General features: G+C 44.2%; 4 protein-coding genes across 8 annotated transcripts; 2 read left to right on the top strand and 2 right to left on the bottom strand.

The window, feature by feature from the left end:
- Positions 1 to 2616: 2616 nt before the first annotated feature.
- On the bottom strand, positions 2617 to 4726 carry Lcmt2 (leucine carboxyl methyltransferase 2). Its single transcript, XM_042687749.1, has one exon. The coding sequence runs from the start codon at positions 4723 to 4725 to the stop codon at positions 2665 to 2667; it is 2061 nt and encodes a 686-aa protein (XP_042543683.1). The 5' UTR covers position 4726; the 3' UTR covers positions 2617 to 2664.
- A 19-nt stretch (positions 4727 to 4745) lies between these two features.
- On the top strand, positions 4746 to 21529 carry Adal (adenosine deaminase like). 3 transcript variants are annotated; one of them, XM_042687751.1, is made up of 11 exons: positions 4746 to 4828; positions 8800 to 8995; positions 9968 to 10098; positions 11653 to 11713; positions 13688 to 13775; positions 14643 to 14724; positions 15807 to 15933; positions 16866 to 16946; positions 18575 to 18713; positions 19346 to 19446; positions 20276 to 21529. In XM_042687751.1, the coding sequence occupies exons 2-11, from the start codon at positions 8936 to 8938 to the stop codon at positions 20468 to 20470; spliced, it is 1065 nt and encodes a 354-aa protein (XP_042543685.1). In that variant the 5' UTR covers positions 4746 to 4828; positions 8800 to 8935; the 3' UTR covers positions 20471 to 21529. The 3 variants fall into 3 exon arrangements, with proteins under 3 accessions (XP_042543685.1, XP_042543684.1, XP_042543686.1); XM_042687750.1 differs by lacking the exon at positions 4746 to 4828 and adding an exon at positions 4948 to 5031; XM_042687752.1 differs by lacking the exons at positions 4746 to 4828; positions 8800 to 8995; positions 9968 to 10098; positions 13688 to 13775.
- A 4992-nt stretch (positions 21530 to 26521) lies between these two features.
- Tubgcp4 (tubulin gamma complex associated protein 4) lies at positions 26522 to 51398 on the top strand. The gene is made up of 18 exons (XM_042687399.1): positions 26522 to 26677; positions 30581 to 30709; positions 33174 to 33296; positions 33813 to 33866; positions 34228 to 34284; positions 36166 to 36245; positions 39512 to 39713; positions 40436 to 40601; positions 40764 to 40888; positions 42119 to 42169; positions 43527 to 43632; positions 45401 to 45508; positions 46415 to 46556; positions 47475 to 47652; positions 48599 to 48733; positions 49596 to 49712; positions 50241 to 50380; positions 50912 to 51398. Exons 1-18 carry the CDS (start codon positions 26600 to 26602, stop codon positions 50922 to 50924), a joined length of 2004 nt encoding a protein of 667 aa, XP_042543333.1. The 5' UTR covers positions 26522 to 26599; the 3' UTR covers positions 50925 to 51398.
- Positions 51399 to 52449: 1051 nt separating this feature from the next.
- On the bottom strand, positions 52450 to 119221 carry Tp53bp1 (tumor protein p53 binding protein 1). 3 transcript variants are annotated; one of them, XM_042687397.1, is made up of 29 exons: positions 119095 to 119221; positions 118305 to 118489; positions 117993 to 118086; positions 117658 to 117742; positions 111723 to 111850; positions 109450 to 109605; positions 108842 to 108877; positions 107784 to 107913; positions 104876 to 105042; positions 103179 to 103308; positions 101768 to 101862; positions 94666 to 94874; positions 91658 to 92981; positions 85080 to 85199; positions 84133 to 84336; positions 81706 to 81763; positions 78539 to 78631; positions 77282 to 77762; positions 72479 to 72631; positions 67956 to 68227; positions 67230 to 67370; positions 66513 to 66943; positions 63318 to 63509; positions 62244 to 62462; positions 59821 to 60036; positions 54640 to 54734; positions 54021 to 54220; positions 53401 to 53546; positions 52450 to 52832 (listed from the first exon to the last, which is right to left on the bottom strand). In XM_042687397.1, the coding sequence occupies exons 1-29, from the start codon at positions 119099 to 119101 to the stop codon at positions 52645 to 52647; spliced, it is 5955 nt and encodes a 1984-aa protein (XP_042543331.1). In that variant the 5' UTR covers positions 119102 to 119221; the 3' UTR covers positions 52450 to 52644. The 3 variants fall into 3 exon arrangements, with proteins under 3 accessions (XP_042543331.1, XP_042543329.1, XP_042543332.1); XM_042687395.1 differs by having other exon boundaries at positions 103179 to 103311; XM_042687398.1 differs by lacking the exons at positions 85080 to 85199; positions 91658 to 92981; positions 94666 to 94874; ... (9 more) ...; positions 118305 to 118489; positions 119095 to 119221 and adding an exon at positions 84508 to 84656.
- Positions 119222 to 121896: the final 2675 nt, after the last annotated feature.

Below are 121896 nucleotides of genomic sequence, written 5' to 3' on the forward strand. Positions count from 1 at the left end.
AAGGAGTGACGGCTTACTCGATTTGTTTTTGAGTCAGGGTCTTTGTTGTTCAGGCTTCCTGCCTCAGTCTCCCAAGTGCTGACTTAACTTGTTTTCTTATCCTGGCTAAATTGTTACTGTTTTTGTGGCCCTGACCCAGGACAAGAGATTCAAAATCAGTTCTTTTCCTTTCTTAACTAGATTTTTGTCTAGGAAGGGCAATCATTAAAAGAGGAAAGATTATCACTAAAATCAATTCTCATAATCATCTCAGAGGCTGGTACAAAAAAAATATTCATTGGTGAAATGGAGAAACAAGTATTACATAACTTCAGTTCTCAATCTGGAACACATCTCTAATTGCTGTAGCTTCCTATTAATAACACTTTGATGCTCTACCAGGATATATCCAGGACGTCTAGGGTGCTGTTCTAAAGTCACAGGGTAAATGTTGCTGACAAAACTAAGTGTTCTCAGTGGAGCTTGAGTAGTAATTCCTCAGCTAAGCATGTTGCAAAAATAGGGTTAGAGATGGAAAGCATGCTTAATCTGATAATCACTGACAGAAAATGTCGGTAATTTCTCTGGAAGAACAAGCCCAATTACTCATAATGTGCCATACTGAGTAGTGCTAAAAAGAAAAGACACAGTGCATTAATTTAGGGCTGACACAACATCACACATCCACATTGTCTTGCTGATCTCCCCCCACTTGTTTCCCACAAAGTAATGAAATTATAATAGCTAATGGCACCTTCTTACGCAGTAGCATAATGGGAGGTGTAACCTGGGTTTTGGAGTCAGATCTAGGTTAGAATTCTGGTAGTATCTACTATACAGCTAAGAACACTAATTTCATCATAACGTTCTGCTTTAATGCTCATGAAAGCTGGACATAGGTTCTGGTGAACTTTTATTTATTTTTTTTGGGTCCGGTCGTGGGTCCTGAACTCTGGGCCTGGGCGCTGTCCCTCAGCTCTTCAGCTCAAGGCTAGCGCTCTACCACTTGAGCCACAGCACCACTTCCGGCTTTTTTCTTATGTGGTGCTGAGGAATCAAACCCAGGGCCTCATGCATGCAAGGCAAGCGCTCTACCACTGAGCCACCTTCCCAGCCCCTCTGGCGAACTTTTAAACAAGAAATACAGAACAAACTGATCATATTCCTGATAATCATCTAGTTGCTGGTCCAATGATAGTCTTGATAGATGCCTACTGTATTGCAGAAAGCCCTTTGTTTCTCAGCATTTACTCAGCCATAACCAGGGTTCACAAGAACCCTGGAGAAGTCTCAGGAAATTGAAGTTAGCCTAGAATTCTTCATATGCTGCTTACCTTCTCCTGGACGTCCTCATGGCATTGTCCTCTCTTAACACTTCAGTGTGTTTGCTCTTTAGCTTTTTTCTTTATTTTTTTTCCAGAGTTGTGGACTAAACTCTGCCTTGAACTTGCTAGGCAAGTGCTCTTCCCCTGAGTTAAATCCCCAACTCCACTATCATATTTTTTGTTTTTGTGTCTCTCAACGTGCCTGAACTTTGGGTCTGGGCGCTGTCACTCAGCTCTTCAGCTCAAGGCTAGCGCTCTACCATTTGAGCCACAGTGCCACTTCTGGCTTTTTCTGCTTATGTTGTACTGAAGAATTGAACCCAGGGCCTCATGCATGCAAGGCAAGCACTCTACCACTGAGCTACCTTCCCAGCCTCATCCACTATATTTTTATGTTAGCCACTTTTTAACATGCATTTATATGCTGTTAATAAAGATTTTTTTTTTGTTAAAATTACGTGCATTTCAGGTTTCATACAAAAAGAACTGGGTCAAGACCATGTTTCTTCAACTATATTCAACTTTGTATCCTTTTTTGGTTTGTTTGGTCAGTTGTGGGGCTTAAACTCAGGCCCTGGGTGCTTCCCTGAGCCTCTTTGTGCTCAAGGCTAGAGCTCTACCACTTGAGCCACACCACTTTCGGTTTTTGAGTGGTTTATTGGAGATAAGAGCCTCACAGAAACTTTTCTGCTCCGACTGTCTTTGAATCTCGATCTCCTGAGTAGTATTTCAGGCATAAGACACCAGCGTCCAGCTCAACCTTGTATTCTTAAAAAAAAAAAAAAAGTGTGAAACTTCCAGGTTACAGTCTCCATTTCTGGATAGTTTTATTACTTAGGCTAAAGGCCATTGTAACTCAATAAATGAATTGAACAAAATTGGTGGTATTCAAAAAACCTGCATACATGAACATCCTAAGACTGGAAAAATAAACCTTACATGTGTTTATGTTTTTGTGTTGATTCTGGGGCCTTAACTTAGTGCCTGGGCACTGTCCCTGAGTTTTTCTGCTCAAGGCCAGTGCTCTACCACTTGAGCCACAGCTCCACTTCCCACTTTTTGGTGGTTAATTAGAGATAAGCATCTCATAAACCTTCCTGCCTGGGCTGGCTTCAAACTGCAACCCTTACATTTCAGCCTCCTGAGTAGCTAGGATTACAGTCATGAGTCATCAGCACCCGGCTCATTATGCTTTATTTTGGTACCATCTCTCTGGTTGTTGGTATAAATTTTAACAGCCTTTTCTGTGTTCTGAAATTAATAAGCATTATTGAAAAAAATGAAGCCTGGCTGGAGTAGAAACATCCATAGCCAGATTCAAGCCCTTTCTACAGAAACCTTTCTACTTTAGTGGGTATGTTTACCCCCCAGCACTTAAGGAAGAAAGGTCTAATGTCACTATATGGGGGTTGAAATAAGTGCCAAAGGAAAAGCAGTTTCCACCACCTCCAAGGAGGAGGAGCTGTTGCTCTTCAGAAAGGAGGATGCTGGTATGGTTGTGTAACATTAATGGCCATGGCACGCATGTTGTGTCAATCTGATACTCAGAGCTCAGTCCTGTAGTCAAATCTATAACAGTCACGCCAGGAACTGAGGAAGAGTGAATCCAGACTCCTCCAACCAGTAGAAGCTTTCCATTGAGTACATGAGCGGTGTGGGAATACCTTGGAGTAATGGGAGGCTGGATATCTAGTGATTCCCAGAGGAATCCAGCAGAGACTGGCTTCAGAAAGAGTACAGAGTTCAACGGCTCCTCAGAAGCCCCAAGACCTCCAGCAATAAGGGCTCCCCCCTGCCAACTGCAGGCACTGTGGGAATGCCGACCTTCAGGTACTTCCCCCTCCACCGAGATCCAGACCCAACTCATTGTCCTTTCGTGGAGGAAATGCCAGTCACTCAGTACGGGTTCCACCACACCCCGTCCCCCATACACAAACAAATATTCCTGATTCTGATAGGATACTTCTGTTGTTGAGTGCCTCCAACGTGATAAGATTGAATCTCCTTCCAAGTCGACCTTTGTTACTGCCACCTTCAGGTCCTCGGGGTTATGGCCCTCCCTTCCGCATAGATGAAGCTGGAGAACCCCCAAGGCTGGATTTACGGGAGACAGTCTCCCTCCCAGAACCAGAATCTGGGTATCAGAAAGATGTGTCATGGTGTGATAAAGGCGTCCATCCCACCGGGCTTCGGTCCCACCACTGCATACTTGGCTGTCTTTCCAATCAAAGCCACAGTGTCTGGAGAGCAAGTGGAACTTGCTCACTCGGCAGTGCCGACCATCCTGTTCTCCAAACCCTCCCGCGCTGAGAATAACGCCGGGGCTCACCAGGACGGAGGCATGGCCGTATCGCTTAAGGCGTGAGCCCTGGCTGTCACTAGTGACGACTCTGGCGGGGAAGACCCCGGCCGGTGAAGCAGGATCGACTCGTGAAAACGCCCCTGACGGGGGAAACACCAGAGTTTGGGGCGGGGTGTCTCCCGTGGAAGCTGCCAAGACGAAATAGTGGGAGCATTTCAGATGCCACTCTTCGAACTCATCGAAGGGCTCGAGCTTTTCCACCCGCCGGCGTTCTTCCGCAGGGAGAAAGCGGCGATAGAATTCATTCATGTCCACGGCACTGCAGGCCGTCCAGCCGGCTTGAAGGAAGCGGCGGCGCTGGGCCTCCACGTCGGGAAAGCGGTCCAGGCCGTGCAGCGGGGAGTTCAGCCGCCGGAAATGCTGCAGCATGACCTGCCCGAAGGCGTCCCGGGGCTCCATTTGCTCGTAGACCACGAAAAGAGCGCGCGGGAAACGCTGGGCGGCCCAGGCGATGAGGTCCGCGGCGCGATCCGGCTCCAGGTAGGTCAGCACCGCCTCGGCCAGGAGCAGAGTGGGCGAGGCGGGGTCCAGGCCCGCGGCCGCCAGGGCCCCCTGCAACCGCTGGAGCTGCCGCAGGTCCAGGCCCAGGATGCGGTAGTCCGTGCCCTCCAAGCACAGCGCGGACGACGGGTCCCCGGTCCGGAAGGGCCCGGTGAACGCGCACAGAGCCGGCGTGTCACCGATCCTCTCCGCCTTGCGCCGCGCCACCTCCGGGAAATCCACCTCCCACACGGAAGCCCGGGCCAGCAGGCCCGCCGACTTGAGGCGGAAGTACAGCGAGTCGGAGCCGGCGCCCAGGGACAGGATCTGAGCGGGAGGCGCGGCGGGGAGCGCGCACGCACGGCTCAGGAAGGCGCGCACGCAGTGGCGCACGGCGCGCGCGCGCACGTAGTAGCCCCGGTGGATGAGCGGCGCGCGGCGCGCGGCGCCCGGAACCAGCAGCCCGGCGAAGGCGTCCTCCACGTACCCGCGCGCGGCCAGGGAGCTCTTGCTCAGGGCGCTGCTGTCGTTGGTGCTCTGCACAGCTCCCGTTCGACGCTCGCGATTGCGCGGGCCCATGGCCCAGGAGAGACTTGGGAGCGGCAGCCGTCGCTGGGGTGAACGGCCCACCACCGTACGGAAGACTCAGGCCAGCGCCACGGCACCAACTTCCGCTCGCATGGTGCGTCAGTTCCGGGATCGGCCCCTTTAGCCAATCAGGATCGAGGAGGGTGTGGCCTGTACGAAAATTCAACTGCGGTTGACCCTAGATTCCCGGGAGCTGCCGGCTGCGTTCCGCGGTTTGTCGGCGTCACTTTCCAACAAACCTTCCAGTCGGAGGGCGAAATTCCCCTCCTATGTAATTGTCCTCCTATGTAGGAAGAGGTGAGTCTGGGAAGTGACGCCTGACTTCCTTAGGCAGGGCTGGGTAAGACCAGAGAAGGGTCAGCACCTTAGTGGACGTTCCTAGGAATGGATGCTAGCAGTAGTTGCTGATTAATTCAGCTGCTCTCCTCGTTGCAAAAGAGAACCCGTTTACATCGAGAAGCAAATCAGGCCAAGTGGAAAGGGAAGAAACTGACCTTCACAGTATTTACAGTAATTTCCCCCCCCCCCCCCATAGATCCATACCAGCGATTCCTCGGAGGGCCAGCCCTGGGTTAGGTTGACTGTGAGTTAACCCACTCACTCTCAACTGTACCGTGAAACTCTCCTCCACTCCCCAAATCCTCATTCTAAAGTAGTAGCGAGTCTGTTCTCAGAAGGTGGTCGTAGAAGAGGCGTGCCTTGAACGTTTGAATAGGGCTGGGAAGATGGCTCAGTGGTAGAGCGCTTGCCTTGCATGCCTGAGGCCCTGGGTTCCATTCCTCAGCACCACATAAGCAAAAAGAAAAAAAGCCAGAAGTGGCGCTGTGGCTCAAGTGGTAGAGCACTAACCTTGAGCTGGACAGTGCCCAGGCCCTACGACCGGACCAAAAAAAAAAAAAAAAAAGCAGGACGTTTGGATATTTATTTTTCCTCATTTGTAATACTGTATATTAGTTGTGCAAAGGGGTTTTACTGTGATATTTCCATACTTGTATATAATGTACTTGATCAAATTTATTCCCCATTACTTTTTTTTAATCCTCTTGTCCCCTCTTTATTCAACAGTTTTCATGATTTCATTACTCTGTTTTCATACATGCTTAAAGTGTACTTGAGTTATATTCACCCCATCTCTCTGTCCTTTTACCATCCCCTCTCCCATTTGTTTCCACCCTCAAACGTTCTTCAGGTTTATAAGCAGCCTTTTGTAAAATTCTTGTACACAGCAGTCTTTTTCATAATAGAGCAAAATCTGAGGCAACTAAGATGTGAATCAATAGGAGTAGCTAACTAAGCCTTCTTTTAAAAGCAGCAGCAGCTCAGGTTCAAGTTTTAAATAACCATTAAGTTTCTTCTTTTTTGTTGTTGTTGTTGGTCGTGTGGCTTGAACTCTGGGCCTCTCAAGGGGAGCTCTCTACCGCTTGAGCCACAGCGCCACTTCCGGTTTTCTAGTGGTTTATTAGAGATAAGAGTCTCACGGACTTTCCTGCCTGGGCTGGCTTTGAACCCTGATCCTTGGATCTCAGCCTCTTGAGTAGCCAGTATTATAGGCATGAGCCACCGGCTCCCCGCTAACCATTAAGTTTCTAAACTGGTTACCTAAGAATCTTAGGTTCCTAATAACTTGGGTGTGTCTGTGGGGAGGTAATGATTAGTAAATAGTATCTCTTCCAGAGATATTTAGAAAATGTATAATTCTCCAAATTGGATCTCTGGCTGATATAGAGAAGGAAGTCAATTTGACTGTAGCACATTGTTGTTAAGACAATAAGTTTGGGAGGCTGGGAATGTAGCCTAGTGATAGAGTGCTTCCCTAGCATGCATAAGCCCTGGGTTCGATTCCTCGGTACCACATTAACAGAAAAAGCCAGAAGTGGAGCTGTGGCTCAAGTAGTAGAGCTCTTGCCTTGAGCTGAAGTGCTCAGGGACAGCACCCAGGCCCAGAGTTGAAGCCCCTCAATCGACCAAAAAAAAAAAGAAAAAAGAAAGAAAGAAAGAAAGAAAGGTAAATTTTGGAGTCTAGCAATTTGCATACTGGAGTTAAAAACAGAAACACCTTGGTATTAGGGTGCCAGTGGCTCACTCCTATAATCCTAGCTACTTGGGAGGCTGAGATCAGGAGGATTGAGGTTTGAGGTCAACCTGGGCACACTTGTAAGACTTGCTTCTCAATAGCTAGTTGAGGTGGTGGTATATACCTGTCATTCTAGCTATGAGGGATCCAGAGTATCGAGCCTCCAGACCAGCCCACAAAGAAGAGTGCTCCAGATTCCATCTTGAGAGAATAAAATGGGTTTGGTAACATGCACTTGTCATCCTAACTACAGTAGAAAGTGAAAAAATAAGAGAACCGGACTCCAGACACAGGCCAGAACAGGAAGCCAGACCCTATCTTAACAATTAGACAGTGCTAAAAAGGACTAGAGGCATGACTGGCAAGCCTGAGGCCCTAAGTTCAAACCCCAGTACCACACACACACACTTGAATCAGAGTGATTTATTTTTAGTATTCAAGCACTCATTAATGATTTTAAGGAGAGCAGTTTGGCACAGTGAGGGCTGAATTCAGTTTTTCAGTGGATGAGAGACAACTTAATGTACGCATCTAGTCTAAATTTTGCTTTCAAGGAACTCATGTCAAAAGGAAGAGAGAAGCCAGGTGCCAGTGGCTCATGCCTGTAATCCTAGCTACTAAGGAGGCTGACATCTGAGGATCTCGGTTCAAAGCCAGCCTAGGCAGGAAAGTCCATGAGACTCTTATTTCTAATTAACCACCAGAAAACTGGAAGTGGCGCTGTGGCTCAAGTGGTAGAGTGCTTGCCTTGAGCTGAAGAGCTCAGGGACAGTGCCCAAGTCCAGAGTTCAAGTTTCAAGAAAAAAAAAAAAAGTAGAGAGAGATGGTGCAATAGCTAAAATAGACTTTCAGAGGAGTTTTTTAATTTGTTTTTTAGTTAGAAGATAATGAAGACTTTCAGAGAAGTTTTTTGTTTTGTTTTTTAGAAGAAAGTACATTCTGCACTTGCATTTTGTTCTCTGAGGGAAATCACCTAGTGGAGAGAGAAAGACCTAAAGGATCAGAAAAACAATGATAGCTTACTAGTGGAGTAGCAGCTTGAAATAGGTAGACGTGAGATGCTGAGCATTTGAGTAATTCCAGGGTTTAACTTTGTGTGTATGTGGGTTGGTGGGTGTGACAGTCCTGGAGCTTGAACTCAGGGACTGGTCTCTATTCCTGAGCTTCTTTTCTCAAAAAGTACTTTAGTGGAATAAGAGTCTCACAGACTTTTCCTGCCCAGGCTAGCTTCAAACTGCAATCCTTAGCCAGGCATTGGTGGCTCACGCCTGTAATTCTAGCTACTCAGGAGGCTGAAATCTGAGGATCCTGGTTTAAAGCCAGCCTGGGCAGGAAAGTCCGGGAGTCTCTGATCTCTAATAAAAACCACCAGAAAAACTGGAAGTGGTCCTGTGGCTCAAGTGGTAGAGCACTCACCTTGAACTGAAGAGCTGAGCTACAGCACCCAGGCCCAGAGTTCAAGCCCCAGGACCGACCAAAAAAAAAAAAAAAAACCCTACAATCCTCAGATCTCAGCCTCCTAAGTATCAAGGATTACACATGTGAGCCACCAGCATCGGGCTCCAATACAACTCTTACTATCTTGAAGCATTTCCCTGTTTCCTTCTTCTTGTTTTCTAATAATTTCCCAACTGTAAACACTCTTAATTTGGGGTTTTTTCTTTTTTTTTTTTTTTTTTTTTTTGGCCGTGGGGCTTGAACTATGGCCTGGGCGCTGTCCCTCAGCTCTTCAGCTCAAGGCAAGCGCTCTACCACTTGAGCTACAGCGCCACTTCCGGTTTTCTGGTGGTTTATTGGAGATAGGAGTCTCACGGTCTCTCCTGCCGGGGCTGGCTTTGAACCGCGATCCTCAGATCTCAGCCTCCTGAGTAGCTAGGATTACAGGCGAGAGCCACCAGCGCCCGGCTGGGGTTTTTTCTTTTAGTGAGTATGTATACAGTCTTGTTTCTTTAGATGTTTGTAGCTGAAAATATTCACATTTACTGAAACAGGTGAAATTCAGCCAGCTGTGTGGAAGAAATCTGAAGGAAATCCAGGACCTCAGAATTAACTGACTGAAATACGCTACACGGGTCAAACCAAGAATAACAGTGGGAAAGGGTCTTTTATTTTCTGCAAAAAATCACAATGGAGGCAGAAGAACAGCAGCCATGGAAAACAGACTTTTACTTGGAATTGCCCAAAGTGGTAAGATATAGATTTATTTATGTATTGGTCATGGGGCTTGAACTCAGGGCCTGGACACTGTCTCTGAACTCTTTTGCTGAAGGCTAGCATTCTACCACTTAGAGCCACAGTGGCACTTCCAGTTTTCTGGTGGTTAATTGGAGATAAGATTCTCACAGACTTTCTTGCTTGGGCTGGCTTCTAACCGTGATTCTCAGACCTCAGCCTCCCAAGTAGCTAGGATTACAGGGGTGAGCCACCAGCACATGGTTCAACTACAGAGTTCTTTTTTTTTTTAATTTAATTTTATTTTATTTGTGAACATACTGTACAGAGGGGTTACAATTACATGGGCAGGATAATGCATACATTTCTTACCAAGCATTGCAGCCTCCTCCTTTGGTTTACCCTTCACATCCCTTCCCAGCCTCCCCCCTCCCCCCCAATCCCAATCCTTCTCCTTCCCCCCTCCCCTCCCCTCCCCCTCCCCCCCCCCCCCCCCCCCCCCCCCCCCCCCGCACAACTACAGAGTTCTTAAGTGGTTGCTAATTATGACTTACATCGTTTCTATTCACAAAAGGAATTTTTTTTTTTTTTTTGTCAGTCATGGGGCTTGAACTCTGGGCCTGGGCACTGTCTCTCAGCTCTTCAGCTCCAGGCTAGTGCTCTACCACTTGAGCCACAATGCCATTTCCAGTTCTCTGAGTAGTTTATTGGAGATAAGAGTCTCACAGCCTTTCCTTCCTGGGCTGGCTTTGAACCGTGATCCTCAGTCAGATCTCAGCCTCCTGAGTAGCTAGGATTACAGGCGTGAGACACCAGCACCCGGCTAGGAAATAAATTTTATAGGTAGAATTTGTAAACATTAGAAGTTATATGGCTAAACCTAATTGACAATTTGCCTCTACGAACTACAAACATCCAATACCTGTTACAATGCTATATATCCAGTGGATACTTGGTAACTCTACTGATTTTGTTTTCTTCCTGTAGGAACTTCATGCCCACTTGAATGGATCCATTAGTTCTAATACCATGAAGAAATTAATAGCCAAGAAGCCAAATCTTAAAATCTGTGATCACATGACTATGATTGACAAGGGAAAAAAAAGAACCTTAGAAGAGTGAGTGTGGGGTGGTTGTAGAAATAATGACTTCTTCATCTATAAGTATTTTGAGATAGTAATAATTTAATGCATAAGAATTCAGATGTTTTTGTAGTTAAAAACAACAATAACAAAGTGTGCTGTGTACCAGTGTCTCACACCTATAATCCTAGCTACTCAGGAGACTGAGATCAGGGGATCATGGTTCAAAGCCAGCCCAGGCAGGAAAGCCTGTGAAACTTTTGTCTCCAAATAACTTCCCCAAAAAGCTGGAAGTGGAGCTGTGGATCAAGTAGTAGAGCACTAGCCTTGAGCAAAAGAGCTCCAGGCCCAGCAAATTAAAGAACAAAGAAGTGTGAGCATCTCACATGGAGAATATAGCAACATAAAATTTTTCCAACTGTCAAACCGTTGTAAATTATTCATGCCATTTGTGAGGTTAGGATGTTCTTTAGACCTAAAAATGTTTCCCTGTTTGCTGATACTGGCAGCAAGAGCCAAGGAAATGGCAACCAGCCAGGTACCAATGGCTTAGGCCTGGAAATCCTAGCTACTCGGAGGCTGAGAACTGAAGATCAAGGTTCAAAGCCAATCCAGCAGACAACTTCATAAGACTCTTATCTCCAATTAACCTGTGAAATACCAGACTGGTGTCATAACTCAAGTGGCAACACATCAAGGGGGAGCAAAAAAGCCCAAGAGAGTTTAAGGCCTTGAATTCAAGTCCAGATACACCTACAAAAAACAAACATAATAACAAGTAGCTGGATGTAATATTTTGAGACTGTAATCCTAGCTATTTGAAACACAGAGATTGGGGATTATGGTTCAAGGCTAGCCCAGGCATAAGTTCCCAAGACTTCATGTCAGTTAATGGATTGGCACAGTGGTGTTTGCCTGTCATCCCAAGCCATGGCAAAGCACAATTGCTGGATGCAGTGGCATGCACTTGTCATACCAGTGAAAAAGGGAAGCACAAATAGGAAGATCACAGTCCAGGTCAGCCGGAGCATAAAACAATAATCAGTGCAAAAAGAGACTAGTGGGGGCAGGAAGCTCAGTGGTAGAGTGCTGGGGCCCCGGGTTCGATTCCTCAGCACCACATGCATGAGGCCCTGGGTTCAATTCCTCAGCACCACATAAGCAGAAAAGCTGCAAGTGGTGCTATGGTTCATGTGATAGAGCGCTAGCCTTGAGCTGAAGAGCTGAGGGACAGTGCCCAGGCCCAGAGTTCAGGTCCCCTAACAGACAAAAAAAGAAAAAAAAAAGACTAGTAGAGTGACTTAGGCAAGAATTCAAACTCCAGTACAACCAAAATACAACAAGAAAGAATAATGCCTATTATTTCATGCTTAAAAATATATAAGTAACATTTTATTTTCAGTCATTTGATTATCTTTCCAAGTCATAGTGATTTTTTTAAAAAACTATTATGTAGTTCTTTATAAATATACACATATATGTACAGTTCACCTAAAATCTATTAATTCAGCTCAGGGGAGTGAGAACATCTCACTGAATGAGAAATGTTTGATGATTAGAATTTCTTAAAACCTTTCATTCGCGTTGCAGATGTTTCCAGATGTTTCACGTCATTCATCAGCTTGCCACTAGCACTGAAGATATCCTAATGGTGAGACATGAAGGAATTTCTAGAATGGTTTAAGAATTATGAAGTCATATGTGCCTTTCTGATCTTATATATAACCTTTTGTTTTCACCAAGAGGGTGATGAAAAAATATTTTCTTTTTCAATGCCAGTTCTTCAAAACCAGTGTAAGACATTGGCCTAAGAGCTTATAATATAAAAGCCAGTGGGAGTGAGTTATGATTCAGATTACTTGTAAATGAAGGGGCTCTGAGGGATCATGTTCCAGGCACTATACTTAGCACTACTTCCTGAAATAAGTTTTTGTTTGTTTGTTTGTTTCCTCTTTGGTGTTACTGAGAGACAGTGCCCAGGCCCAGAGTTCAAGCCCCATGACCGACCAAAAAAAAAAAAAAAGAGGCTACATCGTCTCTTATGTGGGCCTCATCTTTCATCTTTCCAGGCTGGATCTTTACCACTGCCCACAACTGAACAGACCCATGGAATCAACCTACCCTACCCCACCTCACTTAAGACTAATATGGATGTTTGAGAGTAGGCAGCTGGTAGAAGCAAGGGTTTGAAGTAGCAGTCCCTTCTAGAGACTGGACTGATCACATCTGCTATCCAGGGCCCTTTATTTCTGGGTGGTTAGGTACATATGAAACCAAATGATCAAAGGCTGCAGGCCAGCATGAGCACAAAAGGAGGGGTTATCTAGGCCACAGTGGGGCCTATGGAGTCATTCCTAACCTGTATCTTAGAACCTTTCCCAGTGGCTAACATCTGTGTCTACCAGGTTTAGCCCTTTCTGTTCCATGCATAGGTACTGAGGACAACTCTTCTGGTGCTTTCCTTTCTTAGGCTCTAGAGTGAGACTATCTACTTCAATTTTTCCTCCAAATAAGAGTACATCGCAATTAGGTTTCTGATGGGAAAGTATATGGGATCTGGAACTAAAAAGTGACAGAACAGTTGTTTTGCCACTTTCTGTGTTCGACATTAAAACAAATTACATTGAACTGCTTTTCTGAGGAGGAGGCACTGGGAACGGAATCCAGGGCTCTGTGCTGGCAAAGCAATGCCCTCTGCCACTGGGCTATACTCCCAGCCGTGGAACAATAGAACACTTATTAGGGTACATACAGTGGTGCATGCTTATAACCCCAAACTAGGGAAGCAGAGATCGAGAAGATCATAGTTTGAGGCCAGCTTCAAAGCAAACAACAAGAAAAGGTAGCAACAAGTCATATTTGTTGGCATATGCTTGTCATTCCAGGTATGTGAGAGTAAAAGTAGAAGGATCCAGGTCTAGCAGATTAGTCAAAGCAGATTAAGATTAGGGCCAGATGAAGGGTCCCTAGGGCCGTCTGTCCAAGCCTCCTCAGCCTGGTTTTAGGATTGGTCATAGAAAAGGAAAACACACCTTCATTCATTGTTGGATTGAACTCTGGGCCTGAGCACTGTCCCTCAGCTCTTCAACTCAAGGCTAATGCTCTACCACTTGAGCCACAGTGCCACTTCCGGCTTTTTCTGCTTATGTGGTACTGAGGAATCGAACTCAGGGCCTCATGCATGCAAGGCAAGCACTACTACTGAGCCACCTTCCCAGCCCTGTGTATACATTTCTTTTTTTTTTTTTGGGTGGGGGGGGGGGTCCGGTCGTGGGACCTGAACTCTAGGCCTGGGCGCTGTGTCCCTCAGCTCTTCAGCTCAAGGCTAGCGCTCTACCACTTGAGCCACAGTGCCACTTCGGTTTTTTTCTTTTTGCTTAGGTGGTGCTGAGGAATTGAACCCAGGGCCTCATGCATGCAAGGCAAGCGCTCTACCACTGAGCCACGTTCCCAGCCCTATGTATACATTTCTTAACACTGTGCGCACATCGATGGCTCCCACTGGTGTTGTCTTGTTTCTGTTTCATCACTCTGCTATTATGAACACATTCAATAAATGACATTAATCTGTACACTTGGTACTTGACTGGAACTCTAACATTGTCAATATCGTGTACATTATCAGATCACAAAGGATGTCATTAAAGAATTTGCAGACGATGGTGTCAAGTACCTGGAACTGAGGAGCACACCCAGAGAAGAAAACACTACTGGTAGGCTTTAATTACTTCCTAATAGATATACTATCCCTTTTCCTATGTGCTTTGGTCATTCACAAAAATTTACTTTCCAGTTGTGCTTACTTTGTGTCAACAAAAAAATCTTGTCATATACATTAATAATAGACATTATTCTGTGTGTGTTGTGTATTTGTGTTCATGAGAGAGAGATTGGTGCTACAGATTCAAACCCAGCCCTTGCATGTGCTAGGCAGCATTATACTCCTAAGCTATGCCTGTCTTCCCAGTGACATAAATATCAATGGGGAAATTATTTATTTTTATTATTATTTTTTTTTGGGGGGGGTCCGGTCGTGAGGCCTGAACTCTGGGCCTGGGCGCTGTCCCTCAGCTCTTCAGCTCAAGGCTAGCACCCTATCACTTAAGCCACAGCACCACGTGTGGCTTTTTCTGTTTATGTGGTGCTGAGGAATCGAACCCAGGTCCTCATGCATGCAAGGCAAGCACTCTACCACTGAGCTACCTACTCAGCCCCCTTGATTATTTTTCTTTTTTAAGAATTCTTTTTTCTTTTTTGTGTCCAGTCGTGGGGCCTGAACTCTGGGCCTGGGCGCTGTCCCTCAGCTCTTCAGCTCAAGGCTGGTGCTCTACCACTTGAGCCACAGTGCCACTTCCAGCTTTTTTCGTTTTGCTTATGTGGTGCTGAGGAATCGAACCCAGGGCCTCAGGCATGCAAGGCAAGCGCTCTACCACTGAGCCACCTTCCCAACCCTCATTCTCCCATCTTTAACCATGCCAGTCACAGCAGACCGAATGTAACTGCTCATGTAGGAATAGCAAAGGTGAAGGATCTAAGAGTTGATGGTCTCTTTACATATGCTTCCTATGTGTTCTTTCCAGGGATGACTAAAAAGACTTACGTGGAATCCATACTTGAAGGTATAAAACAGTCCAAACAAGAAAACTTAGACATTGATGTTAGGTAAGAAGGTCATACCTCAGTAGTTACCATTAAAAACTAGAATGCAAAATTTTACTATTTTGATCATAGGGGTAGTGGACTTCTAAAAATTAGCTGATTTCTGCTATAATCGATAAAAAATAGAATCAAGAACTCTAAAGCCTGTGATCCTAGCTACTCAGGAGGCTGAGATCTGAGGACTGCGGTTCAAAGGCAGCCAGGACAGGAAAGCCTGTGAGACTCTTATCTCCAATAAACCACCAGAAAACTGGAAGTGGTGCTGTGGCTCAAGTGGTAGAGCACTAACCCTGAGCTGAAGAAGAGTTCAGAGACAGACCGCTTTCTCATGCTGTGGGCTGGGCTGCTCTCTGTTTCTAAAACAGGCTGAGGCTGTCCTAGCTGAGCCCCATGTGCTGCCTGCCACCTGCCTTTCAAAGTCCTTGCACAGATGACAGTATTCACAGGGCTGCTTTGAGTATCTGAGTTCTGTCGAATCACAGCTAATAAATGAAGAATGAATTAGAATACTACTGATCTTGTAATCCTGTAATGAAATAAGGAATCTAGTTCTCCTGAAAGCATACCATCGCCTATTTATTCTTGCCAAAGCATTGAATCTGATGACCTAATTAGGCCTCTAGACGAGATGTCATTATCCATTTATAGGAACACAACAGAACACAAATGTGTTTACACAGAGATGGAATCAATGAAATCTAGACTCTGGGAATCTTAGTAGGACAAACAACTTGATTTTTTAAACAAATAAATGACCACAAAAGAGGTAGCGCAGGAATAAGGCTAAGGAATGAGTGGCTATAATAAAAGACTTAGGAGATATACTGACTGACTAGGCTGTGGCTTATGTTTAGATCCTGAATCAAACAAGTTAAAAAAATAAACATTGACTAGGTATTTGATGCTGTTTAGGAATTCATATCTGATCCTGCCTGACAAAGTCAGCCATGGCATCTCAGCCTAGGCTGTACCTCTCACCAAAATCCATGTCAGGTGTAGCCTGCCATGCTTCTCTAGCTACACTCGATTGTCTTTTCCACCTGCATCATTAGGAGTCTTGAGCTGTATTTTTCCTGTATTAAAAGGTATTTGATGGCAATTGACAGACGAGGTGGCCCTTTGGTAGCCAAGGAGACCGTTAAGCTTGCTGAAGAGTTCTTCCTTTCTACTGAGGATACAGTTCTTGGCCTTGACCTCAGTGGAGACCCTACTGTAAGTTACTTCTTTTAAGTAGCTGTTTCTCTCTTGAAGGTAGATTCAGACAGTGGGGTAAGGATTCACCTGGAGTAGCCCACGTTCTGCAGAGTACTCAACAGACACTGTGTGATTGAAGCCCTGTTTTGCCCTGGATGACCAGAACGTACAGAGCAGCTGCTATCAGGGTTCTGTGCAAGAACTATGTGACCATTTTTTTCCTTTCTTCAAAAGATTATGCACAGTGAATAATAATCTCTATGCATAGGAGAGAAGAAAATTCGTTACATACAATGGATTTTAGGGTGTTAGGAACTAATTATAGTATAGAAGCCCCAGGTAAGAATGTTTGGCCTGAATGAATGAACGAACTCAGTACTAGCACTTGAATCCAGGACATTGTAAGATGTTTAGCAACATCCCTGGCTTCTACCTACTAGATGCCAGTAGTATCCTCCCAGTGGGAAACCAAAAATGTCTTAGACATTAACAAATGTTCTTGAAGGGTCAAATCATTCCGGTTGGGAAATCACTAAGCATGAGTGTCCTAGGAAACTGGTTCTGATGGCTTGGCTGTGCCTTGACTCTTCTGCCCTTGTTCTCATCTACCCACTTATTTTCTTTAAGTAACCATGGAAGGTTCCCAAATCAAGTGAGTTTTCTGTAGCACTAGAAATACTATGTGGTGCCTGCCATACCCAGCTTAGCTGATGGCCTTCACCTGCACTAATACTGGAGTATTACTAATACTAATACTGCTCTTTGGCCAGCTTTCTATTCCCCTGAAGGTCCAGCACTTTGTAGGTGCTCCGTAAAGAAAATGTGCAAATGAATCCATCTGACATTATTTTTCCTGTCATTAATTTACTCCTTTTTTTTATTTGGGCAGAATATAATTCCTCAAATTGCCACACTTCTCATACATCCTCATTTTAACTTTTGTATTCAAGATAGGACAAGCAAAAGACTTCTTGGAACCTCTTTCAGAAGCTAAAAAATCAGGTCTGAAGCTGGCATTGCATCTTTCAGAGGTAAATAGTAATACCTTACATTGGAGAGGGTGGATTACAATAAAAATAGGACTAACTGTAAATAAACCAGCCTGGAAAAAGATGTTTAAAGAGAGAAACTAAAAATATTCTTAAATGTACATTAAAATAGTAAGGTATGGCTTGTTTTGGTTTCTAGTGTCACTGTTTAACATCTTTTGGCTTTTGGGAGTAGCTATTGACTCACATTCTAGCTTTGTCATTAAAAATAACTTCCTGACATATGGTTAGAGAAACTTCATCAATTTCCATCAGCCTTGCCGTTGGCAAGCTAACTCAGAAAACAACAGCAGCTCACCTCCCCCGTCTTTTATATATGGAAGGGTCCCAAATGCACTGCCAGTAAAGGAAGTAGCTCACCATCATTATGTAAAACTCAAAAAAAGATGCTCTTCATTGGCTCCTAGGGCCCTGCAGCATGAGCCCGGTAACCACCTGTGTGCAGAAAAACTGCCTTCTTAGGCACAGTCTAGTGAGGCAGAGAGCCTGCTGTACACCTCCCCCTATTACCGATAGATGTACTTTCTTCCTCAGAACTTTTATCTATTTGTTCCTTAAGTGCAGTAAATATTTATTCTACTTATTTCATAGCGTAATTATGTCTATTAAGTGGGGTGAGTGTAAAGGCTGAGTAACATTTTGACAAGGATTAAAAAAAAAATTAGAAATTCTCCCCAGTATTCATGTCTGTCAAGTGTATGAGCAGATTCAACAATTTTGTGGCAGAACTTAAAATCTAGAATCCACCTCTTTCCATAATCAAAAAGAACTCACACTCACAGGATGCCTGATCTGTGTGCAACAGAAGCCATTGGTTAGCATAGTAATAGGATGTGTTACGGTGATGAGTTATCTCTGGCCGTAAGACCCTCTCCTACTTCAGTCTGCTCCCCAGAATTAATACTGCTGTTTTTTTTTTTTTCTCTTAGAACTTCATGTAATACATAAGAATATACATACACAGAAAAGCACATGCACATACAGAGTTACAGGGGTTCATTTTTATTTTTGAAAATTAATTTATCTGAGCTTTATTTGTACTTAAGACTTTTTGTAAAGCCTTAAAAGAACTGCTGCACAAAATAAGGACTTAGTAAGTTTTTATTAATATTAAACCTAGAATATTTTGGGTAATGAATGAGAAGATACAAAAGGTGGAAGGGCTAGTGGTCTAGCTCAGTGGTAGAGCAGGTGCTTAGCAGGTGTGAGGCCCTGAGATCAATCACAGCAACAAGAACTAAATAACTAAAATTTAAAAAAGAAGAGAGCTGGTCAAGTTCAGCTTTCAAAAAGTATCTGCACTCACAACTCATAGGGACTGCATATCTGCTCTAGAACAAAAGACAGGTGCTTATAAGACTCACTGAAAGAAGTTACAAGGGGCTGGGAAGGTGGCTTAGTGGTAGACTGCTTGCCTAGCATGCATGAAGTCCTGGGTTCCATTCCTCAGCACCACGTACACAGAAAAAACTGGAAGTGGCCCTGTGGCTTAATTGGTAGAGTGGAGCACAGAGAGGCTCAAGGACAGTGCCCAGGCCCTGAGTTCAAGATCCAAGACCAGCAAAAAAAAAAAAAAGGAAGTTACAAATCCACTCTTCTCTTTTCTGAAGATTCCAAATCAAAAGAAGGAAACACAGATGTTCCTGGATCTGCTTCCTGACAGAATTGGGCACGGAACATTTCTGAACTCTTCCGAGGGAGGATCCCCGGAGCTGGTAGACTTAGTGAGGCAACACAAGATTCCACTGGGTAAGGTTCAGGATGACAGGTCTCCAGGGCAACCTTCTGACAGTACCATTTGAAAACCAAAAAGACAGTCATTGTAGAAGATGGACTTAACCTTGCCTAGAAGCAGCATGGATGGATGGTAGCTGGGATAAAGGTCTCCAGGCGTTTTCTTAAAGCCCTGAGAAAGGTCCAGGCTGCCCCTGCTCCATATGGCATGCTAACTCTCAAGCAAGGCCAGTTTTTATCTTAACTTCAGACTGGCCTTACCTTTAAGGGAACACTTTGTCACACTTCATACACTTTTCTGCTCCCCTCTTGTAATGATTTTCTGTACCACTTACCATGACTGGCTTATAACATTCCCCTTCCCTCTGTTTTGGGAAAAGCAACAGGGAAGCACATAGTTGCGAAGGGAATATCAATTCTTCGCTTAGGGTAGCGGCCACTGTAGTGTAGCACATACTTCCTGTGCAGCTGCATTAATGGAAGTACAGGTTTTCACACTCATAGGAAAGGTCAGTTTTATGCAATAAAACTTGCAAATCAGCATAGTTTGGGAAGGTTTCTTGTGAGATGTCTTGGTAAATACTGAGTGACTGACTTCACTTCCTTGTTTTTGATAAAAAGTCTTTTTCCTTTTCCCCCTCGTCTAGAACTCTGTTTGACCTCCAACATCAAAAGTCAGACAGTTCCATCTTATGGCCAGCATCACTTTGGATTTTGGTATAGCATTGCTCATCCTTCTGTGATCTGTGTAAGGAACTTTTGATGAAGTGTTTTGCTCTTTTTTAGTTGCTGCATTGAATTTGGTCAGACATTCCCTACCTAGCTCACTGCCTTGCCCTAGAAGAGAGGTTAGTAGAGATTGGGGTATGGGAGGGCTGCAAAAGGCAAGTAAAATCCTATTGTTTTACTATATAGAATTGGGTCCTGGACAGTATCTGTGCCTCGCATTTTATTTATTTATTTATCTATGAGGAGGGGGGGAGAGGGAGAGAGAGAGAGAGGACCAGCAGTTTATTGTATGAGATCCTGCTTTTTTTTTTTTTTTTGGCCAGTTGTGGGGCTTGAACTCTGGGCCTGGGCGCTGTCCCTCAGCTCTTCAGCTCAAGGCTAGCGCTCTACCACTTGAGCCCAGTGCCACTTTTGGCTTTTTTTGCTTATGTGGTGCTGAGGAATTGAACCCAGGGCCTCATGCATGAGAGGCAAGCACTCTACCACTGAGCCACCTTTCCAGCCCCTGCTTTCTTTAATATGAGGTGATCCTAGGCATGGATATCTTTTAAAAGCTCTGCGAGTGATTTTACCCTGCCGCCAGGGGTGAAACACTCTGGTTTTAAGTGTCAACAAGTCTCTTTAGTAATATATATACATAGATGTAATTGCAGACTGCTGAAAGAAGCATGGTATATAGAGAAAGGGACTCCAAACAAAAATGTTACGTTATTAATTAGTTGTACAAAGGAATTTTAACTCTTATCAGTTAGGTACAATGCTTCTTGATCAGTGTCACCCCTCAAAAATATTATTTTTTTGAAGTATTTCTGGGTTTATTTTAAAATGTTCTTTTTTTATATTGACAGACCGATGATAAGGGTGTTTTTGCAACATATCTTTCTCAAGAGTATCAGCTGGCAGCTGAGACATTTAATTTGACCCAGTCTCAGGTGTGGGATCTGTCTTATGAGTCCATCAACTACATCTTTGCTTCTGACAACACCAGATCTGATCTGAGGAACAAGTGGAATCGCCTGAAGCCCAAACTGATGGACTTCTGAGCTGTAATGAGGTGAAATACTCCTGAGTATATGTTGCGACAGAGATCCTCTTGCTACCCACTCAGTAAGCTGTCCACTGCTTCCTGGGAAGCATAGCAGCCAAGAATGTGGGCCTAGATGTCAGTACCTCACACATGTCTCAGCAAATACGCTACAGATGCCAGGCAGGCCCTGGAGTCTTAAACGTAGCTTCCCTCCATGTTGCTTACTGGAAGGAACTGGAGTTCCCCATTCCACCAGTGGTTGTTTTGTTTTACGTAGCAGTCCCTCTCCACTGATGATCATGAAACTTCAGGGAAGTCAAAGTAACTTCTTATCAAAAGAAGTGTTAGAATTACTAGTTTAAGGTAAAGGGAAACACAGATGGTTAACAAGACCTCTAATACTCCTAGCTTTTAATAATAGCTCTGTACTTTGTTGTACTTATTCCAGTCTCTCACTTCACTTGTTTTATTTCCCAAGATAACTGATGACAGGCCATACTGTATACTGGATCTGCATGGACATCTAGGAGTTAGGGTAACTAGTGACATGTAACACTGGCTGCTGGACACTGGTTTTGCTCTTCTCTCAAGGGTCTTTATCAGTACTTGAAAGGGATTAAAGTCATTGTTCCAGTTTAGAAATCAAAGGTGTGAGAGAATAAATGGCTAAGAGGTAAGAAAGATAGGACCCATTAGAACTTTCTTTAAAAAAAAAAACAAAAAACAATAATCTACTACTTTAGCTTTTTTTTTTTTTTTTTTTTTGTGGAAGCTGACAGGATTTATTCTCTAATTCCAAAAGATTCTTCTAGTAGTAGTAACAGCATGTTGGTTACTAGGGTTCTTTGAGTCTCCTCTGTACCCTCATCTTTATATGGTGGACTACTGGCACAAACTTCATAAACTCACACACATACACATCATGTTCTACTTGAGTTGAAGACCAGGGACAAGATTTAAAAATCTCTTCTGAATTTTTTTAAATAGCAAGGTACACTTAAATTGCTTTGCTGCTTAGATTGTATATTTTTCTTATCATTAAAAAAAAGTCTGATGACATTTCTAATTTCAGTTACTAAGAGGTTCCAATAAGCTCTGGATCTTTCTTTCAAGGAATAGGGTGAAGGAAAGCTCTTAGGTGTTTGAAGTTTGTAAACTTACATAGCCTTTATTATATTCTACTTCCATCCACTCACACAGATATTTCATAGTAAAAAAATTATGATTTACCTATAAAACGTGGATGTTTTATAGGCTCAAAATACTATAGAACAAAATTTAATGACATGGATAATATATCCAGTGAAAAATGTGGTTATAAACAATAGGCCACAATTTGATATATATACAATAGTTAGTAGGATGAGTGATTTTATTGCTCTTACTGTAAAGTTGTTTTCACAGTTCAAGAGCCAGGTTAGGCTGGACATGGTGGTGCACACCTATAATCCTAGCTACTCAGGAGACAGAGGCAGGATCATGACTTTTAGGCCCAGTTTGACTTAACATCAGATTTAAAGGAGAGTCTTGAATGTTTCCCCCCACAGACTGTGAGTAAAGTAAGGCTGTCTGCTCTTCATTTCTAGCCAGTATCTAAAAAAAAATTAAGAGTACAGATTAGAAAGGAAGATGTACAAGATATCTTTATTCCATATTAACTATATAATTTATTTACATAGAAAATCCTAAGGAATCTACTAGAACTAAAAAATGAGTTAATAAGATCACAAGATAGGGGATTCCATATATGAAAATCAGTTAGAAGCGCCAAGCCTGGCAGTATACACCTGTAATCTCAGCAGGAAAATCTCCAGTTTAAAGGCCAGCCTGAGCTTCATATCAAGACCCTGACTCAGAAACCAATGACTGAGAATGTAATTCAGTGGTAAAGCACTTGCCTAGCATGTGCAAGGCCATGGATTCAACCCCGAGCATGGAAAAAGAAAAATGACTTTAAAAGGCTAGGGCAGGAGCTTGGTATGGTGGAGAAACATCTCTGTAATTCTAGCACTCAGGAGACTAAATCATGAGTATCTTGAGTTAGAACAGCCTGGACTATTTAGTGAGGCTCTTCCTGTCTCTAATAGCTTAAATGAAACAAAATTGCCACTATCTCACTGAACTTGACCCCAGTGTTTTAAATATTGTTTCCTTAAATGTTAAAAATTTTCAGCCGGGCGGGTGCTGGTGGCTCACACCTGTAATCCTAGCTACTCAGGAGGCTGAGATCTGAGGATCGCGGTTCAAAGCCAGCCTGGGCAGGAGAGACCGTGAGACTCCTATCTCCAATAAACCACCAGAAAACTGGAAGTGGCGCTGTAGCTCAAGTGGTAGAGCGCTCGCCTTGAGCTGAAGAGCTGAGGGACAGCGCCCAGGCCCAGAGTTCAAGCCCCACGGCACCAAAAAAAAAAAAGTTAAAAATTTTCAAATGCCAGCTTTGGGTAACCAGAGATCTGTGAGACCTAAGAAATATTCAGGTTCTTAGTAAACATAAAAGAATAAAAACCTTACTGTGTAGTATGAGGTGAATGTCCCTTAGCTACTGTACAATGTTCAACAAATATGTAAATATGTTTGTAAATTGAATTCTATTTAAAATAATTTGAAGACTGTAAAGTTACTTCCCTGATTATCTATTGGGTTAGACGGTTGAACTAAATCCCCGTGGGAATGTATCTATATAAACAGACTTATCTATATACATATGTATACATATAATTACATATATATGTATGGATATATGCATACGCATGTGTGCCTTGATTCCCTATATGTATTTTGTTCATTTTCTTCCTCCCTCACCCCCTGCTATACCTAGCTCCCTTCTCTTATCTTGATCATAGTGGAGCGACACTAGCTGGACCCTTCTGAACTCTAAGGTGCTTTGGGATTCTATTTCCAGCTGTTGTTCCAAAGGCTTTTTTTGGAAAGAGCCCCATGGGTATAGTAGAAAAGGAGGAAGCTTCTCACATTTACTTTAGAAATAAACTGTAATAAAATAATTATATATACTATATGTAAAATGTTACTTTAAGCACCATAGAATTCCCCATAACATTTTGTATGTCAAAGCTCGGGAGACAGACCAAATAGTTATTATTTTAAGCCAGGCACCGGTGGCTCATACCTTAATCCTGGGCACTGTCCCTCAGCACTTCAGCTCAAGGCTAGCGCTCTACCACTTGAGCAACAGCGCCACTTCCGGTTTTTTCTATTTATCTGGTACTGAGGAATCAAACCCAGGGCTTCATGCTTGCAAGGCAAGCACTCTACCACTAAGCTACATTCCCAGCCTAGGGAGGCACCTTTCTTATTGGAGTATCCTGCGAAATGTTAAGCACATGGTGGATCTTATCTGGATGACTAAAACAGACTATTATCAAACTGGAGAGGGCCATGATCTTGTATAAGATCAGAATTCAAATTTTAAGTGAACTGAAAACATACAAAATGGAGTTTGATCGAGTTGAAAGAAGAAAAAACAAGTTCCACAAAATCAAGTACAAGGACAAGTGACTAGGTATAAATGCACTGGAAAAAACTATGAGTTTTAAGATTACCAAGTCAACAAAAATCATTGAATAAAAACAGGCAACAAGGATGGTGGGAAATTCTAAAGTAAAATTCTTAGACACTACCTAACAGACCCCACTGGGAAATAGATATAATTCAGCTTTTCACAATTAATAGATCTGAAGAACTTTAGAGTTCCAAAGGGAAAATTACAAAAACATAAATCTAAAGAATAGATGTTATGAGATAAAATGACAAAATAAATAGTTTAATTTGGAGAAGGAAAGCAACTGAAAGAAAGATGTACCTTCCAGGATACAAAATAATTCTATCAAGAAAATATTGTCTTATTACCAAGAAAAAACAGTTCCACCAAGTCCTAATAAAAACTAGGCAGACTTATCAAGAGAAAATACCAGAGTACTTACCATATCAGACAAACTATGTATCTTCAAGAAGTCTCAATAACCATATAATCTACTCCTGAAATCCCTTTTCCACTATTCCAACCCTACTTCCCAACTTAGAATGGCTCTCTTTATTTTCTCATTTGAACCTCCTCCTCACTGCTAGGTCCTTTGAAAAGGTCTGAGTTTCTCCTTTATCTCCTGTGGTCCCAGGTCTGGCCTTCTTGCCCTCTTTCTTGGGTACATCCCTGGGTTGGGGTTCTATTGACTCCTGAGGAACACTTAAAAAACTCCCATGTGAATTTCAAGTGTGATGTCTTCCTCTGAGCACACTTCCTGTCCCTTCACAGTGGCTGGGACCTAGAAACAGCTTCCATGGAATGTCACTGCAAGGTTGTAATGAGGTTCATTTCGAGAGGAGCTTATTTAGTATCCCAAGAGATCATCCTTCTGGGGCAAAACTAGGTTGTAGGGGTGGGGTGGTTACAACAAAGATCTTATTCCATTAATATGAGAACAGTTATTTTTCTTTCTGGGGAAAAAAGAAAATACCAAAATATAAACCCAACTGTAGGCTGAAAAAGAATTTCCTATTAAGAAATTGTAAAACCTAGAAAACTCATTGTAACAGGTCCTGTTACAATGGTAGAAGTTCCAGACAAGTGTTTTTGTTGTTTTGTTTTTTTTGCCGGTCCTGGGGCTTGATCTCAGGGCCTGGGCACTACTGTCCTTGAGCCTTTCTGTGCTCAAAGCAGGCGCTCTACCACTTGACCCACCGCGCTACTTCCAGCTTTTTCAGAATCGAAGGCAGGGCTTCATGCATGCTAGGGAAGCACTCTACTACTAAGCCACATTCCCAGCCCCAGGCAAGTGTTTTCTAAAGTTACCTACTACAGACCAAAAGTATAAGCATCACGAGAGCAGAAGTACATGGGAGCCTGTGTCCCTCTTTAAGCTTGTCTATGCATTAAATTGATCTCCTACCCTTGCTCCTTCCAATTGCACACTTTTGAGTTCCTCTCCCTTCTCACTGAATGTCTAGTGTCTAGGTCCTCCAAGCTTCCCCCCCCCCCCCCCCTAAATCTACTACCAGTTACTGCCTCCTCTCCATTTTCTGGACACTGATCCTGAATCCAATTCTGGATCTCTCCTGGTAAGACAGTCCAGAACTGCTCTAGCACCCACAGTTCTACAGTCGGCCTCTTGGTGCCCACTTCTGGCCTTAATGACCGACAGCGAAGTCCCCAGAGTTGGCCGAAAGCCTCCCGGCGCCCAGCCACCTCCTGGCAATGCAATCTTCTGAAGAGCTGTGAAGAATTCAGAGTGCCATTCCTGCACTGCGCAGGTCTGGCCATCTTTCAGGGCAGAAAGCAGCCCCCTCCACCGAAGGGTCTGGTTTGCAGACTCATCTTCCCGCGTCTTCGGAGAACCACCAGCGGATGAGTCTCCCCCTAGGGTAGGGGAGGACACCCCGAGGGGCATATTCCTTAGGTCTGAAGGCCTGCAGGCCTGACGTGGCGGGCAAGCCGAGCGGGCAGGAGGGGGAACCCCTCCGACGCTGTGCCTCCGGCTGGTTTCTGGGGCGGCCCGGGGAAGCTGCCTGCGGAGGGGAGTGCAGGCGCGGCCGGCTGCCCGGCTCCCGGCGGGGCGGCCAGGCCAGGCCAGGCCACGGGGGCCTGGCGGCTCCGAGGAAGGGCCGGCCCCGTCCTCCCCCGAGGCCGGGAGCCTCCGCCCGCCGCCGCCGCCGCCTCCCACCCCGGACGAGGCACGAGCTGAACGCGGTCTCAAGTTCTCCCGTGGCAGGCCAAGGGCCGGGTTCTGAGCTCCGAGAGCGGCGGGCAGCGCCTGGTCCTCGCTCGCTCCGGCCGGGCCGCTTTCTCGGGCGGAGGCCCCCTCCCGCCCGGCCCCGAGCGCGGCGGCCCCGCGAGCAGCCGCCCCGCCGCCCGCTGGCTCCGCAGCCGCCCCGCCCACCTGCTCAGCCGGAAGCCGGAGCGGGCGCGGAGCGCGCAGGCGCGAGGGCGGAGCCGCGGGCAGCGCCCGGACGCGAAGGGGCGGTGGGCGGCGCCCGCGCACTTCCGGGACGCGGCCCGCCTCCCCTCGGGCTCGTCTCGCGAGCTCTGGCGAGCCGCCGGGTCCGGGGCGCCCACCGGTCCCCGAGGGCGCGCGCGGGAGGGCGCGCGCGGGAGGGCGGGGGGACGTCGCCGAGGACCCCGCTGGCCGTGAGCATGATTCACGAGCTGCTGCTGGCGCTCAGCGGGTACCCGGGCTCCGTCTTCGCCTGGAACAAGCGGAGCGGCCTGCAGGTACGGTGTGGCGCCGGGCGCGGGGGGCCGGGCCCGGGGCCTGAGGAGGGGCAGGCTCCCCGCGTCGGGCCCGGTCCGGACGCCGCCTGCGGACCGGCCGCGGGGGCTCCGGCCGGGGTGTCGCGCGGGGCGCGGCGGGACGCCAGCCGGGCCCCGCCCCCTGTGTGTCCCCCCGCGCTGGCGTTCCGAGGGAAACCGGGGAGGAGGGCGCCGCGCGGCCCGGCTGCCGCTCCTCACCCGCAAGCGCCGGCCTCCTCCTCCAGCCGAGCTTCATTGGGGTCCCCGAGCTTTTTGAGGTCCACTCTTCCTCGCTGTCACCGGGAACGCGCCCGATGCTCCTCCCGAGGAGCTAAGGTATTAGCCCGAGTTTACAGAAGAGCAAGACTGAAGCTTAGAGCGCTCATGCTGGGTGGTACTGACCATGGCAGGCCAGGAATTTCACCACCAGGTCAAGTCTGATCCGAGGAGACCTCGCAGCAGGCCGAGAGAGAGCGGAAGGTTGGTGCTCTCTGCCCGCAAAGCCCGTGTATCGGATTCCTCTTGTGCTTTAGGGAGGTGAATTTAGCGTTTGGGAGTTGGCAGTATGTCGTTATTCTTTGTGGGTAGATCTTTGATGGTGTTTTTGCTTTTCCCCTGTAGAACTTAGTATAGAGCTACGCCTCGGTATGTGTGTATGTGCCTAGAGCCTTGTACATGTAACCATGGGTGTTTGTATTTTAGATCCTAGCTTCCACCTTGACAGTAAACATGGGCTGTTTGTGTCCCTGACCCTCACTTCACTTCACATTTTTTTCTGAGTCCATCCGTTTCCTTGCAAATGATTTAATACTCTTTCTGATTGATGAGTAAAATTCCATTGTATGTGTGTACAGCATTTTCTTGATCCACCCATCTGTTGTAGGGCCTCTGGGCTGTTGGCATAACGTGGCTGTTGTGAATAGTGCGGCACTGAACATGGATGTGCAGGTGTCTTCACTGTGGCCTGATGGTTAATGCCCTGAGTCATAGGGAAGTTCTATGTTTAGTAGTTGTTGTTTTTTTTTTTTTTTGGGGGGGGGGTCCAGTCGTGGGGCCTGAACTCTGGGCCTGGGCGCTGTCCCTCAGCTCTTCAGCTCAAGGCTAGCGCTCTACCACTTGAGCCACAGCACCACTTCCGGCTTTTCTCTTTTTGCTTATGTGGTGCTGAGGAATTGAACCCAGGGCCGCAGGCATGCAAGGCAAGCGCTCTACCACTGAGCCACCTTCCCAGTCCTGTTTAGTTTTTTTGAAGAATCTCCAAACAGCCTTCTAGAGTAGTTGTAGTAGTTTAAATTACCACCAACAGGGTTCTTTTTCTCTCTCATGTCCCTGCCAACATTTGTTGTTTGTATTCTCAATGCTGGTCAGTCTTACTGAGGCGTGATAGAATCTCAGTTGATTTCTATTTCCTGTGTAACCAGGGATGTTGAGCATTTACTCAATGTGTTTATTGGCTATTCTTACTTCTGAGAAGGCTATTTAGTTCCCAATTATCAGGTTATTAACTTGGGGGTAGGCAGGGCTTGTTTCTTGAGCTCCTTGTGCATTCTGGACATTAGGCCCTTGTTGGATGTGTAGCTAGAAAAGATCTCAATCTGTAGGCTATCTTTTTAGCCTAATAAGGTCCTTTGCTGTGCAGAAACATTTTAGTTTGATGCATTGACAGCCGTTGAGTCTCCAATTTGCTGAGCCCTTGGGACTCAGAAAATTTCTGCCTATGTCAATGAGTTCTAGAGTTTCTCCTTCCTGTAGTAGTTTCAAGGTTTCAGGTCTATGGTCTGGGAAGGTGGCTCAGTGGTAGAGCGCTTGCCTTGCATGCATGAGGCCCTGGGTTCAATTCCTCAGCACCACATAAGCAAAACGAAAAAAGCTGGAAATGGCGCTGTGGCTCAAGTGGTAGAGTGCTAGCCTTGAGCTGAAGAGCTGAGGGACAGTGCCCAGGCCCAGAGGTCAGGCCCCATGACCGGACCCAAAAAACAAGCAAAAAAAAATCAAGGTTTCAGGTCTGATGTTGAAGTCTTTGATCCATTTTGAATTGGTATTGAGTTTGAAGACATTTGGGCTATATAAGTTCAAGGTCAGCCCGCGCTACATAGTAAGACCCCCCCAAAATGCATGTATAAATAATTATATATGGCTATGTTTTATAGATTATAGTATGTTTACATTGTTGGTTTTTTTTTTGGGGGGGGGGGGGTCCGGTCGTGGGGCCTGAACTCTGGGCCTGGGCGCTGTCCCTTAGCTCTTCAGCTCAAGGCTAGCACTCTACCACTTGAGCTACAGCACCACTTCTGGCTTTTTTCTTTTTTTGCTTATGTGGTGCTGAGGACTCAAACCCAGGGCCTCATGCATGCCAGGCAAGTGCTCTACCACTGAGCCACCTTCCCAGCCCTACATTGGTTTTATATTCTTTTTTTTTTGGTATTGAGGATCGAACCCAGGACATTACACTTTGCTTTTGCTTGGTAAGCACTTTACCAGTGAGCTACATTCTTATAAGAACAAATTTTAAATTTCATAGAGAATTTGAGTCAGGCATCATGGTTTTTGAGAAGCTTTTGAGAAGCTGAGGCAGTAGGGTCATGAGTTCAATGCCAGTCTGGGCTACATAGCAAATCCCTGTCTTAAATTTTCTTGGAATGTGTCTAAGGAACATATAGTGTTTGTTTGGGCCAACTCAAAACTCTCATGGTATCTCATGCCTATAATCCTAGTTGCTAAAATGTGAAGGATCTCAATTTGAAGCCAGCCCAGGCAGAAAAAGTCTAAGACTGCATCTCCAGCAAAGTGTTAAACTGGAGGCACGGCTTGTGAGCAAAAAAGTTGAGCAACAGCTCAAGGTCCTGAGTTCAAGCCCTGGTACCAGCACAAAAACAAAAACATTTTGTGTGTTTGTGTGCACGCACATATAGTACACGAACACTGGTTCTGGCCTGGGCACTGTCTCTGGCCTTTTTTGCTCTACCACTTGAGCCACAGCTCTACTTTTGGCTTTTATTGGTTGATTGAAGATAAAAGTCTCATGGAATTTACTGCCAGGGCTGGCTTTGAACAGCAATCCTCAGATCTTAGCTTCCTGAGTGCCCAGCGAAACGTGTAAAGATTTCATAAGAAACAAGTAAAAAGAACTGTCTGCAAGGCTAGGGATTGAACTTAGGACCTCACATTTGCTAGTATTTTACCACTTGAGTCACACCCCCAGAGTGTGGTTTACTTATTCTTAATGTTTACCACTTTTAAATTGTTTACAGCTGGCTGGGATTGTTGCTTAGTTGTAGAATGCTTGCCTAGCATGCATAAGACCCTCGGTTCATTTCCTTGGTACCACATAAACAAAAAATAAAATAAGCAAATTTTTAAAAAAAAATTTAAACTTAAATTTAAAAATTTTTTAAATTTAAAAATTCTCTTAGGCCGGGCGCTGGTGGCTCACGCCTGTAATCCTACCTACTCAGGAGGCTGAGATCTGAGGATCGAGGTTCAAAGCTAGCCCGGGCAGGAAAGTCCGTGAAACTCTTATCTCCAATAAACCACCAGAAAACCGGAAGTGGCGCTGTAGCTCAAGTGGTAGAGCGCTCGCCTTGAGCTGAAGAGCTGAGGGACAGCGCCCAGGCCCAGAGTTCAAGCCCCACGACTGACCAAAAAAAAAAAACTCTTGAAACAATTTTTTAAAAAATGAATTCTTTGCCATGATGCCATGATACCTATTTCAAGAAGCAAGTAATTCGGTAAAAATAGTTTGGAAGTACCTTGTCAGAATTTACCAACTTTAAGTGAACAACTTAAGGGAAGGAAAAGGAAACTAGAAAATGTCCCACCTCATCTGAGGTGCCCCAAAGAACTTGACTCAGCCATCAGCTTTTTGTCCTGTGCCTCCTCTTACAGGTGTCCCAGGACTTCCCATTTCTCCACCCAAGTGAGACCAGTGTTCTGAATCGCCTCTGCCGACTCGGCACAGACTATATTCGCTTCACCGAGTTCATTGAGCAGCACACAGGCCATGTGCAGCAACAGGTAGGGTAGGGCCCTGTTCTGGGACTTCTGTGCTGTGCTGTCAGCTAGAGCACTGGTGAATCATGTATTGTAAGGGACAGATCTCTGGAAATATGCCTGAATTGGTGAACCACTGGAAATATTTAAGTTTCTTTTTTTTTTTTTTTGGGTCCGGTCGTGGGGCCTGAACTCTGGGCCTAGGCGCTGTCCCTCAGCTCTTCAGCTCAAGGCTAGTGCTCTACCACTTGAGCCACAGCGCCACTCCCGGCTTTTTTCTTTTTGCTTATGGGGTGCTGAGGAATCGAACCCAGGGCCTCATGCATGCAAGGCAAGCGCTCTACCACTGAGCCACCTTCCCAGTCCCTCTAATAAGTTTCTTGTATAAAGCATTTTTAAAAGCCTGTCCTCTAAGCCGGGTGCTGGTGGCTCACACCTGTAATCCTAACTACTCAGGAGGCTGAGATCTGAGGATCGTAGTTCAAAGCCAGCCCGGACAAGAAAGTCTGTGAGATTCTTGTCTCCAATTAACCACTCAGAAAAACAGAAGTAGCACTGTGGCTCAAGTGGTAGAGCGCTCGCCTTGAGCTGAAGAGCTGAGGACAGCGCCCAGGCCCAGAGTTCAGGCCCCACGACCGCCAAAAAAAAAAGCCTGTTCTCTAGTCATGTATCCGTATGCATTTTGTCTTTTATGGGAGGAGAGTTCTTGCTCCAATTCTAAACATACCTGTATTGGTTTTTTGGAAAAGTATAAAAGACTTTTTTCTTTCATTTTTGTGATAAATTAAAAAACATCTTTTAAAATAATCCAAGACCAAAAACAAAATCAGATGGTTGCAAGCCAGTCTGGTGTCTCTGTTTTACCCAGTGTCCATGTTGTGCATACCGTAGCTTGAACTTTATCATCGGGAACTACTGGAATCCTTGGCAGCAACCTCTGGCTACACTGTGCCATCTAACCTGAGCCCAACTTTCCTACTGCATTTGTTGCTGAATTCTGCTATTCTGTCCTACCACCATCAGAACCTGACCGCCCAGATCAGTATATAGCCAGAGAAGCTGGATGGTCATCTATTGTAGCTTGTAGTCAGTTGACTACAGTACTCTACAGAAAAATAAGCGAGCTGGATATAGTGGCTCATACCTATGATCCCAGCTCGTCAGGAGGTAGACATCAGGATGATTGTTAGCAAGACCCCATCTCAGTCAGTAAGCTGAGCTAGGTGTGGTACACCTCTCATCCCCACTACTTGGGCCAACCTGGGCAAAAATGCAAGAACCTATTAAAATAACTAGCTGGGCACCAGTGGCTACTCGTGTAATACTAGCTCTTGGAAAGCTGAGAATAAGAGGATTGCAGTTTTCAGCCAGCTCAGGCAGAAACATTTACAAGACCCCCTTTTAAGCTCCATGCTGGGTGCAGTAGCATGCACTTATCATCCTAAGCTAAGATTGGGAGAACCAGGGTTCCAGGCCAGGCAGGAAAGGAGGTAAACTGGATGCCTAACATACAACTGTCATAAAGCCTGAAATAGGGGGATTGTGGTTCACGTGTGGTCTTGGGCAGGAAATAAGATCCCACCTCAAAATAATGAAAGCAGGGCTGGAGAGATGACTCAAGGGGTCACATACCTGCCTAACAAGGGTAAAGTCATGAGTTCAAATCCTAGTACCACTAGAAACGAAGTAGAATACCCGATTGATACCTAACCCTTTAATGACCGTCTCCCAACCTCCCATGTTGTCTGTCAGACTCATGTTCTTGAGGAATTGCCAAGCCAAGCAGGGGAAGGAATGTTAAGAGGAGACTTGAGGTCATTTTATTTATTTGGTCAGTATTTACCCTCTTCAGAGAACTGTATTAGGAGCTGAGTTGCGAAGGTGAGTATAATTCAAGCCATAAGTATAGTTAAAAACAAAGTGGAACCATTAATTCCTAAGGAGATTCTAAAAAGCCTTTGTAGAGAAGAGGTGCTTAAGCTACGTCCTGTAGGAGGTGTTTTTTCAGAATATTGAAGTATGTATTTGTAATGAGGGCCCAAAGTCCAATGAGATAGAAGCAGAGTATGTCTGGTGAACCATGGAGATATGCAAACAAGACTATGTAGTTGGAAGCAGTAGGAAACAGTTTTGGAGAAACAGTTTTGGTAAAGGCTGGAATGCAGAAGTGATGGTATGTCATGTAGAGGATCTTGTATATCATTCCAGGGTAAAGGACAGATGCCAAAGGTTTTTGAGCTAAGAAAAAAATTGAGTTAATGAAATGTCTCCACAGACATGGTTGATTGTAATATCTGGGACTGCTTGGAAAATTAAACTTTTAAACACCTTAGAAACGTTTAACTTCAGCTGGGTTTTGCTCTCATTGAAGCACTACTCTCAAATGGCATCATTTCAGCAAAGACAGTAATACTACAAATGAAAGGATAATGTCTCCCTCAGATTTCAGCGTCTGAACTGAAGCTGACTTCTTTTTATTCGGTTTCAGGATCACCATCCATCTCAGCAAGGCCAAGGTGGGTTACATGGAATCTACCTTAGGGCTTTCTGCACAGGACTCGATTCAGTTTTGCAGCCCTATCGCCAAGCACTGCTTGATTTGGAGCAAGAGGTGAGAAAGAGGAGATACAGGAAGTAATACTTCTTCTAAGACTGCAAATTCGAGCATGTCTTCAATCTCAAGTAGCCTTTGATGAGGACAGCTGGTTAAGAGTGAGTTATTTTCTATAAGGATGGTACATACAGGGTCTGTGTGATTGCCCGAGCCAAGACCCACATGCAATAGGTCATGGCAAAGAGCCTTTGCAGGGCTGGAAATGTGGCTTAGTGGTAGAGTGCTTGCATGGCTTCCTTGGTTCGATTCCTCAGTACCACATAAACAGAAAAAAGCCAGAAGTGGCGCTGTGGCTCAAGTGTTAGAGTGCTAGCCTTGAGCAAGCAACTCAGGGACAGTGCCCAGACCCTGACAGTTCAAGCCCCAGGACTGGCAAAAAAAAAAAAAAAAAAAGTCTTTGCCTTTGGTTTCTTTGTCATCTAGAAATCATAAATTGAACTCTTTAGATCCTAAAACTCATCCTTGTCAGTCTGTTTTCATACATCCACTTGCTTCTTTTGTGTTTCATTGCAGTTCCTGGCTGACCCTCATCTCCCCATATCACACGTCAATTACTCTTTGGATCAGGTATGCTCTCCCAATAACAAAATGCCTTGGAATTTGTTGTTGTGGTTAGAACAGTTTTGTCCAGAATTTTTTTGCAATTTATATGCTTTGCTAGGTGCTTAGAGTTCCAATTTAGTTCATGCCTGATGTCTCTAGAGAATGCTATCCTATGACTTCAATATTGACAATTACACCAGCCTCTGAAATAGAATCTGCTTCCGGCTGCTACCTTCCGGTCTGCAGCTAACCTAGTCATCAGATTGTATTAGCATTCTAAACCTCCACTGTCCTATTGCATTGCAGTTTTGGTTTGTTCAAAAGCAAAGCATTTCATGAGTTTTCTCCTGCATTTGGTTACATACGTTTTATCTCTGCTTTGCAGTTCCAGCTCCTTTTTCCTTCTGTGACAGTTGTAGTAGAGCAAATTAAGAGTCAAAAGGTAAGAAGTTCCCTTTTTTTGAAATGTTAATAGTGTTGCCTTACACTTTTTTTAGATTTTTTTTTTTGGGGGGGTCCAGTCGTGGGGCTTGAACTCTGGGCCTGGGCGCTGTCCCTCAGCTCTTCAGCTCAAGGCTAGTGCTCTACCACTTGAGCCACAGCGCCACTTCCGGCTTTTTTCTTTTTGCTTATTTGGTACTGAGGAATCAAACCCAGGGCCTCAGGCATGCAAGGCAAGTGCTCTACCACTGAGCCACCTTCCCAGCCCCACCTTACTTTTTTTTTTTAAAGAGTCTTATTTTTAACATTCTTTCAACGTTCACATGTTTATGCCTAGTGACAGGAGTGCAAAAACAAGATATTGTCCTTTCTCTAAATACCTTGTTCAGAAAGGAGAGGTAATATTAATAGATGCACTCAGAAAATATTGCTGAGGTAGGATTGGATACTGTTTGTAAAGGAGAGCAGTTTGTAGTAAAAGTTTAAATTGATAAGAATCTTGAAGAGAAGCAGAAAGAAGGTAGATAGGTTATGGGTAAGGTGCTGAGAAAAAAGGTAGATGGTTTATGGGTGAGGTGCTGGCAGTTTTCTGAGAATTAGGAAGTCACTGGATGAAATCTCAAACGATTATTAAGTACGCTTGTTGACACAAATTTTCACAGTCCCTAATATCAGATTATCTTCTGAGCAGTGAATAAATACTTTAAGATTCACATAAGACAAAGAACCTGCTCTACTGAGAGTTGATCCATATTGGACCACATGGACAGATGGATTCAACATGCTCAGCTCAGTTCTCCTTGTTTTAAGCTCTTCTATTGTGGCTTAGCTTATGATATTAACCTGATCCGTATAAACAGTGGTTAAGCACCTAGTTTGTCACACTGCCACGTTTTAAACACTCTGCTATGTTTGTCATGCAGAAGCAGCAGTAAAGAGGTGCTTTGTTGCCTCAGAGCTGATTCCCCTCATTGCACTACCGTATCCAGCTTTCAGTGTGCACTAATGCCTTCCATAGGTAATTACACTCAGTCCTCCAGCAAATTAAATGTTAGAAATGTTAAGGAATGTGCCCAGTGTCATGAAAGTGCATGTCAGTGGTGGGCACAGACCCAGGTCTGACCCCAGAGAAGGTGCTCTTAACTACTATATTAAGCTACCTCCCACTATGGGAGAGGAATTGGGGCACAGGTGAGGGCACAGGGTTCTACAGCTAGCTTGCATTTCAGTTGACTTTCAGCTTTCACAAGGAAGGAAGTGGAAAACTAAGGCATTGCAGATGGGCAAGCCTTCCTTCCTGTAGCCACCTTCCTGAGGGTGGGTGGGGGCTGACTATAGACAGGCACAAAGGGATTGCTTTCTGTAGTGTGGGATATTGTAAACCTGGATTATGGTGATTGTCACACAATGCTATAAATTTGCTAAAAGTTGTTAAGTAACACACATAAGATACATGATTTTAAGATACATAAGTTATACCACAAAGTGATTAGTTGGAAAAAAAAAAAAAAAAAAAGGACATGGAGACAGAGATTTACCCCTTATAAGTAATCTGAGCTGGGCCTTGGCTTTGGGATTCCAACTCTACATGGCTGATTTCTTCAGGTCTCAAACTTCTCTGTGCATAGAATCGCCCTTGCAGTGTGTTGGAACTCAGCTTGCTAGCTGCTGGGCCCTATCTGAGGACTTGCATTTCTATCAAAACCACTGACGATGCTGCGGGTAATAGTCTGCCTCTGAGAGGTAGAAATTTTATGTAACAGTGTTTCCCCATTCTCCACTGGACCTCTGAGCAGTTGAGCCCTCTTGGATGAGGATGGAATGTATTTGTTTTACTTGATTGTTAAAATGCAATCTATTTGACAAGCTGTATTTTCCACAGATTCATGGTTGTCAAATCCTGGAAACAGTCTACAAACACAGCTGCGGTGGTTTGCCTCCTGTTCGAAGTGCACTAGAAAAGTAAGCAGTGGCTTTATTAGGGATTGTAGATTTATTAGAAAGTCATGATGACTTCTTGTGTTTTGTTTGCAGGTCATCTCAGGTTTTCTTCTGCCACCAGCTATGACCAGGGTAGTAAAGGAGTCAGTGTGACCCTTACAATGCCTCAGGCATTGCGAAGTGAGTTTTGTAAAGTGAAGAATCAAAAGACAAGATTTAGCAAGATTCACATTATGATCCTTCACATCACGTGCAGGATACTCTGGGTTCAATTCCCAGTCTCTCTCTCTCTCTCTCTCTCACACACACACACACACACACACACACACACACACACACACACATAAATGCTGCCCATTTGACCTTCCTGTTCTTTTGGTTTTTTATTTTATTTGTTTTATTTTTTTGGGTCTGGTCGTGGGGCCTGAACTCTGGGCCTGGGCGCTGTCCCTCAGCTCTTCAGCTCAAGGCTAGCGCTCTACCACTTGAGCCACAGCGCCACTTCAGGCTTTTTTCTTTTTGCTTATGTGGTGCTGAGGAATGGAACCCAGGGCCTCAGGCATGCAAGGCAAGCGCTCTACCACTGCGCCACCTTCCCCAGCCCTCTTTGTTTTTTTTAAAAGGTCAGTGTGACATATTGCAAAATCGAAACAGATGGTCTCTGAAGCCCTTTAAACATTTATACTACACAAGTCAACCTTCAGAACAGCTTATTATACTTAGGTGTAGATATATAATCTTACATAGATAATATGATAGATGCTTTTTAAAAGATTTTTTTGTCGGTTATGGAGCTTGAACTCTGGGCCTGAGCACTGGTCCTTGAGCTCTTTAGCTCAAGGCTAGCGCTCTACCACTTGAGCCACAGCGCCACTTCGATTTTCTGGTGATTAATTGGAGAGAAGAGTCTCAGACTTTCCTTCCTACGTAGGCTGGTTTCAAATGGTGAGCCTCAGCTCTCAGCCTCCTGAGTGGCTAGGATTACAGGCATGAGCCACTATTATATATATGTATTTTATAGTTTGCAATGCTAGAAATTGAATCCAGGACCCTACATGATAAACATATTTGTTACATCTTTTCAGGATCTTTTCAGTATGTGCTCTCCAGAGCACATACTCTAATATATAAAAACATAAATGACTTACCATTTGATATTTTTATTCTTTTTTTAGTGGTTCTGGGGCTTGAACTCTGGTCTCATGCTTCCTAGGCTCCAGCACTTGAGCCTCCCCTTTAGCCCCAATTTTACAATTTTTATTTTATTTTATTGTAAAGGTGATGTTCAGAGGGGTTACAATTATATAAGTAAGGTAATGAGTACATTTCTTGTTGAACGGTATTACTCCCTCCCTCATTTTTTCCCACTTTCCCTCCACCCTGGCAATTTTTTTTTAATTTGGTGCCATTACTGACCTCAGCTTAAGTGCTGTCCTTATTTCCTGCCTGCTTTGGCTTCAAACTGTAATCCTTAGATCTCAGCCTCATAAGTAGTTAGGATTACAGGCGAGAGCCACTGGCAATGTTTTATCTCTGGGGTAGGGTCTCACTTAATGTCTGGGCAGCCCAGGCTACAGACTTCTCCACATCCATGGAGATGACAGGTACACATCTCTATGCCAGCCATGATGCTTACCTATAGCTGGGATAACAGGTGCCCACATCAGACCCAACCACTGGATGAGATGAACTTGTATGCCTGAGCTAGCCTCATACCACAATCCTCGGATTTCTGCCTCCCAAGTAGGTAGGATTACAGGTTTGAGCTATCACTTCCTGCTTGATTTTTTTTGTTAGAAAAGAGATTCTATTTAGTTAGTATACAATAAGTAGTAGATTCAAACTCTTGTTTCTTTTCCTATCAACTCTATTTTTGAAAATTTCAATCTTACAAAGAAGTTGTAATAGAAACTGTAAAATACTTGTGCATCTTGGGGTTTCACAAGTTACCATTTTGCCACATTTTTTCGTTTTTTTCTGTACATATCTAAGTGGTACACATATACACATAGACATGCCCCAGACATGGTTGTTGAGGGGCTGGGAGGGTGCTCAGTGGTAGAGTGTTTGCCTTGCATGCATGAGGCCCTGAGTTCAATTCCTCAGCACCACACAAGCAGAAAAAGCCGGAAATGGCGCTGTGGCTCAAGTGGTAGGGCGCTAGCCTTGAGCTGAAGAGCTGAGGGACAGCGCCCAGACCCAGAGTTCAGGCCCCACAACTGGCAAAAAAGAAAGTGGTTGTTGATGTCATAACAGCCTCTAAATACATCAGTCTTTGCCCTATACAACTTCAATACTGTATTTCACCCAAAATTAACATGAATTCAGTAATACACTATTCCAGAGTATATCCACATTTTCCCAATTCCCTTAAAGACCAATGTACCTGATTTTCCCCCAATTGAAAATCCAGTTGATGATTACATACTGCATTTGAGTTTTTTGGTTTTTTTTTTTGGGGGGGGGGTCCACTTTTTTTTTTCTGAGGAATCGAACCCAGGGCCTCATGCATGCAAGGCAAGCACTCTACCACTGAGCCACCTTCCCAGCCCCTTTTGGTTGTTTTTTATTGTTGTTGTTTTGCCAGTTCTGGGCTTGAACTCAAGGCCTAGGCACTGTCCCTGAGTTTCTTGCTTAAGGCTAATACTCTTCCACTTGACCCACAGTGCCACTTCTGGCTTTTTCTGTTTATGTGACTGAGGAATCAAACCCAGGACTTCATGCATGCTAGGCAAGCACTCTACCACAAAGCCACCTTCCCAGCCCCTGCATTTTATTTTAGTTCTTGCACTTTGTTGCATAATACATTTTCATGTCTACTTGGCCTCATGTTAAATCTTCTGACACCAAAAAGAACAAATTTATAGCCAGGTGCTGGTGGCTCATGCTTGTAATCCTAGCTGCCCAGGAGGCTGAGATCTGAAGATCACAGTTCAAAGCCAGCCTGAGCAGGAAAGTTTGTGAAACTCTTATTTCCAGTTAACTACCCCCCCCCCCAAAAAAAAAATGCTGGAAATGGAGCCATGGCTCAAGTGGTAGAGCACTAGCCTTGGGCACAAAAGCTCAGGGACAGCTCATTCAAGTCCCAGAACCAGCATAAGAAAAAACATCTCTGAACTTTACTGAACAGTTCAGACAAGTACATAGGTTGTTCGATCATGAGCAGTAAAAATTCTTTTTAACTCACTTCCTCCATGACTCGCTCTGTCAGAGCAGCAGAGAGCGTGAGCACTATGGCCTGGTCTGGGCGTGGACTCCCCAGGTTCTTCCTTCCCTCTCCTCTCCAGAATCCTGGCCGTGTGTCACGGGGTCATGTATAAACAGCTCTCAGCCTGGATGTTGCACGGTCTCCTCTTGGACCAGCATGAAGAGTTCTTCATCAAGCAGGGTCCATCTTCAGGCAATATCAGTGCCCAGCCAGAAGAGGACGAAGAGGATCTGGGCATTGGAGGACTGACAGGAAAACAACTAAGAGAACTCCAAGACTTGGTGAGAGCACATAAGTCCCAAATGATCCTACCAGGAGGCACGACAGTCTACAGCTCCTTCGTAGTCAGTTGATCCCTCCTCAGCCCATAACCAAGGTACCTCCTATAGTTTGTTTGCAATACTGGGGTTTGAACTCAGAGCCTTTTGCTTTCTAGACTGGCCCTCTTCCTCTTGAACCATGCTTCCATCCCTGTTTGCTGTTTATTTTGGAGATGAAATTTAGCTAGGACCACCCTCAAACCATGATCCTCTGATCTGAACCTCCTGAGTAACTAGTATTAACAAGTATGAGCCACCAGTGCTTTGCTTTCTTTTTAGTATGCAATGACAAAATAGAAAAAGATTATGAAGCCAGTACTGGTGGCTCACACCTGTAATCCTAGCTATTTGGGAGACTGAGATCTGAGGATTGTGTTTTGAAGGCAGCCTAGGCAGAAAAGGCCATGAGACACATCTCCAATTAACCAGAAAAAAAACCCAGAAGTATAGGTGTGGTTCAAGTGGTAGAACTCCAGCCTGGAGCAGAAAAGTTAGTAATAGCATTAGGTCCCGAGTTCAAACCACAGTACCAGTGTGCACATGTGCACATGTAATTACACATGTAATCTTGTCTCTGCAAGTAGTAGTTACCCAATAGTTTTTAAACATGATTTGGTGATTTAGGGATTGTGCATAAGTGCAAATCTCCTTTTCATCATCACTGATGTCATTTCCTTGACTAGCGTCTGATGGAAGAGGAAAACATGCTGGCCCCTTCTCTGAAGCAGTTTTCCCTGCGGGTGGAGATTCTGCCATCCTACATTCCTGTGAGGGTTGCTGAAAAAATTCTCTTCGTTGGAGAATCTGTCCAGATGTTTGAGAATCAAAATGTGAGCCTCACTAGAAAAGGTAGGATTCTCCTTGCCTCGTACATGGCTCTTGGTAAGCTCCTGTGGCCTACAGCCTGCCTGGTACCGAGCAGCTGGAGGGTAGTCCTGACGGTTGCCTTCTCCAGAGCCCTTGCTGTCCCAACTGCCCTTCCTCCTCTGACTGCACTGTCCTGTGCTGCAGGATCCATTTTGAAGAACCAGGAGGACACATTTGCAGCAGAGCTGCACCGGCTCAAGCAGCAGCCTCTCTTCAGCCTGGTCGACTTTGAGCAGGTGGTGGATCGTATTCGTAGTACTGTAGCTGAGGTTTGTCTTTTTTTTTTTTTTGGATCCGGTCATGGGGCCTGAACTCTGTCCCTCAGCTCTTCAGCTTAAGGCTAGCACTCTACCACTTGAGCCACAGCGCCACTTCCGGCTTTTTTCTTTTTGCTTATGTGGTGCTGAGGAATCGAACCCAGGGCCTCAGGCATGCAAAGCAAGCGCTCTACCTCTGAGCCACCTTCCCAGCCCCTGAGGTTTGTCTTTTTGTCTTACAGTGTTTCAGACAGAAAATATGTTGGGTCCTCAGTGCTCGACTTTCCTTTCTTTTTAACACAGTTTACAGCTTAGCTTGAACATAATTGAAGGCAAGAAGAAAATAAAAGCACTCTGTTTTAAAAAGAGGCAAAACTGGCTGGGCGCTGTACCAATGGCTTACACTTGTAATCCTAGTTGCTCAGGAGGCTGAGATCTGAGGATCACAATTCAAAGCCAGCCCAGGCAGGAAAGTCTGTTAGATTCTTATCTCCAATGAAGCACTAGAAAATCAAAGTGGAGCTCTGGCTCAAGTGATAGAGTGCTAGCCTTGAACAAAAGAGCTCATGGACAGTGCCCAGGCCCAGAGTTCAAGCCCAGGGACCAACATTAAAAAAAAAAAAGAGAGAGATCACCTCACCTCTGTATGTATACAACCTGGCTCAGCCTCTCTTCCAAAGAGGCTGGTGTCTTCATCTCTTCTCATTGACTCTATTTCTGCCTTTTGAATATATAATTCACAGAAGAAAATGTACTTTTGAAATTTTGAAACGAATATATTGCTACATACTGTTTGCAATTTGCAAAGATGAAAAGCAAAAACCTGGATTTTGGGATTGGGGATGTAGCTCAGTTGGGAGAGCAAACACTTGCCCATCATCCACAAGGTCCTGGATTTAATTCCCACCATCACCCCAGACACAAATAGAATGAAGCTCAGACTGAAGTTAATTATTTTTTTCTTGCCTGTCTTGGGGCTTGAACTCTGGGCCTGGACGCTGTCCCTGAGCTCCTTTAGCTCAAGGCTAGTGTTCTACCACTTGAGCCACACTGCCACTTCTATTTTTCTGTTATTAATTAAAGAGTCTCACAGACTTTCTTGTCTGGGCTAGCTTTGAACCATGATCCTCAGATCTCAGTCTCCCGACTTGGATTACAGATGTGAGCCACCGGTGCCCGGCTCTGGTTATTTTTTAACTGCTGGGTTTGCCCTGTAATCAACTTTTTTTGTTCTTGCCGTAGCATCTCTGGAAGCTGATGGTAGAAGAGTCAGATTTACTGGGTCAACTGAAGGTAATAATTTAGATATCCTTTAAGCCTTAAAATGTTACTGGGTGGGTAGTGACGTACATTCTTGTGTTTTTTGGTTGTTTTGGTCATGGTGTTTGAACTCTAGTTCTGGGCACTGTCCCTGAGCTCTTCAGCTCAAGGCTAATGCTCTACCACTTGAGCCACAGTGCCACTTTGGGCCTTTTCTGTTTATGTGGTGCTGAGGAATCGAACCCAGGGCCTCATGCATGTGAGGCAAGCACTCCACTGCTGTGCCACCTTCCCAGCCCATGACTTATTCTTTTTTTGGGGGGGGGGGGGTCCGGTCGTGGGGCCTGAACTCTGGGCCTGGGCGCTGTCCCTCAGCTCTTCAGCCCAAGGCTAGCATTCTACCACTTGAGCCACAGTGCCACTTTCGGCTTTTTTCTTTTTTGGGGGGGGGGGGTGTTCTGGTCATGGGGCCTGAACTCTGGGCCTGGGCGCTGTCCCTCAGCTCTTCAGCTCAATCTACCACTTGAGCCACAGCGCCACTTCCGGCTTTTTTCTTTTTGCTTATGTGGTGCTGAGGAATCGAACCCAGGGCCTCTGGCATGCAAGGCATGCGCTCTACCACTGAGCCACCTTCCCAGCCCCCGGCGTGGTGCTGAGGAATCGAACCCAGAGCCTCATGCATGCAAGGCAAGCACTCTACCACTGAGCCACCTTCCCAGCCCCTCATGACTTACATTCTTTAACTGAAAGCATTGGTTGTTTATACCCAGACTTCCACAGTGGATTCATTGCTCTTAATGCTGATGAAAACTGTCATGGGTATTTGGAGCCCCAGCCAATGTACTGAGACAAAAAACAAAACAAAACCAGGATGCCAGTATGACAGACGCATGTTCAGGGAAGCAGAGCATAATGCTGCTGTTGCTACTGCTGCACTGCTCTTCATGAAGAGACAGGTTTCTGTGGAGTTAGTGCAGATTCTATTAGATTCTATTCTCTTGGCCATTTCTCTTTTTGTACTCCATTTTGACTGGCCATCTCTTTCCTGGACAATGGTTCAGATTTTGAGCTTTGGTTTGCGCGCCTGGTTCTCATATCTGCATCCCATAGGGCCTGTCTGGTGGGCTTGGCTAGCTTCCATTCCCCCTGAACCTTGGTGTTTCTCTGTCCATCCCATCCCCTTAAACAGGCCTCCTACACAGCAACTGTACTTTCTCTGGTGTAGTGTTCAGACAGGAATGAGTCCTGCTTATGAGAATCTGCTGAAAATGCCAGTTTGAAATGCCTCTGCCTGTATCCTTCAGACTGAGAAGATTGGGAAATTCTATGTGAAACTGTCAGGACCTCTGACCCTGCTTTACAGAATTAAAAATGGAAATTCTTTCCTCAGATCATTAAAGACTTTTACCTTTTGGGACGAGGAGAACTGTTTCAGGCCTTCATTGACACAGCTCAGCACATGTTGAAGACACCACCTGCCGCAGTCACTGAGCATGGTAATTGCCTGTGGCCCCGAGACCCTGTTCGGTGTTTGCCTATTGCTGCTGTTTTAGGCTGCTCCATAGATGAGCAGCCTGGGGGTACAGTGCTCCAAAAGATGGGGGAGCCTCTCAGGGCAGCTCACCTTAGCACTCTGACCCTTCCTGGAAGAGCAGGCACTGGAGACCTTCAGCCCAGGTATTTGATCTCATTGGTTTATACTGTCATAATAGTGCATATTGAGATTTATTGTGGCTTGTGGTGTTGTACTGGAAATCTTTAGGTTCCGAATCAGGCAGCGTGGCATGGGCTGGGCTAGTGAGAGAGGGAGAATCTGTTTGCTCTCGTCTCTGGAATTTCAGCAGCACGGGCTATGACGGGTGTGGCTTGAACTATCAGTGTCTTCGTTCCTCCTCTTCCTGTATCTTGGGTATGAGTGTTGTTCCAAGACCTCAGAAAAACAAACATACCCTCCCGTGGTCTCATGAGGAGCAGAGAGTTCCAAGGGAACCTAGGTAACATACCTATCAGTGTAAGAAGGTTAAACACAAGGAAATGACCAGCTCAGTCAACTGTCCACTGTTTGACCATTGGCTGTTTCCCATTCAGACTACGTAAAGAAAGCTGGGTAATGGTCAGAGCCAAAATCAAAGAAAAAGAAAATAATCCAGGAAGAAAAAAGAAGGTTCTTGTTTTTCTAGCTTAATAAGACACCTACTATAGTAACATTATTTTTTTGGTTGCAGCTATCACAAAACCCAGTTCAGATTCACTTAAGCAAGGCCAATAAAAAGGGGAGAATGTCAATTCTCCTAACTAAAAGGTTAGAGGCACTGGCTTTATGCAAGGTTTGATCTGATAGCTCACATGATGCTGTAATACTTGGTCTCTCCCTGTCTTCAATCTTTGCCTTTCTTCTCAGACTCTGGTTTGGAGTGTTAGCAACATACCAAGGTTACATCTGAACTATGTTTCTGTTTTATCTTGTGATTTCTTAAAATTGTACAAAGAGGGTTCAGTTGACATCACATTATGAATACAGTGCATCACCCTCCCATTCTTCTCCCCATTTACCCCCCCCCCCCCCCGCTCAAGACCTACAGCCAACATCACAATAAATGGAAAAAACTAAAACCATTTGCTCTAAAATCAAGAACAAAACAAGGATGTCCACTCTTCAGGCCTGAGTACTGTCCCTGAGCTGCTTTTTGCTCAAGGCTAGCACTCTTAACCTGGAGCTTCGTGTATGCTAGGCAAGCCATATTCCCAGCCCCTCCTCTCTTTTTTAATACAAAACTAGAATTCCTAGCTAGAGATTGCTAGGAAAAAAGTCAAGAAAAAGACATAAAGAGGTCCAAACAGGGAAGGAAGAAACCATAAACTATTCCTCTTTGCAGATGATCTTACTTAGAGGCCTCAGAGACTCTATCAAATACCTAGAGCTGATAAATGCCTATGGGAAAGTAGCTGGATATAAAATCAACTCATTATCTTTAAAACAGCTGAACTCATTGAAAATCTGAACACAGCCTCTGGATTGGCGGTTTCTAGTCCTATCACTAAATAAAACTGCGTAACAGACTACTGCAGCCCATTTGATCATGTGTGGCTCACCTGTCTACCCAAGACCATGTTGCCATCACCCCTGGAACTACAGGAATTCTTTGAAGGAGGCTGTTAACCAGCAAGAAAGGATGAGGGACGAATGGTAGTCAGGCAAAAGTTAGTATGTCCAGTGCACCCTACTATTAGCTTTCATGTTAGCCTGTGTGTTTTTTCTTACAGATGTAAATGTGGCCTTTCAACAGTCCGCACACAAGGTGCTGCTGGATGATGACAACTTGCTCCCTCTGCTGCACTTGACAATTGAGTATCATGGAAAGGAACACAAAGGTTTGCTATTTCTGCCTCCCTTAAGGCTTCATCTGTTTACTGTCTCTGCTTCTATCCCCCTTCAGAACTATGAAGGTACCATGAAGGTAGCTTATGGGCCTTAGAAACTACCCAATACAGTAGTCTTAATTTCATGAGGGAGAAAGGAAAGTTACTAAATCTAGAAAGGTTAAGTGAGATCATATTGATAATTTTGTTTTCAATGTTTTTTTTTTAAGCTGCCAGAATGGTCCCTGATACTTACTTCCATCCTCCATAGTTTTTTGTTTTTTCTTTTTTTTGTTGGTCGTGGGGCCTGAACTCTGGGCCTGGGCACTGTCCCTCAGCTCTTCAGCTCAAGGCTAGTGCTCTACCACTTGAGCCTCAGCACCACTTCCAGCTTTTTCTGCTTATGTGGTGCTGAGGAATCGAACCCAGGGCCTCATGCATGCAAGGCAAGCGCTCTACCACTGAGCCACCTTCCCAGCCCTAGTTTTTTGTTGTTAAAACAGGTCCTGGGGATTGAACTCTGGGCCTGGGCAGTCCCTGAGCTGCTTTTGTTCAAAGCTAGCCACAGCTCTACTTCTGGCTTTTTCTGTGGTTAATTGGAGATAAGAGTCTCATGAACTTAGCTGTCCAGGCTTGGGCTTTGAACGTCAACCTTCAGATCTCAGCCTCCTGAGTAGCTGGGATACAGCTGTGATCCACTGGTGCTCAGCTTCCAGGTTTTAAATTGAAAAAAAGATAAAAGCATCTCTAGAAGGCCTTCCAAGAGAGCCTCTCTCCTGGGTTTCCTTGCTTCTCTGCATTTGCATCTGTCGTATGCTCTGCCACTGTCAACTCCATGAAACTATTTCGTGAATGCCATTCTGATAGCTCTCTGGACTGCTAAAGTTGGGATTTCTTCCTTTCCTTCATCAAACATAGGAGATGCTACTCAGACAAGAGAAGGCCCTTCTCGAGAAACCTCCCCCCGGGAAGCTCCTGCATCTGGCTGGGCAGCTCTAGGTCTTTCCTACAAAGTACAGTGGCCTCTACACATACTCTTCACCCCAGCTGTCCTAGAAAAGTGAGTATTTGTTTCTCATAAGTGTCACCACCTGACTTCCAAGGGAAGCCATTTACAGGAAGTAGCAAGAAGCCAACCAACAAGTTTTAACACTTTTTATTCATTTGGCTTCGTTTCTTATTTGACACCAGGTCTCATAAAACTCTCCAGGCTGGCCTCTGACATCCACGGTCTAGGACTATTCTAGTGTGTGTCACTGCACCCAGCTCACTATGTTTTAAATAGTTGTACAAAGCCAAGATTCAGGCATATGGATACTTAAACCAATTCTTTTTTAAAAAATAAGACGTGTCTTCTCGGAATCCTAATCCTTGATTCATAACATACTTACCGGTCCATACAAGACCCTCCTGCCTGAACACACACCAGAAAAAGCACTTCCTAACACAAGCACAGCACTGACAATGTCATCTACTGATGTGTCCTCCCTGACCACCTGTGCTCCTCCAGCTCAGATCCCATGTGTCCTTTCCTTTTTCTGTAGTTGTATCATACATACATGCATACATATAGAGAGATCGATATAGGTATATATGAGAGATACATTTTGCTACTCTGTTTTACTGTGTAAATCAGCTTCAAGTGAGCGCCAGCTTGAGAGCTCAGGAGGCTAGGATCTGAGGATCGTGGTTCCAAGCCAGCCAGGGCAGAAATGTTGATGAGATTCTTATTTCCAATAAACTTACCAGAAAAGGCCAGAATGGCATTGTGGCTCAAGCGGTAGAGCACTAGCCTTGAGCACAAAGAGCCTCAGGTACAGTGCCTAGCCCTGAGTTCAAGTCCCAAAGACTGGCAAAAGAAAGAAAACTAGCTTCAGTATATTAGTCCACATCTCTAGCCAGTCTTTCCTATCTGTCATGGATCCTAGTAGGGTGGAGTAGGGTTTGTGTCTTGACTAACCTGGTGTCTCTGCCCCAGGTACAATGTTGTTTTTAAGTACTTACTGAGTGTGCGCCGGGCCCAGGCTGAACTGCAGCACTGCTGGGCTGTACAAATGCAGCGCAAGCACCTCAAGTCCAGCCAGACCGACGCCGTCAAGTGGCGCCTAAGGAACCACATGGCCTTCTTAGTGGACAACCTTCAGTACTATCTGCAGGTGTGTTCTAAGGGATGCGCAGAAAGAGAGCTAAGGAGAGGTTGAAGGCATGGTTCAGCAGTGGAGCCTGTTGACCAGCAAGTACGAGCCCCAGAGTTCAAATCCCAGTACTGTATGCCTAGGAAATAGGATTAAAGTGAACTTACGTTCTGTGTTGGGCAAAAATGCTGGGGTTTTAGAAAAAAGCCAAGATTATTTTGTGGGGCACAATGGCTTATATCTATAGTCCTAGGTACTCAGAAGGTAGAGATCAGGAAGATCACAGTTCTTAAGGACAGCCTAGCCTGGACAGGAGTTTCAGGCAATAAGAGGCTGGCCAAGCATTAGCCTGTCATCTCAGGTACACAAATCAGTAAGCTGGCTTAGGCATTAATGCAAAACCATATTAAAAATTAAAGCAAGCTAGGTGCCAGTGGCTCACACCTGTAATCCTAGATACTCGGGAGGCTGAGATGTAAGGATCATGGTTCAAAGCCAGCCTGGGCAGGAATGTCTGTGGGACTCTTATCTCCAATTAACCACCGGAAAACTGGAAGTGGCGCTGTAGCTCAAGTGATGTTGAGCTTTAGAGCCAAGGGAAGCACCCAGGCCCAGAGTTCAAGACCCACAATTAACTAAATAAAGCAAAAAGGGCTGGGACATGGCTCAAGCAGGAGAGCACCTGCCTATCCTGCGTAAGGCCCTCAGTTCAAATCCCAGTACTACAAAAAAACAAGTGGACTGGGGCTATGGTTCAAGGGGTAGAGCACTTGCCAACGCATTGAATTCAGTCATCAGTATTGTCAAAAAACAAAACTCCTGCATGGTTGGGCAGTGTGAGTGGAAGTGGCTTTGGTTGGGAAGGAAGATGAAAGGGGCAAAGACTTTCTATTTCATTCTTTCGTTTGCCAGGGAAAGAGTGCTCAGATTGAAAGGTACTAACGCATCATTTCTGTGACTGTACCAGGTAGATGTTCTGGAGTCTCAGTTCTCACAGTTGCTTCATCAAATCAACTCTACCCGAGACTTTGAAAGCATCCGCCTGGCTCATGACCACTTCCTCAGCAACTTGCTGGCTCAGTCCTTTATCTTGCTGAAACCTGTAAGTAAGGATGCTTGGCTTTCATAGACACAGCTAACAGGATAGGAGACTATTAGCACTGTTCAACTACTTTTATAAATATTTTTAACTTATAAAAGCAAAGTTAAGGGGCTGGGAAGAAGGCTCAAATGGCAGAGCGCTTGCCTTGCATGCCTGAGGCCCTGGGTTCGATTCCCCAGTACCACATAAGCAAGAAAAAAGCCGGAAGTGCCACCCCAAAGGTGCTAGACTTCTGTTTTGACTTTCAGTTTGTGACTCTTGCTATACAAGTTACAGATGCCACTCCAGATGGTTTTGTGAATTGAAAACCACCCAAACCACTGATTAGACACTGACCTTGAACAGCCTGCTGCATCCTTGGGGAAAAGGAGAATATCAGAGCAGGTTGTCATCATGAAATCTTTATTGAGTGCTTACTGTATGCAAGGCACTGGGGATTACAGAGGTATAAGTCATGGCTCTGCCCTTAAGGAGCTCACAATCTAGTTGGAGAAATGAAGACATGTACACACAAAGGTCAATAACAACGCAGTTGCCAAGTGAACAACAGTACAGATCCTATGGCAGAGAAGGGGGTTCACTAAAGGCTACTTGGAAAGTACTCCACTGAGAGCAGGCTTGTTTAAACTGCTATGAAGGAGAAGCGCATCACAGACCCAGGGAAATATACTCTGAGGATCTAAAAAGTGATGATGACAAAGTGAACAGAGTGGAGGTTTTGTGCAGGAAGAGGGTTATGCGTTTTGAGAGCTAGCTGGTCTTGCAGACGGCAGTCAGACAGGGAAAGTCAGCTATCAGACTGTGTCTCCAAATAATTGCACAGGTATATATTATCCTAATGCCACATCTGTTTACTGGATAGGTATTTCACTGCTTGAATGAAATCCTAGATCTCTGTCACAGTTTTTGTTCGCTGGTCAGCCAGAATCTGGGCCCGCTGGATGAGCGCGGGGCTGCGCAACTGGGCATTCTTGTGAAGGTGAGTCTATCTACTTGGCTAAAGGACAGAGGCAGTTTTGCCTGTAGACAACTCATGATCTTTCCTCTCTTAGTCCACTCAAGTATTTCCCCAGTATATACACACTGAAATTGCAAGATACAAAGATAGAAATGTTGGTACCACTGATTTTTGAAGTAGATGATTAATGTGCCACCACAATGTCCAGAAACCATTCAGCCCTGAATACTGTGTCCAGCCCACCAAGTCCACACAGGCAGGCGGTGCTCCCCACCGCATTCCCTCCTCTAGCTTCTCAGCGGTCCCTCTCTCAGTGGGCTACAATTACCTCCCTGTCACAAAAGCAAGTTCTCTCTGCCCAACCTTAGTACTAGATGCTAAATTCCTGCTAACAAGGAGGAAGTAATTCATTTTATAGGCCTGGTTACTAAGAAGCCATCTTAGGAGCTACTAGAAGGCTGCTTCTATAGAACTCGCTCTACCCTGAGCTGTTGGCATCGCGAGTCGGTAAGTTCATGGGTTGACAGCTTGCTTGACTTCTTCCTGTAGGGCTTCAGCCGCCAGTCTTCACTCCTATTCAAGATTCTCTCCAGTGTTCGCAATCATCAAATCAACTCAGATTTGGCTCAACTACTCTTACGATTAGATTACAACAAATACTATACCCAAGCTGGAGGAACTCTGGGCAGGTAGGGACAGTCATGGGGAAACTGCAGACTTTGGGTGTGAGTGTGGAGGGATGGTGGGCTGCCTCCAGGTGACGTTAGCATCTATCCCAAACGCCTCATAACAAGGTTCAGAGATGAAATATGTAAACAAAACACCTTTAATAATTTTAGTGGTTATTTTCTACTAAAAATCATTACCGTAGTAAATATATTCTTAAAACTCTCTTAAGTAAGGCTTTCAGTCTTCTGCTAGTTATACATATTGCTGCCATGCTTCACCTCATTCTGACTTGAACTAGCTATGAAGACACAGGTGCTGAGTTTTGCTGCTCCCCGGTTTCTTTGTGTGTCAGAGGTGATTCTAAACCTTGTAAATCATTAACACTGAGATTCAGTGATTACTTGGTTTCAATCAGTCCCACTCAGAGAAGTACAAGAAAGCCTTCCTTTCTAAGTGATTTCACAGAAGCCAAACTCTTTTGAATGTGTTTTATAAAGCTGTAAAGATGGGGAGGCATGATAAATATTTAATACATCTGTTTTCTTTTATAGTTTTGGGATGTGAACATTTCTGGCTCATAAACTGAAGTCTCACCACATTCCCGAGTCTGTAACAGAAGATTCAAACAAACATCTCAATCCTCCAGCAACTCACCAAATGCCTACAGCCTGGTGAGAGTTCTACCTTTTCTCCTAGAAGCCATGCAAGCCATGCAGAAGTACAAATCCTTCCATCACTCCCAGGGGAAGGTAACGGCTGCTCCTTAGAGATTCTTTTTCACCAAGAGAACCTGTGGGTCAGTCAGCTGTCCCTTGCTGACCATGCAGGGGCCCTGATCCTTTACAGTGAGACTGCTGTATGCTCATTTTAGGCAATAGCAATTTACCACTCAAGATGTGAAAGGTACTTCATAAACAGTAGAGATAATGAATTAAATATATTTGATTCAGTTTATGAAAAAATAAAGTTGTTTATAAATAAGTCAGCCGCTAGATTTTACTTACCAACCAAATAAAGGCTTTCCCCTCTGCCCACCAAGAAATTTATATACACACATTATCTTTCCTCCTTCAGAAATGTGTGATTGACAGCCTCCACCCACTCTTAAGGATCTTCAAAACTGTGAACCTGAAGAGTTTGGCCAGTAAGTTCCAATTCTTTCAGACTAGTGAAAGGGAAATTCTGTCTACTGCATTTAAGAAAAACTAGAGGTCACACTGGAGCTCCAAATGTCTTATCTTAAATCACGGAAATTGGTATTTCCCTCTTGGCCCCCAACTACCCCTGACAATCATTTAAGGTTCACTTCAACATGAAGAAAATAAACAAGATGCAAAGTGGAAAAGAATACAGTATTCTGGACTGCTTCTAGTCCAGTATGGTCTTCATCTCCACATTTCTTACTACATACATCTTTCATTCCTGCAGCTGCTAACTGCCCATAATGCAGGAGTTGACAAACAGGCCTGCTGTGCATCTTTTAAGTACAACTATATTGAAACTTGGCTTCATTTACCTGTTTATGGTTCTTACTCTTCTTACAACAAAGTTCAGTAGTTGTGGACCGATTGAATACCCACCAAGCCTAAAATAATCACTATTTTGATCTTCACAGAAAGAATGTGTTCTTTACAGAATGAGAAGACATTAGCAGGAATGATGCTAGAGGGGAGATAAGGAACAGCTTCAGCAACCATGCCTACCGTAATACAGTAATAGGAATGACTCCCACTAGTTTATAGTCATTCTCTGTTCATTTTTAGCGATTCGTCCTTTTCCCTTTCAGCTCTGAAATTAGTAGTCTCCTTACAAATCAGTAGTGGTCCAAAAACTTTAGAGCTCTCCCAACCAACTTTTGGCGCAACTATTCATCTGGGTTCTCACCTGCTTGAAATTGTGTTTTTCAGAAGTATGATATTTTAGGCAGCCTGGGCTAAATTTTAACAAGAATTCCACAGAATAAAGCTCATTTCTAAATTATTTCTGCTGGTTATCTCCTAAAATTAACAAGCCTATTGAAAGCCTCAGAAGGAAGGTACTATGTTTGTTGTTCTGAGATTAAGCTCAAAGAAACATGAAGGAATCCCAGTTACTACAACCAAAGAGATTCAACATTTATTTTATCATAAAAGTCCAGCAAATAAAACTATGTACAAGATCCATGCAAAGAATCCAGTTACACACAAGACACAGTTAAAACCTGATTAAAAGACACATTTAAAACCCGGTTAAAGGACAATCTCACAATAATAGCAAGGAATGAAACTGGTAAGACCAAATACCTTCAGTGAGAAACATAATCGTGTTTATATTTTGGATGCTGCTTGAATCCAATTCTCTCCCCAACAATGAGGCACTGGATCACCCACTCTTGTGAGACCACCGGCAGCTGCAACGCTTCAGCACATTTCAGCACCGAGGCTGGACATGACGGGTCCGTCACTACCACATCAAACACCCCTAAAGCAATGTCTGTAAGAAGTAGGGAAGCGTGAGTCATGTTAGGCCTCCGTTAAAAAGGTGGTTCACACTTATAATCCCAGCTACTCAGGAGGCTGACATCTGAGGATTGCAGTTCAAAGCCAGCCCTGGCAGGAAAGTCTGTGAGACTATCTCCAGTAAACCACTAAAAAAAAACGGAAGTGGTGCTGTGGCTCAGGCGGTAGAGCGCTCGCCTTGCGCTGAAGAGCGCAGGGGGCAGCACCCAGGCCCAGAGTTCAAGCTCCATGACTAACCAAAAACAAAAAGGTAGATCCCACTCTCCCCAAACCCTATTTTGTTAAACCCACCACTCCTGCTGCTCACAACCAAAAATAAAAGTTATACACTGGCCTTATAGAAATGTTTATGGGACATACCACAGAAAATTAGCAAAGACACGAACTGTCTAGTGCACTCATGTCCACTCACCTCTTAAAGGTACTGTTTTAGCAATAGGAATAAAGTCAGTCAACTACCACGACTGAGACTGGGACCACGTGGCCTTAAGCCATGGTCCAAGGACATTTCTGGACCAAGGACATGCATGCTTTCCAGGTACCTTTGTTATGGGCACTTGAATGGTGCTGCTTCACGGAGGCTGCCCCACCAGTCATGAGGATCTCAGACCAGAGCTCCAGGAAATTCTGCTGTTGGTCTGACACCAACAGTACCTTCAGATTGTGGAAAGGATTTTCACGGGGTTGCCTGTGAAGGAGTAAGAAGACCTTAGTGTAGCAGAACATATCCAACAAAGACCCTTCTACAAAGGACTTGAGCACATCTGAATGGTATCAAAACTGAGCCTCGTATTAGGGAAATTGTCCCTGTTCTCTTTTTGTGAATCATGTTCCCCGGCTACTCTTCAGATCTCTGTCCAGGGGCTGAGATCTTGCTCCTCAGGTGTTTAATTGTGCTTCAATGCTTTAAAACTTAGGTCTTCTTTCAGGTAGGGAATTCTGAACCTATATAAAAGTCCTCCCATATTTTCAAAGGATATCCACCAACATAGAGATAACTAAACTAGAAATGCTAAAATAGTTTGAAATTGTGATTTATTCTACTGCAGTCTATTTTCTGGAAATGCTCATGCAGAATTAGATTCTCCTTTCAAATGCTTGCTGTCTCCCTATTTAGCTCTAGATGGTCGTGGAACTGTGGGACAGGCTCTCAAATACGTACCAGTCTAGAATTCTTTGCTCTTCAAGGCTGTAGCCAGCTGGCAAGAGATAATTACGGTAGTTCTGGAGCTGGTTGGCATGGCAACTGTCATGGACCCAGACATGAGACACACACGGAATCCCACTGGCAAGGCACAGGAAGTACTTTCGGGTTCGACAATGCTGATCAGCAATTAGGAGACATTGGTAGGCTGTGTTACACTGAAAGAAAAGGACAGAGCCAATAGTTCTGGTGATACCTACAGAAACCTAAATAGGAGCAGATCTAAAGAGTTCCAAATGCTAACCAAAATAAGAGTCATATTTCAGTTCTGTCACTGAGAAGCCCAAACTGCCCAAACTTCCACAGACATTTCTCTGTATTCATCTACAGCTTTCTGAGGGCCTAATCCCCAACTGTCAATGGCCCATGTCATGCTCAGCCTCAGGAATACTGATATAGGAAGTTCCACTAAACATGGAAAATCAAATTCAAGTAGTCCTAGGTTCTAACTTTTCTTTTGGAATACAATAAAAATTCTACTTCATGCAGCAACAGTTTGACAGGTTCCCTGTTCCTAAAACCCCTGGCTACTTTATCCAGCCCCCAGACCTTTGCTCCATGCACAAACTCCTCTCACCTGGGCTTCATTGAAGTCTTCGAGTATATAGCCAGCTCCCGCGCGAAGCTGGGATTCTGTGTACTGCTTGTTGAAAGGTGGAATTTCTAAAAACTCTAGTTTAAAAAAAAAATAGCAAGATAATTATTGAGCTAGTGGATTCCTACTGGCTACTCTGTATGCCTGTTTATTGTGCCTTTTCTACTCTTCAGCTACCTTCACAGCAGGGTGTCCCCAAAGCCACAAGAGACTTCCCCATGGGTCATAATATCTAATTTGAGACCTAGAAAATGCTATGAGAGAAGGGACAGAGTCAAGTGTGGTGGTACACAACTGCAATCCCAACTGTTCTAGAGGCTGAGGAAGGAGGATCACTTGAGATGACAAGTTCAAGACCAGCACGGGCAACACAGTGAAAATCCATGTTAAAAAAGGAGGATGGAGCAAGAACAGGAGGACTGGGAATAGGAGAGGTGGAGGTTGCTCTTACACCTAAGAGCAGCAATGTTTCCTGCACTAAGACTGAAGTCAGTCAGGGGCCGTCACAGGAATGGACATGAAGCTTATTCAAATCTGAAGAACCCTGATATCTGGAAATTGGCCTTTTATCGACCCTACAGCTTTTCTGCTGCTTTACACCCATTTCCTCTAGCTCTGCCTTCAAATTCCCACTTGATCAGCATCTTTAACCCCCTTACAACTAACACTTGATAAGAATGTGCAAAGAAAGTATGGTTTTAAATTTTTTAACTGATAAGGGAACTATGGTTTTAAATTTTAAACGGATTAATCAGAAAATCCTGTTTCAATCTTTTCATGGAAAACTATCTACCTTTGATGATCTTGAAGTACCTCAGGACACTGAACATCAATGACTGCTCTACAGTCTTGAGGGTGAAGCAGAAGGTATGAGAGATGAAGCTGAAGCTGTAATGACCCTAGGCAATTTGAAACTGCTTCTTTTGACCAAATATCTAATTTGAGCTTGTTTTCTGGTCATCTGCTCCTCTCTTATATAAATAACACATTAAAAAAAGAAGAAAAGCAAGACATTAGAGATTTTAATTAATAGTAAGTTCTGGGAAATTAAATTCATTAAATTCATTAAAATCTTATCACAAATAAAAATCCCAACCCAGTGCATAAAGTTTAGTGCCGAGACCACCTCTCTGCCTCCACCCCTGCGGGTAGAAGCTGGTGGAGCGCAGCACTTGCAGAGCAGTGCTTCGGTGGCCTCCTGCCCACGGAGCTGCTCTGGCAGCGCCTCTCTTCCCCTCCTCTCTCATCTTTGCTTGACTCAGTGTCTCCATGGTTTTTTGTTTTTTGAGGGGGAGGTCCGGTTGTGGGGCCTGAACTCTGGGCCTGGGCACTGTCCCTCAGCTCTTCAGCTCAAGGCTAGCGCTCTACCACTTGAGCCACAGCGCCACCTCCGGCTTTTTTCTTTTTGCTTATGTGGTGCTGAGGAATCGAACCCAGGGCCTCAGGAATGCAAGGCAAACGCTCTACCACTCAGCCACCTTCCTAGCCACCTTCCCAGCCCTCTCCATGTTCTTTTTTTTGTCGGTCGTGGGGCTTGAACTCTGGGCCTGGGCGCTGTCCCTCAGCTCTTCAGCTCAAGGCGAGCGCTCTACCACTTGAGCTACAGCGCCACTTCCGGTTTTCTGGTGGTTTATTGGAGATAGGAGTCTCACGTTCTCTCCTGCCCGGGCTGGCTTTGAACCGCGATCCTCAGATCTCAGCCTCCTGAGTAGCTAGGATTACAGGCGTGAGCCACCAGCGCCCAGCCTCTTTTTAAAATGAAAACTCAATCTAGAAACTCTTGGTTGGTGGTAGAATGCTTTGTCACGGCATTCTTTTGCACTCAGAATTTCTGTCTTGAGTCACAACCTGCAGCACCAAGATGGTGCTGCGTCATGCCGACAGCCAACGCAGTCCTCCTCAAAATGTCTACTTCACCACGTGATCCGAGACCGCTGCTGTCACTCATGACCACAATCCCCAAGAACACTACATTTATACAGTCAATATTACGGTTTAGGCAGCCCATTTAGGCAGCCCATTCTTCTCCATTATCGTTAGTTTGGATTATAGTCTCTTTACTGAGTGCCCTGTCCATCCCAAGGTACACATCAATAGTTTATCCCATTATTGTAACTATCATCTAATTGACATCAAGCGATCAAAGATGAAAGGATTAAATAAACCCAGCTCAAGTCCATTTCTGTCTGACGAGTCCCTAAGAAAACCCAGTGCCATGTTCCTGATTCCTTGATAACATTTTCTAAGGGTTCCTTAAAAACTGCAGGATTGTAAACTTTTTTTTTTTTTTTTTTGTTAGTCGTGGGGCCTGAACTCTGGGCCTGGGCGCTGTCCCTCAGCTCAAGGCGAACGTTCTACCAAGTGAGCCACAGCGCCACTTCTGGCTTTTTTTCTGCTCTTGTGAGCCTCACACATGCAAGCACTCTACCACTGAGCTACCTTCCCTACCCCCAATTGTGAATTTTTTAAGATTAAGCAACTTTTTCTTTTTTTTTTTGTCGGTCGTGGGGCCTGAACTCTGGGCCTGGGCGCTGTCCCTCAGCTCTTCAGCTCAAGGCTAGCACTCTACCACTTGAGCCACAGCACCCGTTCCAGCTTTTTCTGTGTGTGTGGTACTAAGCACTTGAACCCAGGGCTTCATACATGCAGTTAAGCACTCTACTACTACTAAGCCACCTTCCCAGCCCTTGCTTTTTTTTTTTTTTTTTTGAGTAAAGAACTAAACGGGCTGGGAAGGTGGCTCCGTGGTAGAGCGCTTGCCTTGCATGCATGAGGCCCTGGGTTCCATTCCTCAGCACCACATAAGCAAAAAGAAAAAAGCCGGAAGTGGGGCTGTGGTTCAAGTGGTAGAGCGCTAGCCTTGAGCTGAAGAGCTGAGGGACAGTGCCCAGGCCCAGAGTTCAGGCCCCACGACCGACCAAAAAAAAAAAAGTTCTGTGGACTCTACTGCCCAGGGCAGCTTTGAACCATAATCTTCAAATCTCAGCCTCCTGGGTAGCTAGGTTTACAGGCGTGAGCCACTGACACCTAGCATATAAACGCTGAGTTAATGCCATAACACACATGTACCACTACACAGAATCACCCTATATGCCTAACAAATAACAATTCTTGGCTAGGAGGGGGAAGAGGGGGGAGAACTAAACAACAAGCATCTCATACAAAGTCACCTATAGAATCCTGGTTTAGGGAAAGGGTTTGAGGGTATTAGAACAAGAATGTGAAAGCAGAAAGAAAGTAAGACCACAAAGGACTGGCAGAATGGCTCAGGTGGTAGAGCATCTGCTTCAATTCAGGCCCTGAGTACAAACTCCAGTATTTGGGGTGGGGAGGGAGAGAGAGCAATCTTTAAAGAACAGTTTGTTTTTGAGTTTTTTGGGGGGAGGGGCTGGACTGGTACTGGACTTGAACACAGAGCCTGGGCACTGTCCCTTTTTCACTTAAGGGTGGCACTCTATCACTGCAGCCACAGCTCTACTTCTAGCTTTTTGGTGGCTAACTGGAGATAAGAGTTTTGTGAGCCGGGCGCCAGTGGCTCACGCCTGTAATCCTTGCTACTCAGGAGGCTGAGATCTGGTTCAAAGCCACCCCGGGCAGGAAAGTCCATGAGACTCTTACCTCCAATAAACCACTAGAAAACTGGAAGTGGGGCTGTGGCTGAAGCGGTAGAGCGCTCGCCTTGAGCTGAAGAGCGCAGGGACAGCGCCCAGGCCCAGAGTTCAAGCCCCACGACCGACCAAAAAAAAAAAAGTTCTGTGGACTCTACTGCCCAGGGCAGCTTTGAACCATAATCTTCAAATCTCAGCCTCCTGGGTAGCTAGGTTTACAGGCGTGAGCCACTGACACCTAGCACATAAACGCTGAGTTAATGCCATAACACACATAAACCACTACACAGAATCACCCTATATGCCTAACAAATAACAATTCTTGGCTAGGAAAGTCCTCACATACCTTATCTCCCATTGCACCAGTCTCAGTTCTATTTAATCAATAGGTTTTGAACACAAGTAGCCCTTGGAAATCCCACCTGCTTCCATAGCCCAGTTGCCCTGGACTACAGCATCGTTACTCAAAGCCATTCTTTACACTGTCTGAAGAGCATCCCCCTGATCACTCTGCTCATGTCTGTTTGCATCTCGACCTGGCTGCAATTAGTTGAGAAAGTTTGGCTAATTAGGAGTTGTCCATACACCTGAAATAGCAGCTAATACGCATCTTCTTTGGTGCTATTTTATGACAACCACGTTCTCTAACTCTGATTACCTCCTGTAAAACTCAACATCAGTCGGTTCTCTAACAAAACATTGTCCCATCAATTTTTTTAGCCTTGTCAGACACATCTGAACGTTACATGTCAATCACTTACAGTGCTATAATTATTTGTATCTCATATCGCATACTTTTCAGACCACTGAAATAAATTTTACTTCTGCTGACCAGCCTTCACTCAAACACAAAGAAACAAGACACCAGAGAAATGTATGTAGTGCATGCAGTTGTAAGAGCCACTGGTAATCCACATTTTTTTTTTTTTTTTTTTTTGGGTCGGTTGTGGGGCTTGAACTCTGGGCCTGGGCGCTGTCCCTCAGCTCTTCAGCTCAAGGCTAGCAGTCTACCACTTGAGCCACAGCACCACTTCTGGTTTTCTAGTGGTTTATTGGAGATAAGAGTCTCACGGACTTTCCTGCCCGGGCTGGCTTTAAACCGCGATCCTCAGATCTCAGCCTCCTGAGTAGCTAGGATTACAGGCGTGAGCCACCAGCGCCCAGCTACTCATAGTCTTAACTGAGATCAAGAGACTGCAACTGCCTCCATGTGGGTTTCCTCTAGCAGGAGATGGCAAGGTCCTAAGAAACCTGATTGACTAGAAGGAAAACCACCTTTGGGTTCTAAGTTGAGTGTGCCACTATTGACATAAAGCAGTTCTGCAACCTTCAGCTTGATGCTTCTATGGAAACTGAATGGTAAAAATCTATCTCCTATCTGTTTACATAGATTGTTTTGAGGAAGCACTCATGAAAACAGTTTTCATGTTCTTAACCAAGATACTACTTGCCAATCACCCAGCCCTCTACCCTGCTTCAGCAAAAGAACCACCAGCTTATAAAAAGAGTGGAAGGAAGGAAAGGAGTTGCACATGCCAGGGCCTAAGGGACTTACCTTCCTCTTCCTCGCTGCTTCCTGTGGGACCATCTGGCAGTTTAGAGCGGCTGGCCAACTTGTCACTGGTTGTGGCCATAGTGAGGAGAAAAGCATAGCCAAGAAACAAGGTCTTGTTGAGGGGCAAAGGTCCTCTCTGCTCTTCTAGGACAGAAGGTTCACCTGTGTTGTCTCCACTCTCACAGGGGCTCACAAACTCTCCAGCCCCCACTGCACCTGGGAGGACAGAGCACTTGTTAGAATAATACACAAGGATGCAGCACCAAGAATGATCTGATGGGAAAGCCATGTCCTAATGAACTTTCCTGACCTATGACCCAACACCATTACTATGGCTAACAACCTAGGAGTAAACATACAATGAAATCTAATTGCAGTAGATTCAGATTTTAAAGTCAAAGTTTAAGTACATTACCAGAAATGAAAACCATAATTATTGTCAATCGTGGGCCTGGACACTGCTGTCCCTGAGCTTTTTCGCTCAAGGCAAGCACTCTACCACTCTGAGCCACAGCACTACTTCTGGTTTTCTGTGATTAACTGGAGATAAGCATCTCACGGGTTTTCCTGCCCAGGCTGGCTCTGAACCATGATCCTCAGGTCTCAGCCTCTTGAGCAGTTAGGATGACAGGCGTGAGCCACCAGTGCCCAGTAGCCCTGTTTTTATATAGCCAAAATAAATACTTCACAGGACATTAGTAGTTCTAAAAAAAAAAAAAAAAAAAGTAAGAGTGCAAAATGCTTAGAAGTCGCCGGGCACCGGTGGCTCACGCCTGTCATCCTAGCTACTCAGGAGGCTGAGATCTGAGGATGGTGGTTCAAAGCCAGCCCGGGCAGGAAAGTCCGTGAAACTCTTAGCTCCAATAAACCACCAGAAAACCAGAAAGCTCAAGTGGTAGAGCGCTAGCCTTGAGCTGAAGAACTGAGGGACAGCGCCCAGGCCCAGAGTTCAGGCCCCATGACCAGACCCAAAAAAAAAAAAAAATGCTTAGAAGTCTTCAGCCCCTTCTGCAGCTCAGTGCTCCGACTTCCCTCAGGATATGTGATAGTGTGAAGTAGCCTTTAAAAAAATACAATTGGGGGCTGGGAAGGTGGCTCAGTGGTAGAGTGCTTGCCTTGCATGCCAGAGGCCCTGGGTTCGATTCCTCAGCACCACATAAGCAAAAAGAAAAAAGCCGGAAGTGGCGCTATGGCTCAAGTGGTAGAGCGCTAGCCTTGAGCTGAAGAGCTGAGGGACAGCGCCCAGGCCCAGAGTTCAGGCCCCACGACCGTATCAAAAAAAAAATAAAATAAAATAAAAAAAAATACAATTGTTCATATTAACTTTTTACATGTACATGAACCACATCAAAATGCTAACGTCAGCTGTCCAGTGTCCATCACCAACACCTGGGTAGGTAGGCGAGCCAATCACTCCAGGACTCCCAGAACACCCATGCTGCAAGTGCCCCAGGACATCCTCAAAACAGCAAATGATACCTGGCCTGGAGGAGTGGACTCATAGAAGGCTAAGATGACAGACACCTCATGCATGCCTCCTTCAAACAAAACCAGCAGAGGGCGAACGATCTGAAGCAACACCATGTGGTGTGGACAAGGCGAAACGCACTACAATGCATGGCTACTTTGTCATCTGAGAAAGTTAACCAACTTTTCTGTTTTCTTCAAATATCTAGAAAATGAATTTTTGTACATCAACTTCAAGGGACTATACATGCAGTAATAAGTATGAAGCTTGCCTCACAATAAAGTTAACTCTTGTTGTCGTTTTTAAATACCCTGCAACACAACAGCAGTGTTGGAGGGATACACAGATGACACAACTCAAAACACCAGAAAACCAAAGGGGCCAGGGCAATGGAATGCCAGTAGAATTTCATCTATGCCCCAAGCCTGAGTCTCCTCAGAACAGACACTAACGACTTTACCAAGACCCACAATTTGGGCCTGTGTCATTGTAGACACTCAGTGAAGAAGAGATGAACTGATCCTCTCTTAACTTTGAACATGAGTGACTGGGGAGGACTGGGAGATAAAGACACAGGCTCGGGTACCTTTCATTAGGAATCAAGGCCTCAGTATAAAGAGGAAAGCAGAAGACTGCAGGCAAAGCAAGAGCTCCCAGACAAGCAGCCTGATCTGTTTTCCTTCTGCTTAAAATTCCTTATTTCTTTCCCTCCTAGAATCCATGCAGGGTTCAATGTATGTTTGAGATCAAGTCCCAACCTCCTATCTGGACCCTGCTGGGAGGGTAAAAGCCAGAAGACACAGCAAGCTATCCAAGCGCCACCTGCAGCTAGTAAGATTCTGACTCTATAGCCAGTAAAGAGCAGCCACTGCCATCGAGTAGGTTCCATCTTTGCAGCAGCTGACCCTGCACCCCACCATGGGCTGAGCAAGAACGAAGCAAAGGCAACGCTGACCAGGCTTCACAGTGGTAGACTTGCGGCCTCGCTTGGCAGGGGACCTTTCCTCTTCAGAAGTAATAAGTTTCCTTTTGCCTGAGGGAACTCCAGCAGAGGCTCTGGGACTTTCTGCGACCTTGCGGGTAGGGGTTGTGCTGCTGCTGCTGCCGGAGGCGGTGGGGGTGGACGGGGAGCTCATGTTGCTGCGCCGTTTCCGTTTTCCTTCCACCAAATTGTCTGTAGTAGGATAAGTCAAAGGTTGGTCAAATCGCAAGGTCTAATGAGATGGTGATGTAAACACAGGTACCTTTCCCCACCTCTCTCAGGCCCGCTTTTTCCTGCAATCACTGCTGTAACAGGGATGGGTTTAGTCTCCTGTAAGTCAGGAAAGACCACAAAAGCCCTAAGGACTTATTATTTGGTACTGGAAAAAACAGGTAGGACAAGAACTCTAGAAATGGACAGCCGTCACTCCAGCTCATACCAACCTAGAGACCACATACAAAAATAGACAGGCCAGGCACAGTGGTTCACACCTCTAATTCTAGCTGAGATCTGACCATCACAGTTCAAAGCCAGCTTGGGAAGTTAAGTCCATGGGACTCATCTTTTCTCTGGTAAACTACTCAAAAAGCTACAAGTGGCCAGGCCCTGGTGGCTCACGCCTATAATCCTAGCTACTCAGGAGGCTGAGATCTGAGGATCGCGGTTCAAAGCCAGCCCGGGCAGGAGAGACCATGAGACTCTTATCTCCAATAACCACCAGAAAAACCGGAAGTGGCGCTGTAGCTCAAGTGGTAGAGCGCTCGCCTTGAGCTGAAGAGCTGAGGGACAGCGCCCAGGCCCAGAGTTCAAGCCCCACGGCCGACCAAAAAAAAAAAAAAGCTACAAGTGGAGCTGTAGCTCAAGTGGTAGAGCACTATCCCTGAACACAGGGACAGCACCCAGGCCCTGAGTTCATGCCCCAGGAACAGCAAAAGAAGCAAAATTTAGGGAAACTTTACCAATTGCTCTATAGAAGCCACCCCTCCCCCTCTGTAAGCAACACGATGGACCACAGGCAGTGACTAGCTCAGGAGGCCCAGGTCTTACCTAAGCTGATATCTGCTGCCTTTGTGAGCGGCGTTACTGCCTCATAAGGACCAAGCCCATACTGCTCTCTCAGTCTGTTTCCTTGCTCCAAGGACAGGATAACAGCCATTCGCTTATACCACTTCCTTTGGCCTTCTTTCTCAATGCTGTAGTACAGCTCCCCAGACTCCTTCCTATGTCCTTTCACCACTCCTGGAGCATGAAAACATAAAAAAGGCACACATACCTTCTTAAAAAGGTCTACAAAGCCGGCCTAGCGCAGGGCATGCTAGAAGGCACCCAGCCCAGAGGGGTCATACCACTTAGCATTCATGTAGCTACTGTAAGATCAGAATAAGGACATTTTCTTGCCTCAAGGTGACCTTCAGTTATCACATAAAGCTGCTCAAAACAAGCCTTCTCGTTTGTTGTGGTTCAAATTCAGGACAGAGGCACTGTCCTGGAGCTGCTTTTGCTCAAGGCTAGCACACTACCAGCTTTTTCTGTGTGTGTGGTACTGAGGAATCAAACTCAAGCTTAAATCCTATCACCAAGCTAAATCACAAAGACCTCTTCAACACACAACAAGCACAAGACCAAAACACACTTGTAATGAGATCTGCTAGAACTAGAAGAATCTAAAATTGACATTAGTAGACTACCTCAATAAAGGAACTCAAAATCATCACCCCTTGACAGAATGATTCACTCTGTTGCTGACATCTAGCTGTCTCTAAGAGTCACACTGGCAGCCCATGAAGGCAGCACAGAGCAGGGAAAGCTGCTGATCAGCAAGGGATGGGGGACAGAAACAGACTTGGGGGGGGGGGGGCCAGCAAGAGGGGAGTGGGCTGGAGGGGAGGATAAAGGGTGTTCAGTACTGTGAAAATAAATTATTTCCAACTATGATAATAAACAGTGAAACCTGTTCTTTGTGATAGAGGGGTGGGACTGGCTGAATACAATGGAAACGTGGATTTGTAACAACAGAAAAAGAGCCGATACATTTGATATAAACTGAATCACAGATCAGATCATAAAAAATTGCCTCACACAGCCAGTTTGTGTCACTAGCACTAAATAGTTCAGTGGCCCTGAAACAAAAGCCAAACAGCACTTCTAAGAGAATCTCAAATACAAGAGAGCCAGGAAGACGCCAACAGAAAGGCATGTCTGTCCATTGTATCCTAGTCCATGTTCAACTCAAAGGGATGATTTAAAATAATGAAGTCAACACAAATTGGTATCTTCAAGTACATTCATGTAAAAGAACAATGAGCTCGTGAAACAGTAGAATCTTACGTAAATCCCTCACCACTAACACTAGCTTCACATTCTGCCCTTTATGCTTTATATTATTTTCAGACAAAATTGTACACTTTTGCCTGCTGAACCCCAATCCTCCTATCTCTGCCTTGAAAGTACCCGGGATTACAGCTATGAGCCACCATATCCAGCCTAAGGCATTATTCTTCAAATTAGAAAGTAGTAGGTGTACAGGCATGCAAACACAACAGTAACTTAGACCTAAGTTAAATATATGTAGCTCCTAAGTTCCCATCAAAGAAAGAATTATAAAGAAGTCAGTGAGGAAAGAACACAGACTATGGAAAGGAAAAACAACAGCAACAAACTACTCATGTTCAACGTGGAGAAACCTGGCGACTCCCACCTTCCCAGTGATAAAGTTTACCATCAGCACCATGTCATACGCTTCCCTCAGTCCCAAATGGTATGATAGAAAGGGAATTTCACCACATTGGCATTTTCTTTTCTTTTTTTGTCGGTTGTGAGGCTTGAACTCTGGGGTCTGGGCACTATCGCTGAGCTCTTCAGCTCAAAGCAAGTGCTCTACTGCTTGAGCCACAGCACCACTTCGGGTTTTCAGGTGGTTTATTGGAGATAAAGAGTCTCAACAGACTTTCCTGCCAGTGCTGGCTTTGAACTGTGATCCTCAGATCTCAGCCTCCTGAATAGCTAGGATTATAGGTTTGAGCCACTGGCGCCTGGCAAACTGGCATTCTTTTTTAAAATCCTTAACTCTAGCTGGGCACTGGTGGCTCACACCTGTAATCCTAGCTATTCAGGAGGCTGAGCTCTGAGGATCACAGTTTAAAGCCAATTTAGGCAGTCCATGAGCCCCTTATCTTTACTTAAGCACCCAAAAAGCCAGAAGTGGAGCTCTGGCTCAATTGGTAGAACACTAGCCTTGAGCAGATAAAGCTCAGGAACAGTGTGCCCAAGCCCTGAGAATGGAATCACAAACAAACAAAATCGTTAACTCTAGTCTAGTAACATTAGACAAATCCAGGTTGAGAAATATTTTATAAAATACCTGACTAGTATTCCTCAAAAGGTCATGAAAAACAAAAGACAGAAATTACCACAAACTAAAGGCGACCAAAAGTAAATATGATGGCTAAATGTATAGGTATCCTTGGCTAGATCCTGGAATAGAAAAACATTGCAGAAAAGCTGGTAAAATCCAAATAGAATCTAGTTTAGTTAGTAAGAAACTAAAACTGGGGGGGGGGGGGAATGGGAAGGGATGGGAAAGGGAAACAAAGGAGGAGGCTACAATGCTTGATAAGAAATGTACTCACTATCTTGCCCATGTGATTGTAACCCCTCTGTACAGTATTATCACAATAAAAAAAAATTTTTAATGAAAAATAAAAATAAAAAAAGGAACAAAAACTGGTTTCTTAATTCTGAAAACTATTTGCAAATTTAGGAAGCTTAACAACAGGAAAGCTGGGTGAGGAAGACACTAGCAGGCTGTCCTAGCTGCATTCTACACTCTGCAGACCTTCTGAAAAATGACCGCAAGTGTAGCTCAACACTGATGGCTCACATCTGTAATCCTAGCTACTTAGAATCTGAGGATCTTGGTTCAAAGCCAGCACCGGTAGAAAACTCCATGAGACTCTTTATCATCAATTAATCACCAAACAGTGGAAAGTGGAGCTGTGGTTCAACTGACAAGAGTGCCAGCTTTGAGCAAAAAAACCAAGCGTCAGTAACCAGCCCTCAGTTCGAGCCCTAGGACCAACACAGAAAAAAGGAAAGGACGTGGCAGAAGCAAGCAGTGTTACAGGACAGTCTCTGACTCGACAGAGCCAGCTGAGGCAGGGAGGAAAGTCCTGGTGATGACTGACAGGATGGAGCTCCAATGGTCCCGGGCACAGAAATCCACAGATTCAGCTTCTTTATTACCTGCACTGAAATACTCATCCTCCGAGAGGGCTGTCACTTCAGTATCCAGTGGGATGGGATCACAAAGAAGAATGTCTTTGCCCAACACATCACACTCATACCCATCGTCAAAGAGTAATTTATACTTCCCAGCTCCAACATCTCGAGTAATTTTTCCAGAGTAAAAGTAGCCATTGGATGACCACTTGGCCACGACACGGAGCCCTACGAAGCTGCTTCCTGGAGAGGAAGCATCGGCGCCATCTGCAGAGCTGGCAGCGGTTTGGAAAGGAATCTCTGGAGAGTCGCTACGCCGCAAAGTGCTAGCACCCACATCTGCTCTTCTATTAGCGTCTGGGACCCGGGGCACAATTCGGGTGAAGGATTTGTCATCTGGAGACATGCTAGGCGAAATATCCTCTATGCCCAGTGGGCCAGACACAACTGTTTCTCTAAAGAGAAATAATGGGGAAAACCAATGAAAATGAAGACAATGAAAGTGTTATCTCCCTATCAATTTCCCCTCTCCTGTGTGTCCCACACTCCAGGGGTCCCTCCAGCGCTCTGTACTAACCCCATCACCGGCAGGCCTCACCCTCATCCCTTCCCACTCCCCCGGGGGTGGGTGCGTTTCTCCCTCCTGATACCCCACATACTCTCAATCCCCCTTCTCTTCTTTCTGTTCCCTTGTTTTCTGAACAAGTCATAAGCTACATGCATCTCACAGTCCCCAGGTACCTGGTTCCAGTGGTCCGAGATGGTGGGCGGCCTCTCCGCCCGCGCCCGCGCGGCGTGACTGGAGCCTTCCCTCCCTGTCTGACGCCATCGCCGTCCTCCTCGCATACCGGTGCCCCCGTCTGACTGACCCCTTTTCTAGGGCTGGAAAATGAAGACACGTTAGTGTAGTAACCGCTACGACATCCTTCCTTCACAGAAGGTCTGCATGGGCCTCCCCGTGCATGCCAGGCTCCATGGGGCAGGCCTCCAGGACAGCAGGAAGCTGGTTCACACAAACCCCACAACCTCAGCCGGGGGCGCGAGCGTGGGATACAGGGAAAGGACATTTCCTGTAGGAAAGTCCATTATTCCCTCTGACTGCGGCCCTGAAAATTGGCGCACCTGTTTCTGCTCTGCCTGCTCATCTATTTCAGACTCTGGACAACTGAGCAAAGGCTAAGACTCATCAAGTTAGGAACATCACCTCAAAGCTCCTGTACTCCTAACCAAAATAAGCATGGAATACAGAACACAGCGGTGGTAGAACTATGCGCCCAAAGTCCTTTCACCTGCTTTCTCTCTGGGACTTTTTTGCCAAAAAATAGTGCCCCTCCTACACCAGCCCCAAAGAGGAGAAATAAGCAGGGAGCAAGGGGCGTTGTTTATCATAGATCAAGGAGGGGATTTAGAACTACCCCCAGCACCCCGCCCCTGCTGTGGTTCAGTCTCCGGAGTCCCTGTCTGCACCTCAGTTTTCCTGGGCCTCCTCGGGAGCTGGGGAAGGCAAAATCTGTGGGCTCCGTCGCGCTGCTTTTCCCTTTGAGTGGTCCGGCTCCTCTCCCCGAGCTGCCACTGCTGTGCATGGCCGAGAGACTCGTCCCGCTGGACGTGCGGTGCAAGCTGGAGGCCTTGGAGGAGAAGGAGCTGATATCCCCCAGGTCACCCGAGGAGCCCCCAGTGTGTGAGGGGCAAACTTCAGCTTCACACTCCTGACATTCTACAATTGGCTCCTCCGTTTCCTGCAGTGACGAAATGGATACAGAAGCAAAAAGAAACCATGGCAATATAAGCTAATGTGACGGTGGGAAAAGCCTAGAGGTGGCAAGAAATGTTAATGCTGAAAGGTGGCACTCAGAAGGGAACTTTTCAAAATATGGACAGTATTCTGTACCTGTTTTGAGCAATGGTTATAGAAAATTAGCAAGTCACTGAACACTTTGGATCTGTTTATTCTACCAGGAACACAGGACATCTTGTGTATGTGTGTGCTGGCCCTGGAGCCTGAACTCAGGAGCTGGGCACTCCTTGAGCTTTTGTGCTCAAGGCTAGTGCTCTATCACTTGAACCACAGCTCTACTTCTGGACTTTGTTAGTTAATTGGAGACAATAGTTAATTGTGGCTTTGAACCACAATTCTCAGATCTCAGCCTCCTGAGAGCAGGCATGAGTCACCGGAGCCATCTTAATATATAACATCTTAACGGAAAAATGAAGATGGCAGAAGATTTCGGAAGAAAAATCTATAGTGAAATAAATTATCTTCTTATTGTTCATGTATACAGACTTCAAGGTGCCAGATTCTAACCGAGAAGTACTTTACTGAGTGAAGAAAAGTAAGGAGGTAGGTTAGAAAAGCACACAAGTTTGCTAGTACATTTAGAACTGGACACCAATGACTCACGCCTGTAATCCTAGCTACTCAGGAGGCTGAAATCTGAGGATCAAGGTTCAAAAACCAGCTAAGGCAGACAAATCTGAGACATATCACCAATTAACCAGCAAAGCAGAGGTGTGGCTCCAGTGGCAGACACCAGCCTTGTGAGAAAAAGCCAAGAGAGCACAAGGCCCTGAGTTCAAGCCCCAATACAGGAGAGGAGAGGAGGGGAGGGAAGAGGAGAGGAGAGGAGAGGAGAGGAGAGGAGAGGGAGGACGAGGGGGAAGGAGGAGGGAGAAGGAGGAGGGGGGAAGCGGAGGGGGAAGGAGGAGGGGGGAAGCAGAGGGGGGAGGAGGAGGGGAGAGGAGGAGGGGGGAGGAGGAGGGGGGAGGAGGAGGGGGGAAAGGAGGGGGACCCATGTCTAGATACTTCATTAACCATGGGCGACATTACATGGTTTTTGACAAAAAAATAATTAGGAAAAAACAGACCAAATACAATAGCTGAAAAAATAAAGATCTAAAAACTTATCATTGAAGTATGTGAATTTGCAGTAGGCATGGACCACAAAAATGTCAAACTGGCTTCATCTACATGCTCACTTTGGTGGCTGTCAGTTTAAAGGAAGCTCCCAAGACTAAACCCGCTCAATAGGGAAGTTCTAGCACCAACCAGCAATGTCCTCTAGGATAGAAAAGGGCAGAAAAACTACAGCATGCACGATACACTGTTACCTTTCTAGCCTAGAATGTTCAAAACATATTATGCTAACAGAGATGATACATTTAGAAGTGTAAGATAGAGTCTTCCTTTAATGAGTTTACAAGCTCTCCAAGGAAACAGTGTACAATGCACACATTTAAATACTACAGATGACTAAATGATTTTTACTTCTTGAAAATTGTTCCTCTACGGGCTGGGAAGGTGGCTCAGTGGTAGAGCGCTTGCCTTGCATGCCTGAGGCCCTGGGATCGATTCCTCAGCACCACATAAGCAAAAAGGAAAAAAGCCAGAAGTGGTGCTGTGGCTCAAGTGCTAGAGCGCTAGCCTTGAGCTGAAGAGCTGAGGGACAGCGCCCAGGCCCAGAGTTCAGGCCCCACAACCGGACCCAAAAAAAAAAAGGAAAGAAAAGAAAAGAAAATTGTTCCTCTAAAATCCATTAAACTGGGTCAGGTGCAGCAGCTGGGTGTTGCTGATTCATGCCTGCAATCTTAGCTACTCAGGAGCTGAGATCTGGAGGAGCAACGTTTGAAGCCAGCTCAGGCAGAAAATGATGAGCCTTCATCTCTAGCCAGCAAAAAAAAACAAAACTGGTAGCTCAAGTGGTAAGAGCATACCTGAGCAACCAGAGCAAGCAATCTGAGAAAGGCCTTTAATTCAAACCCCAGTACCACACATAAAGGTAGGGAGAAGGTCAGGTGCCAGTGGCTCACACTCACTCCTGTTTTCCTAGTTACTTAAGGGGTTAAGATGGATGGACCACCATTTGAGGCCAACCTAGGCAGAAGAGTCCATGAGAGTCCATCTAAGGAAGAAATTAGGCATGGCAGAAAATGCCTGTCTTCCTAGTGACAGTGCAAAGGGAATAATAGGAAGATTATTGACCAGGTGCACTGCCAGGCAGGAAGCAAGAATTTACTGAAAATCATTAGGGAAAAAAAGGGCTGGCAGCATAACTCAATGATAGAGCACTGCCCAGCAAGCTCGGCTCTAAATTCAAACCCCCAGTATCACTAATATTAATACAATAAATTTAAAAAACACGGAAAAAAAATCAAAGCAAATCCATCTAGGGTCATGACTCAAGTGGTAGAGCACCTAGCAAATGTGAGTCCCTAAGTTAAAAGCCTAGTACCACCAAGACAAAAAAAAAGAAAGAAAAGAAAGCATAAACAAGAGTACCCGAAGTTCCTACTGTGGGGGACTTCACCCCACCTCCAATACTAAGATTTGACACTGTGCCAAATTACTTTCTACAAATTATACTGTAGGTTCCTAATTTTTCCAAAATTGTAGTTAGCATCAAGAAATTCTACAAAAATGTCTTAGAAACTTTTTTTCTTAAAAAGGCCTGAGCCACGAAGCAGAGCTAAGGATGATCACAGTTTATGGCCAGACTTGACAAAACAGTTAACAAGTGACACTTCAACCAATAAAGCCAGTTATAGTGGTATATGCTTGTCATGCTAGTTGGCAGGAGATTTCAGGACAAAAAAGGGAAAACCTCAAGTAGGCGAGTGCCGGCATAGTAAGCAAGACGCTCTGAGTTAAACCCTCCCCAAAGAGTGTCATTAAAAAGAACCGTTTCTGGGATTTGATATATAATTAAAAATTTCTCAAACTAATGTCAAGTGTTATTTAACATGAAAGCCATAAAGACCTATTACTGAATGAGAAATAAAAATGTCTCATGTGATAAAATTATATGACCAGAGTTTAATTCCTGAGCACAACTTCCTACATGGCTAGCAAACAGGATTAAAGTATCAGACAAAAATGAGACAAGGAAGACAATAGTTGTATATCTTGCCAATACTTGCCAGATCTTAAAATGTATTAAAAGGACTCCAGATCTTTAATTCTAGAATATCTAATTCTCAGCCAATATTAGAGCTAAACAAATTCAGCACTGATGTCATCCATTAACAAGTCAATAAATACCAATAACGTACTGACACTAGAAATTAAGTCTGCAGAGAAATCCACTGAAAAATAGAAGTGGATCTTCTTCCAGAAGCTCCATGACCACAAAGTCAGCCGAGAAAACAAGCCAACATGAAAAACAGTAAGGAAACACACAAATCTAGACTGGAGCCCCAAACTTCATTTGGGATTCCAAGAATTTAATATCATACATAAAAACTTCGTACATGAGAGATTGTAACCATTGTTCTGCAGCTTTAGCATTTTAGAACAAGATAAGGTAGGGAGAGATGAAAAAAAAAAGAAACATTTGCTGCTGACCATGAAGGAAATGAAAGCAAAGATTCCTCAAGTTGTTTTTATAGAAAAGATCAGACTGACCCAACACCAAACAATGAATTCATAGTTGGAGAAACAGAAAGGAGACAGGGCCTTTCTTCTAACACAATTCTTGTATCTTTTCTACTTAAAAAAAAAAAAAAAAAAAAGCTGGACTGGGAAGGTGGCTCAGTGGTAGAGCGCTTGCCTTGCATGCATGAGGGCCCTGGGTTCGATTTCTCAGCACCACATAAGCAGAAAAAGCCAGAAGTGGTGCTGTGGCTCGAGGGTCAGCATCCAAGCCCAGAGTTCAGGCACCCACCAAAGGCAAAAAAGAAAAAAAAAAAAAAAAAGCTGGTAGCATAGCAACGGGGTCAAGATTATTTTTTTTCCATACTAAGAAACCTGGCACATTGGGCTGGGAAGGTGGCTCAGTGGTAGAGCGCTTGCCTTGCATGCATGAGGCCCTGGGTTCAATTCCTCAGCACCATATAAGAAAAAAGAAAAAAGTCAGAAGTGGTGCCGTGGCTCAAGTGGTAGAGCGCTAGCCTTGAGCTGAAGAGCTGAGGGACAGCGCCCAGACCCAGAGTTCAGGTCCCACGACCCACAAAAAACAAAACAAAACAAAACCTGGCACATAGACCAAGGGCATTACCTCAGTTACTTTCCTTTCTACTTCTGTTCCATCCACGTAATACACATCTGTGATAACACGGGTGACAAGTGTGCGCACTTCACGGATCGTTCTCATGTGACGATGCAAGACATGTCCGTGTGGAGGCTGAGGCATTTCAAATTCTTCTTCTCCCTGTGACAGAAGATACAGAAGAGCAGGTCCCACTAAATCATCAGAACCACACATCCCCTGCTTTTTTGTTTGTTTCTGAGGGGGTAACTAGGCTTGAACTCAGGGGGTCTCACTCTTGTCTGGCTTTTTCATTCAAGACTAGTACTCTACCACTTTTGAGCCACAGTACTACTTCCAGATTTTTGTTGGTTAATTGGAGATAAGAATCTCTCAGACTTTTCTGTCAAACTGGTTTGAACCAAAATCCTCCGATTTCAGCCTTCTGAGTAGCTGCTGAGGGTTTACAAATCGAGTGTAATGACATTTTCCAGGTGTTTTGTTTTCCACTGGCCTACAGATGAACTCATCTATATAACAGGAAACCATTAATGTACCCAGAGATTAGGAGGTATCTATGTCAGCATGACTTGCCTTGACATGATATAGATTTAAAGCAAAACCACATATACCACTCATATCAAAGGATATTTAAGTGAATCTTTGGTAGCTGAAAGTGCATAATTTTTTTTTTTTTTTGGGGGGGGGGGGTCAGTCGTGGGGCTTGAACTCTGGGCTTGGGTGCTATCCCTGCACTCTTCAGCTCAAGGCGAGCGCTCTACCGCTTGAGCCACAGCGCCACTTCCTGAAAGTGCATGATTTTTAAATTATAATTCTACTTTTTTTTCTTGCCAGTATTGGGCTTCTAATTTTGGAGGGAGGGGCAATACTGAGTAGCTGTTCTAATTTTGATGAATTACCAATGAGTATTAATTTTACATTTGTAACCATTCTTTAGAAAAGTAGAAATAGCTGGGCAGCTGGTGGCTCACACCTATCCTAGCTACTCAGGAGACTTGAGATCTGAGGATCACAGTTCGTTCAAAGCCAGATAAGAATGTCAGTGAGACTCATCTCCAATTAACCGTCAGAAAATCAGAAGTGGCGCCATGGCTCAAGTGGTAGAGTGCTTACCTTGAGCTTAAGAGCTCAGAACAGTGCTCAGGCCCATAGTTCAAGCCTCAGGACAAAAAAAAAAAGGAAAAAAGAAAAATGTAGGAATTTGTTAGTCCGAATCTCAGCCAGTCTGTTTTCTATGTATTTAGTAGCTGAAAATCACAATTTATACAGGCTATGTGCCACTTTTTTAAGCATACAGTGCTATAACATTTGAGCATATTCACAATGCAAACAAAGTGAATACTACTAACAGCCATCTCCAGAACTTTATCTTTCCCAAATAAATCCTATACCCATCCAAAAATATCTATTATTCCAGCATTTCTAGCAGGAACAACTAGCTCTTAGTTATTTTTACACTGTCTAACACTGGTATGTAGGACCACCGTAAGTTGTAGAAGTTCAGTAGTACTAGTAATTATGGTAAGAGCAATAATAAGTAAGAGATCCTGTACCTGAAGGTATGGGTCCAAGGACTCCACTGAGAAAACCCTGTGCCTGCTCAGAATGCCTAAAGCTCAGCACAGTTCTGGGATGCTTCATCCATTTCCTGCATTACACTGCCTACTTCCCTTCCGTACACACCCTCTTTAACAAATGTAAGCTTTTCAACTTTACCATTTAAATTAAGCACTTTAACTGAATGTTTACCTAGCTTTATAAAAGGCTTATTTTCACAAAATTAAGGGCAGGAAAACACTGAAGACAACACTGGTAACAGGAGACTGAATGAGAGAGCCTCTCTCATAACCCAACTGCAGATTGCACATGTAAGAATTTAAATATTTTGTTCTTGAAACATCTTGATTTCATTAAAATGTATTACTTTTTCTGATCATGCTTGGTCCAAACCATGTATGACTATAGGATTGGCTCAAGTGGCAGAGCATGTACCTAGCAAGTGCAATATCCTGAACTTAAAATACCCAAATAAATAAATAAAAGCATGTAATGAATCCATGATACACAGGGCCTTCAGCCAAATTCAGTACTGAGCGTCGGGAGGCCTTGTGTCTTAATCTTCACATCTTAATGAAGGAGTGACCTCACAGCCAGGGTCTTACTACAAGTGTTCGCTGCCTCTTATCATTGTCATGAGATTGAACACAGATAACTTCCCTTTCTGACAGATGGAGAATATGAAGTGATAAAGGATGGGGCTGGGAAGGTGGCTCAGTGATAAGAGTGCTTGCCTCCCCTGCATGAGGCCCTGGGTTTGATTCCTCAGCACCACATAAACAGAAAAAGCCGGAAGTGGTACTGTGGCTCAGGTGGTAGAGCATTAGCCTTGAGCTGAAGAGCTGTAGGACAGCACCTAGGCCCCAGAGTTCAAGCCCCACTACCGACAAAAAAAAAGATAAAGGACAATAACATCTAGTGGCTCTCATATGATTTCTACATTTAATTCTCTACACAAAGGCAGATAAAGCCAATTATTATATGGAATGCAAATATTTTAAAAATGGAAAGAAACAGAAGCAAAGTAGAGCTTAGCTTAGCTTAGAAACTTAGCTCTTAGCTCTCAGAGATTGTTACTCTAGTGGCTCACTCTTGTAATCCTAGCTACTCAAAAGGCTGAGACCTAAAGGATTGAAGTTTCAATCAGCCCTGGCAGAAAAAGTCTGAGACTAATCTCAAATGAACCAACAAAATACCAGACTGGAAGCATGGCTCAAGTGGTAAAGCACCATCCATGAACAAGAAAGTCATGCAAGAATACAAGGCCCTCAGTTCAAGCCTAGACACTGGGAAGAAAAAAGTGAGAGATTGAGTGAGAACAAGAGGGGAGGGAGAGCAAGGGGGAGAGAGGAGAGAAAGAGGAGAGAAGGGGAAAGAAAAAAAGAGGGGAGAGAAGAAAAGGAGGCAGAAGGGAAGAGGAGGAGTGACAGAGAGAGGGAAGAAAGGACGGAAGGAGGGAGGGAGGAAGAAGAGAAGGGAGAAGGAAACAAACTAAACAAGTCAGATTTAAAAACAAAGACTCGCTGGGATCACATTCCAGGTCTGCCACCAGTGATGGCAAATCCTTTTTTTAATCGCCCTTGAGTCTGGCCCTCGGGTTGGGTCTTAAGCAAACTGACAGCATATTCTAAGCTAAACATTCAATGAAACTGCACATTTGATAAACAGACAATCTGGACAATCAGAACACAAGATTTCCTAAGCTGATGGTAGCAAAAGTGGTCTAACTAGAGCAGCTGAAAGGCTGTGTAACCAACTAACACCTTCCAAAATCGCCCTGCCATGGACTTGAACATCACCCATGACATTTTGCAAACTGCCACTTACTCGTAAACACCTTTTTGCCTTTTGTTTTGGTTGCTTTTTTGTTTTGTCTGGGCTCAAACCCACAATCCTGATGTCTTAGCCTCCCCCGCTCCACATTATAGTCAGGCACCACCATGCCTGGCTTAACACCGACATCCCTACCCTCGCCACTACTCATTTTCACTAAGACCAATCCTTTCCCCACTCTATCCCCAAACCTGGTCTTCCGCTAGCCTCATTTTCACCAGTCCCATTTTCTCCGGTCTTGGCCTCTCTTTAGTGGCTTCCCATCTCATCTCCTTAGGCCTTTGCTCACCCATTCTTATCACTGTTCTTTCTGACTCAGCACTGACACACTGTCTTCATCTGCTTCTCCTATTCCTTTACTTTCTGATGCCATGGTGAAATGATTTGGGGAAAAAGAACAGAAAGCAGAGTAAGAATAGTAACAGAAGGGAAAGACTTAATGTTCAAGATTATTATACAGCCCAGACTCTATCCCTGGCTTTCTTTTCCAGTGAAGGCCTACTTGACAGACTAGCTCTATTCCACTTTACAGCTAACTATACTTTTCACTATCTTATCCCTGTCCTAGATAAACCCCATAGTCTTTTTTTTTTTGGGTCCGGTCGTGGGGCCTGAACTCTGGGCCTGGGCGCTGTCCCTCAGCTCTTCAGCTCAAGGCTAGAGCTCTACCACTTGAGCCACAGTGCCACTTCCGGCTTTTTCCTTTTTGTTTATGTGGTGCTGAGGAATCGAACCCAGGGCCTCAGGCATGCAAGGCAAGCGCTCTACCACTGAGCCGCCTTCCCAGCCCCTCCATAGTCTTTTAACTACTATCCTACCCCAAAATGTTAAAAGTTGTCATTAGTGCTGGGCCCTGGTGGCTCACACTTGTATCCTTGCTACTCAGCAGGCTGAAATGTAAGGATTGTAGTTCAAAGCCAGACCGGACAGAACAGTCCATGAGATTCTTCTCTTATTAATCACCAGAAAACACGAAGGAAAACTGTGAGTCAAAGTGGTAGAGTGCTAGCCTTAAGCAAAATTGCTCAGGGACAGTGTTTATGCCCAGAGTTCAAAACGCACAACCAATCCAAAAAAACAGTTGTCACTGAAAGTTCTACAACTTCAATTCTCTAATAATTCACACAGTCAAAAGCAAGGCCTCAAGGCCAGGTGCCAGTGGCACACGCCTGTAATCCTAGCTACTCAGGAGGCTGAGATCTGAGGATCACGGTTCAAAGCCAACCTAGGCAGGAAAGTCCATAAAACGCTTATCTCCAATAAACCACAAGAAAACTGGAAGTGGCGCTGTGGCTTAAGTGCTAGAGCTCTAGCCTTGAGCTGAAGAGCTGAGGGAGAGTGTACAGGCCCAGAGCTCAAGCCCCACAACCGATCAAAAAAACAAAAAAGCAAGGGCTCTGAAGCACCCCAGTACATCCTCACCTGACTATGGAGGGACTCTGTTTCATCGCCAGGAGCACTGGCTGGTTTCTCACCAGTCCCCCTCTCAGTCTGTACGGTGGCATCTTGTTTTCCCGAGTTCTGGTCCACTGTACTGGTCCCTTGCTCACAGACATTCTTTACAGTCTGAGTTGCTGCTGAAACAGTTTCTGGGGCAAACAGGAAATGTTCCACAGTCTGGATTCCTATGTTATTTTGGGCAGGCCTTTCAATCAAGACCTTACTGGGTTTTTCCTGACTGACACTCCATCCTTCTCCGTGGCCTTCTTGCACATCTGTCTCCATCGCTTCTCCTCGAGGGCTGGCTGGCTCGTGCGCGGCTCTCTGGTGTGGAGCAGCAGCAGCAGGGTCCTTGGCAGAACCAATGGGCCTCACAGGCTGCTCGCTCTGCCTGGTCCTTTGGTCACCATCCAATTTCTTTTTCTCCTCTTCTTGAGTACTAGGAAAATCGAGGTAGTTCCCCCTGAAAATAAGTCAGAAAGAAACTGTGTTTGATTTTTTCATATGGCTTGTCTCCTTAGAATCTCATGTTAGAACTTCATTTCAGAGCTAGGCGCGGTGATGCACACCTATAATTTTAGCACTCGAGACCACAGGGTGAATTCAAGGACAACCTGGGTTATGCAGCAAATTGTTTCACAAAAATATACCAAAGCCATCATTGTGCTGCTGAAGTATTAAAAAAGTAAAAGCTAAATCCAACTGCAGTACTTTCAAGTTGAGAGCTTTGGGAGGTAATTAAGATCAGGTAAGGTAATCAACGTTCTGTAAGAAGAAAGATCAAGCCGGGCTGGTGGCTCATGCCTGTAATCCTAGCTACAAGGGAAAGCCTATTTTGACAATTTTAGTAACAAAAGAATGAAGAGGCTCAAGGACAGCCTAGGCAGCACAGGGTAAGAGCCAATCTCAGGCATCAGTGGCTCACGTCACTGATTCTAGCTACTCAGGAGGCTGAGATCTGAGGATCTCAATTCAAAGCCTGCCCAGGCAGGAAAGTCCTAGAGACTCTTATCTTCAATAACCCACTCAGAACATGAGAAGTGGTGCTGTGGCTCAAGTGGTAGAGCGCTAGCCTTGAGCTGAAGAGCTGAGGACAGCACCCAGGCCCAGAGTTCCAGCCCTACAACCAACCAAAAACAAAAGACCCCATCTCAAAAAAACAAAAAATAAACTCACACAACAATAGTAATATACGTAAGGAATCGACACAGTCCAAAGACAGCAGCCGTCAGTGCTTACCCAGCGGGCGCAGCGCAGCCCTCCTCACCTCCAGCCTCATCCGCTCGCTGGGCTTCACGGATGCAGCTCAACACTGACATAGTCTTCTGGGGACTAAGGTAATACAGTAGAGCGATGCATCATGTTAGTGTTGAAGGGAAACGAACCTCTTGAGATTATCTTTTTAGAGAAAAAAAGGAATCCTTCCTCTGCAGCTCAATCTCCAAACTACCTTAGACTAAACTGCCAAGTCATCAGATATGTTTCAGACTAATACAACAAAAAACCATTCAAGGAAAGTCACTGGATACAAGGTAGGCAGAGAACTGCATTAAATTCTAGAAAGACATAGACAGCAAAGCCCAGACTATAGAAAACTACACAGCAAACTAACCCAGTTCCTTCCATAGATAATTTGCAAGAGAGGGCAGAAAAAGAGGGACTGATATGCTATAATTTCAAGACAAGTCAAAGCCAGGCACTGGTGGCTTATGGCTGGAATCCTAGCTACTCTGGAGTCTGAGATCTGAGGATCACGGTTTGAAGCCAGCCTGGACACGAAAGTCTCTATGAGACTTTTATCCCCAATTTATCACTCAAAACACTGGAAGTGGGCTGGGCACTGGTCGCTCATGCCTGTAATCCTAACTACTTAGGAGGCTGAGATCTGAGGACCGTGGTTCAAAGCCAGCCCAGGAAGGAAAGTCCATGAGCCGAGAAGTGGTTGCTGTGGCTCAAGTGGTAGCGAGCTAGCCTTGAGCTGAAGAACTGAGGGATAGTGTCCAAGCCCAGAGTTCAAGCCCCATGACTGACAAAAAAAAAAAACAAAAAAAAAACAAAAAACAAAAAACCAAACCACTGGAAGTGGAGCTGTGGCTCAAGTAGTAGAGCATTCTCCTTGAGCAAAAAGCAGCTCAGGAACAGCACCCAGACCCAGAGTTCAAGCCCTAAGACCAGCAAATAAATAAATGAAATAATAACCAGCACAATAAAAGAACTAAAGGCATGACTCAGCAGTAAACCACCTGTCTAGCAAATACAAGGTCCTGAGTTCAAATCCCAGTGCTGCCAAAACAAGTCGACGCAGCAAATAATCTAAGACATATAACACATCATAGGATTATGTAAGGGGTCAGAAATCACAAATGAGGGTCAAGTATTTTTATGACCTGAGAGCAAGCCAATCCATCTAGGCATGATTAAAAGTGACAAAGGAGTTTTAATTACACTATTTGCACTAGAAAAGGGGGCCTGCAACTACCTTGTCCTGGCCTAGCTACCTAGAACCAAGGGCAGCCTTGGCCTCCAAGCCTCCAAGCAGCAGCCTCGACCTTAATTAGTCAGTTTGCAAACCTCAGTCTTAAAAACCTCCAACCTAGCTGGGCGCTGGTGGCTCACACTGGTAATCCTAGGAGGCTAAGATCTGAGAATCACAGTTCAAAGTCAGCCCGGGCAGGGCAGGAAAGGCCGTGAGACTCATCTCCAATAAACCACTCAGAAAACTGGAAATGGTGCTGTGGCTCAAGTGGTAGAGCGCTAGCCTTGAGCTGAAGAGCTGAGGGACAGCGCCCAGGCCCAGAGTTCAGGCCTCACAACCGACCAAAAAAAAAAAAGCTCTCCAATCCCAGACTTCCAAAGCTCCAAACCTCCAAAGGGGAAGGCTCCTTCCTTCCTCTTCCTCTGCAGGCCTCTCCACTCTGCCCTGGCAGAGGCCTCAGGCCTCTCCACAGGCTGCTCTGCTTTGGGGCTCTGGTTGGTGCCTCTTGCCTTCTTTCTCCCCACCATCTCTCTCCAGCACCCCTCAGAACACGCAGCCTATATATAGGCTCTGCTCCTCCCCCACTCCAACGGGTCTAACAGTTTCAACCGCCACTCCCCTTCCAAGCTGCCCACTGTCTATCATTTTTTTTTTTGGTCGGTGATGGGTCTTGAACTGAGGGCCTGGGCACTGTCCCTCAGCTCTTAAGCTCAAGGTGAGTGCTCTACAATTTGAACCACAGTATCACTCCCGGTTTTCTAATGGTTTATTTGAGATAAAAGTGTCTCACGGACTTTCTTGCCCGGGCTGGCTTTGAACCGTGAACCTCATGATCTCAGCTTTCTGAGTAGCCAGGATTATAAGCATGAGCCACGGGCACCTGGCTTACAACTCATTCTTGACAGCTGTGGACAGCTCATCCGGTGGGCGGTGACATCAGCCTCTTGGTGTCCTGCCCCCTCCAGTCGAGTGGTCCACAGAGCAGGTCCCGCTGGTTGTTTGTCCTCAAACTATTTTGCTTTTTTTTTTTTTTTTGATCATCATGGGACCTGAACTCTGGGCCTGAGCGCTGTCCCTCAGCTCTTCAGCTCAAAGCTAGCGCTCTACCACTTGAGCCACAGTGCTACTTCCGGCTTTTTCTGCTTATGTAGTACTGAGGACTCGAACCCAGGGCCTCGTGCATGCGAGGCAAGAACTCTACCACTGAGCCACCTTCCCAGCCCCATGCTTTAATTTTTAAATATCCATATTTCTCTTTAAAACACTGGAAGATTGACAACAGTAAATTTGCATTAGCAAGTGACAGCCATTGGCAATGTAGCTGAGCACCCTTTGAAGTGGGACACACATTCAACACGCCAGCAGTTGCATACTTACTCTGCCCTACTGATTTAGGGTAGGTGCCTCATGTCTGATGGATCAATCCTCACCTATGCTTCACCAACTCCTGCAGCTAATTTTATGCAAGTGACTCATGCCAGAAACAAATGACAACTGTATTCTCAGACAGTAGATGGCAAAGCTTCACCAACAGGGGTTACATTTTACTGGGAGCATTACAGCAATCACAACAGAGGAAAAATAACAGCTTAACACAGTAGCTAATTTGGCAAGAGAGAAAATGGCCGGCGGCTGTGGCTGAGTATGGAAGTACAGAAGGAACATGTCTACAGCTATCCCTTCCCTCTTCAATTTTTTTTCCTCACCAATGGCAACAGAAAAAGAACAGCAAAAGAGGAAAAGCCTTTACATACCTTAAATCTAACAAAAGCATTGTTGGCTTAAAATTAAGAAAGCATATGATCAAATTCAACACACTGCTACAATCATTAAGTTGAATTTCACTTTTTCATCTGGAGATATATCAGCCCCTCCTCATTACCAGCAGCTTTGTACTGAAGTTCTCCAAATAGCAACCAGCTCCAGTTACCTGGCAACAGCCTCAGCAATAGCAGCAGATCCATTTTTTCTTTCACTAGTTACTGGCTCTGAATAAAAACAAATGCAAGGAGAGAAACGAAAGAGAAATATAATTCATACCTAAGAACCTTTATCCTGCTCAACTAATATTTGAAGCAAATAACAAAAAGACAGAAATAAAACTAATAAGTGAACATGAATGATGCCTTATCACTTAATAGCACACATTTTGTTCATTCGCACCAATTCTTTCAAAATTTCTATACAAAACTAATCATTTGACAACAAATACAATGCAAAGAATTATTAAACTAACATGTTCAAATAAAAATTAAGCCATCTGAATTAAAATTCATCTTCCTTCACATAGAAATTTAATTATATATGAAAAAAATTAAAACTTCAAATAAATTGAAAATTATAACCCCCCCCCCTAAAAAAAAAAATACTTGCTAGGCATGGGTGACTTATGTCTGTAATCCTAGCTTCTCAGGAGACTGAGATCTGAAGATAAAAGTTCAAAGCCAGACTGGGGACTAGGAACATGGCTTAGTAGTAGAGTGCTTGCTTCCTGGGTTTGATTTCTAAGTACCACATAAACAGAAAAAGCCAGAAGTAGCACTTGGTTCAAGTGGTAGAGTGCCAGCCTTGAGCCAAAGCAAGCTCAGGGACAGTGCCCAGGCCCTGAGTTCAAGCACCAAGACTGGCAAAAAAAAAAAAGACAGCCCAGGCAGGAAAGTCTATGAGATGTATCTCCAATTAAGTACACACACAAAAAAAGAAGTGGACATGTGGCTCAAATAGTAGAGTGCTAGTCTTAAGCCAAAAAAAAAAAAAAGACAACTCTGGGAAAGCATGTAGGCACTGAGTTCAAGACCCAGGACCAGCACACACACACAAAGAAAAACTCAAAATCTATTAGACTGATGTACAGATTTAGAGTGCTATTTTAGAGATATCTGCAAATAGAAGGTACTTCCAAAATACTCAGAACAGGTAAGTGAAAGGCATTTCCAAGAAAAAACTGCAGCAAAGGCTTAAAGATGCTACTGAAAAGAAGCCCATACTTTCACAGAATGTCACCAAATATGTCAAGGGATTGAAATTTGCTTTTAAACATTTCTAAGCCGGGCGCTGGTGGCTCACGCCTGTAATCCTAGCTACTCAGGAGGCTGAGATCTGAGGATCACGGTTCAAAGCCAGCCCGGGCAGGAGAGACCGTGTGACTCCTATCTCCAATAAACCACCAAAAACCGGAAGTGGCGCTGTAGCTCAAGTGGTAGAGCGCTCGCCTTGAGCTGAAGAGCTGAGGGACAGCGCCCAGGCCCAGAGTTCAAGCCCCATGACCGACAAAAAAAAAAAAAAAAAAAAAAAAAAAAACATTTCTAAAATATTCATGACTTAATATGATCTCAGGAGTCCACAGAGGAGTCAGCTGAAGTTCAGAGGAGAGGGTCCTGGCCTGTACAGAGAAACGTGGCTCTGGCCCAGGCTCCTGAACTTTTAAGTCCAAAAATGACTTGGTTATTTCTGAGTCTGTTTCCTCATGTAGAAGAGAAAACAAGACCAACTTCGCGGTTTTTCTTTTTCTTTTTTTTTTTTTTTTTTTTTTTGGGGGGGGGGATCCGGTTGTGGGGTCTGAACTCTGGGCCTGGGCGCTGTCCCTCAGCTCTTCAGCTCAAGGCTAGCACTCTACCACTTGAGCCACAGTGCCACTTCCAGCTTTTTTTCTTTTTGCTTATGTGGTGCTGAGGAATCGAACCCAGGGCATCAGGCATGCAAGGCAAGCGCTCTATCACTGAGCCACCTTCCCAGCCCAAAGACACAGAAGTTTTAACATAACTGATCCTTTTTGGTTTTTTTGTTTTCTTTTGCTTTTGGTGGTGGTGGGGCTTAAACTCTGGACCTAGGTGCTGTCCCTCAGCTTTTCAGCTCTAACATTTGAACCACACTTCCAGTTTTCTGGTAGTTTATTGGAGATAAGTCTCACAGACTTTCCTGCCCTGGCTGATCCTTAGCCTTCAGCCTCCTGAGTAACTAGGATTATAGGCGTGAGCCACTGGCACCCAGCACTACTTCTGTATTCTACCATATGAAACAACCTGAAATTCATACTAAAGTAGTAAACACACATTCATAATGTAAACTCATAATCCTACATTCCCTGCTATCTTTTCAATTCTTTCTGAATATGAAAAGCAATTACTTAACAGAGATACCAGTTTAACAGAGGTATAAGCAACATAATCTATAAGATGAGGCATCTTCAGTAACACAGGACAGTAAACAGGGACTAATTGAAGAATGCAATCTTGTAAGACTTTACAAAAAAATTTATAATTACAAATATAGCAATCATTACACAGAAGATAATTAATACTTCCCCAGTTGACCTAGAGCTAGTAGTTACTCAATATTAATATAACAGAAAACTTACTTTCCAGACTAAACTGCAAAGACTCTCCACTTGCCTCTGTCTCAGGACTAACCAGTTTCATTCTTAGACAGAGTTTATCATCCATTTCTGGGACAGACCCAGAATCCCCTTTTTCACTTGTAAGTATGGGATCGTTGGTCTCCACCATGCTTTCAGACATAACATCACTGGTTGCTATGGTGCTTTCTGGATAGTTGCTAATATCTGAAAGAAGGGAAGCAAGAAGGAAGAACGAACACTAAATTACAGAAATAAAAAGCAGCATTATCAAAGTCATCAATTTGCCTGTATGACTCCACCACTCTGCAGTACTAAAGGGAGTTCCTAGGATAGATCCTGTCACAAGTATCAACAACTAAGAACTAGTATTGACACCTGGTCTTAAGAGGAGCAACAGGATTCAGTTCCACTTCTGCATCTGGACAAAGGATGCTCCATGAGCCCTCAGCCAACCCACATCTGCCAGCATCAGGCAAAGGTAGCAGGAGACTCCAGACGGCATGACTGTTACCTCCCAGCACTGACTAGAGAAAACAAATAGGTTAATGTAGAAGTCTACTGGCTGCTTCAGAGGAGGAGGATCTAAGTTTTTCTTGCCCTGTCAAGCCGCAGACTGATTAGCTAGGGGAATGAATAAATAGTACTTATATCCAACTTTCTTTCTTATAGTACAGTTCTTTATCACTGCCCACTACTCATTTTATTACTTTGCAAGTAACAAGCTAAAATTCTTATACTTTCCCTCTTCCTTCCCTCCACCCTTTTTTTCCTTCCTCTCAATACCTGTCATGTCCTGGGAGTAAAAAAATCTCTGAATCAAATGCCATGGCACCAGTCTTCAAAACAAAAACCTTATCAGTGAGTCAGACCCAACTCTTCAGATCTAAAACTATCACCTGCATAAAGAATGATATCTTGGAAAGCCACTTTTTTTTGGATTCACTCACCAATAGGAGTACTATGTCTCTTGGGCTCCAATTTTAGGTGCCCAATAAGAGGTGGGGTTGCGCCAGTCAATGGTGGAATAATATCACCTTCTTTAGGCAAAGTAAAATGAAATGGGGTTTCTGAAACAAATGAACAAAAACAAAATAAACAAAAAGCAAACTCAGAAATACAAACAGAAGTGTAAAATAAGCAAAAATGAGGAAAACCGGAAAAAAAAAATTCTCTTTGCTCCAAAACTCTTATTCCTATGACTTTAACCACGCCTCCGAACCAACTCCCTACTCTTGTTCTGCTTTCTTTACAGCCATCAATAACAGGACTGACAAAAGAAATGACCAGAGCACAACCAAAGGATACCCCAAAGTTTGGAGAGCCTGAGAAACTCAGGTCTGCAGTGAGACAGTACTTTGGAAAGAGTAATATAAACTTAGATTCTTTCAAGTCTAGGTAGTATTTGGTATTTACCACTGTTAACCTGTCTTGGAAGTCTACAGTAGTCTCCAAAAGTTTGATTATTAATACTTACAATTTGCAACCTACTCAAAGAGCACAATGTATCTCACAGGTCAAAGGACTTCAGACTATTCTTTCAGAAATATACAGATTTTTTTGGGGGGGGTGGCCAATCGTGGGCCTGAACTCTGGGCCTGGGTGCTGTCCCTCAGCTCTTCAGCTCAAGGCTAGTGCGCTACCACTTGAGCCACAGTGCAATTTCTGGCTTTTTTTTTCCTGCTTATGTGGTGCTGAGGAATCGAACCCAGGGCCTCATGCATGCAAGGCAAGCGCTCTACCACTGAGCCACCTTCCCAGCCCCAGAAATAAAAAGATTTCTGGGGTCAGCAGTACTCATCAACACTCACTCTAGTTGCCAAAGTAGTAAATGTTCATATCTCAATTTTTTGTTTTTTGGGTCCGGTTGTGGGACCTGAACTCTAGGCATGGGTGCTGTCCCTCAGCTCTTCAGCTCAAGGCTAGCACTCTACCACTTGAGCCACAGCGCCACTTCCGGCTTTTTTCTTTTTGCTTATGTGGTGCTGAGGAATCGAACCCAGGGCCTCAGGCATGCAAGGAATGCGCTCTACCACTGAGCCACCTTCCCAGCCCTTCATATCTCAATTTTTGTACAATAATAAAGCCCACATTTAAAGCATTCTGAGCATATACATTTAGTTGTTATTAAATTATTACAAGCATTAAAAACATCTGATTAAAAAAATGTCAGGGGCTGGGAATGTGGCTTAGTTGTAGAGTGCTTGCCTAACATACATGAAGCCCTAAGTTCAATTCCTCATGACCTCATACACAGAAAAGGCCAGAAGTGGTGCTGTGGCTCAAGTGGTAGAGCTCTAACCTTGAGTAAAAAAAAGCTCAGGGACAGTGCCCAGGCCCTAAGTTCAAGGACTTTGTGGGGGGAGGGGGCCGCGGGGGGCGGGGGAGAAGACAAGCAGAGAATCAAGACATGAGTAAAATTTTGTTGTCATTGGTTGTGGGGCTTAAAATCAGGGCCTAGATACTGTCCTGTCCCTAAGCTTTTACTCTCAAGGCTAGTGTTCTACCACTTTGAGCCATAACTCTACTTCTGGTTTGAGTTAGGAGTCTCCTGGACTTTTTCCTGCAGGGACAAAGTGGGCTGGCTTCAAACTGTGATCCTCTGATCTCAATCTCTTAAAGTAGCTAAAATTACAGGCATGAGCCACCAGTGCCCAGCATGACTTTTAACTAGGTCACAGTCCCAAATTCTTGGTAACTGGAATTAATAAATGGCTAAGGTCACATTTTCTGGTTTCCTAATTATTATCTCTTTTAAGTAAAATGAAAATGTCTGAGAGAAACTACAATGTTTCTGCACCGCAAAGGACACAGCTACTAAACTAAAAAGATAGCCAACATACTGGGGAAGATCTTTACCAGCTATATATCCAACAAGGGCCTAATAAATCCAAAGTACACAAGGAACACAAGAAACTAACACCAGCTAGCATTGAGGACTCACGCCTGTAATCCTAGCTACTCAGGAAGCTGAGATCTGAGGACCACGGTTCAAAACCAGCACAGGCTTTAAGAAAGTCCATGAAACTCATCTCCAAATTAGCACCAAAAAGGCCAAAAGTAGGCTCAAGTGGTAAAGCACTAGCCTTGAACAAAAAAAAAATCAGTGCCTAGGCCCTGATTTTAAGCCCCAGGAACAGCACAAAAACAAAATAAAAAGTCTTTAGAAATAAAGTATGGAAATAAATCAACTTAGCTAAAGAAACTTTAAAGGGTATAAAAGGAGGGCTGGGAAGGTGGCTCAGTGGTAAGAGTGCTTGCCTTGCATTCATAAGGCCCTGGGTTCAATTCCTCAGTACCACATAAGTAGAAAAAGCTGGAAGTGGCACTGTGGCTCAAGTGGTAGAGTGCTAGCCTTGAGCTGAGGGACAGCGCCCAGGCCTAGAGTCCAAGCCCCACGACCAACAAAAAAAAAAAAAAGAGTATAAAAGGAGAATCTAACCAGCAAATCTTGCTGGCAAAAGCTTCCACTGAACTCACCTGGTCAGGTAGATCAGGATTCATTCTCTAGTAACTGCCTATAAAGCAAGTCTTTTAGGCTAACAAAGAACTTAGAAGAGATGTAGTAACTTCAAAAACAAAACAACTGACAAACTTCATACATACATTCCAAAGCTATATTTTATACAGCTTTCACTCTTCAAACACAGTTTTTTGTTTTTGCCAGTTATGGGGCCTGAACTCTGGGCCTGGGCACTGTCCTTCAGCTCTTCAGCTCAAGGCTAGCGCTATACCACTGGAGCCACAGCGCCACTTTCGGCTTTTTCTGCTTATGTGGTGCTAAGGAATCGAACCCAAGGCCTCATGCATGCAAGGCAAGCACTCTACCACTGAGCCACCTTCTCAGCCCCTCAAACACAGTTCTCTTGGCAGACCCTATCCTTCATATATAACTGATGATCCATATGTCTGAAAATCCGTGGAGATCTGTAAGTGCATCTTCCTATGATATATATTATAATATGCAAATTTAACATGTATAATATTAATTATGGAAAATAATTTCCTAGTAAGTTCCCTTTGCACAATACTAAGCAGAACTTCTTACAAGTAATTCAACGGCTGGAGTTGTGGCTCAGTGGTAAAGCCCTTGTAGCACGCAGGCATGAGACCTGAGTTCTAATCCCAATATTGTATAAAAACAAAACAAAAAATGGCTTTAGCTGGGTACTGGTAGCTCATGCCTGTAATCCTAGCTACTCAGGAGGCTGAGATCTGAGGCTCACGGTTCAATGCCAGCCCGGGCAGGAAAGTCAGAAGACTCTTCTCTCCAATTAACCACCAGAAAACAGGAAGTGGTGCTGTGGCTCAAGTGGTAGAGCGCTTGTTTTGAGCTGAAGAGCTCAGGGACAGCACCCCATGCCCAGAGTTTTTTGGGTCCAATCATGGGGCCTGAACTCTGGGCCTGGGTGCTGTCCCTCAGCTCTTCAGCTCAAGGCTTGCACTCTACCACTTGAGCCACAGCACTATTTCCAGCTTTTTTCTTTTTGTTTCTGTGGTGCTGAGGAATCAAACCCAGGGCCTCATGCATGCAAGGCAAGCGCTCTACCATTGAGCCACCTTCCCAGCCCCCCCATGCCCAGAGTTTAAGCCCCACGACCGACCAAAAAAAAAAAAAAGGTTTTAAACATGTTGGTTTAGGGTCAAAAAAACTATTTTTTTTTTGGGGGGGGGGTCTGGTCATGGGCCCTGAACTCTGGGCCTGGGCGCTGTCCCTCAGCTCTTCAGCTCAAGGCTAGCGCTCTACCACTTGAGCCACTTCCGACTTTTTTCTTTTTGCTTATGTGGTGCTGAGGAATCGAACCCAGGGCCTCAGGCATGCAAGACAAGTGCTCTACCACTGAGACACCTTCCCAGCCCTCAAAAAACTATTCTTAACTCTTTAGATAGCATTCAATCAACTAGCAGGCATTTCCATTTCCAGCTTTCTTTAATTACTTATGTTCACAAAGCCTTTATTCAGTATTCTCCAAACACTTTCACATTTTCACTACCCTTTTATTTATTTTTTGGTCAGTTGTGGGGCTTGAACTCAGAGGCCTAGGCCCTGTCCCCGAGTTTTTCCATTCAAGGGTAGCACTCTCCCACACTATACTTCCAGCTTTCTGGTAGTTAAATGGAGGTAAGAGTCTCAAAGACTTTCCTGCCCAGGCAAGCTTTGAACCATGATTCTTAGATTTCAGACCCCTGAGTAGCTAGGATTACAGACATGAACCATTGGCGCCCAGCTTCTTTGCTCTTGTTCAATCATATGAAAGCCATCACTAATATAGTCTGTTAACCAAATCCTGCAAAATATTCTGGCATATTTTATCCTTTCAAATTTACTGAGCTTTTTTGCATATTCAGTACTCTGTAACATGTAGCACATTAAAGTAACAATTCCCTTCTGGCTTTTCCAGATTATCAGGGATTATCCTGTTGGATGTCAGCATACCAACCAATGTAGAAAAATCTAGGGCTGAGGGCATGGCATGGCTCAGGTGATAAAACACTTATTAACAAGGCCCTGAGTTCAAACTATAGTACTATTTTTTAAAAAAGTCGGGGGGAGTAGGCTGGGAAGTTGGCTCAGTGGTAGAGCGCTTGCCTTGCATGCCTGAGGCCCTGGGTTCGATTCTCAGCACCACATAAGCAAAAAGCCGGAAGTGGCGCTGTGGCTCAAGTGGTAGAGCGCTAGCCTTGAGCTGAAGAGCTGAGGGACAGTGCCCAGGCCCAGAGTTCAGGCCCCACGACGGGACCCAAAAAAAAAAAAAAAAAAAAAAAAAAGTCGGGGGGACGGGGGACTTGAATGAAGAAATAAAAGCCAACTTAACTGTCAAGCCTACACAAAAGGTTTTTCTTTATTATTAAGAACACACAGAATTCATTAGTGCAAAGAAATACTTAAAACTTAGTATCAGGAAGATCTCTCCCACATTATCTTCCTTTTTTTTTTTTCTGGTTATGAGACTTGAACTCTAGGCCTGGGTGCTGTCTCTCAGCTCTACAGCTCAAGGCCAGTGCTATACCACTCACCACTTGTTTTTCTGGTGGTTTATTGGAGATAAGAGTCTCATGGACTTTTCTGCCCAGGCTGGCTTTGAACTGCAATCCTCAGATCTCAGCCTCCTGAGTAGCTAGGATTACAGGCGTGAGCCACCAGCGCCATGAACTGAAACCTTTGTACAACTTAAATTTTAAAAACAACTAAAAAATTAAGGTAAGCCAGGTGCGGTAAGCCTGAGCTGAAGAGCTCAGGGACAAGTGCCAGGTCCAGAGTTCAAGACCCATGGAAAAAAAAAAAAAGCACTAGCTTTGAGCACCAAAGCTCAGAGTAAGCACCTTGGCCCTGAGTTCAAGCCTCAGGATTGGCAGAAGAAAAAAAAGGTATCTTAACTATAATACCAGAAACATAATGTACTAGGAATAACCAGTTTATACCTTTTATTCTCTCTTCTTTAGGGTGAAGAGTTTTTTTTTAAATTACTTTCATCTACTCTCAGCTTCAACAACTCAACTTTATATATATTTTTATGTGTTTATATTTATTTTTATGTATTTGTATTTAATATATATATAATTTTGGGGGGGGGGGGTCAGTCGTGGGGCTTGAACTCAGTCCCTGCACTCTTCAGCTCAAGGCTATCACTCTACCACTCAGGGACAGTGCCCAACTTCTAAGTTCAAGCCCTAGAAACCAATAATTAAAAAAAAAAAAAGTACTCCTGTCTTAAATGTAGTCAAAATAGACTATGAAACTAGAATGATAAGACCTGTTGAACCTGTTTGGGGAAGGGAGAAAAGTAGTAAAGACTGAAAAACTAATGAAATAGGAAATGAGAAGGTAAAGAGGAAGGGGAGATTAATTACTGCCTAGTGTAGCAATATAAACCTGTAACTTTAGCACTTAATAGGCTGAGGCAGGAGGAACACAAGGTTGGCCTGGGCTACAATGCAAGAAAATGTCTCAAAAGAATATTTGCACTTCAAAGAAAGTATGGAAATATAAATGTATGTTGGAACTAGGGAGGGCACTTAGAGACCCTGCATTCAATTACCATAGCCACAAATATATCACAGGTGTAGAGGTGTGTGTGTAAAACACAGGCACACACAAGGGAAAGGGGAAGACAGGGGAAAAGACAGAGGGGAAGGGGAAGGGAGGGTGACACCGTGGCTCATGCCTATAGTGCTAAACCACTAGAAGGCTGAGATGCAAAGGATCACAGCTTAAAGCCAGTTCGGGCAGAAAAACCCACTAGACTCCAAAACCACAAACAAGTAAGTCTGACAGGCGTAAGAAGAAAAAGGACGATGGATACAATTTCTAAATACTTACACTAACTTCCTAATTCCTGAGTTATAAAGCTAACAAATGACTTATTATATGTAATCCCATGAATAATTACATCCATTAAAAAAATACAATCCAAAATCTTAAAATTCCCCAAGTATTAATGGCTGTTCATAAGCAAACCGTGCAGCTCCTACCTTCCGTGCCAAATGACAATCTTGTTGGGTACTCAGAATAAGTGTACTCACTCACCACTTGAACTTTCACAGAAGCTTTGTGAGCCACGGTCAGGGGCCTTTTCAAGCTGCTGCTCTGCTACACCTGAGCCTAGCAGCTTGGCATTGGCCACTTTTAAATCTTCTGTTAATGAGTTCTCTGCTTTCTCTGGAGGCTGGGGCTGCTGCAACTCCTGATCAGCTGTGGGAGGTTCATCTGCTTTCACTAAAGGCAAGGGAGGCTGTGGAGAATTTTCTTCTTCAGCTTCCTTTTCTGCAGTCACTGATTTCAAGTCACACTCATATTCCATATTCCTTTCTTCCTGGAGATCTAATCTATTCTCAGCACATGGTTCTATCTCTGGAGCAACATCCTCCCATGACTGGGAATCTGAACATTTCTCTACTCCCTCCAATGGTTCACAAGAAACATCACCTCTTGGAGATGGCTCCTTCACATCTACGATGACAACACTGGAGTCCTCTGAAGTAGCTTCTTCCCAAGCTTCCGGATCCTTATGCACTAATTCTTGGTCAAGTACCGGCAATTTTTGGGGAGAATCAATACTAATCACACTGGTTTCAATTTCCATAGCTTCTGGACATTCTGGTTTGGAGATTTCCTTTTCAAGACACAACGTTTGGGGCTGAGTTTCAGTCAGAGAAAGGTGTAATGGGACACTCCCCAGGTTTTCTTCTTTAGGCCCTTCTCCATGACTTTCACAAGGAGTCTCAGGAATTTCTTCTACCTCAGACCCTGAAGACCCCTCCTCTGGATGGTGGTCTTTAATTTCCATAGCTTCCTCCTGATCCAAAACACTAGAAAGTGCTTCAGATCGAGTAGCTGGAGAAGGAACTGCCTGACTCCCTGAATCACAAGTGAGATCAATACAGACATCCTCTGCTACGGTCTCTTCTCGGTCTTTACAACCAGCAGCTAATATACTAATATCATCTCTGTTCTCTGTGTCATCTCCTTTTGTTTTGTCATCATTCTGACTCAGTTCTACTTGGCCATCTTGTGCTGGATTCACCAAGATACTATCATTTTCAGCAGGAACAAGCTTAGAACTGAGAACTGGAGACAAGGGTTCAGTGTCTTCAATCTGAGTGTTTTCACCATCTTCATCAATCTTAGGAGAACTCAAGCTCTCCATTTTTGGGGACTGACTACACTCACTTGTAGAAAGCATCAATTTGCAAGACTCTCCTGTCAAAGAAAGCCCAAGATCCAGTGTGGAATTCTTTGGTTCCTCTGAAGTTTTAGAACATTCAACAGTCAAAGATGAACTATGCAAATCTCCACCTTTCTTCCCATCATTTGCTTGTTCTTCCAAACTTGGTGATGCAATGAAAATGTCCTAATGAAGAATAAGAAGACAAACTACCAATTGTCTCTATCATATGTCTTTTATAACTATCTTTAGATTCATCTAAAATTTCTTAATCAATTATTCATGAATTAGAGAACTCTAGGACCATAATGTTAGAAATACAAACCCATCACCAGTTTTTCATCCACACAAGTCACTCCTATCTAGTGTAGAAACAATTGCATAGGAGAGGGAAGAATTCAGATGGAGGAAAATCAACCACATAAGATTTTGGAGGGTGGTGTGGGTTAACATTTGTATATACGTTATCAAAATTCATCAACCTATACACTTAAAACGGCAATTTTATTTTATGCAAATACCTTATTTTTATTTTAATTGTTATTGTAAAGGTCTTGTACAGACAGGCTACAGTTACGTAAGTCACATAGGGAATATTTCTTTTTGAATAATATCACCTCTCCTTTCCCCACCAAGTTCTTTAGTTCATTTTCAATAGTGCAAGGTGAAGCTTGAGTTCAATGTCAGCCTGAGCAATTTAGCAAATGACTGAAAAATTTGAAATGAAAGCACTCACCTTTCCCTCTGACAGCCGTATCTTAGAAGTGTACATGCTGCCAACCTCAATGAATCATCTCCCCTCCCCGCACTCCTGAACATACCCACCCTTTGGCTCTAGACAAGTAAGCCTGAGGTCAAGGTGACATGTGACAGTGACACTCCTGGTTGACACAAATGTTGTTGAAACTTTGGAACTCCTCAGTCAAAATAAACTGCAGCCGGGCACCGGTGGCTCACACCTATAATCCTAGCTACTCAGGAGGCTGAGATTTCAAAGCCAGCCCGGGCAGGAAAGTCCGTGAGACTCTTATCTCCAATAAACCACTAGAAAGCCGGAAGTGGCGCTGTGGCTCAAGCGGTAGAGCGCTCGCCTTGAGCTGAAGAGCACAAGGACAGCGCCCAAGCCCAGACCAAAACAAAAAAAGAAAAAAAAACAAAAAAAAAACACTGCTCTCTCAACCTCCTTCCACCTCACTCCACTTCCATCTGCCATGCCCTGCCTTTTTTTTTTTAGGGGGGAGGGGGGTCAATCGTGGGGCTTAAACTCTGGGCCTGGGCGCTGTCCCTCAGCTCTTCAGCTCAAGGCTAGCACTCTACCACTGAGCCACAGTGCCACTTCCGGTTTTCTGATGGTTTATTGGAGATACGAGTCTAACAGATCTTCCTGCCCAGGCTGGCTTTGAACATTAATCCTCAGATCTCAGGCCCCTGAGTAGCTAGTATTACAGGTGTTAGCCACAGGTATTTAAAGAGATCCTATAGGCAACGGAGCAGGGGGCATTTCCCCTTCAGCCGGGCGTGGGTAGATTTGATTGCCCTTCTCAGGTTTTCCTCCCAAATAAAACCTGTTGGACTGTTGAATTTGTCTTTCTGCTTTTTCTTTTCTTACAGCAATCTTGTGTCAATATAAAGTAGAGCTCAGAGGTAAAGAACTTGCCTGGCATGTGCAATCCTGGGTTCAATTTTCATAGTGGGGAGGAAAAAAATCATCCTGATGCTCTCCATACAGAAATAATTAACTATAGTTATAGTATATCCATTTAGAAATATTAGACTACTTTGGAAGCACGATATGAAGATGAACCCCAGTATTTAAAAGAAAAACTAAAAGATTAAATGGTTTAAAAGCATACAACAACAAAGTACTCACATGAGAAAACTCAGGCTGAGATGGGATAGAAAGCGACCCAGGAGTGAACACTGGCGTGCTCTGACACACTGGCGTCGAGGCTTGTGGCGATATTGTAGGCTCAATTGGGAGAGGAGGGTTTTCTACTTCTACTGGTTCATCACGATGAGGTTTCTGCTGAAAAGACTCACTTCGTCCTTCAGGTAACACTGACACATCCATAGGTTCATCTTGTTTAAAACAAGAAAAACAAAAAATAAGCATGTCTCAATATTATTTATGTTCCAACACCACACAAAACTTTGCATTCAGCTGGAAAGGTGGCTCAGGGGTAGAGTGCTTGCCTCACATGCATGAGGCCCTGGGTTTGATTCCTCAGCACCACATAACAGAAAAAGCCAGAAGTGGCGCTGTGACTCAAGTGCTAGAGCGCTAGCCTTCAGCAAAGACAGCTCAGGAACAGGCCCTGAATTCAAGCCCAAGGACCAGCCAAAAAAAAAAAATTGGATTCCTAAGAAAATAGTGGCTAAGTAGTCAGGTGCTGGTGGCTCATACTCATTATCCTAGCTACTCAGGAGGCTGAGATATGAGGATCGCAGTTCAAAGCCAGCCCAGGCAAGAAAGTCTGTGAGACACTTATCTCTAATGAACTACTCAGAAAAAAGTGGAAGTAGTGCTGCAGCTCAAGTGGTAGAGCACTAGCCTTGAGCAAAAGGAGCTTAGGGACAGCGCCCAGGCCCAGAGTTCAAGCCCCTGGACTGGCAAAAAAAAAAAAAACTAAAAAAAACAGCAAAGTCAAATGGTGACTTGCCAGGCACCACTGGCTCATACATATAATTCTAACTACTCAGGAGACTGAGAACACAGAACTGTGGTCAAAGCCAGTCCTGGCAGACAATTTTGTAAATTTCCTGGATACGGAAATATGGCTCAAATGGTCAAGCACCAGCTGTATGTGGAAAAAGCCTAGAGAGAGCTCAAACTCCCTGCATTTAAGCCCCAATATTAGTCTCCTTCCCACCTCCCAGAAAGATGACTTTCTAGGAAATAATGGAAGACTGGGTCTCACAAATACTTATTTCCCTGGGGTGCTGGCTGGTAAAAATGCTCTTATTTTTAGGTATAAGGTTTTAAAAAAAGAAGTTAAATTAACTTGGCTTCTCTAAGCCTTTCCTAATTATATATGGCTCGTTTTTCACATTTTGTGTAGGAATGCCCAGATTAATGCCATCTGGCTTAACCATCACGTGTATTGCCCTACACATTAAAAGGCAGTAAACTTGTTTATCACGTGAAGTAAATAGCTACAGATTTATACACTCACTATATCTGTGCTAACAACTGCTAAGTGCAGAGGGACAGATGCCAGTACAAACAGAGCTAGGAAGAAAATCTTTCGAAGACAATTACAACTGATTTATCCAAGAATTACTGCCGGGCACCAGTGGCTCACGCCTGTAATCCTAGCTACTCAGGAGGCTGAAATCTGAGGATCGCAGTTCAAAGCCAACCTGGGCAGGAAAGTCTATGAGACTCCTATCTCGACTAAACCACCCAGAAAACCAGAAGTGGTGCTGTGGCTCAAAAGGTAGAGTGATCCCCTTGAACTGAAAAGCTCAGGGACAGCACTCATGCTCAGAGTTCCAAGCCCCATGACTAACAAAAAAAAAAAAAACAGGAAAAAAGAATTATGAAGAGACTAATCCTAATACAAATTGCTCAGAAGGAAATTTACAAACAAAACACAAAACACTGATTTCTCAAAGGCTACTAGGGCCTTGCTCAGAGGCAGCCTCACCAGCTTTTATTTTTTTGGTCATGGGGCTTGAACTCTCGGCCTAGGCACTGTCCCTCAGCTCTTCAGCTCAAGGCTAGCGCTCTACCACTTGAGCCACAGCGCCACTTCTGGCTTTTTCTGTTTATGTGCTGCTGAGGAATCGAACCCAGGGCCTCATGCATGCAAGGCAAGCACTCTATCACTAAGCCACCTTTCCAGCCCCTCACCAGCTATTTGATTCATCATCTGTTTCCCCCTCTCCCCCTTACAGCTTGCCCAACCATGCTTTCTCCAGAATACTCATAAACCACTTAGCACTGTTTATAGTTTTTCCCAGGCTCCACTCATGCAACCACTACCCACAGTCCCAACCTCAAGCCCCTGTTGTGCTTACCTTGCTAATTTAGGATCTGGTGCTATAAGCTTCTACTATACTACCACAACCAAGATAACTATTTCTGCTTCACCTTTTGACCTTTCTTGCCTTGGCAAAGCACATTTACGTACTATTACCTTAGGCACTACATATACAAATTCTTTATGAAAATAACGTAAGATACATGGGAAAACACAGAAAAGCACACATAATCTCACAGGCTGATGTACATATTAAGTTAATCCAATAAATCTAAAATACAGCTGACAAAGGAAATACAGTAGGCTACATGATTTTAAAAAATAGGAATCATGCCGGGCACTGGTGGCTCACGCCTGTAATCCTAGCTACTCAGGAGGCTGAGATCTGAGGATCGAGGTTCAAAGCCAGCCCGGGCAGGAGAGACCATGAGACTCCTATCTCCAATAAACCACCAGAAAACCGGAAGTGGCGCTGTAGCTCAAGTGGTAGAGCGCTAGCCTTGAGCTGAAGAGCTGAGGGACAGTGCCCAGGTCCAGAGTTCAAGCCCCACGACCAACAAAAAAAAAAGGAATCATACACATCATGCCAAATGCATAAAAATCACTCTGAAAAGCATATCCAAATACTAGTTGTAATCTCATCCGGATTGTGGTACCATAGGAGATTCTGCTTCCTTCCCACTGGTCTTCTATATATTTCCAACTTTTCTTTTTTCTTTTTTTTTGGGGGGTTGTACTGGGGCTTGACCTCAAGCGTCATATACTTGGGCTTTTCACTTAAGGCTGGTACTCCACCATTTGAGCCACACCTTCACTTCTGACATTTTCCAAACTTTCTACAATGAATAGTTTATATTTATAATCAGGAAAGAACACTTTATTTTATTTTTGCCCAGAATTCAAGCCTGGGCTTGGGCACTGTCCCTGAGCTCTTTAGCTCAAGGCAAGCCTCTACCCCTTGAGCCACAGTGCCATTTCCAGTTTTCTGGTGGTTAATTGAAAATAAAAGTCTCACGGACTTTCCTGCCAAGGCTGGTTTAAACCATGATCCACAGATCACAGCCTCCTGAGTAGCAAGAATTTCAGGCATGAGCCACTGGGACCTTGCAAAAAGAATTTTTAATATGGCTCTTTTTATATGTTTTTAATGTTCACAGCACAGACAAAAGAAACTACTATGAATTAATCTATCTTAGTGTACATTAACAGATTCTTGTAGAATGGATTCAGTTTTACTGAATGTGTCACTAATCATGTAATGCTTAGAATATTATTATTCTTTTTAAATACTTACAACTAGGGGGAAAACAATGGAGGGGGTAACAATGCTCAATAGGAAGTGTACTCATTACCTTGCTCATGTAACTGTAACCCTCTGTATAGTATCTTTACAAGAAAAAATTTTAAAAATAAATAAATACTTACATCTGATTTCAAAAGAAAAACACGTAAACTATAGCAAGAAAAAAAAAGTCAAGATTAAAAATGAAGATACAGCTCATGCCTTAATCCTAGCTACTCAGGAGGTTGAGATCTGAGATCTGAGGCTTGAAATCTCAAGCCAGCCCAGGCAGGAAAGCTGTGAGACTCTTTTCTCCAATTAACCACCAGAAAATCAGAAGTGGTGCTGTGGCTCAAAGTGGTAGAGCGCTAGGTTTGAGAGAAAAAACTCAGGAACAGTGCCCAAGCCCTGAGTTCAAGCCCAAGCAAAAAATAAAAAATAAAAAAAAAGTGAGGATATACCCGGGAGCTGGTGGCACACACCTGTAATTCTAGCAACTCAGGAGTCTGAGATCTGAGGATCTGAGTTCAAAGCCAGTCCCAAGAGGAAAGTCTGTGAGACTTTTATCCCCACCTAACTACCAGAAACCTAGAAGCAGAACTGTGGCTCAAACTGGTAGAGCACTAGCCTTGAGCTTTAAAAGCAGCCCAGGCGGGCTGGGAAGTTGGCTCAGTGGTAGAGCGCTTGCCTTGCATGCCTGAGGCCCTGGGTTTGATTCCTTAACACCACATAAGCAAAAAGCAAAAAGCCAGAAGTGGCGCTGTGGCTCAAGTGGTAGAGCGCTAGCTTTGAGCTAAAGAGCTGAGGGACAGCACCCAGGCCCAGAGTTCAGGCTCCATGACCAGACCCCCCCCCCAAAAAAAAAGCAGCCCAGGCTTGGAGTTCAAGCCCCAAAACTGATCAAAAAGAAAAAAACTTGAAGATAAATTGTAACATATCTAAATGTTTACCATTCATTTCTATATTTACAGTTCTCAATAGGTCTCAATACAATCTTAATACAGGGCTGGGAAGGTGGCTCAGTGGTAGAGCACTTGCCTTACACGCATGAGGCCCTGGGTTCGATTCCTCAGCACCACATAAGCAGAAAAATACAGAAGTGGTGCTGTGGCTCAAGTGGTAGAGCGCTAGTCTTCAGCTGAAGAGCTGAGGGACAGCACCCAGGCCCAGAGTTCAGGCCCCACGACCAGCCAAATAAATAAATGAATAAATAAAAAACAATCTTAATACAACACAATAGGATGTCATAGGAGGCCACCCCTCCCCCACTCCCCCCCACACACATATATATCAGATAAGAGCTAAGTCCCATGGGCAACTGCCTGAATTCAAGTCCTGCCTTCACATCTTACTAGTTATGAAACTTCTATGCCTCCATTTCCTTATCTGTAAGATGGGGAACCCGGGCGCCGGTGGCTCACGCCTGTAATCCTAGCTACTCAGGAGGCTGAGATCTGAGGATCACAGTTCAAAGCCAGCCCAAGTAGGAAAGTCTGTGAGACTCTTATCTCCAATAAAACCGCTAGAAAACTGGAAGTGGCGCTGTGGCTCAAGTGGTAGAGCACTCACCTTGAGCTGAAGAATAGCACCCAAGCCCAGAGTTCAAGCCCCACGGCCGACAAAAAAAACAAAACAAAACAAAAGATGGGGAAAGGGATCAAAGTAACACCTACTTCATAGTACTATTGTGAGGATTCAACAGAAAAAGAAACACCTAGAACCAAAGGAAAGGGCCCAAAACAGTCTGTCATATAAGAAATACCCAATAACCAGTAACATTATTGGTATTTGAAAAAATAAAAGAAAGGACAAGTATGGTCATACATGCCTGAAATCTCAACCTTCAGGAAGGCTGAGGCAAGATCATCTTGAATTTAAGGCCAGCCTGGACTACACAGAAAGACCCTGTTTCAAAAAAGAAAAAAAAAATGTACAAATGGAAAGAAGAAAATCATGGAATTTATTAGAAAAGCTTTGTAGAAATAAGAACTTAGAGCTGGGCATCGGTGTCTCACACCTGTAATCCTAGCTACTCAGGAGCCTGAGATCTGAGGATCATGGTTCAAAGCCAGCCAGGGAAAGAAAGTCCGTGAAACTCTTATCTCCAATAAACCACCAGAAAAGCAGAAATGGGACTGTGCCTCAAGTGGTAGAGCGCTAGCCTTGAGTTGAAGAGCTGAGGGACAGCACCCAGGCCCAGAGTTCAAGCCCCACGGTCGACAAAAAGAAAAAAGCCAGAAGTGGTGCTGTGGCTCAAGTGGTAGAGCTCTAGCCTTGAGCTGAAGAGCTGAGGGACAGTGCCCAGGCCCAGAGTTCAGACCCCACAAGCGGACCCAAAAAAAAAAAAAAAAAGAACTTAGAAACAGGGCTGGGAAGGTGGCTCAGTGGTAGAGCGCTTGCCTTGCATTCCTGAGGCCCTGGGTTTGATCCCTCAGCACCACATAAGCAAAAAGAAAAAAGCCGGAAGTGGCGCTGTGGCTCAAGTTTTAGAGCGCTAGTCTTGAGGTGAAGAGCTGAGGGACAGTGCCCAGGCCCACAGTTCAGGCCCCAAGACCGGACCCCCCCCCCCAAAAAAAAAAGAACTTAGAAATATATGTTGTTTAGATAGGAGAGTAGGTCACATCAAAAGATGTTAAGATATGTTACATAAGTGTAAAGCAGTTTCTTTATTATGAATAATCACTAAGTGCTTAAGGAAAAAAAGTGAGTAAATTTTCTGCCACCTGCTCCTAGCCACTCAGTAGCCGTAACTATTTTGATAAACACATGACCCATAAAGAAAACAAAAAAACAATGCTGAGTGTTTAATTATAACCGCTTGGTGCAATTACTTAAAGATAATAAAAATATAATTAAAAAAAAAGCAAGTGCCAGTGTCTCACAGCTATAATCCTAGCTACTCAGGAAGGTAAAATCTGAAGATTATGATTCAAAGTCAGCAAGCACAAACGTCCATGGGACTATCTCCAGTTAAGTACCAAAAGCTCAGAAAGAGCACCAAGTTCCAGTACCAATACACACACACACAAAGTTGGTTCTCTCATCAGAAACATGCTAGCATGTTACTGGTAAACACTAGGCCATTAGTAACAAATCCATTTCTTCTCCACACTAGGGGCTAGAGCCAGGTGCTGGTGGCTCACACCTATAATCCTAGGAACTCAGGAGACTGAGATCTGAGGATCGCAGTTCAAAGCCAGCCCATGCAGCAAATTTCATGAGACTCCTATCTCCAATAAACCACCAGAAAACCTGAAGTGGTGCTGTGATTCAAGTGGTAAAGCAGTAGACTTGAGCTGAAGAGCTGAGGGACAGCGCCCAGGCCCAGAGTTCAAGCCCCACAACCAACAAAAAAAAAAAAAAATGGGGACTAGTGGTGTGGCTCAAATAATACAGCACCTGCCTAGCAAGCATGAAGTCCTGATTTCAAGTCACAGTACCACCAAAACAATAATAATAATCAAAGATTTCCCTTCAAAGTCTTTGTAAAAACTAGGTTAACAGTACAAAACTTTCAAAAGAACCTAGAGCACAGACCTGAGGAGAGTACTTTACACTAGGCCATATCCCTGAAGGCTGCAGACCTGTGTCCTAACAAACAATGTAAGGCTGTGTTCCCAAGTACAAAGAAATAAGACATTTGCAAGGCAGAAGAAACCCTGCTCCCCTTTGAATCTGAGATCACCAGACATATTAAAAGAGCTCACCTTTTCTCCCTTCTTGCTCTGTAGGACTGCTAGGAACGATCAAAGGGGTAGGTCGGAAAACATCGGGGGAAGGAGCAACAAGATCTGATGAATTCCTTCACATGAAGAGAGAACCACAAGTTATTTTACCACAGCTAGCTTCTATATATGCTTTTACTTTTAATAGCAAAAATATTTAAGTCTTTCAGATAAATACTTAAAAGTGTTTCTCCCAAACAGCAATCTGAGACTGGCAGAAGAATCACTAAGTAGTTCCCACACCAGACATTACTAAAATAGGAATTTCTTTTTAAAAAAGTAAGGGAAAAGTGAATGACTAGACATAGGACATCATGACTGATTAGAATGAGTAGTGCTAGAAAATAAACTGATTTGCAGATTTAAGATATAAAAAAATTTTACTCCTGTTTTTGCATAACGGGAAAATCAGGCACATTTTTACATAAAGGCAACCTCTTTGCTCTGACAGCATTAAAGAAAGGCAAACCTCTTTGCTCTGACAGCATTAAAGAAACCCAACTACAGTCCACGATAGCAGTCTATGTTCTCCATCCAATACCACTGAATAGAAAGAAACACTAGTGAAATGGAAGAGCAGAATGCTTGGGGGGAGGGAGGTTGGTATTGGTATATGTGTATGTGTGCGTGCATGGGCTTATCAGTTCCACCCATTTGCTAGTCCTAGAACATGAACTCAGGGCCTGGGTGCTATCCTGAGCTTGTTATCTCAAGGCTAGCACTCTACTTGAGCCATACTTCCACTTCTGGCTTTTTTGGTGCTTAATTAGAGGTAAGATTCTCACGGACTTTCCTGGACTAGTTTCAAACTGTGATCCTCAGATCTCAGCCTTCTGAATAGCTAGGATTATACTCAGTAGAATGCTTGTTGATGTATATTTCCTTTTTTTTTTTTTTTTGTGGATTGCGGAGCTTGAACTCAAGGCCTGGACACTGTCCCTGAGCTTTTTTGCTCAAGGCTAGGCTCTACCACTTGAACCACAATGGCACTTCCAGTTTTCTGGTGGTTAACGAGAGGTAAGAGTCTCATGGACCTTCCTGCCTAGGCTGGCTTTGAACTTGGTTCTCAGATCTCAGCCTCCTGAGTAGCTAGGGTTATAGGTGTGAGTCACCAGCGCCCGGCTCAACATTTCTAATAACCTGGGATTTTCTTCCCTACTTCAAACCTTGGGAACTACTGAAAAGACTATTACCAAATATGAAAATATACATCTATGAGCCTTTGCCAGTTCCATTATATTCTAACCCTCAAAGTTGCAGAGCCTACATACTACCCTTTTGGCTTTATCAAAACCTTCTAATCTAGCAGATAACTTGAACTCTTCTAACCTCTACCTGTCCCTAAAAGAGTCAGGCATGTCACTTTCACGTGAGCTATTTGAGGTTTACTTACGTGGAAAGACTCTCCTGAACAATGGAGGACCTCTGACCAGAGAGCTGCAGGAGGTGCAGAGTGGTGGCAGGTGTGGAAGCCAGAGAACATCCAGCTTCCTCTCTTGAAGGAGTAGAGCAACCATCAGAAGCTACTAAGGAGGGAAAAAAAAAAGGTATTCTGGTTGTATTTACTTCTTGCATTCACAATACTGGCTTCTCAAAAAGATAAACAGTATGGCAAAAAGAGTATTCTCTTTATTTTCAACCATATTTCAGAAGATCAGAAATTGTTTTCTAATTATGCTACAGTAATGGAATGATATAATGGGACTCTTCACGGATGTTAACCCCCCCAAAAGTATGGGTTTCTTTAATAAAGAACTGATGAAAAAAAAGTTCACTAGACCTTTCTGTCACAATCTAAACTTGGAGAGGAAAAGCCAGACAGAATCCTTATACCTCTGCTTGGCTGCTCTTCTTTCTTGTGATGCTTCTATTATAAAACAGCAAGCGAGCCTTTTATTCCAAGGTCTACCTAAGGTGAAGTAAAGCTCATGCCATGATGCAGATGGGAGGAGACAAAACAATGCGCATGACACCTGATGATACGAATGCAGTAATTTTCATAATTAGAACTGGGGCCTCCTCGAAGGAGACAGAAAATACTAATGCACTAATAATACAGGAGCAGCCATTACTTACATTATGAAGTTACCTACTGCTCCCTTCTTAGCAACAGTTACCAACTATATTCATCTTAAGAGTAAAGATTTCTTAGATACAACTGTATAGCTTTAGTGAGAAAAAAAAAAGGTTTCTTTTATGTCTTACAGAGCAACCTATATAATTCAACAGTACAGAAATACGGCCTTCCTCCTCTTCTTAATCAGCACATTGTATTTTACTGGTTTGGATTGAATCTTTCTTTGATCTCTAAAGTTGCAGAATAGGAGAGCTGGAGAACTTAAGAAAACGTGCAACAAATACTATTCTATTCTACATTATATTGCCCTTTCTGATAGACCTCAACCTCCTTATTGTGGTAAACTAATGAATTAGGTAAGTAGACTGCTATACATGCATATATGAAAACGAGATTTATCATATTTAAGATTTGAAGACTACTAGATGCAGTAGCTCATGCCAATAATCCCTGCTAAAATAATCCCACAAAAGTAGGCAAGATTCCATCTCAACAAAATAAACCAGGTGTAGTAGTACATCCTGTCATCCCAGCTAGGACAGGAAGGAGATTAACAGTCCAAGCCCAGCCTTAAGTAAAAGGTAGAACTCTATCTGAAAAAGACCTAAAGCAAAAAGAACTAGAGATATGGGTTCAAGTGGCAGATTACTTGTCTAGCATACACAAGGCACTGAGTTTAATTCTCAGTGTCACCAAAAAAACTTCAGTAATATACATGAATGCATGGTAACATGAAACAGCTACTCCTATCCATAATACAAATGCCAAATTACCTTCCTGGCTACTATTCTTCAATATTTCAATTTCCAAGAGGAAATTACATTAAAATGTTAAATAGCAATCATTCCACAAAAGTCCTTCTCAATGAGCAGCTAGAAAAGCATTTTCGTTCCATATCACAAACAAGTGTGCGTATCTCTGAAGTGATTCCCAACTGAAGCAGCAGTCTTAGAATTAAAACAAGGAAGGATCTTTGAGGAAGGAGAACCACAACAACTCATCATTCTTTGTACCTGTTTTATTGCTCTGGTCAAATAAGTCTTCCTGAGTTGACAAAATCTCAGGCTCTGGTGACTTCTGAATCTGTAGTCCACTTGGTAGAAGTTCTTGGGCAGACGTATGTTCTTTTGTTTCTATAGCAGCAAGGGACATTTGAGGACTAGAAGGCATGTCTTCTGGCCTAAAAAATTTGTATAACCAAGAGAAAAGAAAAGGCTAAGTGTAAATGCTCTCAATGTGTGTGTGCGTGTGTGAGTGCGCGTGCGCGCGCTACTCCTGGGACTTGAACTCAGGACTTGGGAGCTGTCCCTAAGCTTTTTTGCTCAAGGCTAGCGCTCTACCACTTGAACCAGAGCTCCACTTCCAACATTCTTAGTAGTTATTGGAAATAAGAGTCTTGCAGGCTGGCTTTCCTGCTCTGTCTGGCTTCAAATCACAATTCTCTGATCTCAGCCTGCTGAGTAGCTAGGATTGCAAGCATGGAACACTGGCACCAGCTGGTTTTGATTTTTTAACAAAAAAGCTTTTTCTATTTTGTGCATTTTTAATACATTCAAACACCCTAGCAACTACAATGTACAGAATATCTACTAAAAGTAAAGTAAGTTATCCTACAAAGTCCTCAGTGCATTTCAAAGCCTATCTCAGTTTGTCAGAGAGCCAGCCATACTTCTCTTCAATTTTGCTCACTGCTTTGCTGAATGCATTTCAAGACTGCTGATGAGTGATTTAAGAATTTTTGGTACAAAAACTGTTATCCAGACTTGCAGGAAGGATTGTGAACTGGGTATCAGAAACTCATATTTGTAATCCTGGCTGCTGAAGAAGCGAACATCTGAGGTTTACAGTTCAAACCCAGCCAGGACAGAAAGCCCAAAAGACTCAATCTGCCAGGTGCCAGTGACTCACGCCTCTAATCCTAGCTACTCAGGAGGTTGAGATCTGGAGATTTGAGGATCAAAGCCAGCCCAGGCAGGAAAGTCCATGAGACTCTCATCTCCAATTAACCGCCAGAAAAACTGGAAGTGGCACTGTGGCTCAAGAGGTAGAGCAGTAGCCTTGAGCTGAAGACCTGAGAGACAGCGTCCAGGCCCAGAGTTCAAGACCCACGACCAACCAAAAAAAAAAAAAATCAATTAACCAGCAAAAGAGATGAACTGGAGGTGTGGCTCAGGTGGCTGAATGGCAGTGTAAAGCACACATTTCTAACCACTCCTGGAGATTCTCACCTATTCTATCACTCTCCAGGGTACACAGGATTGCAAAGCTAACTAGGAGAACTTCCTCAAGAAAAGTCTTTTTCAAAAAGCGAACCACTGGTCTGGGAAGGTGGCTCAGTGGTAGAGTGCTTGCCTTGCACGCATGAGGCCCTGGGTTCGATTCCTCAGCACCACATAAGCAGAAAAAGCCGAAAGTGGCGCTATGGCTCAAGTGGTAAAGCGCCAACCTTGAGCTGAAAAGCTGAGGGACAGCACGTAGGCCCAGAGTTCAGGCCCCATGACCAACCAAAAAATAAATAAATAAATAAAAGCAAGCCACTGTTAAATATCTTATAGTAGAAGGACAACGTTTTTTTTTACCGGTCATGGGGCTTGAACTCTGGGCTCGAGCGCTGTCCCTCAGCTCTTCAGCTCAAGGCTACTGCTCTACCACTTGAGCCACAGCGCCACTTCCAGTTTTTTGGTGGCTAATTGGAGATAATAGTCTCACAGACTTTCCTGCCCGGCTAGCTTTGAACCATGATCCTCAGATCTCAGCCTCCTGAGTAGCTAGGATTACAGATGTGAGCCACTGGCGCCCAGCTTAGAAGGACAACGTTAATGACATTTACCTTTGTTCATTTACCTCACTCCCTACATTTTTTAAAGAAAATAATGATTATTTTTTCATCCCTCAAATAGGAAGTATCAGTTTTTCTCTGAGATCCAAAGTTGGGCTGCTAGCCACAGGCAGTGTAGTTTGGATACAATAATCACCACAGATTAGAGCAAAAGTTATTTCCCAATTCCCACCAAGTTGAGAGCTTAAAATATCCAGGGAAATCCCTACAATTACCTACATCATAAACTACCAGATACACAAAACTCAAGAATTCTAAATAATCTAAATGCTCAAGTACAGAAACAAATGGTTTTTCAAATATAATATTCATGTCAGACATCAATGGCTAACACCTGTAATCCTAGCTACTCAGGAGACTAAGATCTGATGATCACGGTTCAAAGCCAGCCCGGGCAGAAAAGTCTAGAGACTCTTATCTCCAATTAACCACTAGAAAACCGGCTCACGCGGTAGAACGCTCACCTTGAGCTGAAGAGCACAGGGACAGTGCCCCAGCCCAGAGTTCAAACCCACAACCAAAAAAAAAAATATATATGTGTGTGTGTGTATATATATATATATATATATATATGTTTACAACATCAAAGAATGCCTGAAGAGAGTGCCTCTTCAGCCAAAGATTACAGAGGAGTTACAACCAAAGTTTAAGTCATGCTTACAGTAGCAATAAATCACCTTTGTCACAAAGTGAGGATACAATGATACTATAAATAGCCACTGTTTATAAACGATCAACAGTTTCTATTGGACCAGGAATATGCCAAATACAAAGGGAGGAAGGGATTTCTAAAACTGTTTTCACCTTGCAAAATAAAACTAGTACAGAGGTTAGGAAGGTGGCTCAGTGGTAGAGTGCTTGCCTCGCATGCATGAGGCCCTGGTTCCAATTCCTCAGCACCACATAAGCAGAAAAAAACGGAAGTAGCGCTGAGGCTCAAGTGGTAGAGCACTAGCCTTGAGCTGAAGAGCTGAGGGACAGCGCCTAGGCCCAGTGTTCAAGCCTCACAACCAGAAAAAAAAAAAAATAGTACAAACCCTTAACAAAACATATAGACACTTTTTAGAAAGAACCAGATTTACCTGGCAGGTGGTGCATCGTGCTCTTCGAGCGCATACACACTTTTACTAGGCTGCGGAATCACAAGGATGTCTTTGCTGGGCTGCTCTGACACGGCAATCTCTTCCCTAGACTGTTCTTCAAGTTTAACTGCTTGAAATTTCCAAAGAAGACAAAAAGGAGATATTTAGCTTTTCAAAGTACTAGAAGCAGTCCTCAATGAGCCTTAAAAGGCAAAGATTTTAGTAGAAATAAGATCGGTTTAAAACCGGATGCTGGGGCTGGGAAGGTAGCTATGTAAGTAGAGCGCTTGCCTTCCATGCATGAGGCCCTGGGTTTGATTCCTCAGCACCACATAAGCACAAAAGAAAAAAGCCGGAAGTGGCGCAGTGGCTCAAGTGGTAGAGCACTAGCCTTGAGCTGAAGAGCTGAGGGACAGTGCCCAGGCCCAGAGTTCAGGTCCCACGACCAGAACCAAAAATAAATAAACAAAATAAAATAAAACCGGATGCTGTTGGCTCACGCCTGTAATCCAAGTTAGTCAGGAGGCTGAAATTTGAGGATCGTGGTTCAAAGACAGTCCAGGCAGTAAAGTCCGAAAGAATCTTTTTTTTTTTTTTTTTTTGTCGGTCATGGGGCTTGAACTCTGGGCTTGGGTGCTGTCTCTCAGCTCTTCAGCTAAAGGCAAACGCTCTACCACTTGAGCCACAGCGCCACTTCTGGTTTCCTAGTGGTTTATTGGAGATAGGAGTCTCACGGTCTTTCCTGCCCAGGCTGGCTTTGAACTGCGATCCTCAGATCTCAGCCTCCTGAGTAGCTAAGATTACAGGCATGAGCCACTGGCACCAGAGACTGAAAGAATCTGAACTTCAATTAACTACCAGAAAACTGAAAGTTAGCACTGTAGCTCAAGTGATAGAGTAATAGCCTTTAGCAAAGGAGTTCAGGGACAGTGGCCAGGGCCTGAATTCAGGCCCCATGAGGGACAAAAAAATACTACAGATGCAATTCTCAAGAGGAAAGTGCCCAATAACCTTACAGAAAACTTTAATCCATAACTTACCAATTAACAAGTACTTACCGGCCAATTTATCTACTTCACGTATAACTTGAATACCTACAAAAATTATCAAAGAAAAAAACTAGTTCACCCAGGAGCCAGTGGCCTACATCCATAATCCTAGCTACTCAGGAGCTGAGATCTGAGGATTACAGTTTGAAGCCAGCCTGGCAGTAAAGTCTATGAGACTCTTACCTCCAATAAACTACTCAGAAAAAGCCACAAGTGGTTCTGTGGCTCAAGTGGTAAAGGCACTAGCCTAGAGCACAAAGAGGCTCAGGAACAGTGCCCAGCCCTCAGTTCAAGCCCTAGGGCAGGCAAAAAAAAAAAATTACTTCTATGAGGGAAAGAAACCAACTTATAACCAATTCCAAATTTAAGAAAACATGTTTAGCCAGCCACCACTGGCTCATGGCTGAAATCCTAGCTACTCAAAAGTCTGACATCAGAGAATCGAGGTTCAAAGCCAGCCCACACGAAAAAGTGAGACTCTTCAAAGTTAACCACACAAGAACCGGAAGTGGCACTGTGACTCAAAGTGGTAACCTTGAGCAAAAAGAGTTCAGGGACAGGGTCTAGGCCCTGGGTTCAAAACCCACAACTGACAAAAAAGAAAACATGTTTCATACCATCATTTGCATCCACTTCAGACAGCATGTGGCCAGAGTTGGTAGTGGTTGGCTGAAGATGCTCTTGGACTATTTCATATGGGACGGTCTGTTCCTCAACATCCTGACTCTGGGAGAGTTCCAGAACCCCAAAGCCCATCTGTGATGAAGCGGAATCTAGAAGCAATATTCCAAAAAATCTGGTATCAAAACTGCTGTCCCGGGGCTGGGAATGTGACTTAGTGGTAGAGTGCTTGACTAACATGCAAGAAGCCCTGGGTTCCTCAGTACCATATAAACAAAAAAGGCCAGAAGTGGCACTCTGGCTCAAGTGGTAGAGGACTCTCCTTGAGCAAAAAGAAGTTCAGGGACAGTGCCCAGGTCCAGTGTTCAAACCCCAAAACCACAAAAAAAAAAAAAAAAAAAAAAACTGCTGTCCCTACTAGGCTCATACTTATATTTCTAACTACTCAGGAGGCTGAGATATGAAAACTGTGGTCCAAAGACAGCCCAGGCAGAAAAATATATATGATTCTTATCTCCAATTAACCACCAAAAAGCTGGAAGTAGAGTGGTGGCTCAAATGTTAAGAGCATCACCTTGAGCAGAAAATCCAGGTGAACATAAGGCCTTGAGTTCAGAGCCCTCCCCCACAAAAAAAAAAAAAAAAGAAGCTGGGTACTGATGGCTCACACCTGTAATCCTAGCTACTCAGCAGGCAGAAATCTGAGAATCACAGTTCAAAGCCAGCCCAAGCAGCAAAGTCTGTAAGATTCTTATCTCCAATTAACCATCAAAAAGCTAGAAGTGCAGCAGTGGCTCAAGCAGTAGAGCACTAGCCTTGAGGAAGAAAGCACAGAGATAGCACCCAGGACCTGCATTCAAGACCAAGGAAACACAAACACACACTCACACTCACACACACACACACACACACACACACACACACACAAAACCTGTTGTCCCTTACCAATAAGATCATGTTAAATTTTCACATCGTATCAAAGTTGTACCCACAATACTTTTCAAAAAAAAAAAGGAATAAGGTGAGGATGTAGCACAGCAGGAGGTCTCTTGCCTCGCACACATGAGATATTAAGCTTGAATTTTTTTTATTTTTATTTTTTTTTGCCAGTCGTAGAGCTTGAACTCAGGGCCTGGGCACTGCCTCTGAGCTTCTTTTTCTCAAGCCTAGCACTCTACCACTTGAACCTCAGTGCCACTTCTGATTTTTTCGGTATATGTGGTACAGAGGAATTGAACCCAGAGCTTCACACATGCTAGACAAGCACTCTACCACTAAGCCACATTCCCAGCCCTGAATATTTTATATATTCTATATATTATAAGCCCAGGAACTGGTAATTCATGCCTATAATCCTAGCTACACAGTAGGATGAGATCTGAAGCCAGTCTAGAAAGGAAGTCTACAACTCTATATAGTTTTTTGTTGTTGTTGTTGTTGGTCATGGGGCTTAAGTCTACAACTCTAATCTGCAATTAACCACCAAAAAGCCAAAAATGGAGCTGTAGATAACTGTGAACAAAAAAGTGAAGGGAGGGCTGGGAAGGTGGCTCAGTGGTAGAGCGCTTGCCTTGTATACATGAGGCACTGGGTTCCATTCCTCAGCACCACATAAGCAGAAAAATGCTGTGGCTCAAGTGGTAGAGTGCAAGCCTTGAGCTGAGGAGCTGAGGGACAGCGTCCAGGCCTAGAGTTCAGGCCCCACAATCGGCAAAAATAAAAAAAAAAAAAAGTAAAGGGACAATGCTCAGACCTTGAGTTCAAGGTCTGAGCACAGTAAGTAATAATTTTTTTAGAAACTGTAAAGCTTTCCTCCTTTAAGTTAGTTTTCTTAGGTATTTTATCACAGCAGTGGAACATTAACATGGAAAATTAAATATAACAGAGCTATAGGGGCTGGGAATGTGGCTCAGTGGTAGAGTGCTTGCCTAGCACGCATAAAGCTCTGGGTTCAATTCCTCGGTACCACATAAACAGAAAAAGCCAAAAGTGGCATTATGGCTCAAGTGGTAGAGTGCTAGCTTTAAGCAAAAGAAGCTCAGGGACTGTATCCAGACCCTGAGTTCAAGGCCCAGGACTGGCAAATAACAACAACAACAACAGAGCTACAAATTCCCAAATACCAAATTAAGTGTCTTAAAATTAAAATGTCTTAATTATCCTCAATTTAATCATGGAAAACCTCCAACTTGGTAAAGTGGAATTTAGACATCTACATAGTAAGGGAATATTAAGAGAATCTACTATCCTGAAAAAGGCACAGGGCTACCTTCAGCACAAAGGGAGCGTGTGGTTTGGTCCAGAGTATGTTCTTCCAGCGCTTCTTTCTCCAGGTCTTCCAACTCTTCCTTCTCTTCCTCCACTGCAGGACCAGACTCCACTGCCATTCCCAGAACACTACACAGCAGAAGGACACAAGCATTTTCTGTTCTCAGGTAGGGCAGCACTCTGAACTTTACTGACTCCTCACACGCACCCAAATTGAAGATGTAAACAAACCTCATTTCCTTTATTGCTATGCAGAGAAAGTACCAAAAAGGTTATTATTCTGAATTATTCAATACAAAAACAAAACAGAAAAGAATATATATCAATTTTATCTTATAAACAAAGATAGGAAAATCTTGCATTTAAAAGAATCCCTGAGCTGTTACAAGACATGCATTGGATAAGCAGGGAAAGAGTTCCAAAAAAAAATTTTAATGGATAAAGTTAGCAAAAACATTTTAATTCAAAAAAAAAAAAAAAGCCTGGTGCTGGTGGCTCCACTGTAATCCTAGCTACTCAGGAGGCCGAAATCTGAGGATTACGGTTCAAAGCCAGCCCCAGCAGGAAAGTCCATGAGATTCTTATCTCCAATAAACAACTCAGAAAACCGGAAGTGGCGCTGTGGCTCAAGTGGTAGAGCGCTAGCCTTGAACTGAAGAGCTGAGGGACAGCATTCGAGCCCAGAGTTCAAGCCCCATAACCGACAAAAAAAAAACAAAAAACCTTAGAACCAAAACACTAATGCTCACATCTATAATTCTAGCTTTAAAAGAATAAAAAACAACAACTTAGAACACATACAACCAAAGAGTTCAAATACAATTCAAATTAAAGGCTGGGTACCAGTGGCTCATGCCTGTAATCCTAGCTACTCAAAAGGCTGAGATCTGAGTATCTTGCTTCAAACCCAGCCCAGACAGGAAAGTTCATGAGATTCTTAATTCCAATTAAGCATCAGAAAACTGGAAGTGGCACTGTGGCTCAAAGTGGTAAAGTGCAAACCCTGAGCAAAAAAGGTCAAGGACAACACATAAGCCCTTGAGTTCAAGCCTCACAACCAACAAAACATAAATAATAAAAATAAAATTCAAATTAAGAGATCTATATATTAAAAATAAATTAACACTAGAATCAAATTACATAACATTAAAAACATAAAAACTAAAAACTAGCAAAAAAGTTTGCAACAAATATAACAAAAGATATAAATTACAGGGGCTGGGAAGGTGGCTCAGTGGTAGAATGCTTGCCTTGCATGCAAGAGGCCCTGGGTTTGATTCCTCAGCACCACATAAGCGGAAAAAGCCAGGAGTGGTTCTGTGGCTCAAGTGGTAGGGTGCTCACCTTGAGCTTAAGAGCTGAGAGACAGCGCCCAGGCCCAGCGTTCAGGTACCACACGGGAAAAAAAAAAAGATATAAAATGCAAAGAATTCATGCAAAAGTGAGCATGGTGGTACATGCTTCTAAGCCCAGCACTTGGGAAGCTAAGACAGGAGGACCACTAATTAGATACTAACCTTGGCTACATACCAAGTTCTAGGACATTTGTGTTATGTATACAGAGTCTATCTCAAAAAACAAACTAGCCAGGTGCCAGTGGCTTGTTCAATTCCTCAGCACCACATAAGCAAAAAGAAAAAAGCCGGAAGTGGCGCTGTGGCTCAAGTGGTAGAGTGCTAGCCTTGAGCTGAAGAGCTGGGGGACAGCGCCCAGGCCCACAGTTCAGGCCCCACAACCGGACCCCCCCCCCCCCAAAAAAAAAAAAAAAGAAAAAGAAAAATTTTTTAAATTGTAAACCATGTATTCTACAATACACTAGTATTTAGAATATGTTTTTTAAAGTCTTAACCAGGTGCTGGTGGCTATGCCTATAATCCTAGACATTCAAATGATTGAGAGCAGAAAAATTAAGGTAGAGCGCTAACCTTGAGCTGAAGAGCTCAAAAAAAAAAAAAATCTAGTCACCATTGGCTCACACCTGTAATCCTAGCTACTCAGGAGGCTGAGATCTGAGGATCTCGATTCAAAGCCAGTCCAGGCAGGAAAGTCCATGAGACTCTTATCTCCAATAAACCACCAGAAAGCCAGAAGTGGCACTGTGGCTCAAATGGCAGAGTGCTACCCTTGAGCTGAGCTCCCAGAGTTCAAGCCCCATGACCAAAAAAGAAAACGAACAAAAGACATGAACAATCTCCTGAAGTAGAGAGCAAGTAAAAAAATAAAGAGGTTCAAGTCCGGAGCTGGTGGCTCACACCTGTGATCCTAGCTACTCAGGAGGCTGAGATCTGAGGATCAAGGTTCAAAGCCAGCCCAGTCTATGAGATTCTTATCTCCAACTAACCAGAAAAAAGCCAGAAGTGGTGAGGTTGGTGAGACTGGTAAGACTGCTAGAACTTGAATTCAAGCCCCAGTTCCAGCACACATGTATGCGCGCACGTGTGCACACATGCATGCACACACACACACACACACACAATCTCAAAACTTTATATATTTATATATAATATTCTGAAATAAATTTTTGCAAATGGAGTGTATTAATGGTTGCCAGAAATTATGCAGAAAAGGAGGTAAGACTACATAGAGAACAGCATTCATTAGACATTGTGTTGAAAATGGCTCAGTATCCTGACTATATATATTTTTTTGCAGGGGGAGAAGGGGAGGGTCAAGGGACTTGAACTCTGGGCCTGGATGCTGTCCCTGAGCTAATTTTTAGCTCAAGGTTAGCACTCTACCACTTTGAGCCACAGTACCACTTCTGGCTTTCTGGGGGCTAACGGGAGATAAGAGTCTCATGGATTTTCCTTCCCAGGCTGGTTTTGAATTGTGATCTTCAGATCTCAGCCTCCTAAGTAGCTAGGATTACAGGTGGGAACCACTGGCACCCAGGCCCAGAGTTCAAGTCCCACAACCAACAGAAAAGGAAAAAAAAAAAGGGCTGGGAAGGTGGCTCAGTGGTAGAGTGCTTGCCTTGCACGCATGAGGCCCTGGGTTCGATTCCTCAGCACCACATCAGCAAAAAGAAAAAAGCCGGAAGTGGCGCTGTGGCTCAAGTGGTAGAGTGCTAGCCTTGAGCTGAAGAGCTGAGGGACAGTGCCCAGGCCCAGAGTTCAGGCCCCACAACTGGACCCAAACAAAAAAATCTCTTCTCACAGTTTGTGCTGCTGCTTCTTTTTTTTTTTTTGTCGGTCGTGTGGCTTGAACTTTGGGCCTGGGCGCTGTCCCTCAGCTCTTCAGCTCAAGGCGAGCGCTCTACCACTTGAGCTACAGCGCCACTTCCGGTTTTCTGGTGGTTTATTGGAGACAGGAGTCTCATGGTCTCTCCTGCCCGGGCTGGCTTTGAACCGCGATCCTCAGATCTCAGCCTCCTGAGTAGCTAGGATTACAGGCGTGAGCCACCAGCGCCCTGTGCTGCTGCTTCTTATCCTTCAACTTCGCCTAGTCAATTACTATTTGTTTATCCTTCACCTCAGAGGTGCTCCCTATGCCCCAGATTGGGTTTATATTTTTTCTCTTCTTTGCCATAATCACAATTGTTAACTCAATAGCTACTAAAGTGATGACTAGCTTTAACATCTGTCCCCCATCAAATTATAAACTCCATAACAAAGCCTGCCTGTGGACTGAACATTCAGTCAAGTTTTAGGGAAAAAAAGAGTAACCACTGAGGAAAAGAAATGGCATGGAACTTTCTCAAACAATATTGTTTCATTCATAATGGAGTTACACATCTCCCACCATCAAAACACAAGTAAGTGGCAGAGGTTGCTAAAGGTTCCAGAAGGTAACAGTGCTATATACAGGAACAGAAGCACAAACACTGTGACAAACAGCAAAACAACACCGAGCTTCTGGGTCCAACTACAATGATAAGCTTTGTAGGGACCCCAGGGACTCCAGCAAAGGACCGAGCTTGCATACATAATCCTAACGAATGGAAGCTAGCTAGTACAAACTAACTGTGCTCTATAAGGACTGGTAAGCCCGAGGCCAGAAATGCAAGTTTTATGAGTAATTTTCTCATTTTTAAATTCTGTCAGTAACTCCAGTATATTTTACCAGGTGTCAGCCAAATAAAACTCACCTACTGGCCAAAAAAAAAGGCCACCAGTTTACAGGTTATTCTGAGTCATTCATTTTTACTAAAAGTGAGACAAATTTATGTACAAACCCAAAACATAGAATACAGCAAACATAAAACCAAGACAAATGAGAAAACCAAGTCTTTAACCACAGCAAGGGAACATTCTCTTATCTCCTCTTTCTACTCCAGAACCTCAAGAGTCGTAAAGTTGTCTCTGTTGTTCTTTGACTGGATAAGAATTAAGGCAGAAGAGGGCTGCGAATGTGGCTCAGTGGTAGAATTCTTGCCTAGCATTCATGAAGCCCTGGGTTCCATTCCTCAATACCACATAAACAGAAAAGGCCAGAATTTTGCACTGTGGCTCAAGTGGTAGAGTGCTAGCCTTGAGCAAAAGCAGCTCAGGGACAGTGTCCATGCCTTGAACTCAAGCCTTAGGACTGGCAAAAAATAAAAAAGAATTAAAGCAGAAGACTAGTAAATATTCTTACTGAACAGTGAGAAAAACGAAGCATCTGGGTTAGAAAGAACAGACTGAAAGCCCAGATCTCACTATTAATGTTTTCTAGAGAAAATTATTTAGCTGTTTTGCCCACTGCCTTTCCTTTCACAACAATGGAAGTAATGTAATATCTTCCCTGCACAGCTGCTTTAGAGGTAGAATGAAATTATATATCTAATATCCAATATTGGTCATAACACAGAGGTTTAACTAAAAAATGGACACTTGATGATATACATAAAACAGTAAGAACTGAATACAGTTTAAGATATGAACTAAACATTTTAGATATAAATGTGGTAAGGAGCCATACATTAAGATCAAAAAAGGATAGCCTCAGAAGAAAATCACAAAGATGTAATGCCTAAGCGCCTCTTCACATTATATAAAGTAACATATGTCAGGGCGCTGGTGGCTCACGCCTATAATCCTAGCTACTCAAGAGGCTGAGATTTGAGAACTGCAATTCAAATCCAGCCCCAGCAGGAAAAGTCTGTGAGACTCTTATCTCCAATAAACCACTCAGAAAATCGGAAGTGGCACTGTGGCTCAAGTGGTAGGGCACTAGACTTGAGCTGAAGAGCTGAGGGACAGCACCCAGGCCCAGAGTTCAAGCCCCGCAACCACCACCAACAACAACAAAAATAATAATTATTATTATATATACTAAAATGAACTTCTAAGATACAGGAATAAAAAATTTTAATTTTTTTTCCTCCTTTTCTGATGATTCTGTATTCTTTACGCTATATACAGTGTATTCACGTGTATACCTTCAGGAGGGAAGGAAGGAGGGCACAGAACTCAAGGAAAAAGGGTGAGAAAGTACAGCAGTAGCGCACAATGGACATTGATGAAAGTGAACTATACAACTCACGGGTGGAAATGGGAGGGAGGGACTGGGAGAGAATTAGGGAGCAGATGACACTGGGAAAGGAAATGTACTCAGTACGTGATTCATCATCTCTACAACAATAATTTTTTTTAAAAACGGTGAGGAACTGAGTGGGTTCTAGTGGCTCGTGCCTGTAATCCTGAATAATCTGAGAATCATGGTTCAAAGTCAGCCTGGGCAGGAAAGCACACAAAACACTTAACTACCAAAAAGCCAGAAGTGGAGCTGTGGCTCAAAGTAGTAGAGTGCTATCTTTGGGCAAAAGAGCTCAGGGACAGTGCCCAGACCCCAAGTTCAAAAAAAAAAAAAGCTTTCTTCACAAAAGAGACCAGCTATCACTACTAACACAGTAACTACCTATCAGCACTCAAATCCCATTCCTGGAATGAGGACAGGAACAGATGAGTTCATCCATTAGAAATTTAAAAAACAAAAACCTCAAACATTAATAATACCTGCTTGTCCTATTTGGCTGAGGTAACTGGTCAATGACCTGACTGAGGGAACCACTTGTTTCTAAATGTGAAGAATCCACAGGGCCTGAAAAAGTTAAAACCAGATATTAGCACAAAAGAGACTTACCACCAAACATCAATATAAATTCAAGAATACAGACAATACCACTGTACTACACCCCACTAGAACTCCAGGAGTTCTTAAATGCTTCCTTTGCACCAGATACTGCCCAAGACCATCTTACATTTATTTCCACAATCATGTAATGTTTAAAACTACCAATACCATCTTAAAAAAAAAAATTCAAAGAACACTGGAACTTTAAACCTCTTACCTTCAGATTTGTTTTCTCTCAACTGTTCCCTGAACCCACTATTACTGTCTCCTTGTGGTTCTGCAGATGTTTGCTCCGGATTGGACCCAACATCCTAGAAAACACACATAGATAATATCCACACTATACACTGAATAGTCCAGAAGGAGACGTAGTTTGGGTAGCCATGTTGATTTTATTTTTCCAACCAACTTTAAGCAAAAGATTAGTGACTGTTTTCTAAACAGTGAGGTCTGCTGATTAAAAAACAAAAAAAAAACAAAAACAAAACATAACTCTGCCCAGTCATTTTTCAGACAAGGTATCACTCACCAACACAGGGTTCTCTTTGTGCATCTGTAGATTTGGAAGGTGTCGGGACAGCATAGTGAAGTGGGAAGCAGACTCATCATCTAGAACCTGGCTTTCGGGCTGCGAATCTTCAATTATCAGGCAAGGAGTATCTTGCTGAGAGAAATCTGAATCCAACTGACTTCCAGTTGGGTCCATCTGCTCCCCTGGAATGGAATAACAAAAGATCAGTTCTGGGGTAACCTTATTTGATGCCTTCCTCACACAATCGGAGCCTAAATCCAGGAGCTGGGGGGGAGGGCAGGGAGGGCAAGGAGGGCAAGGAGGGCCAGGGCTTCTCTGATTAAGACGTGGTTATTGGGAAGAGCCTCTCACACCCCCCAGCCCGCGTGTTCTCCCCCCCCCACACCCCCCCCCCCCGTCATCCCTTCCATCACCTTCCCGCGGGCGGCCTTTCCTCCCCTCCCCAACCTCTTCTCGCCCCGCCCCTTTTCCCAACGACCCCCCGCCCCCGTCTCCCAACGTCCTTCGGGCGCCTCCACGCCCCCCCCACCCTCCATGGCCGCTTTGTAATGTCCGCTCGGGTTCGCAGGAAAACCCACACACCCCGCGCACGCGCGCGCGCGCTTCCTCACGACCCCCGAGTCCTGCCAGCCGCCGCTCCCCCACCTTCCCCCCCCCCCCCCGCCGCCGCCGCCGCCGCCATGCTTGCCACCCCGCCCCCCTCCGGTCAGTCGTCCCTTCAAGACTCGGAAACCCCCAGCCTCCGGAGCCGACGGCAGCGCGCGTTTGTTTCCCTCCGAGCCAGTACCAGGCATTCCGGCGCGGGCCGGGGGGCCCCCTCGCGCCTCGAGCTAGAGGTCTCGGCACCGTTCTCCAAGCCCCTCCAGCTCGTTCCCCGGGACGCCGCTCTCGCTGCCGCTGCCGCCGCCGCCGCCGCCGCCACGGGCCGCGAGCTTTCCCCTCCCCACACACCCCTTTTCCCGTCACGTCACGCACTACCGGATCTCCCATTCGCTACCTCCACCAGCCACTCAAAAATTCCCGCGAATGATAGGTGGCTGAGGAGGAGCGCACGCCCCCCCCCCCCTCCCCGCTCGTCCCGCCCCTCACGTAAGGAAAAAGGAACACGGCGGCGTGTTTCCATGGCAGCATGGAGGCTGCAGACCCTCCCTCCGGTGCAGCCTGGAGAATGACAGTATCCTTGAACCGAAGGGACCTTGAAAGGGCATGAAATAAGATTCCCTCGCCCCGGGACCCGGCTATTTTTCTATTATTCAGGCAGCAGACATAAATCTACCTGCTGGGAGTGGTTCAGGCACCCGAAGGCCCCTTCCCTCCCACTTCCACGGAAAAAAGGGGTTTCCCAGCTTTTTCTAATGAAAGGGTGAAAGGAGGGGAGAATGGAAAAGATAGCTGGTACTCCAGGGCTGGGGGAACGGAATAAAGGCTCTTTAGGGTTTCCCCGGTATCCATCAGGTTTCCTTTTGATGGGCCTCTACCTGAATTCAAGGGGTCTCTCTCTACCTTCTGGTTTTGTTCTTTGTTCTCATGGGGGGGGGGTTGTTCTGATTTTTACATTGTCTGAAGACACACACACCCCCCAAGGCCATATTTCTTTCCATTACTCTTTGCAGGACAGTATTTGAAGCTTCACATTTGTGCGTCTCATAAGTATATACATATACATATATGTAATATTACACACACACACATATATATATACAATGACTGTAGCCATCGTACCCCCAAGACATGTTTCTGCCCATCTCTTTGAGCACTGTGATTTTCAATCGACTGGTAAAGAGAACAGCTGTCGTCCTTTCAAAGCTTGATGACCTCCAAGATCCAAGTCCCCAGATTCAATTATCCCAATTATAGTGCTAGGATCTCTTATAGAGGGTGTGGCAGCTGTGGCAGCTATTAATGAACGAGGCCCCAGGAGGCATATGTGTTTCGTTGTTATTGTTGTTGTTGCCATTTTAATTTAAATGGCGGCAGGATCTGGGATAGAATTCTAGCCTGAGCAGCTGTCAGTAGGGAAAGCACTTAGCAAAATGCCCAAGAATATACTTTGCAAGCATTCAATCCCAGGCTGGTTTTGGTGGTTGTTGTTTTCTCCCGTCTCAGGCTCAGAATTATTTGGGCACAGGTTAATCATAAATCTCTATTTCAACATTTGAAATAGCTAAGTGGAACTTCCTACCAACCAATCTTCTCCCTGATACAATAAATTACAGTGGTTATACTTTCCAAACCAAAAATCAAAGCATGTTGACTTGAGTATATATTACTTGTGGCAACAAAAGGACTAACTCTAAAATGAAAATGTCTTGAAAATTCTAGACTCTATTAATGCTGTGACTAGAAAATAATTGGAATATTAAATTGGTGGGGTAAATATGAAAGGAAGGACTGGGTGTGTGTCTCAAGTGGTACAGGTATATGTGAGGCCCTGAGTTCAAATTCCAGGACAGACAGAGTGAGCAAGAGAGAGAGAGACAGAGAGAGAGAAATCATCCAGAGACACATCTCACCGGTTTAATCCTAGAATCATTTATAATGAATGCCTTTTTTCACTCCTGAGACTACAGAATATCACTGACCAAATAAATGTAATCCTAAAAGGACCAGGTCAGGTCATTATTAACTATGTAAGGGACACAAAGTGAGTTCAACTGCTCAATTGAGAAAGTACCAGATCTTGCCATAGTCAAATGTGACTTTGGTTCCCATGAAATAAAATAAGAATGTTTTAAAAGTCACTATCTTTTTATTATTCTCCAACTGCATTACCCCAACCATCCATTGAAATGTAAGCAAGTCTTCCTGATTTTTCTGATTCTTTGCCAAACAATTGTGTTTGTTAAAACTCATAAAACTAAAAAGGGTAAATTAAACTTCAATAAATATGACAGAAATAATTAAATGAGTCTAAGCAATTCCCATTAATAAATACATCAAGAATTTTTTTAAAAAGACAAGAGAAACTGAATTACTTATTAGACAATGTGGCATTTAAATTATAAGTTTATACAGAAAGATCAAAACACACAGGTAGAATGATTACCTACTGAGGCTGTGCTGATTACAGGTAGGTGAGCCAAAGGCCTTTATAGATTCCAAACCTGCAAAAGATCCATAAGCACTTCTGTCTAAAGATATATCTTTAAGGGGCTGGGAAGGTAGCTCAGCAGTAGAGTGCTTGCCTTGCAAGCATGAGGCCCTGGGTTCGATTCCTCAGCACCACATAAACAGAAAAAGCCGGAAGTGGCGCTGTGGCTCCAGTGGTAGAGCACTAGCCTTGAGCTGAAGAGCTGAGGGACAGCGCCCAGACTCAGAGTTCAGGCCCCATGACCGGCAAAAAAAAAAAAAAAAAAAAGATGTATCTTTAAGCCACCTCTCACAGAGAGAAATCTAATCTACCTCTTTATAAAGTGCCCCCAGAGTAGAAAATATTGTCAAATCCTAGGTTAACATGCGTTAAAGTTTAACAAATCTCACTGTCCAAAATATTTCTTCTATTTATGTAATCTAAGTCCTTTCTTTGAGATCCAAAACCACATTTCCTTTCCTATTGTCTTTAGCTAGTATCTATAACCTGATTAGATAC

Source organism: Dipodomys spectabilis, unplaced genomic scaffold (genome assembly GCF_019054845.1).
Source record: "Dipodomys spectabilis isolate Male_0828 unplaced genomic scaffold, ASM1905484v1 ptg000108l, whole genome shotgun sequence".
In the NCBI taxonomy this organism is placed as follows: domain Eukaryota; kingdom Metazoa; phylum Chordata; class Mammalia; order Rodentia; family Heteromyidae; genus Dipodomys; species Dipodomys spectabilis.

Coding starts and splice junctions, on each gene's coding strand:
- Lcmt2 (XM_042687749.1), bottom strand. CDS start 4,725: ATGGGCCCGCGCAATCGCGAGCGTCGAACGGGAGCTGTGCAGAGCACC.
- Adal (XM_042687751.1), top strand. CDS start 8,936: ATGGAGGCAGAAGAACAGCAGCCATGGAAAACAGACTTTTACTTGGAA. Junction 8,996..9,967: donor ACTTGGAATTGCCCAAAGTG/GTAAGATATAGA, acceptor TTCTTCCTGTAG/GAACTTCATGCCCACTTGAA. Junction 16,947..18,574: donor TGGCATTGCATCTTTCAGAG/GTAAATAGTAAT, acceptor TCTTTTCTGAAG/ATTCCAAATCAAAAGAAGGA.
- Tubgcp4 (XM_042687399.1), top strand. CDS start 26,600: ATGATTCACGAGCTGCTGCTGGCGCTCAGCGGGTACCCGGGCTCCGTC. Junction 40,602..40,763: donor TGTGAGCCTCACTAGAAAAG/GTAGGATTCTCC, acceptor CCTGTGCTGCAG/GATCCATTTTGAAGAACCAG. Junction 47,653..48,598: donor ACCTTCAGTACTATCTGCAG/GTGTGTTCTAAG, acceptor TGACTGTACCAG/GTAGATGTTCTGGAGTCTCA.
- Tp53bp1 (XM_042687395.1), bottom strand. Junction 105,043..107,783: donor CACGATGCACCACCTGCCAG/GTAAATCTGGTT, acceptor CAAATTTTTTAG/GCCAGAAGACATGCCTTCTA. Junction 81,764..84,132: donor TTTGCAGTTTAGTCTGGAAA/GTAAGTTTTCTG, acceptor GTTTTTATTCAG/AGCCAGTAACTAGTGAAAGA.